Source organism: Raphanus sativus, chromosome 4, assembly GCF_000801105.2.
Source record: "Raphanus sativus cultivar WK10039 chromosome 4, ASM80110v3, whole genome shotgun sequence".
Taxonomy (NCBI): domain Eukaryota; kingdom Viridiplantae; phylum Streptophyta; class Magnoliopsida; order Brassicales; family Brassicaceae; genus Raphanus; species Raphanus sativus.
Window position 1 is genome coordinate 10751000 of NC_079514.1, and position 138213 is coordinate 10889212.

General features: G+C 32.3%; 25 protein-coding genes, 2 long non-coding RNA genes, 1 other non-coding gene and 2 pseudogenes across 40 annotated transcripts; 21 read left to right on the forward strand and 9 right to left on the reverse strand.

Moving 5' to 3' along the window:
* Positions 1-3604: 3604 nt before the first annotated feature.
* On the forward strand, positions 3605-5439 carry LOC108848771 (uncharacterized). Its single transcript, XM_018622207.2, has 7 exons — positions 3605-3760; positions 3843-3900; positions 3999-4125; positions 4208-4377; positions 4472-4751; positions 4832-4998; positions 5101-5439. Exons 1-7 carry the CDS (start codon positions 3674-3676, stop codon positions 5262-5264), a joined length of 1053 nt encoding a protein of 350 aa, XP_018477709.1. The 5' UTR covers positions 3605-3673; the 3' UTR covers positions 5265-5439.
* Positions 5440-9571: 4132 nt separating this feature from the next.
* LOC108848772 (uncharacterized) lies at positions 9572-11536 on the forward strand (annotated as a pseudogene).
* A 236-nt stretch (positions 11537-11772) lies between these two features.
* On the reverse strand, positions 11773-16640 carry LOC108854087 (sugar transport protein 13). Its single transcript, XM_057009328.1, is given in 6 exon segments — positions 11773-12367; positions 12370-12490; positions 13837-14128; positions 15161-15546; positions 15549-15610; positions 16257-16640. Coding segments are annotated over 6 exon segments (1518 nt in total). The 5' UTR covers positions 16393-16640; the 3' UTR covers positions 11773-11846.
* Positions 16641-19375: 2735 nt separating this feature from the next.
* LOC130511108 (uncharacterized) lies at positions 19376-20456 on the forward strand (annotated as a pseudogene).
* Positions 20457-21369: 913 nt separating this feature from the next.
* LOC130511109 (uncharacterized) lies at positions 21370-23902 on the forward strand. Its single transcript, XM_057007950.1, has 6 exons — positions 21370-22306; positions 22379-22564; positions 22676-22803; positions 22922-22984; positions 23061-23784; positions 23862-23902. Exons 1-6 carry the CDS (start codon positions 21370-21372, stop codon positions 23900-23902), a joined length of 2079 nt encoding a protein of 692 aa, XP_056863930.1.
* A 1952-nt stretch (positions 23903-25854) lies between these two features.
* LOC108849057 (UMP-CMP kinase 3) lies at positions 25855-28718 on the forward strand. Of its 3 annotated transcripts, none has more exons than XM_018622558.2 (10): positions 25857-25990; positions 26580-26644; positions 26760-26811; positions 26968-27085; positions 27203-27359; positions 27439-27519; positions 27615-27722; positions 27812-27883; positions 28211-28252; positions 28473-28718. In XM_018622558.2, the coding sequence occupies exons 2-9, from the start codon at positions 26612-26614 to the stop codon at positions 28220-28222; spliced, it is 633 nt and encodes a 210-aa protein (XP_018478060.1). In that variant the 5' UTR covers positions 25857-25990; positions 26580-26611; the 3' UTR covers positions 28223-28252; positions 28473-28718. The 3 variants fall into 3 exon arrangements, with proteins under 3 accessions (XP_018478059.1, XP_018478060.1, XP_018478061.1); XM_018622559.2 differs by having other exon boundaries at positions 28481-28718; XM_018622557.2 differs by lacking the exons at positions 28211-28252; positions 28473-28718 and having other exon boundaries at positions 25855-25990; positions 27812-28100.
* A 760-nt stretch (positions 28719-29478) lies between these two features.
* Positions 29479-33090, reverse strand: LOC108854689 (DEAD-box ATP-dependent RNA helicase 3, chloroplastic). Of its 2 annotated transcripts, XR_001949951.2 has the most exons (11): positions 32608-33090; positions 32377-32513; positions 31876-32290; positions 31702-31800; positions 31390-31614; positions 30925-31302; positions 30621-30764; positions 30429-30524; positions 30031-30329; positions 29700-29950; positions 29479-29606 (listed from the first exon to the last, which is right to left on the reverse strand). XR_001949951.2 is itself a non-coding variant. In XM_018628311.2 (10 exons), the coding sequence occupies exons 1-10, from the start codon at positions 32992-32994 to the stop codon at positions 29872-29874; spliced, it is 2259 nt and encodes a 752-aa protein (XP_018483813.1). In that variant the 5' UTR covers positions 32995-33090; the 3' UTR covers positions 29479-29871. The 2 variants fall into 2 exon arrangements, 1 of the variants encoding a protein (XP_018483813.1); XM_018628311.2 differs by having other exon boundaries at positions 29479-29950.
* Positions 33091-34152: 1062 nt separating this feature from the next.
* LOC108848335 (uncharacterized) lies at positions 34153-36759 on the forward strand. 2 transcript variants are annotated; one of them, XM_057009721.1, is made up of 7 exons: positions 34153-34535; positions 34619-34777; positions 34859-34932; positions 35063-35212; positions 35360-35645; positions 35711-35944; positions 36010-36759. In XM_057009721.1, the coding sequence occupies exons 2-7, from the start codon at positions 34622-34624 to the stop codon at positions 36370-36372; spliced, it is 1263 nt and encodes a 420-aa protein (XP_056865701.1). In that variant the 5' UTR covers positions 34153-34535; positions 34619-34621; the 3' UTR covers positions 36373-36759. The 2 variants fall into 2 exon arrangements, with proteins under 2 accessions (XP_056865701.1, XP_018477171.1); XM_018621669.2 differs by having other exon boundaries at positions 34153-34516; positions 34618-34777.
* An 808-nt stretch (positions 36760-37567) lies between these two features.
* LOC108852123 (uncharacterized) lies at positions 37568-38232 on the forward strand. Its single transcript, XM_018625620.2, has one exon. The coding sequence runs from the start codon at positions 37763-37765 to the stop codon at positions 38078-38080; it is 318 nt and encodes a 105-aa protein (XP_018481122.1). The 5' UTR covers positions 37568-37762; the 3' UTR covers positions 38081-38232.
* A 2203-nt stretch (positions 38233-40435) lies between these two features.
* On the forward strand, positions 40436-42332 carry LOC108852734 (uncharacterized). Its single transcript, XM_018626225.2, has 3 exons — positions 40436-40622; positions 40714-40962; positions 41823-42332. Exons 1-3 carry the CDS (start codon positions 40542-40544, stop codon positions 42330-42332), a joined length of 840 nt encoding a protein of 279 aa, XP_018481727.1. The 5' UTR covers positions 40436-40541.
* Positions 42333-42805: 473 nt separating this feature from the next.
* Positions 42806-43586, forward strand: LOC108852337 (uncharacterized). The gene has a single exon (XM_018625831.2). The coding sequence runs from the start codon at positions 42981-42983 to the stop codon at positions 43392-43394; it is 414 nt and encodes a 137-aa protein (XP_018481333.1). The 5' UTR covers positions 42806-42980; the 3' UTR covers positions 43395-43586.
* Positions 43587-44964: 1378 nt separating this feature from the next.
* Positions 44965-46784, forward strand: LOC108852298 (uncharacterized). The gene is made up of 3 exons (XR_001949479.2): positions 44965-45300; positions 45395-45707; positions 45792-46784. It is a non-coding gene; the product is annotated as an uncharacterized LOC108852298 (long non-coding RNA).
* A 63-nt stretch (positions 46785-46847) lies between these two features.
* Positions 46848-47288, forward strand: LOC130511110 (glutathione S-transferase T2-like). Its single transcript, XM_057007951.1, has one exon. The coding sequence runs from the start codon at positions 46848-46850 to the stop codon at positions 47286-47288; it is 441 nt and encodes a 146-aa protein (XP_056863931.1).
* A 1154-nt stretch (positions 47289-48442) lies between these two features.
* LOC108852297 (uncharacterized) lies at positions 48443-49243 on the forward strand. Its single transcript, XM_057007952.1, has 2 exons — positions 48443-48782; positions 48921-49243. Exons 1-2 carry the CDS (start codon positions 48443-48445, stop codon positions 49241-49243), a joined length of 663 nt encoding a protein of 220 aa, XP_056863932.1.
* Positions 49244-50072: 829 nt separating this feature from the next.
* On the forward strand, positions 50073-54256 carry LOC108850245 (uncharacterized). Of its 4 annotated transcripts, none has more exons than XM_057007692.1 (4): positions 50073-50419; positions 50550-50625; positions 51251-51999; positions 52093-52376. In XM_057007692.1, the coding sequence occupies exons 1-3, from the start codon at positions 50088-50090 to the stop codon at positions 51362-51364; spliced, it is 522 nt and encodes a 173-aa protein (XP_056863672.1). In that variant the 5' UTR covers positions 50073-50087; the 3' UTR covers positions 51365-51999; positions 52093-52376. The 4 variants fall into 4 exon arrangements, with proteins under 4 accessions (XP_056863672.1, XP_056863668.1, XP_056863669.1 ...); XM_057007688.1 differs by having other exon boundaries at positions 50157-50419; positions 52093-54256; XM_057007689.1 differs by having other exon boundaries at positions 50303-50352; positions 52093-54256.
* On the forward strand, positions 51509-51999 carry LOC130511111 (glutathione S-transferase T3-like). The gene is made up of 2 exons (XM_057007953.1): positions 51509-51532; positions 51595-51999. Exons 1-2 carry the CDS (start codon positions 51509-51511, stop codon positions 51997-51999), a joined length of 429 nt encoding a protein of 142 aa, XP_056863933.1.
* Positions 54257-56188: 1932 nt separating the features above from the next.
* LOC108848986 (heavy metal-associated isoprenylated plant protein 2-like) lies at positions 56189-56912 on the forward strand. Its single transcript, XM_018622466.2, has 3 exons — positions 56189-56283; positions 56359-56434; positions 56529-56912. The coding sequence occupies exons 1-3, from the start codon at positions 56272-56274 to the stop codon at positions 56831-56833; spliced, it is 393 nt and encodes a 130-aa protein (XP_018477968.2). The 5' UTR covers positions 56189-56271; the 3' UTR covers positions 56834-56912.
* Positions 56913-56960: 48 nt separating this feature from the next.
* LOC108848985 (flap endonuclease 1) lies at positions 56961-60834 on the reverse strand. Of its 2 annotated transcripts, XM_057009904.1 has the most exons (18): positions 60676-60834; positions 60469-60585; positions 60299-60357; positions 60132-60191; positions 59952-60005; positions 59826-59874; positions 59679-59726; positions 59489-59554; positions 59353-59403; positions 59101-59220; positions 58933-59017; positions 58715-58796; positions 58319-58433; positions 58178-58234; positions 58039-58085; positions 57890-57944; positions 57478-57662; positions 56961-57287 (listed from the first exon to the last, which is right to left on the reverse strand). In XM_057009904.1, the coding sequence occupies exons 1-17, from the start codon at positions 60685-60687 to the stop codon at positions 57486-57488; spliced, it is 1254 nt and encodes a 417-aa protein (XP_056865884.1). In that variant the 5' UTR covers positions 60688-60834; the 3' UTR covers positions 56961-57287; positions 57478-57485. The 2 variants fall into 2 exon arrangements, with proteins under 2 accessions (XP_056865884.1, XP_018477967.2); XM_018622465.2 differs by lacking the exon at positions 57478-57662.
* A 5189-nt stretch (positions 60835-66023) lies between these two features.
* LOC108837101 (pectin acetylesterase 10) lies at positions 66024-69033 on the forward strand. Its single transcript, XM_057006700.1, has 11 exons — positions 66024-66674; positions 66982-67064; positions 67163-67292; positions 67373-67446; positions 67538-67624; positions 67719-67843; positions 67932-68046; positions 68135-68212; positions 68297-68402; positions 68494-68639; positions 68722-69033. Exons 1-11 carry the CDS (start codon positions 66476-66478, stop codon positions 68827-68829), a joined length of 1251 nt encoding a protein of 416 aa, XP_056862680.1. The 5' UTR covers positions 66024-66475; the 3' UTR covers positions 68830-69033.
* A 6623-nt stretch (positions 69034-75656) lies between these two features.
* Positions 75657-77189, reverse strand: LOC108839266 (transcription factor MYB86). Its single transcript, XM_057008649.1, is given in 6 exon segments — positions 75657-75940; positions 75942-76037; positions 76040-76574; positions 76683-76812; positions 76911-76976; positions 76979-77189. Coding segments are annotated over 6 exon segments (1080 nt in total). The 5' UTR covers positions 77043-77189; the 3' UTR covers positions 75657-75751.
* Positions 77190-78548: 1359 nt separating this feature from the next.
* LOC130512065 (U6 spliceosomal RNA) lies at positions 78549-78653 on the reverse strand. Its single transcript, XR_008945626.1, has one exon. It is a non-coding gene; the product is annotated as a U6 spliceosomal RNA (small nuclear RNA).
* Positions 78654-95384: 16731 nt separating this feature from the next.
* LOC108853653 (agamous-like MADS-box protein AGL86) lies at positions 95385-96560 on the forward strand. The gene has a single exon (XM_018627067.2). It carries the CDS (start codon positions 95392-95394, stop codon positions 96484-96486), a length of 1095 nt encoding a protein of 364 aa, XP_018482569.2. The 5' UTR covers positions 95385-95391; the 3' UTR covers positions 96487-96560.
* A 6571-nt stretch (positions 96561-103131) lies between these two features.
* LOC108849280 (uncharacterized) lies at positions 103132-103717 on the forward strand. The gene is made up of 2 exons (XR_001949155.2): positions 103132-103271; positions 103386-103717. It is a non-coding gene; the product is annotated as an uncharacterized LOC108849280 (long non-coding RNA).
* Positions 103718-103907: 190 nt separating this feature from the next.
* LOC108849279 (anaphase-promoting complex subunit 11) lies at positions 103908-105226 on the reverse strand. Of its 3 annotated transcripts, none has more exons than XM_057007419.1 (4): positions 105135-105226; positions 104874-104942; positions 104367-104485; positions 103908-104215 (listed from the first exon to the last, which is right to left on the reverse strand). In XM_057007419.1, exons 1-4 carry the CDS (start codon positions 105209-105211, stop codon positions 104100-104102), a joined length of 381 nt encoding a protein of 126 aa, XP_056863399.1. In that variant the 5' UTR covers positions 105212-105226; the 3' UTR covers positions 103908-104099. The 3 variants fall into 3 exon arrangements, with proteins under 3 accessions (XP_056863399.1, XP_018478331.2, XP_056863400.1); XM_018622829.2 differs by having other exon boundaries at positions 104874-104901; positions 105135-105213; XM_057007420.1 differs by lacking the exon at positions 104874-104942.
* Positions 105227-106052: 826 nt separating this feature from the next.
* On the forward strand, positions 106053-106709 carry LOC108850247 (agamous-like MADS-box protein AGL80). Its single transcript, XM_018623816.2, has one exon. The coding sequence runs from the start codon at positions 106053-106055 to the stop codon at positions 106707-106709; it is 657 nt and encodes a 218-aa protein (XP_018479318.2).
* A 1499-nt stretch (positions 106710-108208) lies between these two features.
* Positions 108209-109019, reverse strand: LOC108837175 (uncharacterized). Its single transcript, XM_018610242.2, has 2 exons — positions 108303-109019; positions 108209-108244 (listed from the first exon to the last, which is right to left on the reverse strand). Exons 1-2 carry the CDS (start codon positions 109017-109019, stop codon positions 108209-108211), a joined length of 753 nt encoding a protein of 250 aa, XP_018465744.2.
* Positions 109020-118976: 9957 nt separating this feature from the next.
* Positions 118977-119468, reverse strand: LOC108853247 (uncharacterized). The gene has a single exon (XM_018626684.2). The coding sequence runs from the start codon at positions 119380-119382 to the stop codon at positions 119122-119124; it is 261 nt and encodes an 86-aa protein (XP_018482186.1). The 5' UTR covers positions 119383-119468; the 3' UTR covers positions 118977-119121.
* Positions 119469-124818: 5350 nt separating this feature from the next.
* On the forward strand, positions 124819-126768 carry LOC108854540 (UPF0725 protein EMB2204-like). Its single transcript, XM_057007954.1, has 6 exons — positions 124819-124860; positions 125043-125418; positions 125544-125681; positions 125775-125964; positions 126056-126167; positions 126217-126768. The coding sequence occupies exons 2-6, from the start codon at positions 125239-125241 to the stop codon at positions 126590-126592; spliced, it is 996 nt and encodes a 331-aa protein (XP_056863934.1). The 5' UTR covers positions 124819-124860; positions 125043-125238; the 3' UTR covers positions 126593-126768.
* Positions 126769-130864: 4096 nt separating this feature from the next.
* LOC108854538 (probable L-cysteine desulfhydrase, chloroplastic) lies at positions 130865-132774 on the forward strand. Its single transcript, XM_018628130.2, has 2 exons — positions 130865-132420; positions 132494-132774. Exon 1 carries the CDS (start codon positions 130988-130990, stop codon positions 132413-132415), a length of 1428 nt encoding a protein of 475 aa, XP_018483632.2. The 5' UTR covers positions 130865-130987; the 3' UTR covers positions 132416-132420; positions 132494-132774.
* Positions 132775-133665: 891 nt separating this feature from the next.
* Positions 133666-136426, reverse strand: LOC108854539 (shaggy-related protein kinase alpha). Of its 3 annotated transcripts, none has more exons than XM_057009789.1 (11): positions 136202-136426; positions 135669-135830; positions 135487-135579; positions 135070-135402; positions 134869-135000; positions 134655-134795; positions 134527-134577; positions 134348-134443; positions 134183-134266; positions 133998-134100; positions 133666-133896 (listed from the first exon to the last, which is right to left on the reverse strand). In XM_057009789.1, exons 2-11 carry the CDS (start codon positions 135771-135773, stop codon positions 133814-133816), a joined length of 1221 nt encoding a protein of 406 aa, XP_056865769.1. In that variant the 5' UTR covers positions 135774-135830; positions 136202-136426; the 3' UTR covers positions 133666-133813. The 3 variants fall into 3 exon arrangements, with proteins under 3 accessions (XP_056865769.1, XP_056865770.1, XP_056865771.1); XM_057009790.1 differs by having other exon boundaries at positions 135669-135786; positions 136202-136411; XM_057009791.1 differs by having other exon boundaries at positions 136279-136394.
* Between the last annotated feature and the right edge of the window lie 1787 nt (positions 136427-138213).

The window sequence follows — 138213 nt, forward strand, 5'->3', positions numbered from 1 at the left end:
CAATCAGTTTCACAAAATAAATATGACATGGCTACTACAATTGATGACATGTCTTCCGAAAAATATGACATGGATAATTTCATTTAATATTGATTTATATTTTTGGCAAACTTATTAGAATATGGTAATAATTCATATATTACATTTAATATTGATATTTTTTTGGTAAACTTTTTTAAAATATGCTAATAGCTCATACATCATCTATAAAATAAATATATTCATATATAACATTCCAAATTTTGAAATATTATTATTTGTATAATTATACAATTTGTATTACTATAACTTTCAAAAAATTCTACATTTTAAAAAAAAATTAAATATCTAATCGTAAGATTAATAGTTTCTTATATATCAACAAATTTTATAAATATTGTTTATGCTAATTTTTTTATAATTATACAATTTTATATCGTTTTATTAGTTTTATACAAATTGATTTAATATATATCAAATATATATTAAATATAAGTAAGAAAATAGTAAAATCTATAAATTCAATAGAATTTATTTTTAAATATAAGTTAGATTAAAAAACATATATAACATTTCAAATTCGAAATATTTTTGTACAATTATACAATTTGTATTACTAAAAATTTCAAAAACTTCTACAATTTAAAAGAAATTAAATATCTAATCATAAGATTATTAATTTCTTTATATATCAACAAATTTTATAAATATTGTTTAAGCTATTTTTTATAATTATACAATTGTATATCATTTTATTATTTTTATACAAATTGATTTAATATATATCAAATATATATTAAAATTAGTAAAAAAATAGTAAAATCTATAATATTTAATAAAATTTATTTTTAAATATAAGTTAGATTTAAAAAATTTCTTACTGCACATGGTGCAGGAAAACACCTAGTTAAATTGAAAAAAGAATGTAAAAACTTTATCCCAAACTACAATTTTTCTAAAATCATTTGTTTTATAAGAAAAAATATCAATTTTAAAAGTTTATAAAATATATAGTTTTATTAACTTTTGACTTTATATTTTTGATTAGGTAAAATATATTTCTAAAAATAAATTGATATTCTTTTCTATATTTACTTATATTGAACAAAGTGGATAAAATATCTGTAAATATCCGTAAATATTTATGTATATTTACAAATATAAAAAAAAAATTGAGATACTCATATTTTTACGAAACAAAACAAATTAGAAAATCATATATCTCTGAAACATATTCGATATGTATAGAGGCCTAGTTGTAAGAGAATAAAACAAAAATCATATTTTGAACATGTGCCACCCACTACTTCATCTACACCTTCCACAATTCCATTACACATTGTTTAATAACAGGCTGGGTGTACTTGGAAGGCATAACAAATTACAAAACTAAATCGGATATGATCTTTTTTTTTTGCCAACGGATATGATCATTTAAACCTTCCTATAAACAAAACAGAAATAATAAACATAAAAAAGTAAGACTCTCCGCACGACTTGGTATGATATAATCGGCCAATTCATACATCAATAGACAGTCGTGGTCCTGATCAATACATGAATTCGGACCCTGTGCTAAAACATACACCAATTTAATATTTATTTGAATTTCATATATAAACAACAAAATTTTGGTCTATGCATATTTTGACCGTGTTTCCGTGAGTCAAACGGTTACATGTGCTTATGTGGAGTTAACGTTCGATTACGTGGCTTTTGTATATTTATTGTCTAAAAAACATTTGGATATAATCGGCCAATTCATACATCAACAGACAGTCGTGGTCCTGATCAATACATGAACTCGGACCCTGTGCTAAAACATACACCAATTTAATATTTATTTGAATTTCATATATAAACAACAAAATTTTGGTCTATGCATATTTTGACCGTGTTTCCGTGAGTCAAACGGTTACATGTGCTTATGTGGAGTTAACGTTCGATTACGTGGCTTTTGTATATTAATTAGCTTTTGTACATCAACAGACAGTCGTGGTCCTGATCAATACATGAACTCGGACCCTGTGTTAAAACATACACCAATTTAATATTTATTTGAATTTCATATATAAACAACAAAATTTTGGTCTATGCATATTTTGACCGTGTTTCCGTGAGTCAAACGGTTACATGTGCTTATGTGGAGTTAACGTTCGATTACGTGGCTTTTGTATATTAAATTAGCTTTTGTACATCAACAGACAGTCGTGGTCCTGATCAATACATGAACTCGGACCCTGTGTTAAAACATACACCAATTTAATATTTATTTGAATTTCATATATAAACAACAAAATTTTGGTCTATGCATATTTTGACCGTGTTTCCGTGAGTCAAACGGTTACATGTGCTTATGTGGAGTTAACGTTCGATTACGTGGCTTTTGTATATTTATTGTCTAAAAAACATTTGGTTGGAAGGTGAATTGAACACTGGTTAGAACAGTAGCTCATCAACGACTCAACCACTATGCCAAGTTCGTTTCTTTTGTTTTTTCAACAACCATTTTTTATTTAGATTTAATAAACACGATTCATTAATGGTTAATACCTCTTCCCTGTTTCCCTGTAATAGAGGAGTTGTTTATAAAGGAGCTTTGATTTAGATTTATGTACCACCACAGCTCATGTATAAATTTTACAAAACAAATCGATGCAAGTGGCTGGAGTCTTAAGGCCATGGATTTTATAAAACAAGACAACAAGAAAAAAATCTTATATCAGGACATTTTTTGAAGAGAAAACCCCAATTCTGCTGAATCCAATCAAAGATAGACAATATCTCAGTTCAATATTCAATAGGAGAAACTTTTTTTAGACCATGACTAACGCCCCATACAAGAGCCACAAATTCGAGAGTGAACCTGTTTATTTCGTTTGGAAAGACAGAGATCTAAGAAGATGAAGATGACCAAGAGAAAAGAAGACGATACTGAAGATTTAATGTTTTATGTAAAGGAATATATCATTAAGTTACGATTTGGCACAGTGGTTGAGAACTTGACAATAGAAGCATGTTCTAAATTAGCCCGGGTTCGAATCCTTCCTCCTTTTTTCTTTAAAAACTTTTTTTAATTAATTTTAATTTCATAATAAAAGGAACAAAACGCCGACGTTTTAATATTTTTTTCAATTTAAACCAGGTCATTTCCACATCATCTATAATAAACGGTCAACTAACAGATTTAATATCAACGTTAGTTAATGTATGTAAAATCCGTTTTTAAAAAGTTGACGTATGAAATTCAAATAAATATTGAGTTGGTGTATGTTTTAGCATATGGTCTTAGTTCATGTACTGATCTGGACCGCGATCGTCTGTTGATGTATGAATTAGCCGATTTCCCTATCTATCATGTGATCTTTAAATGGTCTTGTAAAATATTTAAATAAAATCAGTTACAAGAAAAAAAATACAATATTCAAATTATCCTGTCAATTCTCTACCTGTCATCATATGAATAATCTTTACGAGAATCATCCCTTTTCTAAAGTTTAATATTTTTTTGTTCAAAAATAAATTCCAACTTTCACCAAAAGTTTAATATGTGGCAATAGTTCTTTTATCCACGACGAGAACAGAACACATTGAGATTTTTATATTTGTAAACCAACTCAACAAGTAACCCGATGCGTCTGTCTATATAAATGTAAAGCCATCCCAAAACCAATAACCATCACATCTCAAGAAAATGGACGGTCAAAAATGGACTTTGGGTTTCATATCTCTAGCTTTTCTCTTCATCACTTGCTCATCCGCTGAGCTCCTCATTCAACAGGTTGTGTTTCCTTTCCTTCTTTTGTCTCTTAAAATTTTTTAGTACTTTCTCGAAAGTATTTAACAGTGACAAAACATACCAGGTCATAGGAGGCAGAGGAACAGAGTTGAACAGTTCTTACAGTCTTGAGGCTAATCTTGGTAAGCTTGTTGTCTGAACCGGTTTTTCTTTGGATATTCTTGGTTAAAACACTGAAACACAGTTCTTGATTTTGTTGGAAAATTTTCCTTGTTGACAGGAGTGACAAGAGTCTTGAGAGATGAACGACCATCAAGTAAGATAGTGACAATTGCAGGCTACTCCGTGATTAAGGGGAGAGGCGAACCCTACGAATCCTCTGTTTTTGAAGCTGCTGGTTACAAATGGTAAAATGATCTTTAACATTTTTCTTTCATTTATTCAACTTATTTATTAATTAGGACTATTTTTATGACCAAAAAAAAACAGGAGGTTGGTTTTGTACGTGACTGGTAATAAAAACGACGGTGGAAATGGTTATATATCACTATACGCGAGGATGGAAGAGACCGAATCGCTTCCATATGGTTGGGAAGTCAACGTTGATCTCAAACTCTTTGTCCACAACCCAAAGCAACACAAGTACTTGGCTGTTACAGGTATATTTTACTAGCTACGATCTATATTTGGCGGTTGTAGGTTATAAAGATTAGTCTATAAACCGAGTTTGATTGTAACTATTGATTCATGCAGATGGAACAGTGAAGCGATTCAACGCAGCGAAAAAAGAGTGGGGATTCGGACAGTTGATTGCTCTTTCAACATTCGAAAACACGAACGAAGGGTACATTGTGCAGGACACTTGTTCCTTTGGTGCTGAGATCCTCATCGTTAAACCGGCCGAGAAACAAGAGAAAGTGACATTCATATCAAACCCACCGAACAATGTTTTCACTTGGAAGATTCTTCGTTTCTCCACCTTGGAAGATAAATTCTACTATTCTGATGATTTTCTCGTTGGAGACCGTTACTGGTTAGTACTTTTGTTTTATCACCATATTATATAGTCCGGTTCCATATGTACTAACGGGTTTTTGGTTTATGTATAATCAGGAGACTAGGCTTTAACCCCAAAGGTGATGGAGGAGGCAGACCACATGCACTTCCAATCTTCTTATTTGCTCAAGGCTTTAGACCAAACGCAGTTGCTACAAACACTTGGGGTGCGGTTAATCTGAGGTTAAAGAATCAACGTAGCTCCAACCACAGACAAATATATTGTAAGAATATTAAACCAATAAAAAATGTTTTATCTCCAAGAGAAACAAATTGGCGATTGAAATTAATAGTTGTTTTTCTTTCCTTTTTTTTATTTATTTCAGCTGCAGCTTGGTACCCGATTCGAAGCGGTTATGGTGTGGGAGTGAACAACATCATATTGTTGGCAGATTTAAAGGATACATCGAAAGGGTATTTGGTTAATGATGCCATTATCTTTGAAGCTGAAATGGTTAAGATCTCAGTGACCAATATTGTCCCTGTTTAACGACCTCTCTGCTTCTTTGTCATCGATCAAACAGCGTTATAAATAAAGAGATGTTTGATGTGTTTGTAATAATAAGATGAAGTTGTTGATCCCTGTGGTGTAATCATCATTTCTGTTCTATGAGTTTGTTTTTTCTCCTTTGTTATCAGTGAAATGAAACTCTCTTGTTTTAACCTTTATGAAAGATTTCACATGGAAAGATAAAAAACGAACACTAATATATAATTTTTTTGATTGATCAGTTCATTCGTTACCAATTGGTTCTGACTTAAAACAGTCGAAACATCTAGATATTGGTCTTCATGGACCACATTCGTCCAATGCGTGAATTTGATCTTTTTGATTTTGGGGTATGGGTTTTCCTGTAGAACCCGGTCATGGATCTTCAAAAGCCACAGATGAGGAAAAAGGTTGTTTTGCACATTTTGAAGTTTACAAAACTCAAAAGTTGTTTAGGAATGTCACTTTGAATTTAACAAAAACACTAAAGATAAATATTATAAACTGAATGCCGATTTTGTTTTTGCAGTATTGTCTTCTCCTTGTGTAGCAGGCCTCTAGCACTTTCAAATGTTTTATATGCAGCTGATCAAGAAATTAATGGAGTCTTAGTCTGTTTTACATTTTATTATTTCTTTTGATAAACTGATCTATCTTTTTTTTTGGTCAAAAAACTGATCTATCTTATTTAGCCATTTATTTGGTAAAACTTTGGGCCATGTTTATCTTACTCTCTTGTAATTCTTTCTCTATTGATGGAGTTTGTGTTCTTTAGAACTTTATAAATGAGTGAATTTAACCCCAAAACAAAGAGACCGATTCTGTTTCTACAAACAATAAAAGGACTATAAGCCCATGCTGTCGGGGACCATGAGCTTCACTGCCTCTATTTCTCTAGAGCCAATCTTCTATGGATCAGGTAGAGTTCTTATATCCTTATTTCATAATTCTTATTTTAATCAGAATCCAAAATTCCAAATTAAACTATTTCTTCTCATCAAAACTAAACTCTAACTCCCCTATAAATTAGTGAACCCATGGGTAAATATTTATTATACCTTTCAAATTTGGAAAAAAAATAATTTAAAATCGTTTTTAATCACATTTTGATAAATTTCGTAAAATTTTGGAAAACCCGTTTTTTTTTTGAAATATTTTTATCAAATTCTATAAATAAAATAAAAAATATTCACGTTTCCAGTTTAATTTTATAATTTTTCGTTTACCTTATAAAATTAAAAGAAAAATTGAGCCCATTAAAAATTACATTATGAAATATAAGGGCATTGAAGCAATTGGTTCTGCTTTCAGCCTGGGCTCAAGGCTGCTATGTTTCCATTACATCTCCAATATGCTGCTCCACGAACTGATTTATGCCTTCCAGCTTCTTTTGATTGGCTGATCGAAACTTGGTTTTACAATCAACAGTAACCACATCTACTCTACAAGAAAACCGTGAATTACATTTTTTTACCGCTTCTATATAAACGTTGATTTGTAAGAAAGTAATTTAAATTAATATTTGAACATTTATGAAGATTCAGTGATAGATACCAACTTCGACACTGCGTCAGCCGTGCAATTATTTAAGTATCCTGCGTAAAACGTGCTGCCAAAGAGTTCAATCATATTTTCAACTTTTGTCACTGACTACCTCTGGATCTTCCACAAATCAATAACACAGTGTGGGCAAAAAAAGGAACCGAACTAAACCAATATATTTAAACCGAACTAAGATTTTTTGCCCACATACAGTATGGGCAAAAAAATGGTTTGGTTTAATTTGGTTTTAAACTGAACTGATAAAAAAAACTGAAATGTTTTTTAAATTAAATTAACTAAATATAATAATAATATTAAGATTTAATGTATTTAACTATTAAACCTAAACAACTCAAACATAATTATGCATTTCACTTCTAAATGAATAGATTAAACACAAATAAAAATAAAATAAAATAAAAGAATATGAATTTTCTATATTAACATCAAAACGAAAAAAATTACTTATAATATTTATATTAAGTTTCAATATAATAATATAAAATTATTAGATTACATATTTATATATTTTAGTAGTGTAATTTGACTTTTTAGTTTAAATATAAAAATAATGGTTCAATGTTAAATAATGATTTGTTTATGTTTTTATAAATTATATTTTTATAATTGAAGTAAAATAAAATTAAAAGAAATGATTTGATGAAATCAAATAAATACAAACACAACCAAATTAATCTAAATCGAAACAAAAAACTAAACCGGACATAAACTAAAAACAAACCAAATTAATTTGAGTTAGTTTTGATAAAAGTTTTTAAACTTAAATAAACAAAATCGAACCGGAACTAAAAAATGCTCATCCCCTGTAGTTAAACAACTAAAATGCTCATCCTTACACTATAATCAATGGACTATAATAGACTAGGGTACGTTGAAAATCAAAAAAGTTGTGCTAACGAGATCGTTCTTTGCACATTCCAATAAATTAAAATACTATAAAAATAATCAATTTAATAAAATAAAATAAAATCTCTCTGGACGATTTGGTTTCGATATTTGATCATTAAAGTATCATATGAAGATATTCAACTGAAATTCAATCTCCAAGCTTGAATATCCAACTAACATTCAATCTCATCCAAAATTCAAGAGAAATACCTTCGGATATCATAAAAAAGTTTTTTTGTCACAAATATATATTCTACCAATATTTTGAAACCCGATCCGAATTCACAGTTGAAACGATAAATCCGGTACCAAGATAAATCTAGTTTGAATTTTGTGAAAAATCCAGTATTTAAAAACTCAATAAAACCCGAAAAATCTATTAAAACCTGGAATCTAATTATTAGTTGAACCAATGGTTGAATCAATATATAAGTTTATTTCTTATTTTTATAGTTTTACTTGAAAAAAATGAAATGAACGATGGTAGAAATAACCAAAATTAGTTATGTTTAATGTGGTGTTAATTTATTTTTGTTATCTATAATTTATTTATAATGTTTTACTTTTAGTTTATATTAAGTTTAAAGTTAAATTTTATTATTCACACTAAACATTTAACATTCAAATATTTATGAAGTTTTAATTCTTGATAGTTTTTGTTAAATGTCATAACTCTTAAATTATTACAAAAAACTAGATAGTCTAAACTATCTTCTGATATTTTGTATGTCGAATGAAAATAAAATATAAAAATTAAAGCTAAATATTTTCTAAATATCCAAGTGTGACCGGAATGTCATCTAGTTCAGTATCCGACTCAGGATTTAAAAATATTGGATTTTACGAATTAAAATGACCAAAATATTTTATTAAAAAGGTAAATATACATATATACTCATTGGACTAAATAATTTAGACTTTAGAGTTTAGAGTTAAGGAGTGGGAAAATGAGATTGAGGTTTAGAATTTTATTTAAAAAATATATTATTTTTTTAAGATTAAAATTTAAAAATACTTTCAAGGAGTATTTTCGAATTTTAAAAAGAAAATTCAAAAAATTTATAAAAAATTCGAATAAATCATAATCCAAAACTATAAAAGAATTTATTTTTCTTTATTCTTTTTTTTGTAATTATATATCTAGAATATACATGTTTTTCTCCTATTAAATAAAATATTTAGTCATTTTTCTTTATAGAATTTCTTTTTATGACAAAAACTTGAAATTAGTATATTCTAGAGAATTGTCCAAAATTCAATCTGATATGTACATTTAAAAGTTTTTATAACGAGGTACCTCGAAGAAATAAACTTGGTCTAAATTTAAATGGATATCCTGAAAAATTCAAAAATTTATAAAATTTATTTATAGAAAAAAATCAAAATTTAAATTTAATAAATATGAAAATTTTTAAATTAATATCCAAATTAAATATTTAAAATCTAAATAAATAATTCAGATTTTAGTTTCATGCTTTGTATATAATCCTAAAATATTAAAGTTTATATAATCTTTGTTATGTATTATTTAAAAAATAAATATATGATAATTTAATAAGTATTTAGAGTAAAAATATTTGACGTTATCATGGATCGAAGTATAGTAAAACTTGAATGGATTTTTGGAGTTTAGTACTAAAAATTCGAATTTCCAGAGAAATCAAACCAGACCCGAACATAATCTTGAACAGCTATGCCTAATCTCAAATAAATATTTTGTTCTATTTAGTTGAAGTATGAGTATAGAAATATATTTTTTCCACGAGGAACCACGTTTTTTTTTTTTTTTTTTTGGAACTCTCACGAGGAACCACGTTTACAATTTTATATTTGTAACTCACTCAGAAGCACCATGATGGACCAGTCTATATAATGTAAAGCTTTACCAAAACCAATAACCATCAGACTCAAAAATGGATAGTCAAAAAAGGAGTTTGGGTTTCATATCTCTAGCTTTTCTCTTCATCACTTGCTCTTCTGCTGAGTTCCTCATTCGACAGGTTTACTTTTTTTTTTTGTTTCCGTTCGTTCTTTTGTCTGTTTGTTTTGAAGTACTTTCTCATCGATTACCATATCCATAAGTAGGTATTAACAATAAGAAAACAAATTATCCAGGTTACAGAAGGCAGAGGAACAGAGAACAACAGTTCTTACAATTTCCAGGCGAATCTTGGTAAGCTTGTTGTCTCTCATGAAACCCATTTCCTTTTGGTTTTCGTGGTAAAACATTGAAACTCAGTTCTTGAACTTTCCTGGAAAATTTTCGTTGTTTACAGGAGTGACAAGAGTGTTGAGAGACGAGCGACCATCGAGTAAGATAGTAACTATAGCAGGCTACTCCGTGATCAAGGAGAGAACCGAACTCTACGAATCCTCTGTTTTCGAAGCTGCTGGTTACAAATGGTTAATGATCTTAACGGCTTTTCTTTTCATTTATTCAACTTATTTATTAATTAGGATTATTTTTATGACAATGAACAAAACAGGAGGTTGGTTATGTACATGAATGGTAATAAAAACGACGGTGGAAATGGCTATATATCAGCATACGTGAGGATGGAAGAGACCGAATCGCTTCCATATGGTTGGGAAGTCAACGTTGATCTCAAAATTTGTCCACAACCCAAAGCAACACAAGTACTTGGCTGTCACAGGTATATTTTCATCATTCATCCTCCATTTGTTTTCATATTACTAGCTACATCTTTTTCTTTTTACCTCAATATGTTATTCAAACTTCTTGTGGTCTAAAAAACTAAATAGGAATAAAATAACCAATAAGAAAAACTCTAAGTGATGATACTAGATACATCTCTATTTGGCGGTTGTAAATTACAAGAATTGTCTATAATCCGAGTATGATTGTAACTGTCGATGCTTGCAGATGGAACAGTAAAGCGATTCGACGCAGCGAAAAAAGAGAAGGGATTTGGACAGTTGATTGCTCTTTCAACGTTCCAAAACACAAACCAAGGATACATTGTGCAGGACACATGTTCTTTTGGTGCTGAGATCCTCATCGTTAAACCGGCCGAGAAACAAGAGAAAGTCACATTCATTTCAAACCCACCAAACAATGTCTTCACTTGGAAGATTCTTCGTTTCTCCACCTTGGAAGATAAATTCTACTATTCTGATGATTTTCTCGTTGGAGACCGTTACTGTTAGTACTTTATAATTGTAGTTGCATATTTGAATTCCTTTTATAACGGTTTTTGGTTTAATGCATAATCAGGAGATTAGGATTTAACCCTAAAGGGGATGGAGATGGCAGACCACATGCACTTCCATTATACTTATATGCTCAAGGCTTTAGGCCAAACGCAGTTGTTACAAACACTTGGGGAGCGGTTAATCTACGATTAAAGAACCAACGTAGCTCTAAGCACAGACAACTATATTGTAAGAAGACTAAGCCAATAAAGATTTTTTTTTAATTTCCAAAAAAAATCGGTGATTGAAATTATTTTTTTTTTCTTTATTTCAGCTGCAGCTTGGTACCCGATCCGAAGCGACTATGGTGTGGGAGTGAACAATATCATATTGCAGAAAGATTTAAAGGATAAATCCAAAGGATATTTGGTGAATGATGCAATTGTCTTTGAAGCTGAGATGGTTAAGGTCTCTGTGACCAACATCGTCCCCGTCTAGTGATCTCTGCTTCTTTGTCATGGATCAAACAACCTTATGAATAATAAGATGTGTGATGTGTGTTGTAATAAGATGAAGTTGTTGATCCTTGTGATGTAATCGTCATTTCCGTTCTTTGAGTTTGTTTTCTGCTTTGTTATCAATGAAATAAAACTCTTTGCTTTTAAATTTTCTGAAAGATGTTTGATAACGTCAACCTATTCGGGAACATTATAATTAGCTTTTAATTTTAAATAAACTGAACCAAAATCTACGCTGAAGAATATATTTAATCATATGCGTATTTTCTTCTGTTGAACCATTTTTAAACCTCAACCATATATATGGAGATCCGGTTTAATGGTGATGTAGCAAGAAGTCATTAGGCTATATATATGTTTAGTCCTTATCTGTAAGGGTCCAAGTATGGAATGTATATTTAGTGGAATTATCTTTTCTTATATCTATCTGGTGTATTGTTAATCACCTGTTGTTACTCTTCTAACCGATTACATTTTGATCATCCATGAACCTAGCCCAGAACCAGTGCTTCTTCCACACTCTCTCCCTCATCTCCTCGATAGGTACGTTCTTGGTTTCAGGAAGGAGGAACACAACAAACAGAGTCATGACCAAGACCCACGAAGAAAAGAAGATGAATATCCCAATCTTGAAATGACACATCATCCAGAGGAAAGCCTGAGCTATAATGAAAGTGAGGAGCAAGTTGACACAGACCGTCACACTCTGCCCCATGGAACGTGTCTCCAGAGGGAAAATTTCACTGGGGATTAGCCAACCGAGCGGTCCCCAAGACCAGGCGAAAGCAGCTACATGGGTACAGCTCATCACCACAACCAGAACCGCAAACCCTTTGGAAAGGTTATTAGAGTGGTCTGTGACTTTCATGCCGAGGACAATGGCGATCACGAGCTGAGAGAAGAACATCTGGACTCCAGCTTCAAGAAGAAGAACACGACGACCGACTTTATCAACGAAGTAGATAGAGACTAGAGTGGAGGGACGTTGACTGCACCGGTGAGCACTGCAGAGTAGAGAGACGCGTCACTCCCAAAGCCTGAAGTGCTGAAAAGAACAGGAGCATAGAACATAATGGCGTTGATTCCAGTGCTTTGCTGGAAAATCTGCAGTTTTCATCAGATCAACACATAACAAATCATTATCAATTTAGCATTACTATACCCTTTTATCCCAAACCCCAACAGAAAAATCATAACCAAATCAAGAACCGAATCGACAAAACATAAAATACCATTGTATTTTGTGGAAGCACCGTGGCCTAGTGGTTAAGGTTTAAAGGCTTCTACACCCAAGTCTGGGGTTCGAATCTCAGACGACACAGTTTCTACACCAGGAAGTCTGGGTTTCAATTCCCGGAAAAAGCGAATTATACAGAATATTGGAGACAAATTTTACAAGGGATCTTCAGCATGGCGCAAGAAATACCGTCAGGAATGAATCTCAGAGGACGGCTCAAGGTGATACAGTCAGACATGAATTCTCATAAGGCAGATAGAATGGTCAGCTGTAATATCGTCTATGTAATATTTCTCATTGTTTCTAATAGCATAATAAACCCAACAAAGAAAAAACATAAAATACCATATATATTACCCAAAAATTCAAATTCGTAATATGTAACATTATAAAATGAAATTATCCGAAAACTTAAATTACTTGATATTTATCCGATATATATATATATATATATATATATATATATATGATTATTTGATATATCTACCCTATTAATTTAGGGTTTTAAAATTTATCTACCATTTAGAAGCTGTCGTTTAAATTTAGACATACTCTAGAATAGTAGGTGTTTGGTTCTTTAAATCTGTTTGATTCCTTGAATATATCAATGACTAACAACTTAATTTAAACCAACATATAAATACACATTATTTTGGTTAGGTATCTTTTAAACCAACTTCCATTTTAAATCACAATTGACAAATTGTACCTTCGAACCAGTTCATTTTAAATTCACTTTATGTCATGATACTTGTATGCCTCACACGTTCTCATGTTAGCTTTTCTTTACATTCTAGTTATCAAAATCTGCATCTACTAAACCTTATAATTTGCTTCTCTTTATATGCCATTTCCTATAGTCTAAACCCAAATCAAAAACCATAATTGAACTGAAACCAAAACAAAAACTAAAAAACGTAATTCCGCGCTTTTAAGCACCGATAATATCATAGTTTGATATCTTAATTTAAACAATCCAAATTGTCTAATATTTTATTCGTAATACCTAAAACCCAAAATTATCTAAAATCTAAACTGAAAGTAAACCGGACCCAAACTAGATCCAAGTTTTTGAAATAGTATCCAATTCCTAATAATTTTATTAGAATTTAACCAAAATAAAAGAAACAGAATCAAAAACCAAAATTAAAACAAAAAGAACTAATTGAACAATAAAAACCTATCCTTTTGAGTAAAGAAGTGGTTAAATGACCTCCAAGGCAACGGCGATGATGAGATGAGGCCGGTTCCTGCGTTGAAGAAGGTATCTGAAAGAGTGTTTGACTTCTTTGGCAAGGCTGCTAGCTTCAAGGAGAACAGCGAACTCTGGTTCCACATTAACGGTGCCTCGAATCTGACGGAGAACGGCTTTGCCTTCATTGAAACGACCTCTTTCATCGAGACTGTTCGGTGTCTCCGTCACCAATAAAGCTCCCACAGTCAGTAGAAGCGCTGGGATTCCGGCCAAACAAAGTGACAGCCTCCATCCCCATTCTCCTTTAATCCTGACCATATACTATTAGACACAAATATCCCACGTCGGCAGTTAGAAAAGATCCTTAGTAATATATAAGCTGGATGGATCACTCCACTTATCACCAATTGGTTTTAAATGTGAAGTCCATCTAGTTTAACATGGTATCAGAGCCCGATTCACGCAGTCCAACCCGATCCACATCAATCTGGCCCAAAGTTGGCCCATCGATCTTTGCCCGAGCATTTCGAGATTGACACTCGAGAGCCATCATCTCGAGGAGGCGTATTAGACACAAAATGTCTCATATTGGTAGTTAGAAGAGATCCTTAGTAATATATAAGGTGGATGAGTCACTCCACTTATCACCAATTAGTTTTAAGTGTAAAATCCATCTAACTTAACATATACGATAACAACTCTATAATTCTCATAAATTAATAAATATTATAAATTAATAAATTTATTCGGTTTAGAATTGAACTGGTTTAAAATGTAAAGTAATAAGTTAATAATTTCTTAGAAAGTCCTATATAAACATATGTCTCATTAAAATCATAAATTAACAATATATATATATATATATATATTATATATATATATATATTTATATAAGTATAAACTAACATTATATTCTTGGTTTTATATTCATAATGAAACTGATGACAAAAAAAAAATATTCATAATGAAACTATTTCTATTTTTTTAATAATTCAATATATTTGGTAGTATTTAATAAAATTATATCTAAAACCATATTTAAGTTCTTTGAAACATAAAAATATATACCAAATAATAGTATAGAAAACAATATGAAAGTCAATTTCTTAAATTTTAATTAAAGTATATACATTAAATCATCTATTTTCTTATTTTATAAATAAAAATAAAAAATCTAAAAAGAAAACCTTTTATAAATTAATAAAATATCACAATTATTAAGTCAGCTTAAGTGAAATAAAGGTCAACGCAGAGAAAAAAATAGGGTAGGGCATGACTACGACTACAATCCGTGTACTACAATCTACTCTGGCAAATACAGAAAAGAGAGAGAGATATTTACTTAGCGGTGCCGTAGTTGACAAGATTGGCGAAGAGGATACCAAAAGTGACGTTAAGCTGAAACAGAATATTAAGACCACCTCGGATCTTTGTGGGTGCAATCTCCGACAAGAACAACGGGACGGCTTGATTAGCGAACCCAACTCCACAACCAAGCAATATCCGGCCTGTAATAAGCATGGCTAAGTCTTGTGCGGCAGCATTGAGAACCACACCGATGATGTAGAACACGCCAGCTATGAGCATGGTTGGCCTTCGTCCAAGTGTTCTCGTCGTGTATGAAGCGAACAACGCTGCGGTTAGACCGGCTAAGTACAGAGATGATGTGAAGAGTTGTAGTCCTTGGTTGTTACTTTTGCAGTAGTTGTTTTTCTTGGCGCCGGCTTTCACAGCTCTCCGTAGACCACCGGGAAAAACTTTTTCAAAAATTCTGGCATCGCTATCACTCCACCTACATAACCGTATTGATTTTTTTTTTTTGCTAACTATAACCGTATTGATGATGGTAAATTATTCACTCTTAATTGCTATTATTTACCGTCTACAATTGTAAGATACTCTCATACTCATGATATCATAATATAGTTTACTAACTAGAGGTCATTAATTAGCTCAATGGAAAGATCTTGGTCATTGGGTTAGAGGTCCACAGTTTGAGTGAAGTTGGGACAAACTAATATTACATGTTATAAACATGATATGGTTTGGATCTGGGAGGATTTGGACTTCGGGCCGGCATATGAGTGTGCATGAATTGTAGTTTTGGAGTAGACGATACAATAACAAGAAGTTGTTCTAGAACAAAAAGAAATTAAAAAAAAACTAAACTCAAGACATTCATTTTGTCAAAGGTTTTGTGAGATGTGATTTTAGATTATTTTGCTACTTCCACTAACACTGACGCTGAACTAGTTGATGCATTTTTAACACTGGTCCTCTATATATAAGGTGAAATGTTTCTATCAAACAAAGTTGTTGTGGTGGTAAAGAACATAACCATGTCCTATTTAATGACATTACTTGAGAAAATTTCCAGCAACCAAAAAAAAAATATATCCTTGAAAAGGAATATATATATACACATATTGTATTCCTACCGGAGACACCGACATCGTAGCCGAACATGAGGCCACCGGTTGCAGCCATGATGCAAGAGATGATGACTATAGGAGTACTCTTTGCCTCAAACTCCACACCGTTTGCCGGAGCCGTCGCAAATCCTCCGCCGGCCATCCTCAGGATCTCTTCAGTCCTTTGGTGGGTTAAAAAGGTACACTTAATTAAAGAGACCTTTGATCAAAAAAAAAATTAAAGACCATAGCGGTGTTTTACTTTTTTTTATATAGAAGAATAGGCAACTAAGCACAAAAAGGAAATATCTGCAGCCAACGGGATGATTACACGTCTTTTTGTGATCAAATGCTCCTGACTCCTGACTGAGTCATCAAGTCATTGGTCAGCAAACAAGTCTTCTGTTTTTTGTGGCGACTCCTTAGTCCTTAGTCCTCAACATGTTGTGAGAATATTGCTATCGAATCAAAATATCTCACACTTTTTAAAATATGAACGATTCGGGCCACTAACCTCTAGGACATACAAATTTGCTGGTATGTAGCTTGTATCTTCTTAGTAAAACATTGTCTCATTTGCGTTGTTTTGGTATATTATGTGGTGTTAATAGCCTGCGGGACCGAAAGTGTTTTTTACTTTCGAAACATCATTATCCTGTTAAATGTTGGAGTCATGGATTCTATTTTGATAACTAAATATCAAATGAAAGAAAACAAATAACGATCATTTTCGAAGAAAAAAATATACGAAAAGAATAAGCTAACAAATTAGAAAGCTGATCATCTCACTAAGTCATTGCAAATGTTAGAAGATATGAAAAAGAAAAATGTTAGAAGATATGTCGAAGGCAACGATAAAAGCCACAAAGAAGAGTTTGCAACCAGAAACTAATGCCAAGTCATGAGAACAAACGTATCAACCATTAGGTTTCAATTCTGAGACTCAATTGTTTCCCTTCTCTTAGCCTGGAAGAATTTGCTATAGAGTGGATTAGATATCATATTATCTGATTCGAATTTGAAATACATTTCGAGGGTAAATTAATCATCTGTTACGATTCACCATATAAACTAGTTAGACCAAAACTCAAATCCAAATTTAAATTAATAAAATCATAATTTATTTCTAAGAAAGAACCAAACCTATAACTGTCGACTTTGTTGTTCCAACATAAACTATGATCTCATCCTCATGGATATGGGTTCTATCATGAACGGTATTCAGGTATACAATTTTATAATATTTTTAGTGGTTAAATTCTTATTGGTTATTCCATTAGAGTATCATTATTGATGTTTCTTAGCTTTTGGGTCCTTAATACACATATATGTATATATATATATATATATATATATAATATATATATATATATATATTATATAAGCGTATATAATTGTTTGCTAAGGACTTTACGGAAACCGAAACTGAAAGTTCCTTAGTTAAAAAATTTTCGGTTTCGGTTTCCGTAAAGTCCTTAACAAACAGTTATATACACTTATATAATATATACATACACATATATGTGTATTAAGAATCCAAGAGCTAAAAACACCAATAATGATGCTCTTATATTCTTTCATTTTCTTCTTAACCGAGTTAGCCATAATTGTTTTATATAATCGTTTGGATTATCTGAGAATTTTCCCATCCATAATAAATAAACCGTAGGGAACTGTTCTACTTAACGTTGGAATAAGACTCCTTATCGATGCAACAGTCCAATCCTTTTATTATTTTACAAAAATAGAACCGAATATATATATGTAAAAAAATTATATATCAACTTATGGAGTGCGTTTTGTTTTTGATGAATGTTATTAGGCGACAAAGAGACTAAGACCAACCGCAACAGTGTACTTGCAGTTAGAATCCTTAGGATTAAAAAATTACTTTTTCTTTTTTTTGAATAGCTAAGGATTGTAATCCAAAAAGTTAGTGTAATGGTGTTTTTCATTATTGCTACTTCCGCTCCAAAATCCGTCCATGATTTCACCGTCAAAGTTCGATTCTCTTACGGATTGTTTTGAGGTTTTCTGAATCTGATTTGTGTATTCAGAGTTTCGAATTTCGTAATTGGGAACACTTTGTTTTGATGATGGAATCTGAGATCCGAATCGTGAATTAAACGAGAAAAAGGAGAAAAGAAGAAATGAGAGGAGGAGAAACACTCTGTTTTGATGATGGAATTTGGGTTTTCCTGATTGTCTTACTTTTCAGTGGTAAAACTTTCGAATCTTTAAAAATCGAGTTTACTGGTTTATACGCTTATTAAGATCATTTTCTGTGTGCAGTGGCTTGATCAGAGAGAGGAGGAGAAACGAGAGGAAGGAGAAGAGGAGAAACGAGAGGATAGAGAAGAAGAGAACCTGGCCAATGATACAATGCCATGTCTTAAGGATTTGGTCCTTAAATTCCTTATTGAAGGATTGATCTCATGTCTTAAGGACTTGGTCCTTAAATTCCTTATTGAAGGATTGATCCTTACATTATTTAGCTTTTATATTATTATTCTAATATATTGTTCTATGATGTACCGCTAAGGACCAATGACGTTAGGCCGTTGCACCTGCTCTAAGAGAGATGGGGATAGAGAGAAAGATAGCAGGAGTAACATACAAGAGCTGACAAAGGAGAGGTGCAAGAGTTTATGGAAGCTGGTCTTAATGACTTTCAAGAGAAACCTCTCACCATCTCTAAACTTCTCAATTCTTCATAAACTTGATTTTTATGTCAAGACGTAGTTAAATAAATCTCAAATTTGTTCATCTTTACTTAATTTACTATGACATACTTATATATAGAACATTCATAGGCCAATCGGAAAAAATGATACTAACGGTTATGAAGGCGACGAGAAAGGCGATTTTCGAACGGTTCGAACTTCTGCAATGTCTCGCCACGATCTTCGTGGTTGAATGTGATGCTTATGACATAGTGGATTTCATGGGTTGTTCCCTCTCCACGATGTCTTTTCTCCCCATGATTGAAGACAATTTCGGTTGTGATGAAGTAACTGCTCAACTGTTGAGGAAATTTAATGAGTACAAAATTCCATGGGTTTGGTTTGTTCGCTTCTCATCCTTGTTCAGTTTATTAGCAAATCTTCTTTAACTTCTTCTGGAGATATTTTATATTTTTTCGAGATATGGCGGATGGGTTACGAAGATCATTTCAAGACATCGATTTGGGGAGTACCGATGCCTCTTTTGTTCTTCCAACAGTGGTAGTCCGTCAAGCTGAAGAGGAAAATCGTTTCATCCTCATTGGACGCCCGGTCATGCCAAGGCGACAAAACCTCCGTGCAATCATTACCACCATGCCTCGTTCTTGGGGTTTTGATGGAATTGTTCGTGGTCGGATCATTGAAGGGCGTAGGTTCCAGCTATGGAGACGGTGTTAAGAAGGGGTCCATGGGCCTATGCGGAGAGGATGCTTGTCTTGCAACGGTGGAATGGATATGGGATTACTTGATTTCATCCCACTTTGGGTTCAAATTCGAGGGATTCCTTTCCAGTACATGAATCGTGAGGTGATTGTACACATTGCGAGGGAAATGGGGCAGTACATCCAAATGGAGTATAATGAAGAACTTGGAGGAAGATTGGAGTTTGTTCGTGTACGGTTGAATTTGAATGTCAATCACCCTTTGGAATTTCGAAGGAATTTTCAGTTTGTTCCAGGAGTCAATACGCTTCTCATCAAGTTCCAGTATGAGAGGCTAAGGGGCTTTTGTGAGGCTTGTGGTTTGATTACGCATGATACAGGAGCTTGCGTTATCAACAACGGTGGGCCAGCACCTGATGACGACAATGATGATAGCGGTCCTGATTTGGTCCCAAACCAGGGGATTATTATTGAGGAAATTAACGATGAGGCGAACGCTGGTGATGAGGATCAGGAGAATGATCCTATTCAAGCAGAGTATGATCGCAATGAAGAAGACTTGGAGCCGGTGAATGGTGATGAAGTTTCAGGGGAGGAAGCAGACAGAGAGCCTCTGTTTTCTGAGGATAGTTGTCTCTGCACATCTGGTTACAGCAACTCGTAATGGAGGTAATCAAGGGCAGAAGAGGAAGGAGTGTATGAAAGATGCTAATGGTAATACGTCCAAGTTCTCCAATATGCAGAAGGGAGAGGCTAGTGATGAAGAGGAAGAGAAGAACCATGAGGAGGACCATTCAGAGCAGAGAGGCGCGGTGGGCCTAGAACCACCTCTGCCACCATGAGGACACTCAGTTCGACGCCTTAAGGAGATAGATAGGAAATATCTCCCGGACATCATTTGCCTTTCAGAAACTAAACAGCAGGATGACTATGTACGAGATGTTGGAGCTCAAATCGGCAATGTCTACTCTGTTTTAGTTTCCCCCGTAGGAATAGGTGGTGGTTTAGTTATCTTTTATAAGCATCATGTTCAGCTTTCGTGTTCTTAGTAGTTCTGCTAATCTCATTGATTGTAAAGTTTCATGTAATGAGAATCAGTTCTACTTGTCGTTTGTGTACGGTCACCCAGTTCAATCTCACAGAAACTATATTTGGGAACAGCTAATGCGATTGGGTATCACAAGACGAGGAGAACCATGGTTTGCTCTTGGTGACTTCAATGAGATTTTAAGTAATCAAGAAAAGATTGGTGGTAGAGTTCGTTCTGAAGCATCTTTTCATTACTTTAGAACAATGCAGAGAGTCTGTGAATTTACAGATTTACAGTGCCTGGGAGATCATTTCTCATGGGTTGGTCAAAGAGGAAACCACCAAGTTAGGTGTTGTTTGGATCGTACTATGGCGAATGGGAGTTGGTTTGATCAGTATCCTGCATCACAGACTGAGTATCTTGAGTTTGATGAATCTGACCATCGTCCAATGGTTACATATATGTCAGCAGAAAGAGAAGCACCTAAAAGGTTTTTCAGATATGATGACCGTATGTTAGATAAATATGGATTCAAAGACTCTGTTCGCCGAGGTTGGAATGGTGTGGGGCAAGCTCAGTTTGTACGGGTCCCATTAACAGAAAGAATAAGACGTTGCAGACATCACATTTCTAAATGGAAAAGACTGAATAGAACCAATGCAGAAGTGAGAATTGGTACGTTGTGAAGTCAACTGGACAAAGCGCTCATTACTCCTCATATTACAATGGAAGAAAGAAATGCTATCAGAGATGATCTTCATCAAGCTTACTTGGAAGAAGAAACATATTGGAAACAGAAAAGCATAATCACTTGGCTTAGATCAGGAGATAGAAATACTAGGTATTTCCATGCGATCACAAAAGCAAGAAGAGTAAGGAACACAATTAATTCTATCCAAGATGATCAAGGAGTTATTCGAAGGGGTCAAAAGGAAGTGGCTGATGTGGCTACGAAGTATTTTCAGAATCTTTATGCTTCTGAGGAGACAAATTCAAATCTATACATGGAGGTTTTTTCGGGATTCAGGAGGCGTGTTACACAAGAAATGAATGATGATCTTACAAAACCAGTGACTGAAGAGGAAATTCAAGCTGCTTTATTTGATATGGGACCTCATCGTGCACCTGGAGCTGATGGATTCTCTGCTGCTTTTTATCAGAAGTTTTGGATGGATTGCAAAGCTGATTTACTGGCACAAGTTACTTCTTTCTTTAACACTGGTATATTGGATCAGCAGCATAACCACACGAATCTCTGCCTTATACCAAAAGTATATCCTCCAGCGGGTATGACAGATTTTTGCCACATTGCTTTATGTAATGTTTCTTACAAAATCATTTCAAAGATTTTGGTTAACCGGCTGAAGCATCATTTACCTGATATCGTCTCGGAATATCAGAATGCGTTTGTTCCTGGTAGATTAATTTCAGACAACATTGTGGTTGCTCATGAAATTTTTCATAGCCTTAAAGTCAGAAAGCGTCAATCAAATTCCTATATGGCGGTTAAGACAGATATTACTAAAGCTTATGACCGCCTTGAGTGGAGATTTTTGAAGGAGACGATGCAATGTATGGGTTTTGGAGAAAGATGGATCCAGTGGGTTATGGCTTGTATATCTACGGTGTCCTATTCAGTGTTGATCAATGGTGTACCTGAAGGTTTTATAACACCGGAGAGAGGATTAAGACAGGGGGATCCATTATCCTTTTATCTTTTTATACTTTGCGCAGAAGTTTTGTCTCACATGTGTATTAGAGCTATGGAAGATCGTTCTCTTCTTGGTGTGAAAATCGCAGCTCAAGCTCCCTCTGTAAATCATCTGCTATTTGCAGATGATTCTCTCTTTTTCTCTTTGGCTAATCAAAAGGCTGCAAGACGGTTAAAAGAAATATTTACCAAGTATGAAGCTGTCTCTGGTTAGGCTATCAACTTAGGTAAATCAACTTTACTTTCGGAAGTAAAGTACGTGCGGAGATAAGGACCAGAAATGCGATGTATCTTGGGTATACACAATGATGGGGGTATAGGAAAATACTTGGGATTGCCAGAACAGTTTGGATCCAAGAAAGGAGAGATGTTTGCATATATTGTTGATAAGGTGAAACAAGTGGTTCAAGGTTGGAAACAGAAACATCTCACTCAAGGTGGAAAGGAGGTGCTGTTAAAATCTATTGCTTTGGCAATGCCAATTTTTTCTATGAATATCTTCAGATTACCTAAGGAGATATGTGAGCAGATCAATATGATTCTCGCAAGCTTTTGGTGGGGATCAGGAGAGGCTAGAGGTTTACATTGGTATGCATGGAACAGAGTCTGTATACCTAAGAAAGAAGGAGGTATTGGCTTGGGTTTAGAGATTTAGAAGCCTTCAACCAAGCATTGCTGAGTAAACAAGTTTGGAGAATTTTACAGCAGCCTAATTGTTTAATGGCTCGAGTTCTGCGAGCTAGATACTTCCCGGATGGAGATATCTTCAAGGCCACTCTAAAGACAAAATCTTCCTATGCTTGGAAATCTATTCTTCATGGAAGGGAGTTGTTAGTGAAAGGAATGAGGTATATCATTGGAGATGGAATGACAACGAATATGTGGACAGACTCTTGGTTGAATTTACATCCTCCAAGACCACCAAGACCACAACGAGAAGTTAATCCTCACTCCAAGGTTAGTGATTATTTTAATGCTTCCAGAACGGGATGGAACATTGATAAGCTTCGAGAGGATGTGGTCCATGAGGATATTGAGAAGATTTTGGCTCTCAAAATAAGTGATAAGGCCAAACAGGATCTGCTAGGATGGCACTATAACGATAATGGACTCTACTCAGTCAAATCTGGCTACTGGTTGGCGACACACCTACCGGATCATAATCATATTATTCCAACGTATGGAAGTGTTGATTTAAAGAAACAACTATGGAAGACGAAAGTGCCAGCTAAACTACAACACTTCCTTTGGAGAATATCTTCACGTTGTATTGCCACGGGTAATAATCTCAGGAGAAGACATGTAACGACAGATGTTATTTGCAAACGTTGTTGGCTTGAGAAAGAAACAGAGGAGCATTTGTTTTTTACCTGTCCCTATGCTAAGAAGATTTGGCGAGGTGCAGGAATAGCAAATCCAGTTATTGACAGTATGACTACAACCTATGAAGACAAATTGCAAGCTTGCTTACAATTCTCTACCTCGGTACGGTTGGCTCATTATCAGGATCTCCCTATATGGATATTATGGAGAATATGGAAGAGTAGGAATATGCTACTATATCAACATAAACATTTTCATTGGAAGAATGTGTTAATGTATGCTAAGAATGACACTCGAGAATGGAAAAATATGCAATCTCGGGAGTTGGATGTAAGTCAACAACAAACTCTGCTGATGCAGCGAAGAAGAAAAGAATCATGGAAAAAATCACCAGTCAGTTGGTTGAAGTGCAATGTGGACGCTTCTTTTATTAGTAATCAAGAGGAAGCTACGGCAGGTTGGGTTATTCGTAATGAAGAAGGGATATATCAAGGTGCAGTACAAGCCAAAGGTGCTAAAGTTCAGTCGCCATTGGAAGGAGAACTTCAAGCAATTCTTATGGCATTACAATATTGTTGGAGCAGTGGGTATCGGAAGATTATAATTGAGTCAGATTGTAGGAAAGCAATCAATATTCTAAATGGAAAGGAATTTCATTTTGCAACATATAATTGGAAGCAAGAGATCAAATGGTGGGTGGATCAGTTCCAAGAAGTTATTTTCCATTGGGTTAATAGGGAGGCAAACAAAGTTGCAGATGTGCTTGCTCGTTCGAGATCACCAACTATGGCTTCTTATTGTTTTTTTTTTGTAAACTTGGCTTCTTATTGTTTTCATTACAAAGTTTTAACATTTGCACCAAAAAAAAAAAAAAATTCGAATCTTCTTCGTGAAGATTTTGTACTTGGCACAAGTTAATTAATAAAGTTGAATAAAGTTGATGATGTTAGAAAAAAAAAAAAGAACATTCATAGGCCATGAACCATTTTAGTTTTCTATGAATGAAATATGGTTGCACAAAAAAAAGAATATTCATATATACTTGTACATATTAATTACCAATACCAATTCAAAAACGTTTGCGAGCAAGTCAAGGCTCAGGCTACTAAAAACTAGGCAGATTTACGAATAATTATATGATTTATCACGGCATCTTCATCTCTGCCATTCTAAAATGTTAATCAACCGGGTTGGTTTGTGGCTAAATGAATATGGAGATCAGTGACGTGTCACGTGAAAAGAGCTAACGTGTATCGATCGTTAAATCCGAAGTATCTTGCTTATGAAAAAGTTGAGTCAAAAACAAGTATGTTCTCAAATATAAAGGTAACACAGTTATTGCTCAAAAAAAAAAAAAAAAGGTAACACAGTTCATTAACAATAACCGTTTTACGCAAGGCCCATGTGTTAGGCTCATTTGGCGCTTAGGCCTGCCTAAGATCAGGTCCGGTCAAGAGTATAGACACAAAAAGCGATCGTTTAGGTGCTTGCCTATAATAAAATAAAATTTCTACTTTGATCAACAAAAGAAAAAAAAACCTTTCTTCCAATAATTCTTAGAGAATTATCTTATGATCGCTCTAAATGTAGTTTATTATGTTTTTAATAACTAGGAATATATCTTTTACATTATTAATATAATATTAATTTATTTTAAATAATTTATAATAGAGCTGACAAAAACAGAATTTTATAATAGTATATTAAATAATCTAACTTTTATTCCTTAATCTTTCAAAACGTAATTACATAAATAATGTCTTGTCAGATTTTCATTTTCTTGTCAGCAATATTTTTGTTAATTTAAATAGTACTCCCTCTGTTTCATAATAAATATCACTCTGAGCTTATTTTCTTGTTACACAAAGAGTGTCACTTTACAATTCCAATGTAAATTATACTAATTTTCAGCTGAAAATTAATTGCAAACTGCATTGATTTTATAAATAATTTTATTTATCTAAAATACTATTGGTTAAAAAGGTACAATTAATTACAATTTACATATATTTCAACAATTTTCTTAATCTGTGTGAAAAATGTCACAACGACACTCTTTAAAAAAACAGAGGGAGTATTATAATATATTAAGAGCAGTATTTAAAATAATTAAATGGACAACCGACGGGAAAATTAATGGACAGAAACTAGAGGTCGGTAATTAAAAAAATAATTTAAAGGAATGTATTTACTAAAAAAAAAAGATATGTGTGTTTGTATGCTTCTGTATATATAGCTTTGCTCTCCTTCCTCGTTTCTCACTTTTCAGCGTTGAATCAAATCTCTTCGTGTTCCCCTCTTTCCTTCTTCAGGTTAGTTTTATTCCACAGTTTCTCTTTTAAAGATTATTGCCTGTGCAAAAAAAAAAAAACATGTGTAATGAATGGTTCTTGTCTTTCATTCATGTCGTTTTCCGACCAATGCTCGATCTTACATTTCGTCCAAAGTTTTCACCTTTGATTCGTTCTTCAGCTGTTTAATTCCAATTCTGTGTATTGATCTTTCTTCTGCGAAATTGTTAAGAAAAAAATGTTTGTGATTCATCTGATCTACATGCTTTAGGCATTTAGATCTGCGGTTCAGTCACTCGGTGTTTCGGATCCTTCTAGATTGATTCAAAGATCACATTTTTATGAATGAATCGATCCAAAGATCTCATCTTTTTGGTTCTGTCGGATCTACTTGTGTTGATCTTATATACGTCAGCATTTATCTGTTGCTTACATCACTTGATATTTTCTGTTTTGTAGCTTTTTTAAAAAAATCAAAAACTTTTTTTTACTCCCTTGGATCTAACTTTTACCTCTTCTTCTATGTACTAAAAGCACTTAGGATCTGCACCTTTTTGGTCCATTTATGGAAAAAAAAATTTATGAGAATTATTTGGATTCTTCTTCACAGGTGTAATATTTGAACCAAATTGCTTACCTACCATGGGATCCACTGTTGATGCAGCAGCAAACAAGGTAATGATTTTGATGACACTTGGATTATAAAACCATTTTTTATGCTGCTTGGGGGGAAATGCATTGTTTAACTTCAAACCCGTTTTGAAGTTTATGTTTGGTCTGGTTTCTCCAGGGTGTTAATGGAACCGCAACTGCCAAGAAACCCACTGTTATATTTGTCCTTGGTAAGTTCATCATCTCTCTTATTTTTCTTTGTTAATACCGTTACTTCTCAGCCATCAGGCTTGTGGTCTTCTTATCCTCATGATCCATGAGATGTGTATGTTAATTTTTGTACATCTTACTGAGCTTGTCCTCTGTTCCATGTATATGGTCAACAGGTGGCCCAGGAAGTGGGAAAGGTACACAGTGTGCCTATATCGTTGAACATTATGGCTACACACATCTGAGTGCTGGAGACCTTCTTAGAGCTGAAATTAAATCTGGCAATGAAAATGGGTAATGCCCTCAAAGCTCCCTGGCATTGTCTTATATATACACTGAAATTTTCAAGTCTCTCAAACTAATAATTTATTTTGCTAAAAGCATTTGTGGCCTCTAAAATGGTATGTGCAGAACTATGATCCAGAATATGATTAAAGAAGGGAAGATTGTACCATCTGAGGTTACAATCAAGCTTCTGCAGAAAGCAATTCAGGAAAACGGGAATGACAAGTTCCTCATTGATGGTTTCCCTCGCAATGAGGAGAACCGAGCTGCCTTTGAAAAAGTTGTAAGTAACATTCAAAAGTGTTTAACAGATGGTTTATATACAATTTGCTTAAATGACATGTCTTTGGTGATATTTGTAGACTGAGATTGAGCCCAAGTTTGTCTTGTTCTTTGATTGTCCTGAGGAAGAGATGGAGAGGCGCCTGTTGGGCAGAAACCAGGTTAAATATATGATATGAAAAGCTCTCTGTGATTTTTTTGCTCTTGTCTTATATCTCTTTGTGCCATGTATATTGATTGTTGCCTCTATTGAAAGGGGAGAGAGGATGACAATATCGAGACTATAAGGAAGCGTTTCAAGGTGTTTCTTGAATCTAGCTTGCCTGTTATTCAGTACTACGAAGCTAAGGGTAAAGTTAGGAAGGTAAAGTCTTTTTCTTTCTTCTTTTCTTGTTTTGATTCCCTTTACTGTTCCAGTAATTGTAAGTTGTTAACATAGTTTTGTTGTTTCAGATTCATGCCGCAAAGCCCATTGAAGATGTGTTTCAGGAGGTGAAGGCAGTCTTTACACCTGAAGCTGAGAAGGTAAAAAACAATACTTGTGTGATTCTCTAATCCTCTATTAGTCAAAAAAAAAAGGAAATAAAAAGATTCCTCCCAGGAATCACATGTGTTTGTACTTGTAATGTAGAAGGTTTGTAACTAACTAATGTTTAATCATAGATTCATCATGAGTGTGGTCTGTAAAGATGATAAATAATGTATTTGCATAAACTTTGATGATCCAACTTTCTTTTTTACCTCGCAACTCTGTTATGAATAGAGCAATGCTAAATAGCTTGGCACAGTGATATATAGAGGCCAAGTAGCTGCAGCTATGAAGTTAACAAATTATGTGAACGTTTTATTTAGGTTGAAGCCTAGGCTGAAGACATATACGGATAAATTGATCAGGTATGTATGTTGTTTCCATAGCAGTCAATGATGATGGATCATTTTCTTTTATTTTATGTTCAAATTCAACTCAAGTTCTGATCTATAAAGGTAACTTGAGAATCTGGAATAAAGGCTATGGAAGCTGATGCTTTGATATATATATATGTGTGGTATCTAGTTCTCTAAGAATCTTTGACAGGAGTATGTGATGATTATTAATGTTTGCTTTCTTTTAAAGATTTGCAGGTAGCTGGGTGGGTGGCATCTTCTTTACTGGGAAGTCTCTGCTTGGCCTTACCTTTTTTCTATATAACTATATATGATATGATTACTGTTATTATTATACAGATTGTTACCTATTGATATCATTTTTGATTTTGTACTTGATGGGATTTGTGATTGGCTTTTCTGTAATTTCGTAAAACAAATTCATTGGATTTTTCTAATATATACTAAGATTAATGGAATCTTTGTGCTCTGGTTACTTTTTCTTGTCGTTGCCGAGAGTTCAAGTTAAGTTACTTTTTCTTTAGAGGTCAAAATCTTATTGTAATCCTAATATTAGTTAATTAGTTAATGAAAGTTCAAGTTAAGCCAAAAGAAAAAAAAAGAAGAAGCGAATGTAGTTCTAAATCAAAGAGTTATCCAGTCCAACAACACAAACAAAACATAAGTTAAACTTTATTCAAGTCAAACCAACACAAACAAAACACACGAACGAATCTAACAAAAATTTACTCTGTATAGAGGCAAAAACTCAGTATAAACACCTATACAACCATCTCATATCTCTATCAAACAATAAACACATTAGACTGATCATCTTTGTTTTGAACAAAAGAAACTGTGGAAGAGAAAATGGCGGGAAAAGTGTACATGGTGATGGCACCAGTGATGATGGCATGTGTTTTAGAAGCGTGCAATGCAAATGAGAGCAAGCCAACGCAAAACCCAAAGTTCAAGTGTTTCAGAAACTGTTCCATAGAATGTGGCAAAAAAAACAAACCTTGTTACCAAGATTAATATGTGGTCTCCCACGACGACCTCCTAGACCAACTACATCTTAATCACCTTCCTCCACCGTCTAAACAAACCTTATACATGCATTCATCATCGAAGGAAAGAATCGAGAAATATCATCAAATGTATCCGGTAACTGTGTGACACAGTCGATTCATGTAATGACTTGCAGCATATGTATCACGACCTATATAAACTACTATAGTGACATAGGTCCTGTCAAATACATGTGATAACGATTCACATATAATAATAGAAACGTACAGAACAATTAAGAGTAGCGTAAATAGACTGTCTAACCACTTGAAATCATACAAAATTCAGAAACATGGAACCTGATCATCATAATAACCTAAAAGAAAACAAAAAAGGATCCATCAGCTTTCCTTGTTTCTGAAGCAATCTCTGAAAATGCCAATTGAGGAAAACCTTCTCCTTTACTTACTTTGCTGCTGCACTATGCTTATAATAAACCCTTGTCCGAAGTATACATCCTCCATGACTGCAATCTCTACCGTCTTGAAACAAACGGTTGAAGCAAGCATGAAAGAATTCACATTAAGAACACCAAAAAGGGACAAGGATCTCTCTCTGTCTCAAGAACAGAGCCATTAGCTTTAAAACCCTCTCTTGTCAGGACAATCTGCTGCCCTGTGTCCTGAACTTCCACAATTGAAGCAAGCACCTCCAAAACTCCTGTTTTACAAACATCAAATGAATCAGTTGAAAGAGAACAGATTTCAACATAGTTTTGATTGAAGCTTAAAAAAACTCACCTCTCCCTAGAAGGAGCTCTGCTGCTTGATCTTCTGTCACTACCGCCGCCAATCAACCAATCATCAGAACTTCCTCTGGAACCACCACCACCACGGGACCAGCTGCTACCTCCACCACCACTGCTTCTACTTCTTCTGTCATCATCACCTCCCCAACTATCACGTCCTCGTGATGATCCTCCTCCTCTACCGCCAAATCTTGACCCTCTAGAACCTCCTCCTCCTCTAGGCATCCTGTCTCTGCTAGAGAACCGTCCATAGTTATCACTAGACGGTCCATCATCTTGCAGCGGGGGCAACTACAAAAGATGTCAAGTGTTGTTAGTCCAAAAGGATCTTATTGTGTTAGTATCAAAAGAGTGAAAACCAACATAACTAAGGGAAGCCAAGATCAATACCTTTGTTATCAAGGATATACTGTTTCCTTCTGGCACTTCATTCTCTAGCAGCTCTTTAGCGATGTCCTCTGGTAGATCAAACACAGCTCCTTGTACCTGAATATACATTACCAGAATCAGAGATTTCTAAGATAATAAGATAAGTTTCAAAGATACTCTGCTGATTTGATAACTCATTTCAATGAGACTGACCCTCTCATCTGCGATTATGAAGATTTTTCCAACTCGATCTGCAGCTGGACGGTAAACATCGGAAAGAAAACCAGTCACAGACCTTGCAGACAAGAAGCCTCTAGCGTTTGCTGGATCTCGTATTAACTGCAAAGTCACCCATCCCTGCAGTCCAAAAAAAAAATTAACTTCAGTTCATGATTGCAGAACAAATCTATCAACAGGACATAATCAACTCGAGTCATTAAAAGTTGCTATTAAGTATTTAGTGGATAGGTTTCTCAAGAAGCAATCTAAAATGTTAATGACTTCTCATTTGTTAAACCTGTTCATGACTGAGGAGAGATCTCGATGAAGGTGGCTGAGAGAAACCGCTAAGGTGAGCCAGAGCTGCAGCTAAAGCATCTGTGCCTTTCTCCTCAAACAGTTTCTGAGCAGTTGCTGAGAAAAACTTAATAGACTCAGGGTGAACACCGTTTAGAGTGGCCACCACATGGTCTGCTGACGCTTCCAACAAGTCTCCAACAGTTGGTGGGCTAATAAACTCAAATCTGCATCCCACGTCACGCTCCAGAGACCTCACGGTTCTCTTCTGGCTGCTGCTGTGCATGAGAATGGCAGAGCCTTCTTTCCCTGCACGCCCGGTACGACCAGAACGGTGCACAAAAGTCTCTGGGTCATTAGGAAGTTCATAGTGGATAACCTGTTAAAACAGAAAATGTCAGAACAAACATATGCCATAAAAAAAGAGGATTAAAACTATATCTACTGAAACTTTTTGAAAACTTACTAGATCTACGTTTGGGATGTCAAGTCCACGAGATGCAACATCAGTGGCAACCAGTACTGTGAACTTCCCCTGGCGGAAACCATTGAGTGTTCTCTCTCTTTGATGCTGAGAGATATCTCCATGAAGTGCCTCGGAAGCTATACTGTTTGACAACGCTAGAGAGACCTCGTCTGCATCTCTTTTCGTTTGGGTAAAAACAATGGTCTTCCCACCCTTCGCATACACCTTCAAGTTTTGAAAAAATTGAAATAATCAATATAGAGTTAAAAGAGACCAATGAAATAGTAAACTATTAAATCAGCTGAGCCATACTGTTATAAGGTCACTTAAAATAGTGCGTTTTGATGTTGATGTGGCTGAGATTGCATAGAGTTTGATCCCTTCCGCGAGCTTCTCATCTTGGTCTCCAACCTACCAATCCAGTAAACAAACAAGCCTTAAGCATCTGAGTCCAACCTTAGATAACGAGAAGAAACAGTCTTTTACCAGATCGATGTTCAAGGGATTGTCAAGGTACTTCCTCGCCAACTTCTTAACCCAAGTAGGCATAGTCGCCGAGAAAAGCATGCTCTGTCTCTTCTGCGGGAGATTCTCAAGAATCGACTCCACAGCCTCCTCAAACCCAACAGCAAGCATCTGGTCAGCTTCATCAAGCACCAAGTACTCAACCTCACCCAGCTTGAGACTCCTCCCTTCAATCAAATCAATGATTCTTCCAGGAGTCCCAACAACAACATCAACACCACGAGTCAGAGCATTCTGCTGAATGGTGTAAGAGACACCACCGTACACGCAAACAGTGCTGAGATAAGGCGCAGACTCCTTAATCTCCTTCTCCACTTGCTTAGCGAGCTCTCTGGTAGGCGCGAGTACAAGGAACTTAGCAAGACGACCAGGCCTCCTATTCACAACAAGACAACAACACAAAACACTTAGAAACGTCACATCAATCTAAAACAAAAGGGAGATGTTAAAAGAAGGCAAGACCTGAACTCAGAGTAGTCTCCAGCTTGTTCAGTGAGGCGTTTGATGATAGGGATACCGAAAGCTAAAGTCTTTCCAGTTCCTGTCTTGGCACGAGCTATGATGTCTCGTCCTTGAAGTGCAGGAACCAACACAGCCCTCTTCAGAACAACAAAACAGTTATGTCAAATACATATAAAAAGGATAAAGTTCTGTAATAGTTTCTCAGATTGAAAGGATGAGACTTTTTAAAACCTGAATGGGGAAGAGGTGAGTGATACCACGCTTCTCCAGAGACTCGCCGAGACGCTGAGGCAAGCCGAGTTTCGAGATGGCGAGCTCTTCAGCATCGTCGGAGGAAGAGGAGTCGCCGTCGAGGTCGAATTCGTCGGAAAGGCCGAGGCTTTTGAAAGCTTCCTCGCTGAGAACGGAGTTGGGAGTCGCGACGGCGGAAGGGATGAGGAGAGAGGAGGAAGAGGAAGAGGAGTGGATAAGGCGAGTTGTACGGAGAGAGAAGGGAGAGAAGAAGGGTTTGTTGAGAGAGAGAGCTAAGCAACCAGACCTCTTCTTGGAAGTGGTTTTGGAGAATTCCAGGTGAGGAGGAACCTGGTAAAGAGATGGAACTCCCACCGTCGACGCCATGACTCGATACCCGGAGGAGAGGAGGAAGAGATAAGGTGTGAGTTTTTTGAAAGGCTTTGTAACCTTCCACGCCTTTGCTTTGCTTCTCTGCGCTTGCCCTATCTTTATTTATGTGTAAACACACTCTCCAAGTGGCGTAAAATATCAGATATTATGGGCCGGTCTTAGGCTGTATTCAGGCCCATTATATGGATAGGAAACTTAGCATCCTGGCCTTGTATGTGGGATATAGATATTTTTGGGGCGGGGTCGGTTAGTTTCATTCTCTTACATATTAATGTGGGATAAACTTAATTCATGTAAATGTTTTGATTAGTTAGACTCTCTTTGGCACATTCTACAAGGCCGTTTTTAAAATTCCAGAGAATCGATTGCCATTGTCAACCTTCGACGAGTACTACAGGACCGTAACTCCCATGACATCTCCAGAATAACCAGTTCTCGATGAACTCTTCGAACTTCGTAACCATTACCGTCTATGAAGTCCAAGACGAACATAAAGATGAGAGAAACTCTTACCAAGAGACGTCCATCTCCAATGCCGCCACGAAAGGAGCAAGAAATCGGGTTGATATTAACGCCACATCCGCTACATCCTGTTAAGAAGCCTCAAAAACCTGCAAGTAAAGTCAGGCTACACTAATCGTTTATTTACTTCACACCATGTAAATGTTTTTGGTTAGTAAGACTCTCTTTGGCATATACAAAGAAGAGCCAAATTTCATCATTCTCTGTTTGACGCTTTAAAATACATGACTAAACTAATTGTTTATTTACTTCACACTTCACACCTTTGACACAAGTTGTATCACATGTCATCTCTTTCTAAAAGTATGATTTACTGGTAAAGATCTTGAAGCAAAGACATGGAATGTTGTAGTTTTAAAAAAGAAGTCTCTAATTTCCAAGCTTGAGGCTTTGGCTTTGCCGACAAATCATGTTGTATTATTTATAATCGTAAAGTACATTATCATGAACCGTCTAATGGTATCACTGGATTAGCTTTAGACTTATGATTGAATATTGATGAAAAATACATTACTCTAATTAAAAAAATTTAGAAAGCCAAATAATTTGACCCAAAATAAATTAAAAAAAAAAAAAAGAGAGAGCGAAATAATTTATTTAGGGGTTGAAGTTCACAGGCTGGATTGGATGGACGGACGTTGAATCTAAAAATCTTCAGAGACTATAATTAAAATTAAAAAATTAAAAAGATCTTTCTTTCTTTTCGAAACTTGCTTTGCTGTGAAACCCATCTCCCAAAAAGTTTGCTCCTTTCGCAGGGAAGGAAGAAGAAGAAAGAAGGAAGGAAGGCTTATCAAAACCCTCATCCCAAAATCCACAATAAATCTTTCTCTCTCTCTCTCTTCCGCAAATTAGGGTTCTTTTCTTCTTCCTTCCCGATTACGAATCGTGTCTCTCAATTCTGGGTTTGCGTCGTTTCCCCCATTTTGGATTCATACTTGCTCTAAAGCTTCAAACTTTATTATATTTGGGTTCTTGTTCTGCTTTCAAAAAGGTTTCAACTTTTCTCTAGGGTATAGCTTTGTACCCAAAATCTCCTCTTTCTTGCATTTGCTTGATTACATTGCCTCTAAAGTTTGTTCATTTATTTTGCAGAAAAATGGCGGATTCGATACCGTTTTATCTCAACATCGTGGCGTTTCTATGCACTGTTGGAGCCATTGCATTGGCAATATTCCACATCTACAGGCACCTTCTCAACTACACGGAGCCTACTTATCAGAGATACATCGTACGCATCATCTTCATGGTCCCGGTTAGCATTGTCCTCACCATCTCTCTCTCTTGACATTGTTTTTAGTTCTCTGACATGTTGTATTCACCTCCCTGCTGCCAGGTTTACGCCTTCATGTCATTCTTGTCCCTTGTGCTACCTACAAGCTCCATTTATTTTGATTCCATACGAGAAGTGTGAGTGTGTTTCTAAGTTTCTGATCCTGCTGCCTAATGTGATTTGTCTCTAATCCTTTGAGCCTTGAGAGTGTATACAAATATGTTATTTGTGACTCTAATGGCTAACTTTTTTTTTGGTGGTTTCCAGTTATGAGGCTTGGGTCATTTACAATTTCCTATCGCTCTGTTTGGCATGGGTTGGAGGTCCAGGAGCAGTTGTGCTTAGTTTAAGCGGTCGCTCTCTCAAACCATCCTTGTGTCTCATGACTTGTTGCTTTCCACCTTTAACATTGGATGGGTTAGTAGTTTACTTAAACCAAAACCCAACTTCTTTCTTCTACTCATTAAAGATTAGGCAGTAGTTAGTTACATAGCTTTATGAGTGTTTGTCACTAAAGACAAATATTAGTTTACACATACATTGAATTATTCTGTTTGTATGCAGGCGTTTTATTCGACGTTGCAAGCAAGGCTGTCTGCAGTTTGTTATTCTAAAACCTATCCTAGTGGCTGTCACACTTGTGCTTTATGCAAAAGGGAAGTACAAGGATGGAAACTTTAACCCTGATCAAGCATATCTCTACCTTACCATCATCTACACCATATCCTACACAGTTGCTTTGTACGCCCTTGTGCTGTTCTACATGGCCTGCAGAGATCTCCTTCAGCCATTCAATCCAGTCCCAAAGTTTGTGATCATTAAGTCTGTTGTCTTTCTAACCTATTGGCAGGTAAAAACTCTTTGACTTTTGCTATCTTCCAACAACTCTTGACCCCTTCTTCCTTTTTGAAACAGGGTGTTCTTGTTTTTCTTGCTGCAAAATCTGGATTCATACAAACCGCTGAGGAGGCAGCTCATTTTCAGAATTTCATTATATGCGTGGAGATGCTTATCGCTGCAGCGTGCCATTTCTATGCTTTTCCATACAAGGAGTACGCGGGTGCCAATGTTGGTGGAGCCGGAAGTTTCTCAGGGAGCCTCTCACATGCTGTGAAACTAAATGACTTCTACCATGACACTGTTCACCAGGTAAAACTTGATCTTTGTTTTAACCATTATGGCTTTTTCGTGATGATTGGTTGTTATTGTTGCAGTTTGCTCCCACTTATCACGATTATGTACTCTATAACCATACTGATAGTGGAGACGAGGGGACAAAGAAGTACCGGTCGAGAACTTTTGTGCCGACTGGGCAAGAGATGGAGGCGATGAGAAAGAACCAGACTGTGTATGCAAACAAGATAGATGGTGTTTCGGTGGTCTCGAGTAGTGTATCTTCTTCAGTGGGAAGCTCACCGAAAAGCTCCAGCGTAACACCTGAGGCTGCTGTGAAATCTTCGCTGCTTGTTGATGATGCCTCGGATTCTCTTGATACGATGTATGATATGTCGCTCATCGACATTGATATATCTAGTTTCCCCAGCAATGTCCCCTCAGCAAGTGAAAGTGGGTCCTAGATAGGAGCAGAAAAGGAAGATTATTGTAGAAAGCACCATTTTAAAGATACTACAAAACGTGCTCCTGAATGTTGGATTCAAGTGAATCTTCTGAGGTGTGTTCTTAGTTGGAAGGTGTTAGTAGAAAACTCGAGGATAAATGAAAAAAAAAAAGCTTCTGAACCCGTTTTGCGTTGAGCTCTTGTTGTAGCTTTGTGTGATGAGTCTTCTTCTACTAGCAGCATGTTTCTTGTCCTTGCCTGCTCTGTAGATATATACTAGGGCTTGAAACTTGTCTTTTTCCTCAAGCTTGTGTATTGTTTCGCAGCTAGAAACATTCTTCAAATATACATGTAACTAGAATGAGTTTGGAGAATCTTTAAAAGTCTAAATGTTGTGTGTTCTTGGCATCAGTTTCTTAAACTTGAGAGCATAGTGATAAATAACAAAGTCCTTGTACCTAACTTACACTTGTGAAATTGCAAACCTTTTTGTTGTGACATGGCATAAGAGATGTCTTGTTAGGCATATCCTTTTTATAGTATAATGCCCGATGTAACATCTTCACAAACCTAACTTACACTTGACAGCTTTGCACCACCAAACATAAACTATTTAGGCCTTTGGTATTCTTGTGTGACCACAAAAAGTTAATAGGAGTATATCAAATAAGTATTTGTATAGTAGAAAGATTTTTTATGAGCACCTCTTTTTACATTGTCACTCTTTTATAAAAAGTAATCAATAAGAAAATGAGGGTATTCTCTTAAATTCGTTGAACAATTGTCTTGGATTATACGTATTATTTTTCACGATTTTCGCATCTAGAAAATGTCTTCTCTGATTCAATGAATGTGTGTCTTTTAAGCTATAGTAATAATTAGGTTTATTGTTTTCGATAAAGAGACCTCATAAACGGAGTAGTTTCGATTCATAACCCACTAAACAAATACTCCACATTCATTCATTCTCGAAACAAATGGTTTCATTCACTGCTTTTACTTTGATGTTATGTTAGTTAATACTTAATGGAATGTTGTTGGTCATCGGGGAAGACGTTAAATTAAAGTCTCACCAGATTTTTGGATGGATTAACGAGGACAAAAGACTCAAGCGAGATAACACATATGTCTGCGCCAATAAGAACACTGTGCGTAACACATGATAAAAGTATTTATTTAAGAGAGAAGGAGACCACTAACGCACGCTTTTATAACCAAAAAGCTTGACAAAAAAATAATAACCAAAAAGCTTCGAACATAACGCGACTGCGTTAGCGACAAAGACTGAGCGTTTAGTAGGGGTCTCTATAAACCCTTTACTTTTAAGGGCTCCATATTTTCCAAACTTGGAAACATAAAGATCCCTAAAAAGAAAAGAAAAAAACCCCATTTCTCAGCCTCCACTGAATATGAGTGAGAAGCTCGTTTTCAGAAGCAACGGTGGTGGTGGTGGCGGCGGCGGAGACCGTTACTTCCATGGAGAGTATCTGGAGAAGAGACAGCTGTTTCTCAGGAGCTACCAGTTCTCCAGGAAACAGAGCTTCAGGGAGAAGGTTACTAGATCTGTTAGGAGAGTGAAGAGGTTTGTGTGGACACAGCTGAGATCAACGAGGAAGTTGAAACGCGTTTTCTGGTCTCGACTCAGATCGGCGTTTTTCTTCCGCCGCAGACGCTTTTTCCGTCTCCTTCATTTACACCAAGACGAACCTTATTACAACTGCTTCTAAAAAGGTTTTAGAGAGATTTGGGAAAACGCTTGAGTCAGTTGTGTGATTGTTCCGTTCTTTGATTATGTTTTTGCTTTTTGCTCAAATAAATCATTGTATAATCTCCGTTAATCAGATGATTAGTAAGCTTAATCGAAGTTTTAGAATTATCATTTTTTTCTTTCTTTAATTAAATCTGGTTTCTGGAATGGGGAAAGTCAACAGAAGGTTTATCGTGTCAATGTGTACGGAGCGAATCATGCAAGAAACGTGAGAACTTGGCGTTGAATTACAAATTTACAACACAGTTTTAAGACACGAAGTCAGGGAGTGGTTCCTCTTTGCGTGTCCCTTGGTCAACTTGTTCAAAGCTGGCGTCTTCGTTCTAATGGGCCTAAGTCTTAAGCAAATTATAACAACACTCGGCCCATAGTGTATAGTGGAAATGTTGCTGGGTGTCTCACATGTGGCCCAACTATTGAATCTCTTGTTCAAACATCTCATTTAGTTGTATGTACATAGTAACCATTTTGTTGCAGTAACCTCCTTTTTCAGAACGTTTTATTGAAGCTAATACAAAAATAATTATAAGAAAATAAACCTTTGAGACTTTTGTCTTTCTCATCTCATCCTCCCTTCTATTCATGTGTTCCAAATGATTAGTTAGTGGCTTCTCTTCTCTTTAATCTATTAGTTAAGATATAAAACTTCTTAAGATTTAATCATTGCACATGGCTCTCTATTTTCCTATTCACTATAACACCAATTCTTTATATTTCTCTCTCTTTTCTTTTGGTATGTGACAGCCAAAAGGTAGACACATAGGTCAAATACATGGCAGCTGCATGCAGTCACTCTCTGACTTGTGTGGTTAAACAAGAACTGAACAAAATTCAGAAGATTTGGGGATTTGTAGTTTTTAATAAATACAAAATAAACATTATAGCCATGTGCTTTCAGAATCTTTCCCTCACTCTCTTTTTATCATTTAATGGAACCCATTAGTTTCTCTCATCAATAATCATCAAACTGTTCTTTGTTTGTTACTAAACTGTTTCTTCTTTTCTTAGTTTTAGAGGTACTTTCAAACTACTTCATCAGCAAAATCTTTGAAAAACGTCATTTCCCCTTGTTTTGTATCTTCCAGACAACAACAATAAGATCAAGATGCTGCGGATTCTTGGTAAGTACCGGTCAAGATCATCGTGCCAGTACCAAAAGCTAAGTCATCATCACGAGAAGGTCACGAAAAGACCTAACCTGGGGAAGAAGCTCGAGGGTAGGACAAAAGGGTTTAGACTAAACCGACCAAGGAGGCTGGTTCTTAAGGCATTGGTTTTACCAAGAAGGATCTTGAGCATTTACGCGCGCATGACAGATAAAATGAACACAGAAGGTTTCTATCCCAATCTCATTCTCTCTTCTCACTGGGGCTTCCCTATTGTATCAGAGAAGAAGCTCATATTTTGACCTTTGTGACTTCATATAAACAAAGAGAGATCCAAAACAGAGGAATAATGGAACTGCAACCAAATGCTATATACATATAATGTAAAACCAAATGCTGCTTTTAATCTTATATGTTTGTTTCTGTTTTCTAATAATAAAACGACTTTACATTACTCATGTTTGGTCCACAAGCTACAGATATAGATAGTCTCCCACATTATCTTCCATACTAGTAAGCCAAGTGTGTATCAAACTGATCTTTGTACTGAGCGTATGTATATCCTCCCTTTTTGCATATATATTTTTGAAAATTTCACACTCAATACTCAAGAGAGCTTAATCTCTTTAAGACGTCCGATGTGCCATGTTAACTGCAATGCTAGTAACTAGAAATCGAGTTCCAAGTCAGTGGCGGACCGAGGATTAAATTTAACATGGGTCAAACTATGTACATAAAAAGGAAAAACAAGTAAAATTTGTCACCAAGGAGATTTGAACCGTGGTTTAGGGGGTGTCAGAGGCTGAAATATACCAGGAGAGCTACTATTTTCCATTGTTTCTACGGACAAAATCATATTTATTCACATTTAAGGGGTTGCAGGTGACACCCTATTGGTGTACATAGGTCCGCCACTGTTCCAAGTACATTATATAGCATTACTTTGTCTGTGGATTAGTCGTTGAGATATACTAGTGAACCCACTAAAAACAATTTATTTAATATAATTGCTGGAGATTAAGCGTGACAGATAAAGCATCAATTAAGGGAGAGCAAAAAGGTAAGAAGAGAGATTAGCATGATAAAGGAGATGACCACTTTACAGAACATAAAACACTTTACAAAACAGAATGTGATGATTTATGACAAACACCTTTTTTTATATGTGCTATAGTGAGAAGCAACACATTTAAATATTGAAGCTTGTCTGTAAAGTAACACTTTGAGAGAACCAAAAAGTATCACTATAAAGCTGTAAAGGGGTTGGTGAAAGCCAGTATTGTAGAGAAGCTGATGTGACAAGAAGAAGGTTGTATGAGGAGTTTTGTGTGTAAGAAGATGTGGTGGGTTGTACATCGAAGGACGAACAAGAAGAACTTACATCGCGATTGTGAGGTACATGTAGCAAGAACCTGAGGTTGAGATTCATATATTTTCAATGTTAGACATGGAAATTTCTATAAGAAAAACTGTTGTAACTTCACAGAACAAGAAGATATGTGACTTGGGGAAAGACTTGGAGGAGATACTAAAGGGGAGGCTAGAGACCATAGAGGAGGAACCAGAAGAAGAAGAGCGAGAGCGGTTAGGAGAATCACAGAAGCCAATGTTGGTTAAGGCTAAGATGAAAGTGGAGAAGGGCAAGGCAATAGTAAAAGCAAAAGTTAAAAGTGGGAAAGTGTTTTACATGTTGTGTGTTATTGGTTTAGCCTCTAAACGTGGTTTTAATGATCTTGTTCTTCACTAAAATTCCTCTCAACTCCTAATTTTCTTCTTTATATTCTTGACTTTTGTTTTCTTCACTTGACTGTGGATGTATATAAATCTATAAGTGTGTATTTATATCTGCTATACTTGTGTAATGCAGTTTTATGTTGGTCTTTGTTTCGTTTCTTTATTTCTCTGGTAGAGTATTCTTTTATGTAGCTGATCGATACATAATATTTGGTGCAACTCAGTAGTCAAGCTTAGGATTTGATTTGTTGTCTTATTACTATAAGAGCTATGTACGTAAAAGATACAACTGTAACTAGTATTAACATAGGACTCCTCTCTATTCTGTATATTGTACTCTTTATACTCGATCATAGTCGATCCGACCCAAAATTAGCATATTAATACTTGTTCAAACATTCCCTGATGAATAATAAAAAAAAACTGACATCTTGAGAGGACGTATCATCCACATCAAAAATATAAAAAAGGTCATAATATATAAGAGAAATGAACTGATTCACTTGTCACCAATTTTTATGTTTGAAGACCATCTAAACCGATCATGATCACCACATGTTTTTTTTTTGTTTGACTAAAGGCTTACCACGAGTATTCTTGTCACACTTACTAAATGAAAAGAAAAATTGAAGTCACGAATCAACCATGCATCAACTAATCACCACGAGGCTTATACCGGTTTAGTATTAACTTCCAAAACTCATGAACTTCTGAGTTTCTCACATAGTATATAAGTTTGTTTTTTAATAGTATAGATAATTGATATGAATGATGATTCCAATAGCAGCTAGTACGAGATCTCTTTGCCTAATTATAGCTCCCTTTCTTTTCCTTTTTCTCACGGTTCTTGCCTCCACCGAGCCACCTACGACTCCCATATTGAGACATGACAACCAAAGCAGCGACCTAGTCTCTGCCATTGCCGACATGGTTAGGGAATCTTATAACGGTTTTGGCACCCTACTCCTTCTCCATGCCCTGAACGATACGAATTTCTACAAGAACCAAGAGATTACTTTCTTGATGCCTAGCGACGACCATCTTTCTCAAGCAGACATGAGCCAAGAGAGTCTTGAGACATTTATACTAAGACATACGATCCCTGCGTGGCTTATGATCAACCACATGCTTCGTTTCCCAAACAAAACTCTTGTACCTTGTAGCATCCCTGATAAAATGTTCATTATCACAAAATCTGGTAGGTCGGGGGGACTGTATGTGAACAATGCGAGGATCGTTTCACCTAATATTTGTCGGAATTCTCGCGTAGCTTGCCATGGAGTGAGTAACGTTATTACATTCAGCGAAGACTCCTTTTCAAAAGCAATGTTATCATCCGTTCGTGAAAGAATCACATCGTCCAGGCACTGAAGCTCTCTATGTCTTTACCAATTTACCACACAAATTTGAAAGGTGTGGGGTAATCTTCTAAAGTCATAAAGAAAAAAGTTGTAGATTTCTCAAAGTCATGTTGTTTGCAAATTTATATTTCCAAAGAAAATGGGTGAATCACTTTCCTAAATCATTCAACCAACCAAATATATTAAAATGATATCTCTAAATCATTAATTCATTTCCCTGATTAGTTGAAACAAAACTGTCCACTTGTTGTTTTCTCAAACATTTTCCCAATTCACCACATAATACGATTATTTCATATGATTAAATAGAATATTTATATATGATAGAGACTGGTGAAAGTATGCCTAAACAGTGAAATTAATTTGTTACCACGGTAAGTAGTACATACCTTTAAATCTTTAATTAATTGAGAGAAAAAAAAAACCGAACCGAATTAATTAATTAGTAAATTAAACAAAGTCGTTAAGCACGAGATTAGTGGTTAGAAACAGAGAAAAGATAGAGCCAGCGAAGATTTTTAAAGAAACCTAAAGTGTGAAGCGCCGTGGAGGAGACAAAACAGGAGGAGAGCATAAACAAAATCAAACTCCTATTTTTCCTTCCTCGACCACCAGATCGATCGAGAATCTCTTACGGTCCAAAACCTGAGTCTGGTTAATGCCTGGAAGCCACGGGGAGATTACGGTTGATGATCAGAACGGAGTCGATAACAACGATCACAAGACGACGACCACGAGAAGGAGGAAGAAGAAAAAGAAGGAGGAGGATGATGATGGTGTTGAGAACGAGAATCAATTAGTAATGCCCTCGATTTCAAAACCCAGGAAGCGATTTATAGACAAATTCAGAAAGAGACCCAAATCACCAAAGCGACAATCTTCTTCTTCTGGGTCGAGTAAAGGAGGATGCTTTTCTTTGAGGAGACGTCGGAGAAGAGAGGAGGAGGAGGAGGATGGTTCTCCTTCTTCTCCAGTTTCCGACCCTAACGATGAAAGCTTCACTCATGAGATGCTGCGTGTTATGTTGGAGACTAATGATTTCTGCTCTAATGAGTGTAATCCGCATCGATGATTTTGTGTTCAGTTTTGATTATTTGGACAAGGTGGGGGGAGTGATTCTTGTTATAGATTTTTTCTTTCTTTTCTTTGCTCAATCTGTATAGAATTTTATTTCCTTATGTTACAGACCAATGACGATGATAATCATCTTCATCATTAAGCAATTGTGTATGGAATCTGATTCGTATTGATACGGTTAGGATACAGTTTTCATTGGATTGAGTTAATTTTTTAGCTTTGTAGGAGATCAGAAGGTCAATGGTTAGATTTTTAGATATGTTCATAATATGTTTGGATGGTAAGATATTATTCAAGACCGACAGACAGTGCTTTATTTGAACAAGTTCAGGTGCTCACGCCTTTGGTTTATAGGTCCTACAGTTACGACTAGTACCAGGACTGAATGTAGCCAGATTATAGCTGATCGCCTGTTGTGACTTACGGATGTCTCAGCAGATTGTGATGATGAATGTTCTAGGGTATGGTTGGGTATTTGGTTGAGGAATATGTTCCTCCCACATGTCAACATATTTGAATGTATCAGACAACAGCGGGATTCGAGAATTGATGTGTGTTTGAATAATAGGTGCTTATATTGGTGACGTTATTGTTGCTGTAATCATTAATCAAGGAAGCAATCTCAATTGCTCATGTAAGTTCTGACATGTTTAAGTTCTTATCATATAACCAATTGTACAATGGATGTGTCCAAAGAAGAGCAGCAGTTTGAGCAATTGTATTTAAGGTGATTTTGCTGTGTGAGTATGGTAGCTAGTAACTACTTCTCATTTTTAGGTTTATTGGAGTAGAGTTTGTTTGTTGTCATCTGTATACTGTTATTAGTCATAGACTGATTACCAAAGAAGTAGTGTTGTCATTGTTCAGATGATGGAAACAGATTGATGCATATTTGCTTGCTTAGGCTTCTTTGTTGGATACCCTTAATATAGCAAAATTACTGTAGATTGATGCATATTTGCTTTGCTTAGGCTGCTTTGTTGGATAGCATTAATATAGCAAAATCACTGTTCTGCTCATGTACGTACCTACAAATCTACAATGCTAGTAGACAGATGACCTGAGCATAGTTTTGGAGGATACAGTAGATCCTAATCACAAAACATTTGTTTTGTCAATTGAAGACTTTTGTCGTCTACTTATCAATTTTGTCAAAGTTGAATACTTTATGGGCTGTAGTGGGTAAAAATTGCAATTTGAGTCCAAGTGATGTTAAAGAAAAAAGGAAAAAAAAACTTGTGGTCTCTAAAAAAATGTATTTCACCCAAAAGTAATAATAAGAAAAAAAAAAAAGAGAATGTAGAAAAATTAGAATGGTTTATTGTTTGGAAACTATGAATAAAAATTGAGTGATTAGCTTTACATTTATCACATTTTCAGAAAAATAAAATTTAATTATAATTCAGTTACTTTAAAATATTAATAAAATAATCACAAAAATTTATGGTTGATGATGCTCTAAGAGTAACTTGAATGGCAAGTTTCTCAATTAGATCTCTTTCCCTTTCTTTTTTCTAAATTATAGTATAAAAACCCTAAGAGCATCATTAACGCTCGTGGTTAGTGCATTGCTTAGGGTTAAATTTAATTTAAAAAAAAAAATAGAAAAGGAGAAAACACGGCGCTTAATTAAGCCCGTGAAACCACGCTGCTTATTGTGCACGTGTCAAGAAAAGAGAGGGACGAGCTTCGGTTACGCTTGAAACCAAAACAAACTTGGTTTTGTCTCTCTCTCTCTCTCTCCTCTCGAAGCCAAGCTCCCGACGAAAAGGCGATTCGTCTCGGTGGCTCTGCTATCGTCGGTGACTTCTCCCTCGGTGGCTCCACGTCGACGATCTGGATGGTGGTTCTCCTAGAAGGCGATGGACCTCTCGCGACGCTGGCTCTCCTCAAATCTCCAGGTAAGCGTTTCTTGTGATCTTCGATTTGCATGTGTTTAGATTATGAATCCTATTGTTCTGATCGGCTGTTTTTTGTTTGTTATATGTTGATTAGGTGTATTGGTGGCGACGGAGCTCTCTCTCTCTGTCGGTGGCGGCTCCGGTTCGTCGAAGCAGTGGTCCGGGACTGTCCGATGATGATATGGAGGAGAGGTTGGCGGGTGTTCCCGTTGCTTCGACGAACACGTTTACTCAACCAGATGAAGATGCGGAGGCGTTGTTCAACCAGATGAAGATTATGGGAAGTCTCTAGGTTATGTTGTTCTGTAAGGAGGAAGATGCGGAGGCGTTGCTCAACCAGATGAAGATTATGGACCCTCGGATGAAGAAAGAAGGTTCCAAAGTTGTTGCTCTTGCTCTTTAGTAAGGTGAAAAGGGAGTTTGTTTTAGTCATATACTTAGTAGTGTTGTGTTTCTTGCTGTTCTGATTTTTTTGTTTGTTGTTGTTGCAGGTGTTCCAGTTAAAAGTTAATGGTGTGGCGTTTAGGTTGATTCCTGAGTCTACTCAAGTTAAAAATGCTCTCAAGGTATGTTGATTTTGGTGTTAATAATATTGTTACAGATAATGTGTCAAGAGATTATGCATTATGTATTTGGCTTTAGATACTGTGCTGAGGTTTCTGGTAAAACAAGCATTTTTTTTCTTTAATCATCTCATCTATAGTTTGTGTAATCATCAGTTTTGATCCGAAAACCTTTAATATATTGAGTGTTTTTATTTGAAAATATATTAAGTGGTGAAGCTTCTGTTTATATTTGTTTGTTTGAAACATTAACTAGTTTCTGTGTGTTTGTGTGACTGTGTCTTAACATGCGAGGATGGAGGGTAGAAGCCGAAGGAAGCTCATTCAAAGCAGAGGAGTGCATTTGGTCTTCGCGAGACAGGTAAATGTCTTCTTAGTGAATTCATTGAAAGCTTTAGGTTGAGTTAGTCATTGAAAGCTTTTGGTTGAGTGATGAAGGGGTGCTGAAGTGTAATTAATGTTTTGTTAGCAGTAGAATAGGGTTGTGTGATAAATAGAAGTGATGGTTAGCTAGAAACCGTAATTGATTTTCTTACTTGTACTCTGTGATTAACATTTTTTCAATATCTTTGTGGTTAATGAGTTAGATAAATGTCTACTCCATTTGGTTGTGTGAGTGATGAATGCATCTCTCTTATCCTCTATTAAACTCGCCTTCTTCCATCTCTCTTATCTTCCATCTCTCTTTTCCATCTCTCTTTTCTATTACCTCAAACATATTCAGAAATGGATTCCAATCCATTTTTGAATTTAAATTTCGTTAGTGGCATAGGTTTACAATCTTCCCCCATTCCTTTATTTGGCACGCAAGCCACACAAGATGCAAACTTCGAGCAAGCCAATCCACCGCAGCGTAAAGAACGGAGGGTTTGGACAGCAACAGATGATGTGGTCCTCATCAGCGCTTGGTTAAACACCAGCAAAGATCCTATCGTTGCGAACGAATAGAAGTGTGGGACCTTCTGGAAGAGAATAGCAGACTACATGGCTGCTAGTCCGAAGCTTGCAGGCATTGAAAAAAGAGAGCAATTGCACTGCAAGAATCGGTGGCACAAGATCAATGATCAAGTCTGCAAGTTCTGCGGAGCATATGAAGCCGCAACAAGAGCCAAAACTTCAGGCCAAAATGACAATGATATTCTCAAAGAAGCTCACGTTATCTACTTCAACAAATATAACAAAAAGTTCAGTATGGAACACGCCTGGAAGGAGCTTCGCTATGACCAGAAGTGGTGTCTTATATCTACGGACAAAACCTGTAAAAAGAGAAAAGGTGAGGACGATGTTGACTCCTCAACATCTCACGCAACTGACAATGTGAGTGGTCAATCGGTTGATGTAATGGAGCGGCCCCCTGGTGTTAAGGCTGCCAAGCGCCGCGGTAAAAAGCTAATGGAAGAGGACAAGGAGGTAGAGGGCTTTTAGCGGATGTGGCAGGTTAAAGAAGAGGATTGGTGTAGGAAAGAAAAGCAAGCCAAGATAGGTCTACTTGACCGTCTACTGGCTAAAACAGAGCCACTTGCTGACTATGAAGAAACACTAAAGAAGAAGCTCATTGCTGAGTTGTTCTGAACTTAGTCAGTTCTCCACTTGTTATTTGTTTCATGCTAGTCTCGTTGCTGTTTCATGTTCTTGTTTCATGTTATTGTTTGCTAGATGTTTCATGTTTTTGAATGTTGTTTGTTTCATATTAATGTACTTGCTATGTTTAAGGAATGAGAATGCTCTGCTGTTTCATATTATTGTTCTTCTGTTTCAAATTATTGTTCTTATGTTTCATATTCTTGTTACTTTCAGGAGCAATGGGAGTGGAATGGCAGGAGGAAATGACTCGTGACAAATAATGACTTGTGTCTACTCGGACATGTTAAGTAAATGACTTGTGTCTACTCGGACATGTTAAGTAAATTGGAGCAAAGGGAGCAATGTTGTATCTTTGTGTCACGGGTCATTTATATTTCTGTTTTGTGTCACATGTCTGTTGTGTCAGGGGTTTTTTGTATTTCTGTATGTGTCACAGGTCTATTATTTGTCACGAGTCATTTGTATTTTTGTATCTTGTATGTGTCACGAGTCTATTATTTGTACTCACAGGATTGTCTATATAACTTTGCATAACAATTGAAACCAAATTCACAATTTATCTCTCTTCTAAAATTCATAACTCTTTATCTCAGTGTATCTCTTCCAACTATTTTTCTCTTCTAAAATCCACGACTCTTTCTCTCTTCCAACTATTTCTCTTTTCCAACTATTTGCCCACTTATATGGCATCTTCTTCTAATAACAATTTAGAAAAAGTTACGGACGAAAGTTTTGATCAACGTTTTGATCAATATTTTGATCAATATTTTGATCAACGTTTTGATCAACGTTTTGATCAACGTTTCGATCAATATTTCGATCAAGCTCTCGAAAATGTCGCCATTAATAATGGTAATGAAGGAAAAAAAACCAACAGAAGAAAAAAGAGAGAATATATTGAAAGAAATCGTGAAGAAGGCGATCTACGCTTGTGGAATGATTATTTCAGCGAAACTCCAACATACCAAGGTCATCTATTCCGACGACGTTTTAGAATGAACAAACCATTGTTCATGCATATCGTTGATCGACTCTCCAATGAAGTTGAATTCTTTCGACAAAAGAGAGATGCTCTCGGAAGGCTTAGTCTCTCTCCACTACAAAAGTGTACAGCAGCCATTCGTCTCTTGGCATATGGTAGTGCTGCTGATACTGTCGACGAATACCTCCGCCTCGCTGAAAGTACAAGTCGGTCATGTTTGGAGAATTTTGTTGAAGGAATAATTCAATTGTTCGGCGATGAGTATCTAAGAAGACCAACAGAAGCTGATCTTCAACGCCTACTTTATATTGGAGAGCATCGTGGATTTCCCGGGATGATAGGAAGCATCGACTGTATGCATTGGGAGTGGAAGAATTGTCCCACCACTTGAAAAGGGCAATATTCTCGAGGTTTGGATAAACCAACAATCGTTTTAGAGGCAGTTGCTTCATATGATCTCTGGATATGGCATGCATTTTTTGGATCTCCAGGTACCTTTAATGATATCAATGTTCTTGATCGTTCACCTGTTTTTGATGACTTAATACACGGTCAAGTTCCGCAAGTCACTTACTCCGTTAATGGAAGAGAGTATCATTTAACTTACTATCTCACCGATGGTATTTACCCGAAATGGGCAACTTTTATCCAATCTATTCCACTACCACAAAGCCCGCAAGCAGTTTTATTTGCTCAACGTCAAGAAGCTGTCCGAAAAGATGTCGAGCATGCTTTTGGAGTCCTGCAAGCTCGCTTTGCCATTGTTAAAAATCCAGCACTTTTTGGGATAAAGTTAAGGTTGGGAAGATTATGAAAGCATGTATCATACTCCATAATATGATAGTAGAAAACGAACGAGATGATGTGGTGTGGGTAAACGAACGAGGTGGATACATTCGGTATGATATTTCAGGGTTCCAAGATGGAGAAGGTTCACATGTCGATCTCAACTTTTCTACAAATACAGATTCAATGATCCCCGATATGATTCCTACTGAAACTACAATTCGTGATATACAAATGCATCAACAACTGAAAGATGATTTGGTTCAACATATATGGCATAAATTTGGACATGAAGGAGACAACAACTGATCTCGGGACCAGATTTCAAATTATTCTCGTTTATTTACTAATGTATTTTTTTATGTTTTTATTTCAATTTATGTTTTAATTGTTATCTTTTAATATGTTTCATATAATAAGTAAATTTTATCTTAAATAAATCAATGTTTAATTTTTTTTAAGTACCCCTAAATAAGCAACTACCATTGGAGGACATTAAATTAGAAGTTGCTTAATATAATTGCTTAACACTTATTTATTGTTAAAAAATCATTAAGCACCCTCATTAGAGTGGTTGGATTAATGATGCTCTAAGAACCCGCCTTGGCTTAATAGCTTTTTGCTAAGAAGATGGAAGAGATTAAGCTCATCTTCTATTCTTATCCTTGTTTAGGAAAACTATTCTATATAAATGGTAAAAATAATTAGGAATAGTAAGGACTACACTCTTCCTTTGTATTCCTTATTTTAAACATCAAAAGGGAATTAGAGCATGTTTATTAGTGTAGCTTAGCAAGGTAGCTTAGGTTAATGGAGATTAAAAATAAATGTAAAATAGAGAAAACACTAAGCGGCGCCCCTTAATTAAGCGCATGAAGGCACGCCCTTTCACTGCCACGCGTCAAAGGATGATTGGTGAGAGGAGTGGTGGTCTCTCGGTGTCTCTGCGTTTCTTCTTTCTCTCTTCTTTTCTCTTTCTCTCATCTTTCTCTTCTCTTCTAGGCGACGAAAATGGCGATTTCTTTTCTTCTTCTTCTTTGTGTTTCTCCTCAACGAAACTCCCTCTCGTTGGGTCATGTCGACGAAGTTACAGACAGCATCCCCTCTATCGGTTGGTGTCCTGTACCGAGGAAGACGGTGAGATCTCTCTCTCGTGGTGGCTCTCGGATAAGAAGGAAAACGGTGACTGTTGGCAAATCGAAAGGTAAAGATTCGATTTTATGTTTCAGTGTTTCAATATCCAATTATGCATGTCTTAGATTGACATCATTCATCGTGAATTGGAAGTAGTGGTTTCTGATTTTTTTTAATTATATTTGTCTTTTTATCTTCAGGGGGATTGATCAACTGGCATCATCGAGGATAAACCTTGCTCTCTGTCAGACAAAACCCTCAGGATTGTTGATAAAGGTAAAACCTTTGTCTCTGAACTTTTGAATTTGTTGCGATTGTTGTTGTTTAATATTATTTCTTGAAATGAAATTTGAATTGTATTAAACCTTTGGCTTTGATGTTTTGAATTGTTTTTTACTCTGTGGTTTCTCATATATGTTGCAGTTGTTGTTGTTTTTCACTCTTGTTTGAATTGGATAAAGCACAAATGTTGCGATTGTTTATGTATACTCATTTGTTTAAATGAATTGAATTGTAGTTATGTGTTAGGTTAGGTAATAAATAGCTTTTATAGTTGAGATAATAGTTGTCTTAAATATATTTTATGGTTTGATAGAATTGAATGGTGCTCTGTGATGAAGGTTTGTGGTTATGTGTCAAGTCAGTTATGGTTGGCATTGTGATCAATGCGTTTTAGTTATTAAAACCATGTTCTTCTTCTTCTTTAGCAAACCGTGTTGTTCTTCTTCAACTTTGACAAAACTTGTTATTTTCTATCTTTATTTTCTATCTGTTTTTCTTGATATGGATTCATCTACTGGAGGTTCAAAGTTTGTTGATCTTCTATGTAGTCAACAATGTGTTTCGTTTGGTAACTATGAAGATAGCGTCTCACTTTCCTCATCACAACTTCCATTTGTAGGTAGTCAAGGAGGGGAAGCATCAAGCGGCTTTGATGGAGACACGCCTGCAGAGCCAAAAGGAAGACAGAGATGGACAGCATCTGATGATGTTGTGCTCATCAGCGCGTGGCTAAACACGAGCAAAGATCCCGTGGTTAACAACGAGCAAAGAGCAGGCGCATTTTGGAGAAGAGTTGCTGACTACTATGCTGCAAGTCAGGAGGCTACTGCAACTCAGAGAGAGCCAAAGAACTGCAAGCATCGATGGCACAGAATCAATGACGAAGTCTCCAAGTTCTGTGGTGCGTATGAAGCGGCTACTAGGGAGAAAACAAGTGGGCAAAATGAGAATGATGTACTCAAGAATGCTCATCGCATATTCCTCGCCATTAAGAATAAGAAGTTCACACTGGAACACGCATGGAAGGAGCTCCGCTACGACCAGAAGTGGTGTGACCTTGGTACTGCTAAGACCGATGGGAGGTCGAAGAAGAGGAAGTGTGACGACGTTGCAGAATCATCTCCCTCGGAAGCTACTGCAAACAAGCGTCCTCCTGGCATTAAAGCTGCAAAGGCGAGTGGTAAGAAGAAGGTGCAATCACTGGGCGAGTTTGAGAGTATGTGGACAATCAAGCGCGAGGATTTGAAAATGAAACAGGGTAACCATAGGATGAGTCTGCTTGACAAGCTTATGGGCAAAAAGGAACCTCTGACAGAGAGTGAGGAAGCCCTCAAGCAGAAGCTCATCGATGACATGATGTCTCCTTAGGTAAGTTTCTTGTTTCTTGTTCTTGTTCAGTTTCTTGTTCTTGTTCAGTTTCTTGTACTTATTCAAAAGCTTGTTTTTTTTTTCTTGTTGCAGGTGAAGAGAGTGTCACAAGAGTGTTGTTGTCTTCTGTCACGAGAGTGACTGTGTGTGTGTGTTGTTGTCGTCTTGTGTCATGAGAGTGACTGTGTGTGTGTGTTGTTGTCGTCTTGTGTCACGAGAGTGACTGTGTGTGTGTGTTGTTGTCGTCTTGTGTCACGAGAGTGACTGTGTCTTGTGAGGTCACGAGTGTTGTAGTCTAGTGTCTACTGTCTGTCTTGTGAGTTTGTCTGTTGTAGTCGAATGTTATAAATTCAAACAATATGATGAAGTTATTGTTATCATTTCTCTCTATTTTCATCTTGTGAGTTTGTGTCTTTTACGTTCTTGTTCTTCTTTGTAATTCTCATCAAACTCCAATCCCATAAACCATCCTCATCAAACTCCAATCTCATCAACCATTCAAACCAAACTTTAAAGCAAACCAAACTTTAAAGCAAACCAATCTTGTTTATTTCAAGATTATTTTTTCTAGATTCTCAAATCTACATAATAAAATGTCTATTTTATGATTAATTTGTAATTAAGTAAAACACTAATGTTTGTTTATTTCAAGATTATTTAAGTTTGCATATTTTGTTTAAAGATTCTCAAATCTACATAATAAAATGTCTATTTTATGATTAATTTGTAATTAAGTAAAATACTAATGTTTGTCTATTTTTTTTTGAAGATTCTCAAAAATCACATGGCGTCTTCTTCTCATAACGATGTTGAGGGTGATATGGATGAAGCTTTCGATGATTATTTTGATCAATATTTTGATCAAGCATTCGAGAATTTGGTGGATGCTTACGGTGATCAACAAGACGGAGAGAAGACAAGAAAAAAAAGAGTTTTTATCGAAAGAAACCGTGAAGAAGGCCACCGCCAGTTATGGAATGATTACTTCAGTGAGACTCCCACATATGAAGAAAATCTATTCCGACGACGATTTAGAATGAGCAGACCATTGTTCATGCATATTGTTACTCGCCTCTCCAATGAAGTTGAATTCTTTCGTCAGAAGAAAGACGTTACCGGAAGGTCTGGTCTCTCTGCACTTCAAAAGTGTACAGCAGCTATTCGTGTGTTGGCATATGGTTCTGCGCTCGATGCGGTAGACGAATACATCCGGCTTGCCGCAACCACTGCTCGGTTATGTGTGGAGAATTTTGTGGAAGGAATAATTCAATTGTTCGGCGATGAGTATCTAAGAAGACCAACACCGGATGATCTTCAACGTCTACTTTATATTGGAGAGCACCGTGGATTTCCCGGGATGATAGGAAGCATCGACTGTATGCATTGGGAGTGGAAGAATTGTCCCGGCGCTTGGAAAGGGCAATTTTCTCGAGGTTCGGATAAACCAACTATCGTTTTAGAGGCGGTTGCTTCATATGATCTCTGGATATGGCATGCGTTTTTTGGATCTCCAGGTACCTTCAATGATATCAATGTTCTTGATCGCTCACCTGTTTTTGATGACATAATATATGGTCGAGCTCCGCAAGTGAATTTCTCGGTGAACGGAAATCCTTATTCAATGGCTTACTATCTCACTGATGGTATTTATCCGAAGTGGTCAACTTTTATCCAATCTATTTCACTGCCACAAGGTCCGAAAGCAGCTTTATTTGCTCACTTTCAAGAAGCTACGAGAAAAGATGTCGAGCGTGCTTTCGGAGTCTTGCAAGCTCGATTTGCCATTGTTAAAAATCCAGCACGCTGTTGGGATAAAGACAAGATCGGGAAGATTATGAGAGCATGTATCATACTCCATAATATGATAATAGAAAACGAACGAGATCTACACCCTCAAATTGATGTTTCCAGTGTTACCAATTTCTTTCAAGGAGAAGGCAGCGGAAGTTCACATATCGATCTCACATTTTCTACAAATAACCCTTCAAGTATCCCTGATGAGATAGGTGTTCGAAGAAATATTCTTGATAAACAACTGCATCAACAGCTCAAACGTGATTTAGTTGAACATATATGGCGTAAATTTGGGCGTCATCAAGACAACAACTAAGTTTCGATCCCTCTATCAAATTATTGTTATTGTCGTTTATTTACTAATCTTTGTTTTTATGTTTTTATGTTTTTATGTTTTTATTTTAAAATCTATGTTTTAAATATTATGCTTAACTTTGTTTTTTTAAAATAAAATTGTGTTTAATAATTTTTAATTTTTAAGGGTCCCTAATTAAGAGACTACCAATAAACCAATAATTTTAAACATCTTTTGGCAAAGTAGCTTAACTACACTTTAATAATAAAAATATCACTAAGCTACCTAAGTGGGTTCCCTCAATAAACATGCTCTTAGGTACTAATTTTGAAAATAAAATCATATTGTTGGAAAAGAATGTTTGAAGATTCAATCCTATGTTTCCACTTTCCACACCTACTTTTCAGCTTCGATTATTGAATTCGTTATGTATCAAATGTAACAACTTACGAACTAACTTCTTAAGACTCGCATATACTTTCTTGAATTCAAAAACGTTGAGAAAACTAATTTATAGTAATAAACAAATGTATCATTTAAAGTGACTCCAGATAAAAAAAATAGGAAGCTCTGAATATGTGCTATAGCAACTTACCATGCATCAACTTTTAAGATCTTAATTATCCTCTATTCCTATGTAACTTCTTATGCAAATCACAACTTAGTTAGATGGTCGGAAAATCAAATGGTGACGCGCAAGATTCAATGCATGGGATGAAATTCTCCAAATGATTCAAGATGATATTAACATAATTTATTTTTTAAGATATTAACATAAAATGAGGATAAGAACCCCATTTCGTTCAAGTTATGACGATTGTTTCAAGGGGCTACATTCTTAATTATAATTTCAAGTTAGGTATAGGAATTTTTTTATAATATGTTGTGGAAAGTGAAACACTAAAGGAATGGCTCGTTTTATATTCTAACGATAAATAAAGAAATAAATTGAAACGTAACTATCACGAAACTTTTCAAAACATAAAATTAATTCGAACACAATCTATTATCTAAGAAATTTTATGCCATTGGACAAATCAGCAACACAAACATCTTGAAGCATGTTGGACTCTGAAGCTACGGCCACAGCTGAGACAAGCATGGTAACAACAACAACAATAACAAGATGGGTTGCTCTAGACGCCATTATTTATATTTTAGCTACTGAAAAGAGTTTGTTCTTGGTGAATTTTGAAAATTAAAGAATAAACTAATTAACGAATAGAGAAGCTTTGAAACTTCGTCTACTTATAAAATATTGAGAAGATTTAAAGGTTTATTATTAGGAAAATTGTGAAAGGTGGGGTTAGGACTTATTATAGACAATATTAGATTTTTTTAGGGTCTAATTGTTAGTTAATACTTAGGGCGGTTGTGATTAACAGGGTTTGTTTATAGGATAACAGAGACATCTGATCTAACATCTATTAGGTTATGTGGTGAGTACCGTACGAGGAAGCTCAGTTCAAATAACTTATCTTCCTGGTAATTATATAAAGTTCCAAGTCACCAAACTCAAATGATTACTTGCATAGAAAGAAATATATTGAAAAGTGGAGGAGTTGGCTGGTTATTTCGTTTCTCATATATCAGAATCCAAACTGATCGTTCTACCATAATAACCGAACCGGGGAGATCTACTGAATCACGGTCCGGTTTTCAGAAGATTCATCTGTGTCCGCCTGTCCGGACCATATTGAACCGGTTCTTGAGAAAGGCCGACAATTATCGCCTGTTAAGATGTCACTGTCAAGTGCACAAAATAAAATAAAGGGTCAACTGCAAATTGATAAGAATTGGGGACTAAAATCCTTCTAGAATGTTAAATATCAACCAAGAAACTGCTACCAAGAAAAACTAAGATTAAATAAAATGTACAAATATTAGTATTTATATGTACACACACGTAACACATACGTATAGAGAGATACGTATGTAGCTACAGTGAGTTAAAGATTGGGATTAGACTTACTCGAAGTCAAGTCTCTCGTCATTCAAACTGTTACAAAGACGATTCTTATATTAAAAAGGAAGATGGTTAGAAATGAGAACAATAAGAGACAAAACTCCGACTGCTTCTGCTTCATCCATCTCTCTCTCTCCCTTTATATGTTTCTAACTTTTCTCTCCTATGTTCATTTATAAATTCCATAATACATATATTCTTTTCAAAAACCTCAACCATGGTTGTTAAGGTAAGAACATGCTCATACTACTAATACAAAAAGATATTGATATTTTCATTCTCATGACACAACAGTTTTGCGCAGAAAGTTGAGATTAAAGTGGACATCAACTGTGGGAAATGCAAAAACTCAATCATGCAGGCTGTCGCAGAGATAGAAGGTATGATTTTCTTTTTTAAAAAAAAACATATGTTGCCAAATCAGGACTCATATGAGAGATGCAGTTTAAGAAGGGGACTGGGATTTGGATGCAGGTATTAATCAGGTTGTACTGGATGAGGAGAAGAGCTTGCTCACGGTGGTGGGGACGATGGATCCGATATGCGTTGCAGAAAAGCTTAGGAAGATCGGACAGAAACCAGTAGTAGTCAATATTGGACCACCAAAACCTCCAGAGAAAAAAGAGGAGAAAAAAGAAGACAAAAAAGAACCGAAGCCAGTGTGTTGTTGTAAGCCTTGCCCTCAGCTTTACCATCCGCCTTGCCCTCCATACTACAATAACTGTGACATGGTAACAGTTAGTACCTATAGTAACGGAAGCGGCTGCACCATTATGTGAATCCTTTTTCCATCTCTTTAGCCTTCATGTAAAATACTTCGATTTCTTTACGTTATCATGTGATGAATCTTTATTGTTATTAGCACCTCTCCTGTTTTCTGAACCAACTCTTAATATCATTAAGAAAGACAGTTTAACATGGAGAGCCTTGCTTATACATCACATCGAGTTCTAATATTAGTAAGCGAATACACGAGCACAAGCTTTTTTACAACTCATGATCATACCTTTCACATAAACCATAAAGATGCAAATGAAGTCCAAACCTGAATAAATTTTCTACCACAGCGAAAGCAGAGTCTTAACAACGATTACTGAAACAGAGAAAAGAAAAGCACACAGACTACTTATACAGTCTTGTTACAGCTTGGACAGTGGTTTACTTCTTCTTCCTCCCACCACCTCCCTTGGTTTTCTTATTTGCTGCTCCTTTAGCGTTACTCTCCGGGATATCCTAGTAGCAAGTAAAAACAGTTCGTAAGTACCAAATGATCGATGTATATCTAGAAACACAAACTAGAGTGCTTTACCGATCACAAGAATCTTAAGAATGGGATGCTCTTAGTCTATATAAGATAGTTTCCAGCTCAAACCGTAAAAGCCTAAAAAGAACTACTTATGGCAATTTGATTTTAAATGTTCACCATGATATTTAGATTCTTGTGCCTATGCCAACTCCAGCCATTTGAAAAGAGAGATTGGAACCAGGGGCTAGAGGGAACAGCCTAAGGCTAACAATGTTATTGGAGGTGTTCCATCCAAAAGCATGCATAGAGGACATATTATTGCTGATAGCTGGTTTATACTGCCGGATCAAGCATTTGGTACCCTGTGATCCAGTATATTGAGGAATCACCTCAGAGACAAAACTATGCATATAAAGTTTACCTAGAGTGTGTAAAATGCACATAAATTTCAATCCACTTGTGGACGTGTGTTAAGAGTTTGTGGCAGTCATCACATGAACATGGATGAATTCATAATCACAAGATGCAGCGTATAAGTAGAAGGGAAGGAGCTTAAGAACTAATGGGTTCAACCATATAAGAGACTAACCTTTCTTTTGGCAGGCACCGATGAGCTAGCGACTGGCTTGAAAAATGACTCCAGCCTGTGAAATATTTAAGAAAATAAATGAATGGAAGGGAGGGAGGGAGGAAGATAGACGCTTAAACCACTACTAATTTGTTCAGAAGGTGCCAAACCTTCCCTGGGATGACTTGTTCTTTGCAGATTTGATTTTCTCTACCGCCTATATAATAAAATTAGATCAACCAACACATTTTGTCAGAGTAAATGATTGCACATATACGGAAACAACGAACAGAGTATATGGTAACATACCTTGGTTACCCTATCTATGTTGAATCCATTTTCATTCACCAAAAACTGAACGATACCCTGGCGAAGGAGAATAACTAAGAAAATATCCTGAAGAGATTTAAAGAATTTGTAGCACAGAAAAGGGGAAAACTAGGTTCCTACCTCTTCATCTGGAGAGGTCCACTTGATATCAAGCTGCTCTTCATCAGTTAAGACATCAGGTTCTTTAAAAAGTCTACGAGCTTCATTATATGGCCATTCCTCAGGTATCTGATACCTGTTTAAGATACCACAGTGATAGAGTTTTTAACGCTCTGTGGCTAATGTTTCTTGGAACAACAGGTTTAAATGTAAGAAATTCAACAAAGGTGACAGGACGGATTAATTTAGAATAGACTACAACTGTTTTAAGAATAAGACACAGGCAAACTGCAACCAACTAGACTAATTAAGAGTTATAACCTTCATTATATTGGTTGGTATGACCTCCTTATCTCATAAATCTCATAAAATCGTCACCAAATCAAAGTACTATTTGATGGTTAAACAGAGTCAAACCTTTCTTTGTTTATATTTTCGAGGATAGCCTCAATAGATCCATGCTGGCGAATAAGCTTTAGCGCAGTCAGCCCTCCAATACCTGAGGTACAAAATACATATTAGGTCCTAACCTGAGTTCTACTTTTTTAACAGATGAAAAAAAACACAATGTTGATCTATATCAGCCCCCAGATGAAAGATATTAAGAGAGAAGAGAAAAAAAAAACTCTAGATACCTCGGATGCTGTCACAATAGTCGCATCCCGACAATATGCACAAGTCGATGAACTGATCCATGGTAAGTTGAAGCTCTTCTAAAATCTGAAACAAGATCACAAGATCAGAAGATCATCTCATTGACTTAACAAATCGAAGAGAGGATAGTGTTGAGTGAGGGGGAAAACCTTGGCAACGTCAAATTCCATGACAGGGATCTTTCTGGAGCTAGGATCCATCAGGTGGCGAAGAAATTTAGGAGCTCCAAAAGTTAAGGAGTCCATATCTTCAGATGCCACACCATACACCTAAACAGATAGAAGCATATCATAAGCAAAAAAAATGCAGCTAATATACCTTGCAAAACGTCCACTTAGGCACTGGTCACTTTAAACTGTCAGTAAAACACCTGAAATGAGAACAGAGAAAAGAATACAGACCTTTCCTGCTTTGCAAAGTGCAGCACATTGCGCTTCTGCTTCGGAAGTGGCCTGTATGGATCAAAAAAACGCATCAGTCTCGTTAGCCATTTAAATTATTACGAAGAAAAAACATAAAAGATTTAGGGTCTGGGACCTCAACAACGGGAACCCCCATGAGTTTCAAGAGTCTTTTGCAGTCGTCATTGTGTTGCTTTGTCACCTGGAGAGAGATGGATATTAGAAATGTATTAATCAGAGTCCTAGATTCAATGGGTTGAAGTGGAGGATGCTATTAAAAAACTGAGGAATCCAACGATTAAGATTAGAAAAAGAACAGAGCATACCTTCACAGTTCGTTTGCTGTACTTCTCAATGTCCTCCTTGTTTCCTGCCTGTCAGCAATAAATAGCTTCTCAAAGTTATGCCCTTTTCAGTAGTAAAAGAAAGTTAGACAAAAGTAACTAGAAAGGGAAGTAAGAGCGTGACGAAACCTCAATTGCACCGGTCAAATCTGCAGTTGCATCAGCTCTCTTGGAGTAACTGAATCAAAAGAGTAGAATGGATAAACATAACGAACAGCAGTTAAAGAAACATCAATTCGATAGTAATTTACATACCGTTTCGCTAGTTCTTGCCTCTTTAACTCCGGGGGCTTCCCATCGAAAACATAGCTAATGGGAAACATTTAGAAACTAGTTCAGCAAACGTACTAGTAGTGAAAGCCAAAACCCCACAAGCCACAGAGAAGAAAGTAAAAATAATAATGTGGGGGAGGGAGAGGGAAGAAGAAGGGTTACACAGGCTTGATTCCAGCTTCGAGAAGACGAATGGTTCGATTAAACATCCCTTGCAAATGGCTAGACGTACAAAATAAAAAGAGAGACATTAACACTTTCTATAAAAGAAAACAAATGCTAAAATAAACCAAAAGACATTAGACTGTGGAAAGAGAATAGATGATAACCTAGTGACTTCACCAGCTTCATTGGTGAGCATCTCAGTCCCTGTTCTCCCCACCACAATCTGCACTCAATTTATCGATTTTTCAGGAATCACATTTTACTACAGAAAGCTACTCTCTCTCTTTTTTAAGTGATTTTAGTGGCGAAAACAAAAAGGGAGAAAGAAACGAACAAGGAACTGGTAAATGCTCATGCTTGCATCAACTGCGATTTTCCGACCGAAGTAGCTCTCGAATTTCTGCTCTTTCATTGCGTTTGGCGCATTGTCCGCCAAAAGCTTCGTTAAACCCTAAAAACAAAAAAAAAAAGATTAAACATTTAGATCGAATCCGAAAATAAAAATTGAATCTTTCCATTCATAGTAAAAACCCCATCAGACCTTGATACCCATGGCGATGACAGCGAGCGAAAGTTTCAGACTCTCTCTCTCTTTCTCTCTCACAGTCTCTCCGGCGCCGATGAGCTTTGTTTTCCCGCCTCCTCAACACGTGTGGGCTCAATCCACTAAGTCGCTCGTTAGCTTTATAAGGGTTGATGTTGCCAGGCCTGTTTACATAAATGAGCTTAATAGGCCCATGGGCTTGATTCGTAGGTTAGTTTCTTCTTTTTTGGTTCGGTGCCAGATTGTTTCAGCTTTCAATTGCTAGTTAAGAGCGTGGTCGAATGACCCAGATGAATTTTTACAATTAAAATCTGTGTCTGTGGTTCTATTTATATTGTACCAATATTTTCGGTGGCGGAAAACCTAGTTAAGAGAGTGTGTCAAAATGATGTCAAAAAAAAGAGAGTGGTCAAATGACCCAGATGAATTTTTTCAGTTAAAAACTTTTACATGTGTTTTTATTATAAAACTAGGTGATTCTCCCGTGCTCATGCACGAAAATAAATATTTACAAATAAGTATTTTACTTTGTTTGTTTATATGTTTAAAGTAATCTTTTATTTGTATGTATAAAAAATTGAATTAAATATCTTTATGTTTTAAGTATGATATTTTGTATTATTTCAACTTTTTGTTTTAAGTTGTATATAGACGGTAAATTAATGATGATTTGTTTCATTAGGTTAAAATTATCGTATTAGTAGGTAATTCAGTTTATCTTCTTATATTTGTAAATATATTTCACAAAATTTTGTATAATTTGATATATCTTATTTTATAAAAATAGAAAAAGTAAATCAGATATTCATTAATAAACATAACTTGTAAAATATTGAAAATTTATTCACGTAAATGAATATATGCAAAATAGATACGTCATAATAATTGGTTGATTGTTCATATTTTGATTGATTTCATTACTTGCATTTGGTATATTGGGCTATATAATTTTTTAATCATAATGTTTTGGTTATAATTAGACTAAAATAAAAAGATTTTGCTAATTACATTTTTTAGCTTACCTTAGGTTCATAAATATATTTATGTATAATTTATATATGTTTTTGATAAAATATATAAGTCTATATTTTGAAATTTGATAGATATTTTCTGTTTTTTATGTTTTTGGAAAAATATGAAGAAAAATACAAATAAATTTCGTTTATGTATAATCAATCTTTTATATTCTAGAAATATTATTATCTTATAGAAAAATGTCTAAATTATTTTATTAATATTATAAATTTTCTTTTTCTTATCAAAAAATTTAATACAAATTTGATTTAACTGAACATTAAAATTAAGATAAAAACAATTTAGTTTATTTTGAATTATATTTAAGAATGTGCATATATATATTTAAAATTATAATCTTAGGTAGATTTTTCTATCTATTTATTTTAATTAAATATATTAAACAAATATGGAAAATTGCATAATTGTCAAAAATTAAAATTAAAAAATATTTATAAAATCTGTAGATATATATATAAGAAACTAATGATTTTACGATTTAATTTGATTTTATGATTTATTTCTTTTTATAATTTTCTAAAAATATGTATATATTTTTGAAATGTTTTTAATTTAAATGATATTTCGAAATTTGAAATGCCATAATTGAATATATTTATTTTAATGATGATTTATGAGTTTTTACCATATTTTTAAAAAGTCTAAAAATATTAATCGACAATAAATATAGTATATGATTTTCCATGTCATATTAATCTTTAAATATAATTTTCCATGTCATATTAATCTTTAAAACATGTCATCAATTTTAGTAGCCATGTCACAATTATTAATCTAGGTGTTTTCCTGCACCATGTGTAGTGATGAATTTTTTTAAGTTAAATTTTATATTTTAAAATATAATTTATTAATATTATATATTTTATTATTTTACCAATAATTAATATAAATATCATTAATTAAGCATAAAATTAAGAGAAAAATTTTTATTTTTATTTTTAATTATATTTAAGAATATATATGTATATATATAAAGTTAAAATCTTAGATAAAAATTATTTATTTCATTAGGTTAAATGTATTAAATCAACTTGTACAAAATTACTAAAAATCATATAAAATTGTATAGTTATCAAAAATTAAAACTAAATAATATTTACATAATTTGTAGATATCTAAAAGAAACTAATGATATTACGATTTTTTAAAAAAAAATCAGAAAATTCAAAAACTTTTAGATAATAAAAATTTTATAATTATAAAAGTAAAATTATATAATATTTCGAAATTCAAAATGTCATATTTGAATATATTTATTTTAGTGATGATTTATGAGTTATTACCATATTTTACAAAGTTTACCAAAATATAAATCAATATTAAATTTAATATATGAGTTATTGTTATATTCTACAAAGATTTCCAAAAATATATATCATCATTAAATGTAATTATCAATGTCATATTTAACCATATGACATGTCATCAATCTTAATAACCACGTTACAATTTTTTTTTGAAAACGATTGTAGAGAAGACATGTGGTAAATTACTTCGCAAATAATGTCTAGGGGACTAGGAAAATATTGCAATGAACTATATCAATTATGAATTTGACCCATCTAAAAGATTGGGCTGGTTTGGCCACTGAACATTCTGTTAATTTTTTTATTATTATTATGGTATAAATAATAATAATAATAAATTATATTCTCTTTATAAACTTGGGATTGTTTTTGACAAAAAAAGAATCACTTTGGTCAAATCGAACCCGAGAACTGATTACCCTTAGATTTCTTAGTGTAAATATTTGAATTAAGGATTATTTTCATGTGAATAACATTTAGTTAAAATTTTAAAGCCAAATATATGTATGAGAGATGGAGCAAATAAAAATGTATTTGAGTTGCCAAAATAATCTATAATAATATTAAAATTGAAGTATTTTTTCGAGGTACTTTAGTTTTATAATAATATTACAAATTGTGCCATTGTATTTTTTTAATAACATAAATAAAATGAGAGAATATTCCAAAAGAAATCAAAATGTATTTTACCAATTTATTTAACATAAAAGTTTCCAAAATCATATACAATTATAATTCGGGTAGTAAGAAAATATATATTTAAGAAATATTCTAAAAAGAACAATTAAATCGTGTAATTATTGGTCTTCCACCATACTTGATGAGACCCACTAGCCTCACTGATCAAGTAACACATATCTTACATAATTTATATCCGTTAATCTGTGTTTTCAAAATTTTTTTTTTTTAAATATTTAATATAAAATTGGTAATATTTAAACATACTATTTAAAAATATTACAGCTACTAATAATATAAAATATTTTTGAATTCACAAAATAGTTATTTTCTATATCTATAAAAATAAATTTCCTAAATATATGCGGTTAACAACAATAATTTAGAATAATGTCTGATTAATAAATCTAAATTCTTCTTTAAATCAATATTTTAAAAAATTAAAATACAATTGGCTTTCCTAAACTAATCTACGGTTAATGAATAAATATTTTTTCAATTAAAGTTTTTTACAGGTGATAAATTATAAAACTATAAAATATGAATCAATCGGATTATATATCAGTCATCTATCAATTCAATCAGTTAGTCTCAGATTTTAACAATTTTTACGGGTTTCAAAAGGTTTTTAAATTTTGTTTCAAGAAAAATAATTTTTAAATAAGAATATTTTTTAAAACACAAACAGAATTTCATATCTAATCATTAGATTAACCCGTTTGACCGTAGGTCCGAATCAGGTTTAAAAACGTTAATTTAAATGCAAAAGTAATTTAAATAGATAAAAAAATTAAAATTAACAAAACATTTATAAATTATTTACTCACTCTAGTTCATACTAAATGTCATTTTACATTTTTTCTTGTTATAAAAAATTGTCATTTTAAAATTTTAGTGTAGTTTTTAGTTTAACATTAGTTATAAATGCATTGATTTTATAAATAATTTCAATTCTTCTTAATTTTTATTGGTTGAATATGTGTTATTAACGAAAACTTAAATGCATTTCAATTATTTTTAATCTGTATGAAAATATCAAAATGATATTTTTTTATGAAACAAAAGGAGCGCATCAAAATCTAGGTTTCTATTAAAATACGTGACGTTTTCATTATTCGTGCATGGGAATCGTATGGGGCAGAGAGTAAAAACCAAAGAACGCAACGGTGATGCTACGTGATCTTTTTCTCTAATGACTTTTTATTAATATTCATCGACAACCAATATAATCATTGTGCATAAGCATTTTTATCAGAAACGGTGGTAGTACGTGATCAGTTAAATTATATTTACTCCCGTAAGCTCACACCGACACGATTTTATGGAGAACCGTTACATATTAATTACGCGCCACGGAAAATTACAAGGGGATAACGGTGCGCTTCATACATCAAGGTTCACAACTAAATCCTCAAACTTTAACTAAATATCATGTGAACACAAAATAGAGGCTTACTTGGTTAAGGCTTACTTGGTTTGTTATATATCTGCCTTAACCAAGTAAGCCTCTATTTTTACTTTATAACATAAAAATAATAGTTTTGTACTTTTGTTACAAAATAGAGGCTTACTTGGTTAAGGCAGATATATAACAAACCAAAAACACAAAATCATGTGAAAATGAACAATATATCCTCAAGGATTAAAAGTTTAGAACTATTAAAACCAAGAAAGAAAGAAAAAAGAGTTAAATAAAGGTGGAAATGTGAACCAATCTCAAAGATTGGAGTTGATACGCAAATAAAATTAAAACAAAGGTCCTTACAAAAATAAAAAGAAACAGAGCTGAGTGGAGGATAGCACCGTAGCGTCTGGGGGTGTTTGTTTTGTAATGGCGTAACATGTGCATCGGGTTCATAGATCGCCCCACCACTTTCTTTCTCGTTCTCTCTCATCCATATAGTTTTAAATCGATTATACAATAAGACATTTATCATTATCATTATGTTTTTCACCCATGAACTATGGCATTTTCTTAGTTAGTCAAAGAGTGTTTGATTTTTTTGGCCTACAATAATTAAAATTTTCCAGTTAAGAGATCTGTTTTCATGTGAAGGATATTTTGATGTAAAGAAAATAATGTGCCACTCTTTGACAAAATAGGGTAAATGTCTATTAATTTAACATCCTTGGTTACTTCAGACTCAATCAAAACAATGATATTATGTTTGAATTCTTAAAGAATGTTTTCAATAATATAAATGAGTTAACGGCGTTACATGATTACCAATTCCGTAATTATCGCTCATGATTCTGTAGTGCTTCTTGAGAACCATTAAGACAGATAGACAAGGTAGGTCTGAAGGAAAAAAGTCTCCAACGCGTGATTTAGAAAATAAAACCATAAATGAAAGTTATTAAGCCTACTTATCTTACTTATGTGGTTTCATGTTTTGTTTGATGTTTTCAAGTATGAACCAACATATAGTAAACAAAAAGATGGTCTTCCTGTCATAATACTTTGTGCAGAAAAAGATTATTATTTACTCTTTTATCTTTTGTATTAGTATAAGCAATTAATTAAGAAAACCAAGGTAATGAGATTCCAAACGTGAATCCAGCCATTAAATGTTTTCTTGTAATATTTTAAAAAGACAGTCTTCTTCACTGACTTCTCCACTCTTCTGTTCTGGTCTGTCTCTTTCTTCCTCTTACTCATTATAAGTTAAAACAGAGATCTACTCTTTCACTAACACATGCAAGTTCCTGCATTTGTCCTAACTTCTTTTTTCTACTATAAGCATTTGCGATTATTGTAAAAAAAAAGAGTAAGAGACATGAGTAAGCTTTTCTTGTTAGGGGTTGTGGTGACAGGACTGGTTCTAGGGACTAAGGCAAATGAGTATCTAGAGTTCAATGTCACCGAGTTAGATCGCATTGAGGAATTAGAGTATGGTTTCTCCAAATCTAGCTCGAACTTTAACCCATTAATGGTCGGCCTCACACTTATCAGAGGAGCTGGTGCCAAAGGAGCCGGTACTCTCTGTCTCTCTCTGCTTTACTTCAATTCATTTACACAAAAGTGTTTTTTTGTTTGTTTATCATATACTTAGTCCAAAGACATTCTCAGATTTAAGTAGAGTTTTATATATTACAGAAATCTAATATAGACATCACTCATGTCTCTATAATAGATGCACTTTTACAGTTAGATTAATTTCTGATTCTGTAACGTGAGAGTCACATTATGTATGTGCATCTGAAATATAGTTACAAAACTAAAACAGAAAGGTGTTTTCAACCTAAGATCTGAAATTTTGTTTGTGTGTGTGTATAAATACAGTATGTTTGGATGGAACATTGCCTGGATATCACTTACACCGTGGACATGGATCCGGAGCAAATAGCTGGCTAATTCAACTAGAGGTTTAGCATTAGAAAGATTTTGTTTTATTGCACATTAGATAAAACATTATAGTTTATAAAGCCTTTTGATGGAAATTAAAAAAATGTGTGGAAAAAAGGGAGGAGGATGGTGTGACAACATAAGGAACTGTGTATACCGAAAGAAGAGTCGTCGTGGTTCCTCTAACTATATGGAGAAACAGATTCAGTTTACAGGAATACTTAGCGATAAAGCTCAAGAAAATCCAGGTCTCTTTCTTTTTTCTTTTGTCTTCAGTGAAGAAACAACTAGCACTATTTTTGTCCTAACCTATTTCTTGTTCATTCAGATTTTTTCAACTGGAATAGAGTCAAGCTTCGTTACTGCGATGGTGGTTCCTTTAGTGGTGATAGTCAGAACAGGGTTTGTTTCAAGAAACATATAAACTTTGTCGTTGAGAGATGACACTACATTTCATTCTTTTAAACATTTAACATATTTTTTTTTTTTGCAGGCGGCACGGCTTCAGTTTCGAGGAGAACGGATATGGAGAGCAGCAATGGACGATTTGAAATCAAAGGGAATGCGATATGCCAAACAGGTATATGTTTTTTTTCACTTTCTCAATCCTTTGCTTCTCTAATAGTCTTGTTTTTTTACGTTGATCAAACTTTAACTTGCTTAATACTCTTCAGGCACTTCTATCTGGATGCTCTGCTGGTGGTTTAGCAGTGATCTTACGATGTGATGAATTCAGAAACTTGTTTCCAGGATCTACCAGAATCAAGTGCTTAAGCGATGCAGGCTTGTTCTTGGACACGTAAGTTACTTCTTCTTTTTTTCCTTCTCATAGTCAGCTTTGTATCCGTTGTTGAACCAGCTTGTTTTTTTCTGTGGTTGGTTAAAAGGCCTGATGTGTCCGGTGGCCACACCATCAGGAAGCTATATAACGGCGTTGTGCAGTTGCAGGGAGTGAGGAACAATCTGCCACATATGTGCACTAACCATCTCAATCCAACTTCTGTATACTCTTCCTCCTTTAAGCCAATCACTTTTTTTTTTGTATTATAAGCGCAAACGCATAAACTTTTATGTATTTGATATGTGACAGTGTTTCTTCCCTCAAAACTTGATCAGTCAGATGAAAACCCCTCTTTTTATTGTCAATGCAGCATATGATATTTGGCAGGTAACGTTTCTTTTTCTTAATTCAAGATTGAAACTCATTATGTTTTAATGCTAACTTAGACTGATTTGTTTTTTTTTAAAACAGATTCAAAGCAGTATAGCTCCACCAAGTGCAGACCCTCATGGGTATTGGCATGAATGCAGATTAAACCATGGAAGATGCAATGCAGCACAGCTCCGGTTCTTGCAAGGTTCTAATATTCATCTAATGATACATATCTTCTTGTAATGTGAAAACGACCTGACTAGAGACCACTCTTATGTTTGTTATTTTAACAACAGGGTTTAGAAATCAAATGCTGAGAGCTGTAACGGGATTCTCAAAGTCAAGAAAGAACGGTCTGTTTATAAACTCTTGTTTTGCTCATTGCCAAACCGAAAGGCAAGACACTTGGTTCGCTGATGATTCTCCTGTTATCCACAAAAAGGTTAGCAGCACTTCATGTGCCTTTTACATGTTCATTACGTTTTTTGTAATAATAATTGATTTGATAAAAAAACTGAGTGTAGGCGGTGGCGATAGCGGTTGGAGATTGGTATTTTGATAGAGCAGAAGTGAAGCTGATAGATTGTCCGTACCCGTGTGATAGGAGCTGCCACAATCTTGTCTTCAGATGATTGAAATGAATGATCTTCTCATATTTTTTTTTTCTTCATATAAACAAAGTTAAAGTGAAAAGAAAAAAAAAGTTTCATTTCTTTTATATGTCAGTGTTCTTGTAGAATTGTATCCTTTCGTACGTACCAATTCTTCAGTGGGGAAAAAAGGTTTTCCTCTTTTCTTAAGCAGTTTGAAATATATAATGAAGGCCTTTCCTTTTATATCAATGGTTCTGACTAGCCAATGTGGTTTTGGTTAGAATAGGCATGTGGTTTCGGTTAACACGGCCGGTTTTAGATACAGGCGGCCTTGGGCCTGGCCACTGGGTTAGTGAGTCTTATGGAATTGGGCCTAGCCACTGGGTTGGTGAGTCTTATGGACTTGGGCCTTGCTACCGGAAGTTCAATTACCAACCTATCTTTCAACTGATACCTTTTCTTTCACTTGTGGACATGGGCAGTATGTCTAAATAATATCACCTGATCTCTGCTTTAACACCGGTTCACCGAGCCGGCCGTTTCCTTTTATGTATCATACTTTCCCAGAAGTACTTTCTTGTGGTTTCCTACAATTCCCTCCGTATGTATCCATATCATATTTTATTGTGTCAAATGAACTGGAGATGATGTGCCTTAGGGCCATCCGGTTCACCATATGTTTAACTGAATATGTTATCTGATGTTTATGAGATTCACATAGTCTTTTCAGTGATCACTGATGAAGGTAGAGTTGTTTGTTTGCTTGACTATTTAGTTAATTCTAATTTTTTTTCTGGGCTGTTCAGCCCCCTCTCAAAACCCATTTGTTTGGGTGTATCAACATCGTTTATGACTATGTCAACTTTGTTGAAACTATTTTTTTGGACAAATGTTTTTTTTGTCAATATTCCGGCGGTTTTTCCAGGCAGTTGTCGGAGTGACCGGAGTTTGAAATCATTAGATTTTTGTTATAAATACTATGTGATTGTGTATCATATGTCAAAAAAACAAATTGGATTGTATGATAAATGTTGGTCCAAAATCATTGAATTGGAAAACTTGTAAAACTTAACAATTTGACTATGTTTAAAAATTAGTAAATGTTCTACATAAAAATAAGAGTTGAGAAAGCTTTTGTTTATATAAGGAGAAGTAAAATGATTCATGGCCATATAATTATACTATGGTATATTGGTGAAAAGTTATAATCGATTAAAATATGTTTGCACATTAAACCGAGTTGACCAAATTAAATTTGGAATAAACTGCTTTGAAATTAAAAATTAATTTGATAAATAGACAACTAGTCTAGTACCCTAATAATTCTTTGGGTCAAATTCAAATTAATTTTATGATTCAAAAATATCTTTGCCTTGATTGTAAAAGATGTTACCATTGACTCTCATAACCATCGATTGAAATTTAAGTATTTGAGTTAATGTGTACGTTTTATTTTCAAGTTTTTGCTTTGGAACAAAGCATATAAGAAGCACTTCTCCATACAGATTGATAGACAAGCAACACAACAACAAAAAGAGTCTCCCATGTTGATCAGTTATGTATTTATTTATTTTTTTAAAAAATTGTGTCTGAGAATACAATACAAAATTAAGATTCGATAGATTCTGTTTTCGGTGATGGTAAACAGAAATAATACTGGAATTGTATCCTGAGAATCTGAGCGTTATAAGATCGTCACAGTATGGAGTATTTAAAGATTTAAAGAAACATATTAATCATTTCGACTCTACAATTCTTGTTTAATCTTATATTTCGGTATTGTAGTTTTGAGTTTTATTCTTATTATTTTTATGAATATCAGTTGTTTTCCATTGTAATGTAAGAAGGTTCATATACTTTCGTTTCAGAAATACAAGTAAAGATTATCCAAAGACTTCTCTTCTCGCACCAACGTTCCTATCTTACGTTTTAGTGTATTTTTTATTGTTCATCTCACCGTCGAGCATGGTTTTGGTTGTAACCACTTAAACTTTTGAACTAAAAAGTTTATATTTAGTTCATAATACTCAGTAATTTGGTTTATAATCACAATTCTGACCCAAGTGGGTGAGACAAAAATGCGAAGGTCAAAGGCCATACAAACAATATAAGGCCTATAAAATCTCATATTCCGCTTGTTCACATACATTTTTGGAAATCGTTCAAGAATTCAAAGTTAGATTTTGGTTATTCTACTGCAACCAAAAGAAAAATACGTAGAACTTTATGTTACTAAGTTTTAGAAAGAAAAAAATTAGCTGGATCTTTGATCATTGTTTTCACAGGATATGTATGTCAATCATTTTATTATACATGGATTGTGTCAATCATTTTATTATACATGGAATAATAATCTCACGTTTTAAATATTAAATTTTCTTGACTGGTTGATAATGCAACTTTATAGTATTGCCCCATGTATTGCCTTGACACCCCCACATCGTTGTCTTTATAAGTAAGCTAGTTTTTTTCTTACGTTATCGTTATCTCCTTATGAAACGACAACGATCCTTTCGAAAGATCTGATACAAAAGGACACCATACATATACATCTCCTATATATTAATAGAAGATATTTTAAAAGTTATAATATATAATTTGTATTAATTAAAAAGTGTTCTACTGAGTTATCACGTAATTAAAATATTAATTTTATTTACATGGCATCTTAAGAATCAATCGATAGTTTTGTTAATTCAAAATTAAATTACTAGAGAATATTATATTATATAGTATGTCTAGTATAAACTATTCATTTATCAAATTAAAATTTATTATCTATTTTTTCTTAAATAAAATCTACGTAATTACATAATGTGATTGATATATATATAACAATTAATTAATTTTAAATAATAAAGATTTACTAACAATCTATATACTTTCTATCACTTTGTTTAATTATTTCTTATTAAAATAAATCACACAATTACATTAATCATATAATAAAAATTTAGATTTTTTTGTATATGTTGTATTTTGAATTTTTCAAAACGAGTACAAATTACTAAAACTGTTAAAAGTCTCATATAAACTTTTGTGATCAAAGTTTATTTTTTCTATGATAAAATACAATTATTATAAAACTATATGAATAAAATAATTTTATTTTAATAGGTGTTTATGTTAATATATATATATATATTTCATATCGTTTAAATTAAACTATATATCATATGAAAATACATACTTATATTTTGATATTTGCATTGAACATATATTGAAAATTTAATATTTTAATTTTTAAATCTTTATTTTTTTCTAAAAATAATTATAAATTATTGAAACCACTAAATGTCTCACATTGAAACAAAATCCTTGGCGTAAATTTTGTTACACAAATATATAAATAATCATAAAATCATATGAGTAGAAACCTCATTTAATAATATATATATTAAAAAGTATACTATATATCTATGTTAGTATCATTTAAATGAGGTTAAATCCGAGTCTATTAAAGATATAGACCTAATCCTCTGGGTAGGAGGTGCAGCCCACGACAGACCTTCTTCCGGGTTTTTATACAGACGTATCCACAGCCGTGGTGAGTAGGAAAATGTGTCTTAGTTTCCGCAGCAGGAGGATCAAATCCGGAATGTGTTTACATCCAAGACCCGTCCACTACCACTGGACCACAAAGCCCACTCAAAATTATAATTATATATCATATACAGTAGATAAGATTGATTGTTTTGATTTATTTAATAAGAGTGATCGTTTGATTTATATGCACATGTTAATTTATTACATATTAGTAACTGATTTCTTGGTTATTTAATATATAATTAATATTTTATTATTTCATAACATGTAGAAAAATATAAAATAAGTAATAAATATAAAATATTTATTTTGCACATGCGGAATCTTAACATAAATATGTATCTCTTTTAATAATCTTAAATATTAAACATTTTCTCAATCTAAGGCCAAAACAAAAGAACGAAATGAAAATAAACTTCAAAATCGATATTTATATCGAGCAATAACCAAAATGAAAAAGCGACACAAAAAGAGAAAATATTAAAGATAGATAGGATTGACACGTGAACATAAACTTCTCATAACCATAATTAATTTTTAAATTACGAAATCATGATATAAAACAGACCTGACATAATTTCATTATAACCAAATAGTAGGTCTGGGATTCTTCGGCCTAAACGTTGGTTTTTATGTGATAAGTAACTTTTTGACGTAATATTTTTAAAAATGCGATCAGCTTATCAGTAAACAAATTATGTAATTAATAAAAAATTAAAAAATTGTTTAAAGGTCAAAAATATTAATTTGATCAACAATATAAATTTTATTTTCTATATAATATTTCTTATATAATTTTCATGTAAATGCATCATGCGCAAAGTGCATGTGTTATCCTAGTATATGTTATAATTACAACATGCTCTTTTATTTTAAATACATGTTGAAAAAAACAATGATTTTTTCTATAAGAATGATCGAATCAAACAATAGATTAAATGTGATATTTGTGATTGTAATATAGATATGAAAGTTATGATTAAAGTAGGGCCTCAATTATTTTGGCTCACATGCAAATTATGAGGTGTAAGGATAAAAAAAAATGTCTTTCTATTAGTCTTCAAAACACAAATGATCAACTCGTAAACGTCTGTTATTTTATTTGAAAATTCTCGAGAATCCTTTGTATTTATTTCTCATTCAACAATCAACTTTGGCGGAAATATTAAACTAGTAGTCTTTCTTGGCTTTGTATATCATCGGTTTGTCTCTTTCCATAAATAACTATGAAATATACAAATTACTATAAAATGATAACGTCCGCATACTATTGGTTGATTTGATACATTGTGTAATTATTTTTTTTTTGACCAATTGTGTAATTCTATTAACACGGTAATGAGTTTTACCCAGTGCATATATCTAAGATAGTTGCTCAATATAGGAGAGAAAGAAATAATCATAAACGAATTAGAACTAAAAGATAGCATCATAAACTTGAAAATTAAAGGGTCGGACCGAAAATATAGGTATCAGACAGAGAGAAGCCATATAGGCGTCTGTCCATCTAATAATAGCCGACAATATATCGAAGTCATTTTCATCTCTTCTTTTGATTTTGGCTGACGGGAAAACTATATAATTGCTCACAGAGTCACATCATTTTCGTCAGGCTCGAATCGATACTCACATATCCAACAAAGTCCATGATCATGACCATCATATCACCAAACGCTAAAGCATTTCAAAATTACCTTAAACATATTTACATTATTCTACTAGTCTTGACAAGTTAAATTGCGCTAAACTTATTTGTCCTTGACTAAAATAAAATCTTAAATCTATATTAGCTTTTCTTTAAAAATTAAATACTATTTGCTTGCTCTATTTTATCTCTTGCATGGCTTTTCCAGTTTTATCAACACTATCTCAGTAAGAAGGGTCCCTTATTCTGCAACTATATGACTTTTTGTGCACCATTAAAAAAATGCACCAACACAAAAGCTGCCCTCGTGTGAATTATATTGGGATATTGTCAGAAGAGTACACACCTTCGAAAATCGTATTTCAACACCTCATAAAAAAGGGTCCTTATACGCGCATGGCTTCTTTTTATTCTTTTTGAAAACGATGATAATAAATCGAAATGTAGAGTAATTTGTAAACTTGTAATTGTTTATGTTAATTTCTTAGAAATTGAGGGTTTGAGTCTTTGAGACAACTGAAAAACCCTTTACTCAGTTACAGAAATCTCAACATTTATTAATAAGCTGATTGATGAATGACGATCACAGCAACAAAAATATGATTTATCGTCTATGAAAGTTTAAAAATCGTTTATGAAGAAAAACATTTTCAGTTAAATTAATTAGTTAAGACATTGAAGAATAACAAGATGCAATATAATCTATTCTTGCATGCACATAAACTCTGAACTCACAGATTGGTCTTTACATGATCTCTACTTATATATATATATAGTTACAAAAAAAATATATATACATATATATATTATATATATATATATATTATATATATATATATATATATTACATTCTTCAACTTTCACGAGTCAATTTTTGTGGGAAATCGAGGTCTTAGTCAATTTAGTAGTAAAAACATTGAGTATGGGAACTGTACACAAGCGAAGCACACATCTCTCTCTAAATATAGGAGACAACGATGGACTTCCATTCTAAGATGAATTGTCCCATTCAGCACAGATTCTTGCTTATAATTGTCCCGCATAGGCTAAATGATCGTTTTCAACCCAAATAATTTTAGTCATATCTTCTTATATATCAACTTCAATAATTTTTTTAAGAAATTGCATGAACTTTTATGATAATTCTGAGGTACTTAATTTCCCATTTCATAAATAGACATATTTTATTCTTGTAGTGTAACCAATTTTTTGTTTCAAATTAGTTTCTATAATAACTTCAATAACTATTCGTAATTTCTTGAAATACTAATATGGTCGATCGGTATACCTGTAATAAAAATAATATAGCCAAAAACTGAATATTATTTGATGCTCTAATAACAAAATAAAAAAAGGTCTTTCGGTTCATTTGTTCACGCATGCATCTCGTTGTCTGGAATCACTTTTCGAAGAAGTCTCCACTCCAGCTAGGTTCTATTAACATATCCTTCAAGAGAAAAAACACTATCCACTTCGACCGGGACATGTTTACTTTACTTTCTAGGTTTTTTTTATAAATCGTGAACATAACTTAGTATAGATGTAGATAAAATGAGGTAAACTGTAATGTCAAAGTGATTTGATAAGAAGAAGAAAATGGAATACATCTTAGCACAAAAAAAAAAACGAGCAGAGAATTTACACAGCCAAACATAAAAATTGTTCTAAGAAAACATATAAAAACATACTTACACACATGCAGAATATTAATCAAGTAAACTCGGATCCTTGAATGTGAAATAGAAATTGAAGAAATACTAATTACACTCACTAGCATATGTTAACTAATCTAAGCTTCTGATCAAACGCCATGATATTAGGTTTTTGAAGACTTCTACCGTAAAACTCCACGTCAGCATCATGTAGTAATGTGGCAGCTCTTTCATTTGGTGATGGCGATGATGATATTGATCTCCAGTAGTACTTGGCAATGTCTGGCTTCACTTCTGCTTCAAAAACCAGTTTCTGAGCTTTGGTTATGGTCTGTGTAATGAAGAATCTCTGGTGCCCATGACTTCATGTCTTGGTGAGGATGCTGATCTAATAATATATTATTATATTATTAGTATTCGTGATTTGGGTAGCTTCTGTGTAATGATTACCAAAGAAAGCACTGTAGATACTGTTGCTATGAGATGGAACTGTGTTGTTGCAGTAGTTGAGTTCCCAGTTGTTTGGAATAGGATTGAAGTTTGAAGTCATTGGTGTCGGAGATGATGACGTGGACATTGATGAGATCAAAGATACGATCTGGTCTGAAACCGTTTGGGTAGAACTTGAACTGAAGCAAAAACTCAGCGTTTTGATTACCCGTGGTCGGGGTCGCCGGGTACCCCAGGGACCTGTTTGTGATAAGACGACCATCGACTGATCATGGTTGTTTATCGAAGCCGTTGACTTTACTACTTCCGAAGTATTTAATGACGTCAGCTTCTGATCTATGACGTTATGAGTCTGAAGTTCGCTTATTATTGGTTTATGTGTTGTTGGATCAATGCCTTTTCTTCTCAGCTTCTTCTTAAGACAAGAGTTCCAAAAGTTTTTGATCTCGTTGTCTGTTCTTCCTGGTAACCGAGTTGCGATCTGAGACCATCTACACAATTCAAAATGGATTCAAAATATATTTCAAAAAAAAATATATATATATATATATATTTATATGAATTGAAAAGCTCTCTATATATATGTATAAGTCTGTAACCTGTTGCCTAACGCAGCATGGAGCTCAATGATCAAGCTTTCTTCGTCTTGAGAGAAAGCTCCTCTCTTTAAGTCTGGTCTCAAATAGTTTATCCACCTCAGCCTACAACTCTTTCCACATCTCTGCAAACCTATACGATCATACCAATGCATATATACAAACATTATAATGATATATATTACAATTTTGAGCTTTTCAAAGACGAGAGGAGATGAGGAAAAACAAAACCTGCGAGTTTGGGAACAGAACTCCAACAGCCATGACCATGTCTTGTTATGTAATTGAGAAGTTTTCATCTTCTTCAGGAGACCAAAGGCCTTTTCTAAGCTTTTGCTTATAACAACAAGAATGCCTTCCCATCTAAGCTTTTGCTATAGATTGTTGCAGACAGGCAGGGAGTTTACGATCTGTGCAGGTATAAGGTCGAAGAAGGACTGAGAGAAAATGTGATTGGCGACTTCTGGTGTAACACTTTTGTTTTATAATCGCTGGGTGAATTAATTGACACCTTTGATATGGGACCACAATATATAGAGAAACCAAGATGAACTAAAAAGTAAAAACCTAGTTAAAATTATTTGATTCCTTTACAAAATAGAAAGACCTCATGGTTATTACTTTAGAGATAAACTCGTGAATTATTATTACCTTTTCTCAAAAGCTAGATACAGGATAAAGTCTGTTCCAAAAAATTTAAAAAATAAAGACATATATATTGGCTAAAAATAAAAATTTCTCTTCAATTAAAAAGGAAGCATGATCGTATTTTGATTATATAAATAGTACTACCTTCGTTTTATTATGAATGTGAATTATAGTTTTCCACATACAAGCATATTAAAACTCTTATTGTATCCTTAATGTTATGAATTAACTGGAGTCATACTAGCCGACACAAACTGGTGTATTAATTTTTAAAATAATTTTTGGAAAACAAATAAAATTAACAAGTGAAGATTATATATGTTTGATGGTTAAAATAAAAGATAAAAACGAAAAGAGAAAAGTTAACTAAGCGAAACTACGCTAGTTGATTAAATTGATGTTAGTTTGGGATACAATATTCCTAGTTAGAATAATCATTTGCTAAGTATGATTATTTTATTTTTATACATCCGACATAAATATTACAAACAATTGGTCTCAAACCTACAAAAATTTGCCTAAATTTCAGAATTCTAGTATATAGCAGAAAACTCAATAAAGTAAAAAAGAAAAGGGGAATCCATCGGTCAACAGCAGACTCATTTTCCATGAAAGCATTGTACGAATCTAAAATTATTTGTCCCCTTAAAAATACGATAATTCACTATTTTTCTGGTTTGACAAAGAAATTTATTATTATGGTACTTTTTTTGTTTTTATTATAGTTTTCCTACTTTGATCTCGAAAGAGATACCTTGATGTCCAGAGAATGTAAAAGAGTTTAAGTACGCAAAGTGATAATGGGAAAATAGCAATAAATGTTTTCACTATGCAATAATTGGCCGCCTAATTAATTTACACAGACATTCTCTAAAATTATTACTTACACATATTCGTGTAGATTAAACAAATACTAATAAATCTCTTGTTTAGTTTGCAACTATTAAAATAAAAGTAATTTAATTTAATACTATTAATTATTTAAAGTAAAGGCAAGAAAAATATTTAATAAAAAATATTTGCATTGAATAATTCACTGACATTTTTAAACAAAATAAAAAGCTAAAATAACATTTTTTATAAAATAAAGAAAATAGTTACCAGATATAATATATAAGTTTCTTGGAGTATCTTTGTTTGTAGAAATGAAAATAAGTATTTTGACAATTTAATATAATTTATTTATATAATTATTTTTTAAAGATTGAACTTTTTTCGAAAAAGAATTTAAGCTACTTTTCGATTTGTGCCTGTCATGCTTGTGTATGGTGCATGCTAGTCTTCTTTTTGTATCGTTCTAATTTTATTGTATGTTCCAGAAAGAAGAGTTTGAGCTATTTTTAAAAAGAATTTTGATTTATTCTAGTGATGAAATGTCTATTTACATATGATCAATGGAGTTACTTGTGGATAGTTAAATTAGGAGATTGATTAACGTGTAAATAAAACTAGATTTTGACCCGCGCTTCGAAAGCGCGGGTATTATTTTTTACTTTTATGAAATATATTATTTGTTTGTAATTATTGAACATATTTATTTTAGTAAAATTTTCTTTATAATAAATTTGACACACATAGTGTCTCTGGTAAACTATGTGTTTCTCTGACTTTGTTTTATTCCCTCTCCAATCAACATATCGAAGCGCGGATATTATTTTTTACTTTTATGAAATATATTATTTGTTTGTAATTATTGAATGTATTTATCTTAGTAAAAATTTCTTTATAATAAATTTGACATATAGAGTGTCTCTGGTAAACTATGTATTTATCTGGCTTTATTTTATTCCTTCTCCAATCAACATATTTATTTGGCTTGTTGTTAAATAAATGATTTTAGAACGCAACTGTTTACTTTGATATTTTGTTTAAACAATGTGACATATTTTTGTATTAATTGTGTTCAATTAAATATTTACATTGTAATTTAAATTTGTATACAAATCAACATATTTGTGTAGTTTGTTATTAAAAAAATGATTTGAATCCAAATGTAAGTACTCTTATAGTGATTTTTCAGTTCATATAATTTTTTTAAAATATATTTATTTCAACTGAACCAATTAATATTTTGTTAAATTGGCCCGTGAAATATATTTTTATACATCGATATTCAAAAGATCTGGTAACTAACGATACTCAAAAGATCTGGACCGAATCAGGTTATATGGTTATTTTTGTTACAAATATCCGAACCCGTTTTAGATACATTGGTTATTTAGATATTTTTAGGTTCCTATACATCAGAACCGAATTCATCCAGATCTAGAATGATCCAACTCAAATCCACACATAAGTTTATAATATTCAAGCGGGACTTGGTTACCAAAAAAAAAAGGATACCCGAAAAGAACAACATGTACCTAAATAGACAGATAATGTTCATGTCTAAATGATTATATAAATTAATAAAAAACTGTTTTATGTGTTTTGCTAAATTAAGTGAAATAGAAAGAGTTTTTTTTATCAAGTAAAATAATTATATGGAGTGGAAAATTAAGTGACAATAAATGTAGGACATTTTAAGTATTTTGATTTAAGTTATTATTTTATTCACAAAACATATTTTTGAACTATGTTTTTGGGTACGTAATTTTCCACCGATTGTAACTAAAATAAAAATATTTTAGTAAAATAAAATAAACCAAATGTTTAATCATATGTAAAACCTAATTATTTAGCATTTTTGATTTTATAATTGGCACAAAGTTAATATTGATTAACTAATAAATAAAAATATGCACTATATATTATTATTATGGTAATATAATTAATGATGTAATTTATTATTAAGGTAATATAATTAATTAAATTGTTAAACTAAGTGAAATATGGAAACACAATTAATAGATACTACTATTCAAGTTTCCAAACACTCCATTTTTTATAGCTATAACCAAACACACCAATTTTTTTATTAATCTTATCCAAGTATCCAAACGCACCGAATTTGTACTTCACCTTTAATAAGATAGATAACTAGAAGTTTCAATTTCAAACATGTTTCTACACGAGAGCAACATTACGTGTTTAGAAACGTATATTATGATACATATGCATTCTCATTATTATCGTATTATAGGAAAGAGAAAGATGGGTTTTTACTAAATAAATCATAATTGGCTGAACACGTATATATTATATGTATAAAGCTACTAGTTTTAGCCGAGTCTCAATAAATATATAAAATCATCAGCATAATTGAAGGATATCACTACTACAACCGAAAAAAACACTCAATCCCTTGCATATCCAATCTGTCTAATTGTACATATTTGTTTTAACAAGAAGAAATCGCGTAGTTTACCTATATCCAATCATAACGTGACAATCATTTTGTCCTATGTATATCATTTACACATTTTAAACAATTTTTTTATTTATTTGTTAAACCTGAAGTTTCTTTAGCAATTCGAAGTTATCTTACAAAAAGTTATTAAATCTGACGTTTTATTTGTTTTTCCACACATTTTACAGAGGCAAGATTAGCAAAAGGTAGATTAGTGTGATACATCTCGATAAATATAATTGCATAAGTAGATTGCTTTTACATAATCATTTAAAAGTAAAAAAAAATACGCAGGAGAAAAAAAGTACGTAGGAGAAGCAGACGAAGTACGGATTATAAATATCCACATATTGACATATACTATATCACTATTGAACTTACAAAAACACTTAATGCGCTGAAAGTATATGGGTATATTTTTTTTTTTGATCAAAGTATATGGGTATATTTTTTTTTGATCAAAGTATATGGGTATATATTTAATGTTTGTGTGTATAGAAAGTCGCGGTGATGTTTTTGTAGTATGGTTTCTAACGGAAACACAAAAGAATCGCCGCCTTCCAAATGCTCTTCCAAATGATTGAGCATTTAAAATTCTCAAGTTGGAGAGAGGTTGACATTGACTTTGTTTTATCTTCGAGAAGCCATGTTCATGAGAGTAGGATTTGCATGCTTCTTTCGAGGTCCTAGAGGAATATTATTCAACATAAAAGTATGGACAAAGATGTGAAAGATCAACATCTATAAAAACAAGAACAAGAAAAAATACAGAAAGATTAAAAAGGATAATTTTAGGTCAAATGTTTGGCCGTTAAGTAGATAGCCGTATGATCCAACAGTTATGCTAAAGCGGTCAGATAGAGCCACTACCAGAAATGAGCTGTAATTAATCATGCAATATGTTGGAGGAAAAAAGTAGTAAGGTTATACCCAAAGCATTGATATTCTTTAGCTTATCTTTGACAATAATGCATAAAAATACAAGGAAACAGAAAGAATATGCACATCTTTACGCGTAGAAAGTTAATGAGATTAGTAAAACTCATCGTCATCTATATATCCATACGTCGTTTCACATATTATATTCATAATGTAAATCTTCATTTGCACTAATTATTGCCGAGTTATCTAGCTGCAAAATGAAGATTTTAGTGTTGGATGGTATGGAAAAGGATATTGGAATCAATGCCAAAACAATATATTATATATATATATATATATATATATATATATATATATATATATTCTAAAATTCAAAACTAACATGTCAATCACACAATTGTTACATGTTTTCAAACGCTCACAAATAGTATAAAAACAACAAACAATGATGAAAACATAAAATGGAGACGAATGGAAGATGCGGAAATTAAAGTGAGAGCATCATTTGTAGTAGAATGATGATTGCAAAAGTGGGACAAAAACAGAAAACTCATGATTTGGTCACACGAATATATATATAGATATATACACATTTCCTTCTTCTAATAAGTACAAAGAAAGTTTTCTTATTAGAGAGGTAATACCATACGAATGTAGTGAAGAAAGAGACTGATGAAACATCACTCTCGTGTCCAATTCCAGAATGTGTGTGGCACCAAGCTTTTTTTCTGCTTAGAACAATATCAATTGTGTTAGCATTAATCTAGTTTTTAGATTAGTCCTATTATATGCTTTTACAAGGTTTAGATTAGTCCTATTATGCTTTTACAAGTTTTTAAAATATTTTTTGGACTTGTCTAAGCAATTCGGCTCGTTTAAGCACCTTAGATTTTAAGTTTCATAACTTGTAATCTTCTTTTCGTTACAAGTTAATGATATTAACATTTATAACAAAAAAGCTTTTGTTTTCTCGTCTTTTTTTCAAGAATACCAATATTGCTTTATCTTTTTAGGTCATTTCCAATGTATTTCCCAATTTTTTCTTGTATAATAGAAGTGAGTTCCTTTCCACTATATATTTCTATTTCTCCTCTAAAAAATATTTTCACAAGTTTTTTTTCTATTTTACAATTAAAATATTTTACTTATAAATGTTAAACATTGATCTATTCATTGTACTTTTGATTTTTCATATATTTTCCTATAAATATTTAATTAATGCAATTCAAAATGAATAATGAGTTTTTGTCAAAGTTGTAGGAGTATGCTAGATTAATTAATAATTAGGTTAAACTTAAATATGTTATCTATATGAAAATATATGTGGAACTTTAATAATTAAATTTTACTTTTAATTTTAGTTAGATATAAAACTTTAAATATAATTTGTTAAATAAAATTTTCTTTACACATAAAATAATAATATTGTATATTTATGTTATTTATAGTTGTGGAAAATTTAAAATTATTATGAAAACAAAAAAAACTGTGTTGTTATATGTAAAAAGAAAATGAATTTCTCCATATACATATATTTTAGTTATAATTACAAAAAAAATAAAAGACTAATTTGTAAATATTTTTTTTGTCTTTATTATAGAGGAATGTTATTTTTAATTCTAAATATAGAGGAAAAATAGCAAATTCTATTTTAGGAGAAAAAAAATGAATTGGAGTATATTTATTTCTATTATAATATATAGAGGCAAAAATGTCATAGGATTAGAGATGTTCTTAATGCAATTATCAATCTGCAGGATTCGTCTGTTGATTTTTTTTTCTTACAATAAAAGGGTAAACGAACATAGGTGGATTTTCGTTGTTGATTTTGAAGTGACTGTTTCTGTATTATATGTAACATGTAGAAAATATTTTAAAGTATACTTTTTGTAAGTACTACTTTGTTTCACTTTAAAGTTAATTACCAAAGTTAGTTACCAAAGTTAGTAATCAAAGTTATAGCTTTTCACCATAAGTTTAAATAGGATTTTTTTTTAATATTAAAACCTTTCAATTAATTTTGTTTCAGGCAAAAACTTCAAACTAAGTATTTAACGGAAAAACTCCTAAACTAATTTTACTTAATGAATTAAACCTTCTGTCTATAGTACCGGTCAAAATAACTATTATAAACTAATTTTGTTTCAGGCAAAAACTTCAAACTAAGTATTTAACGGAAAAACTCCTAAACTAATTTTACTTAATGAATTAAACCTTCTGTCTATAGTACCGGTCAAAATAACTATTATAACTAGTAAATATTTAATTTATGGATTTTTATACTAACTAAATATAGTTAAGAAGTTTTACCACTAAAATCTAATTTAAAATATATATAATTAATTATCTAAAAAACTAACTTAAATTTTCAAAATTAGCATTCTTTTTTGTAAATAGATGAGTCTGATTTTTTTTTTAAAGTTCAACATTATATATATAATCTTAAAATGTAAATATCCAGAAATATAATAGAAAATATCAAAACAGAAAGAGCCAAACAAACTTTAATCCTCCAAAAGAACTCAAGAGAGTTTTCATGAGATCTCTCTTTGTTTGAGAGTGGTTTGCTTCACATTAAAATTAGAAATTGTGGGTTTTAATCTCCATATATAATATACTTTTAAAATGAATTTATTTGAAGTGCTAATTTTGAAAATGTTAGTTACTAATGTTTTAGATAATTAGTTTATCACTATTCCCGGTCAAAAGAACCATAATTACTGATAAATCTTTAGATACTTTTAATTTTATTTCCTGGGTTTTTTTTATATTTTCAATTTATACATATATAATGTTGATTTTAAAACAAACTAAACTCATTTTGTCACCGATGAACTCATCTATTTTGCATATTTTTTAAAATGCTAATTTTGAAAATTTAAGTTAATAATTTTAGATAATGTTGTTTTATTTTTATATTTTCATTTTTTAATTTTTAGATTTGTAATGACAGAACTCTTCAACTATGTTTTGTTAATGTAAAAACCCCTAAACTAAAGATTTAGCTTTAGTAGTGGTAATTTTCACTTGTATCGTAGACAAATGGTTTAATTCATTAAGTCAAGTTGGTTTATGACCTTTTCATAAAAAATTAATTTACGAGTTTTTATCCGAAACAAAATTAGTCGAAAAAATTTTCCGTTAAAATCTATTTAAATACAATTAAGTTCGTCCAGTTTCAGTTAAGTTATGACATATATTTTAAAAAGGAATTAGAAACCAAAAAATTAACAAGGAACAATGCGTTTTTAAATTGTTCACACTATATATATCATCCAAAAAAAATTCTAAACTAGCAATCCAAATAAACGACACAGTAAACATTCTTGTCCATTTGAAACAATGGGTCAATACACACACATATATATTAGTTTGAAGTTTCAAAGTACCTTAATATTATAAATATTAAGTTATTAATTAACCTATATAATTTAGTATTATGTTATTTTGACTCATAATAAGCAGTAACTTAATATTGTGCATTTGATAATTCCATTTTAACCTCCTGAAAAGGCTTTGGTCTTTGGAGAAGTAATCTATTACTTATGCACACAGTTTCATTTCCTTTAGAATTTAATATGTTTTTGTTAATTAAAACGATTTTTTTTAAATATTGGGTAACACACGTTACATCATCATATAATCTCTAACTTTATTATATATAATGATCAACTACCAGCAACATATGTGATATTGATGGACAATTTCACAAATAATGATTTCAAGATGAAATGCCTTCAATATATTTAAATTGATGGATGGTTCTGCCTATACGACATTTTCGATGGATTCTGTATCAGACGACGACAACAAACAGTTCTACATACAGAGAACCTCTGATAATTTTTCTATCTTATAATCAGTAAAAAAATTGCAAGTCCAAGATTTAAACTCCATATTTGGATGTAAAAATCTTTAAATGTTAACCAGCAGCTTTAAGGTTAAGATGCTTCCATACAAGATTTTATTTAGTAACATGGATACGAGAACCACACCGGAAGTTAAGCATTCTACGTGTGTACGATACCAACCGATACACGATGCATTGATTAAAGACATCATACATGTTACAAAATTTCTAATCTACTACGGATTCAACTGAAACGACCAAGAAGTCCACCAAACGGTTCAGAGTTAGTATACTCTTACATCTTGGTTTAATTTATTTGCTCATTAGCTGCTAAAAGCATGTAAAAAGATAGTTTTTTTCTCACGACAAATCCAACTATCCATGTTATGTGTCCAATTCTATATTTACAATGTATTGTGCCTAATTCACAAATAGTAATATTCACATGTAACGTAGCAAAATGGTCCTTGATATTGAGATACCTATCAAGCACTGTTCTTTGGGTTGATTAAGGCTGCTGACAGAACAATAAGCACGTGTTGTGTTAGGCTTCCAAATCTTTAAAGGTTCAATTATCTATTTAGTAATTATATAGTTGACGTTATGTCACATTGCCACGCATCAAGACAAAGATGGAGGTGTTCGCCGACGGAGATACTAGCACTTAAGCAGAGGTCAAATGTTATAATTACATGTACTGATTTACATGGAGTCCTAAATCGCCGGAAATCAAAAATACCATCAAACATGTTTAGTAATCATCGTTGTTTTAATCACGGAGGTTAAGTAATAATTATTAATTATGTTCCCTCTAAAAGTAAAATCCATTTTTCATACTTTTAATAAGAAAGGTATTCGACTTTTACCAAAAAAAAAAAGGTATTCGACTTTAACGAAAGAGGAAATTCTCGTGTCTCTTTGACATTTGGGTCCAGTTAGCGGAATCCTTAAAATGATTTTTAAGTTTAAGTATTTGTTTAGTACTTATATAACATTTCACGTCACTAGATAGTTGAAACGAAATGATAGTTAAGTCTAAAATAATGGTCCTTTTTCTAGTTTTCTTCATAATCAAATCTCATTAACTTCGGCTTCGAACAAGATATTATATACAAAATATCTTAGATGCTTTTTCTTATTAAACATCTTGAGATGATATCAACATTCAATTCAAAGTTTTAAAGGAGTATAAGTGAAAGATTTGAAACTTCATGTTCATAGATAGATTAAAGTTTAAAGTGTAATTTCCTTTTCTATATCTCATGCTACCAACTAGGCCTACTACCAACTGATTCGGGAGATTTTGTGTCTTCGTAGCGGGTGTATATAAATCTTTAGTTCTAAGTAAAGCAAAAACAATAATTAGAAAGCTTAAAGAGCAGTTTTGAATTTTAATTAACGGAAACAATAAGAATCAAAAAGTTAAAAACATTTTTAAGAAGGTGACATGTATTTTCAAAAGATAAAAAGAAGTAATAATAAAAAGTGTTTTTGTCTAGTTGAAAAGTGTGACCCATGATCTTACTCATGCATAATTACACAAGTAGGACCTTAACTCATTTTCCACATTTTTATTATAAAGAGACGGCATATATTTTTAACTGTATAATATATTATGATCCACATTTTAGAAAATCAGAATTATATTTTACGAAAATTTTAATTTTAAAAATATAATTATTTTAATTGTAGATATTAAATTTTAAAATATGTTAAACAATTTTTATTTTTGAATAAAAAGATTCTATATTTTACAACTTTTAGGTTATTCTAACAATGTAGGATAATTTGTTTATCAGTTTAGATGAAACCAATATATTGAAAATAAACAGGTTTAATCTAAAAATTAGTATAATCTTTCCATAGTTAGTTTCAGACAATACTTCTATTTATATAATATACACTATAATTATAAAATTTTAAAATAGCAGATAATTTTTATTTTTTTTCTTTATAATAAAATCTTAGTTTATTTCAAGTTACAATTAAATTATATTACAAGTTACGATATTGGTTTATTTTATAAAATATTATCAGTTTTTTGTAAGATTCTGTTATAATTAAAGTAAAAATAAACTTTAATAGTTAAAAACTAATGTCATTAATATTCTTAATAAATAATTAAACATTCAAAGGTTTTTAATGACATATTTTGTAAATAACACATGAATTAAAGGTGACTTTGATATTATGATGTTATTTTAATAGAACAATAAAACTTTCATTCATTTTATTAAGTAATATATAAGTAATTTTTTTTAATAATTCTGAATTCATAATTTTGTAACTAAATTCCTATTTTTCATATATATATATATATATATATATATATATATATATATATATATATATATATATTTGTATCCATATTGATAAAATCACATATGGCTTATAAAGTTGAAACAAGCAGTCAAAATTCACTCATTCGTTTGTTCCTGTATTTTACAAGTTAGTCAGTATCTATCTATACTATTATTTGCGAAGTGATTTTTCGCAACGGAGTTCCCACGTTAAAAGTTAGAACGATTAAAGTCAATGATACCCTTAACGAATTTTTATATATAATAAAAACAAATTTAAATTATTCATATTATTTTTAGAAAAATAAGATAAGTCTTATATATTGTGTTGCTACTTAAAATAATTATTTCTATTATAAAAATTCAAAATAAGATATAAAACAGTTTATCTATATCTATACTATTATTTACTAATTTATTATATAAATAAAGACGAATTAAACTAATAATATTAATTATCTTAAATAAGATAATTATAATATATTGGGTTGTTTTCTTAAAATAATTGTTTCTATTATAAAAGTAAAAATTAAGATATAAAACAATTGATAATTAAATATTAATCAAACCAAAACATTTGTATACAAATATTTTCTAAAATATTTCTAATATGTTAGTGTTTTCAAAGTTTTAATAAAATAATAAGCATATAAATAATTTAACTTATTTAAACTTTTTGAAAATATAATTAATAAATTTTTAATGTTATCTTAAAATAATTATTTATATTATAAATTTTTAAAATAAGATATATTCACAACGGAGCTCTCACGTTAAAAGTTAAAGCGTTTAAGATTAATAATAACTTTAATGAATGTTTATATAGAACGAATTTATATTAATCATATTATTATTTTTGAATAAGATAAGTCTTATATATTGCATTGTTATCTTAAGATAATTATTTCTATTATAGTATTTAAAAATAAGATATAAAACAATTTATCTATATCTATACTATTAGATAATTAAAAGCAAATTTATATTAATAATATATATTTTTTAAGTAAGATAATCCTTATATATTGTGTTGTTATCTTAAAATAATTGTTTATATTATATAAATAAAAAGTTAATATATAAAACAATTTATAACTAAATATTAATTAAAAAAAATTATATAAAATATTTTTTAATTATTCCTAATATGTTAGTGTTTTCATAATTTTAATACAATAATAAGCATATATATTTTAGTGATAAAATTTTCATATATAAATAATTTAATTTATCTAAACTATTTGAAAATATAAATAATAAATTTGTGTTGTTATCTTAAAATAATTATTTCTATTATAAAATTTAAAACTAAGATATAAAACAGTTTATCTATATATATACTATTATTTGCTAATTTATTATATACTTAAAATGAATTTATTTTAACAATATTAATTAATATTGTCAGAATGGTTTTTGAATTAATAAAACATAAACTAATAAATATCCGCAAGAAAATTATGTCTGCATATGCAGGCAACACACCTAGTAACTTTATATTTATTAATATCATGTCTTTTGTTCAGGAATTTGAAATTGAAATCTAATTTAACATGTCCAACTGGTTTAGACTTAATTTTTCTTGGGTATTTATTGTTTAATTTTACGCAGGCTAATTATTCCATTGACTTATTGTTGGAGTCGGCATTCCTGAAATTAATTTTTCAAAAAGTTATACTAGTTACATATCAATTATAAAGGGAATTTTGTCTAGTTGAAAAACATATCAAATGAATAATTACACAATGTGTTGTTTGGTGATTAGTTACGTAGGAGGTGAAGTCGGAGAGGAGACATAATAGTCGAAATCTCTGATTAGCCACACTCTTTTCTTTTATTGAATCCTCACTTTCTTAAACCTTTCCATCAGCCACTCTTTTCTTCCCTTTCTGTAAGGTCTATGTCTCAATTATAATGATCAAACTCTTCTTTCTCCAATCTGACATCTATTTTTCTTTCCTTTAATTATCTTCCATTATAACAATTATTATGCATATATGACGCGTATCAGCTCCTTATTTGTTCCTTTTTTTCTAATTTGAATTTATTAACTTTTTTTTTTTTTTTTTTTTTAACTTTAATCAATGCGCACATTTAAATAAACTAGAACTTCTTACGTTTTTATTTGTCAACCACAAAATCCTTGTGTCTAAATCATTAGTCTAGTGGTCCACACGAAAACAAGAAAAATATGGCAAGCTATTTTGGTTTGTGAACAAAAATTATAAGGAAATTTTTAGTTTTGTGATTATTTTGGTTTATACTATAGCAATCACAAGATCAGTGACATCATCACTCCTGAAGTTTTCGTAAATACTTCACTCATCAGCTCAATATCTGCATCTCGTGAACGTATGTTGTTAGAGCAGATTCCTTACAAGTATCAAAACAATATTAAAAATAATTATTAGAAAACCCATTTCAATCGTTTCTCATTCTTATAGATGATTGGTGTTAAAAATCATAGAACTTCATAGAACTTGCTCCCCTCCTAATATTTTGTGGGTCTTAAGATGTAAATAATGGGCGGCCTTCTTTGCGCTTTAGACCCATTCATATATAATCATATGGACTACTTAAGCTCAATGGGCTTAACAAACGAACAAATGGAGTCACGTGGTCTCGAGAGCCCAACACATAGTCGCTGTCGCAGCATGGTTCCCTAGAGAAGGGAAATTCGAATTCGATTTTCTCTATATATCAACTTGGAAATAATCCAAGAATTAGGTTATAAAAAGTCAAAAAAATCTTTTTTTTCGCGCAGCGTCAAGCTTGATAAGCTCGAAAATCGTTGATTCCCTGAGGAATGGCTGTTCGACGAAGACTCGATGACCGTTTAAACGAAGTTCTTAATAATCGTTGGTTCCGAAAAATACCGAAGACAAGGAAGATGAACAGAAATTTTTTAGGTTTATATTCAATAATCAAAAGTTAATCTTTACAAAGCTCTCGATCACTATTTATAATAAGAAGAGAATCTTCTTCTAACTAATCTAGAGAGATTTAATTATCTTTAAGTACACGAAATCTAAATAAATATTTCTTTGCTGAACACGAAAGCCCATTGGCGTGTTTGTTGTTAGAATCCAAATATACGAGATGCGCTGCATCATTTTTTATGAAGCATTGTAAAATGTAAGCAAATAGATTTTTTGGATTGAATAAATTTAACATTAAAAAAGGAAATAATCTAAGAACATCAAGTAGTGTTCATTTTTTTCGCATAACGGTTAATGTTATATAAATTAAAGTTTGATTTTACAATATTTGTCGATCAAAGAGATCGTAACACCATGACAAAAAAGTTTAAAAAACAAGGTATTACTCAGAGAACCAAGACAATAGAGGAGATCAATTATCTAAGACACAAAGACATCATGTTAGTGCTTCCTTTGTTTCCTTGCTGTGATTGAGTTACTCACTTCCCTGTCAATAAGCTCATGTATTGCAAGCGGAGAAAGGGAACATTGATTGTGGATGACATTGTTTCTTTGCCTCCACAGATTATAAATATTGGACTGGACTACCAATTTCTCGAGGATAGATTGAGTTTGTTGGTTTTGCTTTCAAGCAAACGTTATTTCATTTTCCTTATTGTATAGTTACAAGTTGTTGTGTTCCCATCACTAGTGGCGTTTTCTTATGTATGTTTGTCACTGTGGTAACTCTCTTTATGTATGGGATCCAACTGATAATACATAATATGTGGTTTCAGACCTGAAAAGTTTACGGGCTTCAACCTAAATCTTCTAATAAATAACCTACATAGTTTTTTTTCTTGAATGAATGTTAAATTTATTTAACCCAAAATTTTTTTGTAACAATAAATGCATAATGTGTTAAGAGTTTTTAGAAAAGATAAAACCAATACAATGGGAGGTGTTTCCTAAGTAATATAAGTAAGTCTCAATTTTAGTTTTGGTTTAACCAATAGATTAAATTTTATTTTCTTCTTGTCAAGAAAAAGTGTGCTTATATTACAAAAAATAATTTTCTGAAAAATATATGATCTTTGTTACAGAGAAATTTTATGTATTTTATACAATCTTGACAAGAGCTGTCCCTGCCTAATTAATGAATCAAAATGTGAATTTCTTATTTTTCATTTTCTTTTTGGATACTAGCTGTAATTCATAGTGAAAGAAAACAAAAAAAAAAGTTCTTTCTTTCAAAAATAAGTACACAGAATTAGCTGGCAATTTTGTTTTCCTAAAACTGATATCAAGAAATACATTTCTTCCTCAATGTATTTAGTACCCCAAAAGGCAGGAATAATTTAAGAAATTATATCTACTATGGGAAAATCGCATAAAAAACCTTCAAAGTATCACTTACTAGCACTTTAAACCCTGAAGTTTTTTCACTAACACTTTTAACCTTCAAAGTGACATTTGTATCATAAAAAACCTCCAAATCAAAAAGTTGACCGGTTCAGCAGGTAATTTTTCAAAATTAATTATTTAATTAATAAAATAAATAAAATAAATAAATAAAAAATCCAAAAAATAAATAAAAATCGAAACTTTTAATAAATTTACAAAAAATGAAAAAATCAAAAAATTAAATTAAAATTTTAGAAAATTAAATAAATATTTTTAAAATTAAATAATTTTCTAAAATATTAATAAAATAAAAATAACTAAAAATTAATAATAAATAAGATTAATTTAAATAGAGAAGAACTAAATAAAAAGTCCACAATTTTTCCATAAAATGGAAAATAGAAAATTCAAAATTCAAAATTCACTAGTGACCATGATGGTTTCTCACATAACCATTAATAATGACGATAATTGCCATATCTCCAATGATAGTTTCTAACATCATCGTTGAAAATGACAGCAAAATCTTTTTCAAACTTTTGAATTTTCATTTTTCTTTGAAATATATGAATTTTTTATTTTTCTGTTTTTTTAATTTGATCTCATTTATTTTTGAATTTTAATTTTCAAAATATTAATTATTTTTCTGATTTTATTTAATTTATGAGTTTTTATTAAATTTTACAATTTTTGTTTAATTTCTGATTTTTATTTAATTTTATTTTACTAATTAAATAATATTTTAAATAATATTATTTAATAAGTAAAATAAACAAAAGATAATAAAAAAGTTTGAAAAAGATGTTTCTGTCATTTTCAACGATGATGTTGAAAACTATCACTGTGGATATGTCAATTATCGTCATTGTTAATGGTTATGTGAGAAACCATCATGGTCACTAGTGAATTTTGAATTTTGAATTTTCCACTTTTTAAAAAAAATTGTGGACTTTTTATTTAGTTCTTCTCTATTTAAATTTAATTTTATTTATTATTAATTTTTAGTTATTTTTATTTTATTAATATTTTAGAAAATTGTTTAATTTAAAAAATATATTTATTTAATTTTTCTAAAATTTTAATTTTTTTTTTTCTTTTTTGTAAATTTTATTAAAAGATTCAATTTTATTTATTTTTTGGATTTTTATTTATTTATTTTGTTTATTTTATTAATTAAATAATTAATTTTGAAAAATTACCTGCTAAACCGGTCAACTTTTTGATTTAGAGGTTTTTTATGATACAAATGTCACTTTGAAGGTTAAAATGTTAGTGAAAAAACTTCAGGGTTTAAAGTGCTAGTAAGTGACACTTTGAGGGTTTTTTATGCGATTTTCCCTATCTACTATTAAATGATCCTTATCCCTTTTAATCAATCATTTTCATACACGTATATGTGCATGGTACATTGAATTTTTTTTCTTTCTAAAATGATACTATTTACTAGATAGTTTATACTTTTTTCATAAACTTCACTTAATCATGTATAAAGTATTGTTGAGTCTATATCTTTTGAAACAATTTATGCACTGAAAAAATATATCGTGAGATCACATCTTCCTGCATATTATCTTTTCTTGTCTTTTTTTCATACCCATTATTTTACTACATTTATTTTAGCAATTTCTTACTCTATTCGAGTACATAACATTACATAATTTCAAGTTTATGAGCAAAGCTAGAAACTAGTGAGTGTAACTAAAGAGACTAGTATACATTTCAAAAGTGTTTCAAAAAAAAGTGTTTCAAAAAAAAAAAAAACATTTCAAAAAAAAAAAAACTAAAGAGACTAATATACTAAGCTAGGTTAGTATTATATAAAAGAAAACTTACAAATATATAAGTGACTCTAAATAAAGGGAAAATTCCTTAAAAGTATACAAACTATTTTGAATTTCTATTTAATATACGAACTAATTTTTGTTACCTATTAAATACACAAAATTTTGAAATTCCCAGATTTTACACATCGTTTTAGACGGTGTTAAATTATATTTAGCGGAAGTGAAGACGACGTTAGTGTTTAGTTAAACACAAGTTTAAACTGTGAAAATAAAATTCTTTAAAAAAATACACGAACTAATTTTCATTTGCTAATAAAATACACTAACTAGTTTGGATCTCCATTTAATATACAAACTAATTTTTGTTTTCCATTAAATACACAAATTTTTTAAATTTACAGATTTTACACATTGATTTAGACGAAGTCGACTTTGTTTAACAGAAGATGAAATTAGTTTTAATTAAAAATGTGGTTAAACAAGTTTATGAATTTGGAACTAGTTTAGTGTTATGCATTTCTGATTCTTTTTTACGCTTTAATTGCAGTGATAATGAATCAATTAAGATTAATTTACACTATGATTAATATTTTTAGTGTTATGAATTAGGCTGTTCATATATTATTTATACTATGATCAATAAATTTTAAATTTCATCAAAAAATATTTTACGCTATGAAAATATAATGGGCAAGAAATCTAGCAATATAATCTATCGGGAGGATTTTCAAAGATTTTTTCTTTATGTTTTAACCACATGTTTAATTAAACATTATCATCCTTAAACATAGTTGACATCCAGGGGCGGACCCACTTGAAAGGTTGTGAGGTCAACTGAAACCGCAAAAATACTATAAGTTTAAGTTTATAAGCTGTTGTTTATTAAGAAACTGTGGCTCAGTGGTTGGAAATGACAATTTTGCACCCACAGATATTGGGTTCGAGTTCACCTAATGACATTTTAATAATTTTTTTTATATTGTGAACCCACAAAAAAATTCTGCTGGGACCGCCACTGTTGACATCATCTAAATCATGTTAAACATAGTTGACGTCGTCTAAATCAATGTGTAAAATCTACAAATTTCAAAAATTTGTGTATTTAATGTAAAACAAAAATTAATTCGTGTATTAAACGGAAGTCCAAAATAGTTGGTGTATTTGATTAGCAAAGTAGTTCGTGTATTTTTAAATAATTTTCTTTTCACAATTTAAACATATGTTTAATTAAATACTATCGTCGTCTTCAATTCTGTTAAATATTTAACGTGACGATGTGTAAATTCTGCAAATTTCAAAATTTATGTATCTAATAAGCAACAAAAATTATTCGTGTGCTAAATAGAGATCCAAAATAGTTCGTGTATTATATTGGTAAATGCAGATTAGTCCGTATATTTTTAAAGAATTTTTCCCTAAATAAACAAAGAAATACACCACAGCCACACACACACTAATACTAGGGAGTATAGAAAGTTTTGGTCAATGACTAAAGATGACTACAATTTTATGACTGCAATGCATAGAGATTACTACAATTTTATAATGCCTAGATCACCCCTCCAGCTATTATATAAACAACCAGGGTACCAACAAGTCTCACACACACACACACACACACACAAAAGAAGATAATCATGGTGAGGTCCAGGGTGAAGTTATCACTCATACCTGACAAAACATCAAGGAGAACAACGTTCAAGAAGAGGAAGGCAGGGTTTATGAAGAAACTCAACGAGCTTGTGACTCTCTGCGGCGTCAAAGCATGTGCGGTCGTCTACAGCGATCAAAACGATACGAACCCGGAGGCTTGGCCGTCAAGGGCAGAAGCTGGGGAGGTGATTTCCAAGTTTATGGAGTTTCCGGAGGTGGAAAGGGACAAGAAGATGTACGACCAAAAGAGGTACACGTTGGAGAGGATCAGCAAAGAACAAGCGACACTCCAGAGGCTGCAAGAGGAGAACCGAGAGTTTGAACTTAAAGAGATTATGTTCAATCTTATCAAAGGGAAGAGGATGATGCAGCATCATTCTAATGATGCAAGTTTTCTTTATGATCTGACTAAGTTCATTGACTTTAATGTCAGTGAGCTAACTAAGAGGATCCATCTGCTTCAGGCTAACGGTGAGCCAATTTCGTTTCTTCCTCTTGATGACGGTGATGTGGATGCAGCTCATCCTGCTGTTGGGGATGTGAATCCTATTGCTGGTGCAGATGTTGCTGCCGTAAGGATGCCTTACGGATTTAACTTTGATCATATTCAAAATATGAATATGAATGTGAACCAACAAGCTCCTGCATATCATATTCCATATCAGAATATGAATCAGCAAGAGTTGTTTCGCAACCAGGTTCCAACTAACTTTTCTGGTCATGTTCAATATCCGAATATGATGAATTATCCAGAGCAGTTTCAATACCAAGTGCCTAATAATGTTTATGATCATAATAAACATGGATTCTATGGTTTGAACCAGGGTATGGGTTTGGATTTGGATCCTAATCTGAGTGAGAGTTTCAATCAGTATCCAAATCTACATGATCAACCGTGCATGAACCAATGGATGGCACAACCACAGCAGACGAGTTATGCCGAAGATCTTGCAACCCTTGCTTCCATGGATGACGACTACAACAACTACCATCAACTACCAAGCACCAGTTACATGCCTCCCATGGATCTTCCTGCTCCTAACACCAACAACTTGCCTACTAGGTTTGGTTTGGATTGAGTTTTGTTATTGTTTGCATTTGTCAGTTTTTCATATTAAAAGATAACATTATATATGATGTCTTTTCTAAAATATTTCAGTTGTTGTAATAATAATTAAAGGTTTTTGCCTTTAAAATAAATTATGTTGTTTTCATTTTTTTAGCTGGTTTGATCTTTTCTCGTACTTGTGATTGTGAACAAGATAAAGTTAAGTATAGACAAGGATTGCATGCCTCCTTAGAGGAAGTAATGGACCCTTAATCTATCATAGGCAAATACTAATTAAGTGGCCCAAATATATAAACACGGACATGTTGGGATTGGGAAACATGGCCATATGCAACCTAATGTTTCAAGGCCTGGGATGAAAAGGGGTCGTATCAGTTTATCTGTTCGGGCTTTTGCATGATCGGGTCCAAACACAATATGTTGAGGGTTCGTAACATTTATACACACTTGAAACGCTTCTCCAAAAGTAATAGATGAAAGTTCACGTAAACTAGTACTACACGTAACAAAACCTTTCAGTGATCATGTCGCTATAAATACAGTGGCGAATCTAGGTAAAGCAAGGAGGTGGCACTTGCACCCATAAATTTTTTAAATTCTTTATAATGTTACTCATATTTTGGTGTTCTTGTAACAACCGAATATGAGATAACAATGTGTTCGTCTATTTCTATTGTACACAGAAGTTTGCGCATGTTCCAAAGATGACTTTACACCAAAAAAAATGTTTCAAAGATGATGCATGCAAGATGGTTGTTGTTCATGCAAGATGGTTGTTGCACGTAACTCAAGCTTAACATCGACAGTGCATTTTTTTAGCATGGCAGATTCCCAATACCGCCAAAAAGTCAAGGGAAAGGTTTACGAATGGAAAGGATAAGGGCAAAATGCTTAGTCTTGAAGATAACCTTCAAAAAATTTAGACAAGACCACTTTGATTAGGATATAAAGTATGAGAATTAGTTGAGATTATACAAAACTGTCGGCCACTAATATTGAATTTGATGGTTATTTTTAGTTTTAGTATGAAATGAATCGTTGTTCAAAAAAAAAAAAAAAAGTATGAAATGAATCAATGATAATAGCTAATAAGAGTTAAGAATATAAAAAGCACCGTCAACAAAATAGTTACATATGAAAAATATTATTCATATACTCATACGACTCATACTATGGATATGTTTCAAGTATCGGAGAGCATGTGAGACCGTATCGTCATCAACTTCCTGTAAACCTGACCGGTGATAAAATTGATCGAGTCCGAAAAAGTTAAGAACTGACTAAAGCTAACCTATATATATATTTAATTAACTTAAACCTATACAATTGTTAAATTTTGTTTCTTAATAATCTATACATGTTAACTATTTAAAATTTAGAGAAAATAATTGTTTTATTTTATTTTTTTACTGATTTTGTTTTATTTTGTTTTTTTTTTGACGAATTTTTTTTTTTTGTTTAATTTTGTTACGTTCAGAATTAGTCCTGTCTGAATATATAAACATTTTTATATACACTTTATGTGCAAAAAGATACTTAAATTGTTCCACGAGAACTCTCGTCAAAATACAAGACGCAGCCATTGACTCTGCCCACCACCATTCTCTTCCTGGCCGTCAATAGCTTCTCCGTAATGGTCTAGCATTCGGTTAATGCATTGTTATGATTGTTTCGTTGTACTGTATTTGTAGTATTTATGTTTTAGATATTAGACATTTTATTTATTTATATATAAATTTGGATGTCAAAAATATATTTATGTATTTGAGTTTTGTTACATATAGACTACAAAGAGGTTCCAATAAATCACTGAACAAACATACAAATATTTTATTAAGACAAAAATTTATTATGAAACTGATAAAATATTTGTTAGCAACGAAACTTAAAATTTAGTTGAAGATCTGTTTAACCAGAGAAAATATTTAAATTTACATCGTTGAATTATCAAACATTTATTAACAAACAAACCGAATGGAACCAAACACTGTGAATTTGACTAAATTAAAGATAACAATGTGGTTGTGAGTAGTTGAGATTTTAAACATTTGAATAATGAATATGTTTGTAAGATATTCATCATTAATAAAGTATAGATAAAATAGTGACTAAATAATAATTATATAAAATAATTAATTAGAAAATATAGTATGTATTTGACTGGTTTTTTTTGTCAGCATATTTGACTGGTTTAAACAATAAGAATTAAAAAATGTGGTTGTGAGTACTTAATCATGTATAAAAAAGAAAGTTGGGATTTCAATATTTCATTAACAAATACGTTTGTATAATATCATACGTTTGTGTATAATATCTATGATTAGTTTAGTACATATAAAATAACAATTAAATCAAATTACCAATATATAATATTTTTAATTATTAATTTTATATCATTGATTTGATTAGTTTAAACGATAAAAATATAACTGTAAATACACAATTTTGCTGAAAAAGATAGTTGAGATATTAAATATTCAATTAATGAATATGTTTGTAAGATATTTACGATTAATAAAGTATAAATAAAATGGTGATTAAATAATAATTATATAAAATAATTAATTAGAAAATATAGTATGTATTTGAGTGGTTTAAACAATAAGATGTCAAAAAATTGCATACATGAACATACAATTTTATTAAAAAATAAATATTTGATTAAAAATACATTTTTAACTATTTATAATTAAACTTTTATAGATAAAATAATGATAAGATAATTTTTAATATATCACTAAATATGGTATGTGTCTCACTAGATTAATCGATAAAAAAGACAATCTTACAGGAAAGGATAGTCATGATTTTAAATATTTGATTAGCGATGTATTTGTAAAATATTATGACTAGTTGGCTATAGATAAAATAGTAATTAAATAAAAATTAACAATTATATTACAAAATTATGTATTCATAATTACATTCTTATTAATTACATTATTGTCGATGATAAGAACAAAAAATACACAATCTTACAGAAAAGTATAGTCGTGTATTTAAGTATTTGATTAACGATACATTTGTAAAATATCTATGACTGTTTGAATATAGATAAAATAGAAATTAAATAAAAATTAACAATTATATTACAAAATTTTGTATTCATAATTACATTCTTATCAATTACATTTTTTTTTGATGAAATTATCAATTACATTTTTATCTATGATAAGAACAAAAATACACAATCTTACATAAAAGGATAGTCGTGTTTTTAAATATTTGATTAATGATACATTTGTAAAATATCTATGACTATTTGACTATAGATAAAATAATAATTAAATAAAAACTAACAATTATAGTACAATATTGCGTATTCATAATTACATTCTTATCAATTACATTCTTATCGATGATACGAAAAAAATACACACAATCTTACAGAAAAAGAGAAACGTGATTTTAAATATTTGACTAACAATACATTTGTAAATATATATGACTAGTTGACTGTATATAAAATAGTAATCAAATAAAAATTATCAATTATATTACAAAATTGTGTGTTCATAATTACCTTCTTATTAATTACATTCTTATCGATGATAAGAACAAAAGTACACAATCTTACAGAAAAGGATAGTCGTGTTTTTAAATATTTGATTAACGATACATTTGTAAAATATCTATGACTATTTGACTATAGATAAATAGTAATTAAATAAAAATTAACAATTTACAATGTTGTGTATACATAATCACATTCTTATCAATTACATTCTTATCGATGATAAAAAAATACACAATCTTACAGAAAATGAGAGTCGTGATTTTAAATTTTTGACTAACGATACATTTGTAAATATATATGACTATTTGACTATAGATTAAATAGTAATTAAATAAAAGTTAAAAATTATAATACAAAAATGTGTATTCATAGTTACATTCTTATCAATTACATTCTTATCGATGATAAGAAAAAAAAATACACAATCTTACAGAAAAGGATAGTCATGTTTTTAAATATTTGATTAACGATACATTTGTAAAATATCTATGATTATTTGACTGTACAAAAAATAGTAATTAAACAAAAATTAACAATTATATTACAAAATTGTGTATTCATAATTACATTCTTATCAGTTACATTCTTATCGATGATAAGAAAAAAATACACAATCTTACAGAAAAGGTTAGTCGTGTTTTTAAATATTTGATTAACGATGCATTTGTAAAATATCTATGACTATTTGACTATAGATAAAATAGTAATTAAATAAAAATTAACAATTAACAATTATATTACAATATCGTGCATTCTTAATTACATTCTTATCGATGATAAGAAAAAAATACACAATCTTACAAAAAAGGAGAGTTGTGATTTTAAATATTTGACTAACGATACATTTGTAAATATATATGACTAGTTGACTATAGATAAAATAGTAATTAAATAAAAATTATCAATTATATTACAAAATTGTGTATTCATAATTACATTCTTATCGATGATAAGAACAAAAGTGCACAATCTTACATAAAAGGATAGACGTGTTTTTAACAATTATATTACAATATATTAGAATATTGTGTATTCATAATTATATTAGTAATTAAATAATAATTAACAATTATATTACAATATTGTGTATTCATAATTACATTCTTATCAATTACATCTTTATCAGTGATAAGAACAAAATACACAATCTTACATAAAAGGATAGTCGTGTCTTTAAATATTTGATTAACGATACATTTATAAAATATCTATGACTATTTGACTATAGATAAAATAGCAATTAAATAAAAATTAACAATTACATTACAAAATTGTGTATTCATAATTACATTCTTATCAATTACATTCTTATCGATGATAAGAGAAAAAAAATACACAATCTTATAGAAAAGAAGATTCGTGATTTTAAATATTTGACTAACGATTCATTTGTAAATATCTATGACTAGTTGACTATAAATAAAATAGTAATTAAATAAAAATTAACAATTATATTACAAAATATAGCATGTTTAATTAGACTAACCGATAAGAATGTAATTATGAATACACAATTTTGTACAAAAGTTAGCAGTTTAAATATATGATTAATGAATACATATATAAAATATTTGTGATTAGTAGGTTATAGATAAAATTTAATTAAACTAATAATATTAATAAATTATATTATAAAATATTGTATGTATTTGACTGGATTGAACGATAAGAATATAGTCGTGAGTAAACAATTTTGCATAAAAAGTAATCATGATTTTAAACATTTGATTTATGAATACATTTGTTAAGTATTTATTATTATGGACTATATGTAAAAATAATTTAAATAATAACATTGATAAACTGTATTACAAAACATAAATAATAAGTGTTTGATTGAACTAAACAGTAAGAACATAAATGTGGTTTGTACATAAGAGTATTAGTTATTTTAAATATTTGATTAATGAATATTTATAAAATATTTATAATTAGTTGAATATAAACAAAAACAAGTATTAAATAATTATTTAATAATACAAATCATTTTATTAAATATGTATTTTTTAGATTTGACTACATTAATCGATGAATATATCTTTTAATCGATAAATATTAGAATTATGAGTATATAATTATACAGAAATATATAGTTCTGATTTTAAGTGTTTGATTGACAAATGCGCTTGTAAAATATTTATAGTTGATTGATTAACCAATACAATTGTGAATAGATAATAAATAAAATTTTAAATTATATAATTATGAAACATCAAAAGCATATAATAATCTTAAATCATTAGTTCTCAATATTATAATCTGAAACCATGAGTATAATGCTTATATTGATTTGTATTCCTTTTAATTTGGATTAAGTTATAATTTTAATTATTTTTTTTATATTTTGGGATTAATGCAAGATTTAGAAACTTTCAATTTGATTATAGTATATATTAGTGATAAGAAAATAAATGAATCTTATAGATATAAATGTATAGTAGTGCTTAAATATTAATTAGAAAGTGAAATTTATTTATATATTTTATAATTACGGCATTTAAATTTTATTATTTTAAGGAAATATTTCTTTTATTTTAAAATTTTTAAATTGACATGAAATTGTATTTTTTTTTTTTGTCAGCTGCCCATCTTATCTAGATCAAGTGGTGGTCCGACGAACCGAGTCTCCGTGGAGTCTCTCCATCTGACCGGGTCTGATCTATATGGGAAAAAATGTATCCTCTCTTTCTTGCTTCTTTAGCTAGAGCATCGGCCCGTCCATTCATGTTTCGAGGAATATGAGATAGTCTCACATCCTCAAAATTTTCATGGAGGCCCTGGAAAATCCCGATCTCTGTCGCGAATGCTGGCCACTCCCCCGGATTCGTAGTCATGTTCACCAGATCTGTGCAGTCCGTCTCGAAGCTACTACTTTTAAAAGACATGAAATTGTATAATCTTTGGTGATTGTTATTAAATGCCAATAGCTACTACTTTTCAAAGACATTATTTATGAATGGTGGCGGAAAACCAATTAACCCATATGTATAATATTTTGATTAGACTTGTTGACGTGGAAATATATCTAGTCCCACGTGGTTCATGAGTATCTCAAGCGCCAAAAGTTGGTACTATATAGCTTGATCGCATTAAGATCATGATGAAGAATTATACTAGCTGGGAAAAAAATAAGTATATATTATATCTAAAAAAACTTGAAGAGCAAGAACCAAAAAATGGCGGACGAAGGAAGTGGAAGTGGAACAGCGAATTGCATAGATATTCTGATTGCTATCCTCTTGCCTCCTCTTGGCGTCTTCCTTAAATTTGGCTGCCATGTTTGTTTCTATATTATCTCTATATATCTTAACTTATCCATGTGTGTATGTTAGTCTATACACTGTACTATAGTTTCTATTTTTATACCAAAATATGGGGAAAATAAATTGCAGGTGGAGTTTTGGATATGTTTGGTGTTAACATTCTTAGGATACATTCCGGGGATCATATATGCCGTCTATGCCATCACCAAGAAGTAGTGTCTCTCCCTTCATTCTATCACATCGAAGATCGTGAGTTATCATAAAACCTTCTTGAATCTTGTCCTATATATGGCTACCACTTTTATATTTCATGTACAAGTACACCTACGCATATTTTGTATGTGCGTATGATAAATCACAGCTCTACTATTCTACTGCATTAAGACGATTTGGTTTTAAGGAGCTTTTTTTCTGGATTGTGTAAGTTTGTATATGATGAATAAACAGTAGTGTTACTTTGATAGTGTCTCTTTTTGTTCTTTTTTATATTGTAAGACAAACTTATTATTAAATATGGTAAAGTTAATATAGTGGAGATAAGTTTTCACACGTGAACCACCATGGACCTGACGTACACGTAATCAAAACGTATCAAACTCTCAGGCAACATTTGCAAAGTTAAGATCTATCTCTAACGTGACTCACGTGACCAAGGTTGCAAATAGTATATACAAGTGCCACAGAACGGACCAGAAAACTTCAGTACATTTTTGTGGTTACTTGTACTTCAATAAATTCGAAAAAAAAATGTTCAAACACATCTATAAAGAGGGAAAAAAAGCTAGATATCTAATCAAAGGCACAACACAAAGAGTCTCAGGTCTCTCTCTCTCTCTCCACTTCTTACTCTTTAAATTGCCATTCTCTACGGCACATAGGGCAATGAGCTTGACTCGTCTGTGAATTAACCCACTTCAATATACAATGGAGATGAAACGAATGGTTGCAAGCTCCCCAAACTGCTCAATCACCATAAGCGTCCACGCGTAAGAATACAAAGCAGGGGTTTAGTATCAGCCAAATTTTCAAAATAGACAGAAAAGCTTAACAAGATTTTTATCCAACAATCACACTGTGTAAGAGAGACGTGCAAAGAGAGGAGGGGCATACTTAGAGGGCAATCATCTCCAGGGAGTTTGCAATCAGGACAACAACCGTCAAATGGCATACGACATATCCCACATGTCTCATCTTGAGCGTCCCATGTCCACGATGCAACAGCATGCCACCTAAAGTTTTTTTTTCACAAATGTAAGAGTTCACGTACTGGAACTGAGAATCCACATAACACATGTACTAATCGGACAAAAAACTTACTCTGTTTTTTTTTTCGAAGTCAGAAGACATCGTAGCAACGGGAGTCAAGGAAAGAAAAAACAGTGTTCCTAAATTAGGAAACATTGAGCTGATCTTAGTCTACCCTTTGTTCAAAAAAAAAAAGTCTACCTATGTGAAAACTAGTTGAGACGAGATTTGATAACAAGAATCCCCATCAATATCAGTAATCAAAAATGAAACTCATGAGAAGACAACAGCTTTAGCTATCATGAATAAACAAATCATGTTTTGAACATCAAAGAAACTATGGATGCATGAGGTAAGAACTAAGAAGGATACGCAAGAGCTTGACTTTCATGGCTTCCTCCTAAAGAAACAAAAAAAAATATCTTATCAGCTTTACAAATCCTATAAAAAAAGACAAAACACAAAAGACAGTCTATTTCTCTCAGACATTTGATCGAACAACTTGTAGGCATAAACCAAACTTCAGACCAAATTTTATTCTCGACTATTAAAGACAGTCTCTAACACTGTAATGAAAATAAGCAAAACACAGTTAATTTCACAAAATCAAATCAAAGATTTTAACTTTATTACTCAGAGGTTCGAGGACGATTCTCTCGAGACTCCAGCGAATCAAAATTCGTTCTGGAATACACATAGAACATATTCATTTGAGATACTCAGATATTAAGAGGAAACTCAATAACGGTTATATTAACACAACGGAAGAAGGCAGTAGCAAAATTCAAAAACTCACCGGCGATGACGGAGAAGCGAGCTGCGACGGAGAAAGCAGCGAGAAGGAGGGAATGAAAGACGCGAATTGATTTAAGTTATGGGCTTTGAATTGAAACTGGGCTTTAAATGGGCTCTTAGTAACATCTTCTTATGTCAATACGTCAACAACGCAGAAAAAAAAAAACTTATTTTAGTCACGAAACTAAATCAAATATTTTTTCCTTTGTCATTATTTTACATTCTAGTTATTTTTACTAGAAAGGAAACATTTGATTATACTTTATTTGGATATCCATTTTAGCTTACTTTTTATTCAAAGATTATCTACCATATTTTTTTATAAGATTTTAATACTATATATATATAAACTAATAAACTTTTTGTTGTATGTCATATATATGAATATTTTTATTATTTCCATATTTATGAATATTTTTATTCTTTCCATACGTATGAATATATATTTTTCCTTATGTATGAATATTTTTTTCTAGATTTCTATACTATATAGGGAATATACCATATGTATACAAACAAATAATGCTTTGATATGTCCCTGTAAATATAACCATATTTGAATACTACTTACTTCCAAAGCTATATTTATTTATTTTTAACCCTGGAATGGTATGATATTGGTATATATATGCATGTATTTACATAAAAAATATCTCCTTAAAATTTGCATTCAAACATTGATGTGTATATAAAGAATGCTACCCCCACTTTGAGATTTATAAGAAACAAAAACAAACAAACACAAACAAAAGAGTCATGGCGAGAAACAGGGTGAGGATGGCTTACATAGAGAATGATAACTCAAGGAAGGCAACATTCAGGAAAAGAAAAGGAGGTATCATGAAGAAAGCCTTGGAGTTATCAACTCTCTGTGACGTCCCAGTGGCCGTATTCGTCCAGAGCGAGTACAAGCCGGTCCCTGAGGTGTTCCCTGCATCGAGAGAAGCTATGGGAAACGTTCTGGCCAAATGGGATATGCTGTCGCTCGTTGACAAGACCAAGAGGATGGTGAACCAAGAGAAGTTTCTCCAGCAGAGGATCGACAAAGCTACTGAGGGTATCAAGAAGGTTGACAAGGAGAACAAAGAGTTGGCGATGAAGGAGGTCATGTTTGATTGTCTTAGCGAAAAAACTGCACCATGTTTTCTTGTTAAGGATGATCTTCCTGAATTGGCTGGTGTTATTGACCTTTATATCAAACGTCTTAATCGTAGGATGCAGATTCTTACGATGAACGATGCATCGTCCTCCAGCTCTGTTATTCCTCCTGCTGTTGCAACAGCTGTTGCCATGCCTAGAGCTGAGATGGGTTTTTACTCAACCGGATTTAACGGTATGATTCAAGAGAATATGAATGTGATGACAAACGTCAAGGACTTTGATCTGAATCAGGCACAGGATGAGTATCCATGAACATCGTTAGCGGTCTGCCGGTCTCTATGTTTTGGTTATTTAAGCTATCAAAATAAAAATATGTTTTAAGTACTTTTGTTTTAATTACATGTGTGTTGCGTTGGTTTAGCATGTAATATTCTAGTTTATCTTACAATAAAATTTCATTTTCGCTAGTTTTATTTCATTTCCTTGTCAATAACATATCTTATGTGATTCACAATTTGAGTGGTGAACCAACGACCGTATTAACACAAACTAACAACTTGAGAAACTGAAATAACACGTATTGATCAAATTAAACTGATTTTTTAATAAATTTTATGGACTTTAACCTCGGATTAAATTGATTTTTTAATAAATTTTATGGAGTTTCCTCAGACTAATTGGTGATCATTGAATTGATCCAGTCTCTTGTATATTATAAGTTCCATCAAAACTCCTGAAACTCCCAATGTGTGAGCTTATATTCTTACATAGATTTTTTAAAGATTACGATCTATAATCCATTATTCTATATAATTTTAATGCCTTCTCCCAAAATAATAATTCTTCTGACCATTAATCTTTCGGACCATCATTATTGAGTCTGATAGTGCAAATCACTTGGACAAGATTATAAGAATGTCTTTCGGTTCTAAATATTCTTATAGTTATGTTCAGCCAGGGGCAGAGTGTTAGGAGGGGGTCAGGTGACCCCATAGAATATCGAAAATTAGTAGTTATTATCAAATATTCTATATTGATCCCAACCCAAAATCATTAATGACTCCTATTAAATCGAGTTTAATTGAGGAATTTAGAATAAAATTATATCCTTAATTTTTTATTTTATAACTTTAGAATTTATTTTTAATCAGAATGTTATAATTTTATATTCTGAATAACAAGATCATAAGGAATAATTCTATTAAGAACTGATTTTTTTCTAAATATTATTTTAAATAAAATATATTTATAAATTTAATAATACGTATGAAATTTAAAATTGATTCTAAATTAAAATAAAATAAAATAATATATATTTATAATAATTATTAAAAATGATTTTCTTAAACTTAAAATTTAGTATGACTCTAATAAAATTTTGTTCTGGCTCTGCCGCCGTGTTCAGCGGTTTTGATACCATATTAAGTTTAATGTGTTTTTAAATTTAAACCAATTGATAGTAAATTGATCGAAACACAAATTTAAACCAATTGATAGTAAATTGATCGATCTAAATTTTTTTATGTACTACTTATATCTCATCAAAACTCCTTAGTTGATATAACTAGAAGGACTTCTTAACACAAATGTTAAGAAGTGTGCCAACTGTTAAGGAAGTAATATAACTAGAAGGACTTCATTGTAAATATAGTAGAATACGATTTACCCTACTTGTAATACAAGTATATATATACTTTACATATTGTTAATGAGAAATCTATTCAATCCTAAATCCATATGGTATCGGAGCCTACTATACCTAATCTCTAAGCCGTCATATCATCTTTTCAAAAAAAAAAAAAATCTACGCCTCAAAAAAATCCATAGGTGAAACAGAGTCTTGATATCTAGTAATACATCAACAACAACCAAAAGTGTTGCACCAAAACATTGATACAATCTTACCCCAGCATCATCAGCTGTGTAACACATCCCACATGGACCTCCTTCAGGGGTAATTTGAAAATGCACTTTAAACTTTTCGTTTGCCATCTTTTGTCCATTGAACTCTTCTTCTGAGAATTTCACCCCATGTGGACCTGTATCCATATCAAGAGAGTAGAAGTCAAAGAGGAGAGGAGTAGGCTTTATCCTACAAGAGGATTCATGATATCTCTTCCTTGAAGAAGCAATCTCGATGAAATACACCTCGGGATCCACGTATATATAACCATCATTTCCAACGTCTGTCCCATTGCTCGATTTACATTTAATCACCATTTTGCCTTGAAACATCACACATGCAACCATAACAACTTCGTGATGACCTTGCAAACATGCTCTTTCTTTTGGTCCTGTGTACAGGCCCCCATCTGCCCAGCCCGCGTAGCAAAGTAGAATTGCACAGACAATATGTGTCTTCAGGCGTTTGAGAGCTTCCTTTAGAGTCTCATAATGATAGACCTCTTTGATCTTCAAAGTCTGTTCTCCAGCTTGAAGTCTCCTTTCGACCTTGCAAGAGAAATCATTATCATTCGTCTCGTCCTCATTGGCTAGAGGGATGCCCTTCTTCGAAGCAAATTTCAGAGCAGAATAGATTACACATGGGTAACAGTAGTGATCGTCCTTCTGTCTATTGTTTTTTACATACGTTTCTCTATCAGCGTACATGCAGGGGTACATCTAGCTAAGCGGCTTATATTATGTTCATTGTTTGTGCAATCTGAGACTAAACAGAATGTCAGCCTCTTATTTATATCAACTAGACTACATAATATACCACTTTTAGTTTTTTTATTTATTTATATGATCCATTTAAAAGAGTATTATTGAATTAATGAATACAATGAAAACGAAATTCACTTGAACTGAGTATTTGCTAAATAGAATATGAAAGCAATTAAAATCACATGTAATAAAAATTCTATTTGTTTTTGTTGAAATTTAGTTTTAATAGAATTTGATGTACTTTTATAAGAAAATTAGATTTAACAAAATCTTGCATTTCTTATTTGGATTTCTTCAAATATACTTTCTGTTCTAAAAGTTCTCATATAATGGTAACAAATATATGATTGACTAAAGTGGGAGTCTCTTGACTTAAAAATATATATATTTTGTTGTTTGCGTTTGATCTTCTTCTTTCAATAGTTTTTGGTGTTTAATCGAGATTGCTATTTTTTCTGATCTGAAACAAATAATTATGAATAGATAACTGCTTAGAAAGTAGATTTCTTTTTTTAAATCAGTAGTTTCTGGAAACAAAAAATTCCATAGTAGTTATGAAATGAATTACAACTAATTCCACATGCATTGTAGTCGAATCATTAAAGTCCATTGAAATACACTCAAACTCTAATTACAATATTTAATTCTAATTCCACGAAAATTCTATATTCAATAACACTCAAACTCTAGTTACAGTACTCAATTATAATTCCATTAAAATACTTAATTATAATTCCATTATAATCTTTAGAAATTATGACCCGTAATCCATTAGTTTCTACATAATTCTAATAATTTTTGTAAAAAAACAAGAAGAAAACCTTCAAACTTGGTGCACTTATCGTAGTATAATCATTTTGTCACAATGGTCCCCTGATTGTAACCAACGAGAATCTAAGAGTCAGTGACATAATATCTCCTGCCTCCTTGGATTGGGATGTCTCAGCAAGACTGCACCTGCCTCAATATGAGGCTGTTATCATGACTCTAGTTCCTAGCCAGCTAACTATGGAGGATAGCTTTCAATGGCTACCAGAAAAGGGAGGCGTTTACTCTACTAGAGCAGGTTAGGTCTTAACAAAGATCCAAGTCTCTGGCTCTTCTCAATCTTCCTTCGCTTGGAAACGTAATGTGTGGAATCTACAGTTCTCCCCTAAACTTAACCTCTTCCTTTGGAAAGCTGCAAGTGGAGCCATCCCTGTTGGCTCAGCTCTCTCACGCAGAGGTATGATTGCAAACACTACCTGAAAGAGATGCGGGGGACTGGAAAGTGTTCATGTTCTGTTACAATGCCCATTTGCTTCTTAAGCTTGGGATCTTGTTCCGGCTCTGTGTAAACCGATTGCTTCCAACAACAATGTCCATCCTCTACTGCAATCTTTCTTGAAATCCGTAACCTTCCGACGGGACTCAGCTCTCCTCTGTACCCATGGGTCCTTTGGAACCTCTGGACAGGACACAATCAATTCCTCTTCGAAGATAAAAGGTTTACGGAACAGGAAGTGGTGTCAAAAGCACTCAGACATGCCCGATCTTGGGCCAATGCTCAACTCTCTCGCTAGTCCCAAAGGCCAACCCTTCCCCAGTACTTAACCGGCGTCTTCAAACACATTCAGGTAACCCTTTCTTGATAAAGTGTTTTTGGCAGGAAAGTATCGGAAATGGCGGGTTCCGTTGGATTTTCCAGAAGTACAACAGGAGACAATGTCTTCTACGGATCTTGTCTAGACGCTTTGTAGCTTCTGCTGTTGGGGCTGAAGCTCTAGCAATTAAATCTGCTCTGTTAGATGCAGCAAACTCTGGCTACCGCGATCTAGAAATCTTCTCAGATTGCAAAAGCCTTGTCTCCATGATCAACTCAAATGATTCCTTGGTGATTTTGAAAGGTCTCCTCTACAATATCTCGATGTTGTGTCAGACTTTTCCTCTATCCCTTTCTCCTTTATTCCTCGTCTAAACAATGTAGCAGCTGATAACCTAGCTAAGGCAGCTCTGTCTACTCTTTGTAATGCCTCCTTCATGGAGTAACTATGCTTCTTATCGTAATTTAAATTAAGGTTTGCCCAAAAGAAAAGTATAATCGTTTTGCAGTACATAACAAAAGTCCAAAGGCGGACTTAATACATTTCATACGTCAAACTAGTTCTTGAAACATGTTTTCCTAAAGTACATGCACGATGATTGCCTTCTCCGAATATTAACTCGAATCTCGAGTTCTTGACCATTCAAGCCGCTGTGTGCAGTATCCGTTAAGGGTAAAATTGAAACAATTGTCAGAATTGATTTTATGTCAGTTAAAATAAGGGAAAATCGCATAAGAAACTCTCAAGGTGGCAGCCATTTACACTTTAAGGTCTCAGAATATTTTACAATCACTTTAAACCTTTAATTTGGCTTACTTGTACATCAAGTCAAAATCGTAACCGGTACTGTTCAAAACTGATGACGTGTCGGTTTTTTTTTAAATTATTTTAATACTAAATAAATATAAAAATACAGAAAATATAAAAAAATCATAAAAATTCATAAAAATTCACTTAAAATTTAAACATATCATAAAAATTTTACAAAAAATATCACAACAATAATTATTTTATTAATAAAATAAATATAAACTATAATAATAATAAAAACTTGAAAAAATCAAAAAAATCTCAAAAAATCAAAAAAATCATAAAATTCAAAATAAAATAAAAATTTTAAATTTAAATAGAATAAATATAAATTCAAGATAATAAAAAATTATATTTTTTTACAAAAAATTGAGAAAACAGTGTATTTTGGTGTTTATGGATCGTGTATTTTCTGAATCATAAAAAAAATCATCATCTTCAAATGATTCTCTTGAACCAAATAAAAAATCATTTAATTTGTTTGCTTTGATTTGGTTTACGAGAATCATTTGAAGATAATGATTTTTTCTGATTCAGAAAAGCCCGACCCATAAACATCAAAATATAGTTTATTCTTGAATTTATATTTATTTTATCTATTATTATTATATTTATTTAAAATTAAGTTTTGATTTTATTTTGATTTTTATGAATTTTCAGATTTTTGTGGATTTTTTTATTTTATAAAATAAAATAATTATTTTGTGATTTTTTATAATTGATTCTACTGATTCTCGTAGATTCTAATAAAATAAAATTCATTATCTTGAATTCCTATTTATTTTATTTAAATTTAATTTATTTTATTTTATTTTGATTTTTATAATTTTTTGATTTTTTGGGATTTTTATGATTTTTCAAGTTTTTATTATTATTATATTTTTATTTTTATTTATTTTATTAATAAAATAAAATAATTATTTTATGATTTTCTGTAATTTTTTATGATTTTTTGAATTTTATTTTGAATTTTTATGAATTTTTTATGATTTTTTCTATTTTCTGTATTTTTCTATTTATCTCTATTATTAAAAGAAAAGTACACTTAGGAAATGCCCCTGAGTTTTCAATGTTAATTACACTTCTATACCACTGATCCTATTAATTAATATTCCTAAAAAAATGTTGTCTTTTCAGATTATTAAATGCATGTTTTTCACTATGTTTTTTCTTTAGCCAAAATAAATTCAATATCTAAACAGAATATCTTTGCTGACAATAAGTTCTAACCTATAATCACTCTCAAATATTTAATATACCTATAAACACACAGAAACTTATCCTATAATTACGCTAACTTATAAAATTTGGTGAATAATAAATTATCTTTACATTTTTTCCATATCTAAGTAATAAATAAATTGTTGTTTTAAAATGTTATATTAACAATAATGTAATACATATAATTTACAAATACATATATATATATATATATATATATATATTATCAGTAGTACAAAGAAAAAATTTAGTGCAAACAAATATTTATACGGCCACGGGTCAAACTATAGAAATAAACAACAACATCGCAAAATTATATTTTATTCATTTATATTTTTTTAAAGAATGTTAAGATTTTGGAATTGGAAAAAATTATGACCAACCTCTATATTATTTTATTTAGAAAATTTAAAATTTATATCAAAATATTTTGTTAAACATTTAATCTTAATTTTTATTATAACTATAAATATTAATATCCAATCTAAATTTATGTCTAAATATTACAAATATATCATTTTGTATAAATAAAAAACTAAAAACATAAAATAATACCCGCCCGGTCGGGCGGGTCAAGGTCTAGTTTATTATTAAAAAAAAATTTAAAAAAAAAAACACACATCATCAGTTTTGAACAGTACTGGTTATGATTTCGACTTGATGTACAAGTAAGCCTAATTGGAGGTTTAATATGATAAATTTGCCAATTTGAATGTTTAAAGTGCTTGTAAAATATTCTCAGGGTTTAAAGTGTAAGTGACTGCCACTTCCCGTTAAAATAATAAGTCCTTACGTATAATGAAGTCATAAGCCTGAAGCTATTATTAGAATTGATGCATCACCAAATCGATGCATGTGGCAACAATTGTAATTTTTTCTAAATTAAAAAAGAAAATCATTTCCGTTTTATATAATTAATATCACTGTGGAAGCCTCCTTGGTCCAGTGGTTTGACTAATGGTTCAATTGATTCTACATCCGGAGGTCTGGGGTTCAAACCCCAGAAAATACCAAATTATGCAGATTATGGAGAAACAGGTTACATGAGATCTTCAGCTTGGTGCAGGGCGTACCATCGAACATGGATCTCATAGGACGGCTCAGAGTGGTGCAGTCAGGCGGGTATTCTCACATGGTGGTAGAATTGTCGGCTGTAAAAATCGTCTTTGTAATATTCTCATCATTGTAATAGCATAATTAATCGATAATAATCGATCCGGACGTTCAAAAAAAAATATAATATCACTAACTCAAAGTTGTAGCATGATAACTGTCCAAATTGGCCCTGTATTCTTGGGGTTTGTATAGATTTTTAGATCTTCTAGATTCGAAAGAAAGTGACTAACACGTGAATGCTATATTCCAACAACATTTTCTAGCAGGATTTCAGTCTTCTTTTTACTTTAACATTGTGCGGTAGAACTTTTTATTCCAACCTTTTATTCATCTAATTATTAAATTCCTATGATCTGGTAAATAGTGTATGTAAATAGATACCCCAAGAAAAATAAATTAAAAAGCAGACAAAAAGGTTAAAATGAAATCAAAATATAGAAGAGAAAGGAAAAGAGCTTTCGGATGGTTGGTTCTAATACGAAAGACACGAAGGAAGTCCTGTCTTGTCCATTTTGGCAGAAAGTGTTTCCACCCACATTGATGGGCTTGATTTGATCTTCAAATCATGAATCTGTTTATTAAGAACAACTTTGTTCTATACGATTACATAGCATATTTGTACTCTAGCTTTTGTCTTTCGTTCCTTGTAGGTCTAAGCATTTAGAAACCCTACGAAGAATCTATAGACCAAATCATATAATAGGAGAGAGCACTATTCTTGGATGAGTATGTGTTATGTTTCAAATTGATGGTCGATAGCATTGATCGAGAAATTACATTACTATTCGGGTTTGTTATTGATTTGAACACGTAAAACGCAAGTAACGAATATTTGTTGATGTACAAAAATAAAGGACAAATATAAAATATTTATAATCTTTACGAGTAAAAACAAAGCTTAACATACATTGTCTGCAGTGGATTGGCTTTGAGGTATGACCAGCTATGTTACATGGCCTTCGCTAAATGAAGTTATAGCAACAGTTTCAGTGTAATCATTGATCCGTCGTCCTCACAAAATGTTTTTTGTTTTTGAGAAATCCTCACAAAATGTTGGGCAATGTTAAAACCTAGTTAAAAGCTACTCTCCGGTTTAGTAACAGTTTGACATTTTGAATCCGATCCTGCTCTTAAATACTTGTTATGGGTCAAAACCTACATAATTAATAAAGTTGAGCACCATATTCTAAATATTTTGTAGTAGACTCTCTAGACATGGACACTTTCTCAATGCATCAGAAAAATAATATATGCACTGCGAATATCACTATTTAAAAGTGAATTGTAGATTGTTTTTGGAACCTAAAACAATTCTAAACCATCCATAGCAAGACACAAAAACAGGAATCTCTATATTGTCTAGTTGACCATTTGGTCTTCAAGTTAGGACCAAACCCATATAACACAGCTACAATTGATGGATTTCAAAATCCATTCAGAGAACTTAGTTCGGATTTATACTAATGTATCGAGGAAGTAATTTGTAAAACATAGTGTATATTGATGATTTAGATTTGAAAATGTGTATGTTATTGATCTTTTAAGCTTAAACAACTTTGATAAATAAAAGTATCAAAGAGTAAGCGAATACAAAAGTAATTTGTGTATAAGTTCCATATGAGAAAACTTAGCTCCCCCTCTCCTTCTCCTTTGCCTCTTTTAGGGTCTGACTAGTTTAAACGTAGCGGTTACGGTTACGGATGCAGGAATCTGCGGATGCGAATAGTTGCAGTTTCAAGCGTTATGTAACATTTTGTATAACTGACATAACGTTTGAAAACTACTGTATTTGCTGGATATTTGTGACTGGTTGATTATAAAATATTGCAGCGGTTTAATAATAAATTACTAATATAAACATATTATAACATTATAAAATATAAAAAGATACTATTGTGATAAAATATAAAAATTATTAATATAATATTATTAATAATAATATTATGTTTACTTTTTAATTTTTTAATTTAGTTGAAAGTTATAATTAAATATATTTTTTTGAAGATTTATATTAAAACTTTTAAAAGAATATTTTGTTTCATTTTATATATGTGTATATCTTTGTAAATGTGTGTATATAATTTTTAAATATTCTAATGAATAACTAGTTTAAAGTTTTTATATAACAAATTATGATATTGTTTGTGAATTTAAATTAATATAAAAATGTGTATATATTTTTATTTATAATATTTCTATTTTTTAATTTCTAATTTTAAACTTTAAACTATTTAGAAAAAAAATTATATTTTTTTATCCACCCGCAATCGCTCTCAACCGCAGACGCTAACTGGAACCACCTTTTGATTTTAAAAGAGTCAGAGCGGTTTGAAACTATTTATAGCGTTTTGTATTATTATTTTGAAACGCTGTCAACCACTACCAATCACAAAAGCTGCATTTGCGGGTGGTAGCGGGGAAACCGCACCCTCTTAATAGCTGTTCCGAGGGAGATCATAACTGCTGTGTGATCTTCGGTGGGTATATTATGTCTTAAACCCTTTTTATTATTTCGATTTCCTTTCCGATTTGGATTGTCTGTGTCATGTAGCTTTAATCTTTCGTAAGCTTATTGTTTTCTTACCGGGGTTTTGGACTACTGTACCAGGTGAATCTACCTCCAACTACGATCAATTATTAATGTCAATTTGTCTGAGAAGTGTGTGTAACTATAATTGTGGATTTTACAGAGAGATCACTTTTCGACTTTTGGTGAGATAATTTAATCATAGATAATTTTCGAATAATTTGATATTATCCTTCTCAAAGACTTGTCAATTATTTTTCTTGATTTAGTTGAATCTCTTATATTATCCGAGACCTGCAAACTAATTAGAACCTAACCAATAAAAATAAAAGTTATAGATTGCATGTCACTCTGATTACTGAGAAATATTCTTGTCAATTTATGTTCGGCTTTCGATCATCTAGCGATAGCATTGTGCGTTTTTGATACAATCAACAGATTGGGTAAAACTTAGCTTTACTTAGTTGTACTCCTTTTAATCATTTATATATATATATATATATATATATTTTTTTTGTAAATTGGCTTTCAAATCATTTATATATTATTTAAGAAGTATTACAACATTTTATTTATGATTTGCGTCATTATTAGAATGTTTCTTAAAGTCACTAAAATATGTTGGTCCATCAAATATATATTATATTTTCATTAAACTTATGATAAAATTAATTAACAATCTACCATTAATATTTATTTTTCCTTACAAAATAAAAACTACATAATTACCTTATGTGAATATAATATGTATTTTAATATTAAACATTTGATAATAATTTATGTATCTTCCATCATTTTGGTTTAATGTTATATTATTAAAGTAAATTAAAAAATCACAATAACTATATAATAAAAAATATAATTTTGTCTATGTTATATTTTAAAAATTTAAAAGTACTATAAATTACTAAAACAGTAAAATTCACGCACTAAAAATTTTATGATCAATGATTTAAATTTTTTGTTAAAATATGATACAAGTGATCATAAAACATATAAATAAAAAGTCTCATTTAATAGATATTAATATATATATATATATATACATATATAAACTAAATACGGTATTAAAATATATAAATATTTTAATTTAAAAGGTGCATTAAATTTTTAAGAACGGTTATAAATCACTAAAACTATTAAAAGTGCAACACTATAACTATTAAAAAATGTCTCACACTAAAACTATTAAAAGTTTCACACTATAATATTCCAAAATGGTCTATTAAGATGCTAAACTAAGTTTCAACAAAGTTATTAAAACTCTTGTATCCTACATTACAGAAGTCTTATAATATTTCATTCTGAGGCACTGATCTTTAACTAGTAAAATTGGTATAAGAATAATAAGTGATATTATCAAAATGAATAAAACTGGAAAACAAAAGGATGTGAAAATATATAATAGGCAAAGGAAGTTGAGGAGAAAGAAAGAAAAGCAAGGAATAAATGTACTCTTAGAAATGTACCTTTGTGTACAAACTACAATATATGTGGGCGGGAAACTAATACCATCCACATATTGTTCTAGATTCTACAGCTGGATTCAAATCTTTGTTCTTGCTAACTAATCTTAATATACGACCTTTCGCTCTTGTTAATTGGTAGCTATATTAAAATGTATCAAAGTTAATCAAACAAAAAGGTTACATATTGGCTACGAATATCATTAGCCCCTCTTCAGGTTTTATTAGCTTAAGGACTTTGATTTGCCATTTTGCGATGGTTGCTTAAACATAGCAGCTAAACTTCCTTAACAAAGCGAAAATGTTTTTTTTTATAATTGTAGTGTAATTCCAAAGACTTTCTAGGTCCAATGACTAATCACCATGACACCTACAAAATTCACGTTTTCTTACCATTTAAAACATCCCAGATAGCTAATGAGAATCGAACCCAGAACGGTACTCATAGTTGTGAACCTTTTATCATTAGGTCAAGAACACTTGGTTGAAAATGTATTATTGTGAAGTTATTATTAGTGCAAGTCCTTCCGAGAGATCGATATACACATGAAACAATAGTGTAATATCTTAATTTCGCTAGCTAGAACTGAATCATATCTTAGTACTGCGTGCGTCTTGACATGTTGCTCTTGATCATGTCATTTCATTTAAGAGCATTTTTGTTAGACAGTATAGTTGACATATTTATATGGATCACATAAACAATGAGAATTTGCATGTTCTGAACGTGTAAAGTCCATCTGCATCAAGTCAGATTGTCAGGCGCTTGTTACCGCCATCTCCTCGAAGTCACCATCGGCTGATCTCTACGGAATCTTTCGAGACATCGAGTATCTATCTTCTCGTTTCTGTTTTGTATCTTTTAGTTTCATTAAGCGTTCCCTAAACTCTGTGGCTGATTCACTCGCCAAGTCTGTACTACACTCTTCACTCCCCAACTAGATCTAGTTGGAAGGTTTTATAATATTTGGTGTTCAAAAAAAAAAAAAAAAAAAAAAGACACAGCATGCGCCGGTTTAGACTACTAATGTCTCTTTGGATAAGATAGGCTACCCAGCCTCCTCCCTATTGTACCTCTTCCATGTTTTTCCTCTTCTTTTGCCATGGAAGTTGCTTTTAAATTAGGAAATCTACTTTGTAGCCACCTATTATTCATTTCATAATGATAGTAACGTTTTTAGCAAAAAAAAAACTAAATATAAGCATTTTATAAACAAATCATCATAAGGACACCATCATGAACATAAAAGAAAAGGGAATATACATAGAACCAAACTAAGTAAGCTATTGACATTCTTTCATTCATCAACCCATCAGGATATGATGATGGCTAGCTAGTTATGATGAGAGTGGCAAGGAGGGAGAGTTTGGCACTCAGACTCAGAGACACGAGAGGCATGGAACTTGGCGATGAAGGCAGAAGCTTTACGGTCAATGCCTGGCTCAGCCACCCAATATCGTTTGTCCTCGTCGCTGGCCCATGCCTTTCTTGTGTATACGCCGTCGTCCCATGCGTCTGCTTCAACTCTGTGAGACGACCTTCGGGATTTAAAGAAGCTGAAGAGCGAGAACTTCTTTCTGCTGCTGCCTCCCATTAGAAGGTACAAGAACACGCCAAGATTCAAGAAAATAGAACTTTAAATTTGTTTAGGTTTGATGTGTTTGTGTTTATGTAGAGGGATGGTTTTGCGGATGTATTTATAGGGTGACTGACAAAGCAGCTTCTTGTGGGAGGTTCTTTTTGTCCGGCTTGGTTCGAATCTTGGTTGTTTTTTTTTTGTTCAAACAAATCTTGGTTGGTTCTGCTTAGAAAATATCAAAGCGAAATGAAGCTTACAACCGACACTGTCGGACCAACGTGCTTTTATGTGTCCGTTGCAATTATTTGAACCTATTTTACTGTCGTTTGTAATTTTTATGGGTGTAATATATACTGTCTCCCTTTTAAAGTGGTTTCAAAAAAATATAATATCTCAATTCCAAAATGATCTATGTTTTAGATTATTATTTTTGTTATTAACTATTTTCTGTAATTTTTAGTTAGAAATTTAATAAACATAATTAATTTTTCAAAGTTTACAATTTACTACCATTAACTAATAAAATACATAAAAATATATCTTTCTGAAAAACCTTCTTTCAAAAATATAGATAATTTTGAAACAGAATAAGTATATATGATTAGATTTTTCATCAAAGTTTCTAAGACACCATTTCCCAAAATTTTAACTTTAAACCCGGAGTGTACTAAAATCTTCACATAGCATAAACTATGTTCCTAAAACACAAATTTTTATTCTAACTCAAACCTGATACTACTAATAATGGACATCTTGTTCCAGAATCTGAAAGATAGGATGAAGATGAAGAGACGTGGAAGCTGGTATTACAATCAGAGAGAAAAGTGTGTATTTCAACTTGAACTTTACCCATTGTATCTATTCCTTACCGAATTTTCTAGTGGTGTGTATTTTATATTGAACTACAAAAAGTCTCAAAAAATATTGCATGAGTTTTAAGCATTGTGATTTTTCCTTTCCAAAATTTATAATAGTGCATATTTCATACTGAACTAAAAAAATATTTAAAATACTACATAAACTCTCAAAATTGTGTTTATATATTGACTGTCAAAATAGTTATCAATGTACCATTAATTTATCAAACAATGTCGTTTTGATAAATTAAGTAAAATTTAAAAATACTATATAAACTTTCAAAAGTTGTGTTTATATATATTGAACGTAAAAAATATTAGTCATTCATAAATTTTTAAAATCACGTCATTTGGATAAATTCTATAAAATTAAAGCTTAACTTTTTGGAAGGTTCGAACTTTCATACCGGTTCACAAGTAAGAATATTAACTGCTAGATCAAAGTAAGTTTTTGTATAAATTTGTAAACATTAATATTTAAGTTTTAGTTTAATAAAAATGTTATCAAAATTTTATTGTTTCAGTTTTATCAAATAAATATATAATTATTTATGCTTTCAATTTGAATTTAAAAATCATTATTTTATTAATTAAAACTAATTATTATTAATTTTAATATTTACTTTATAGTATTACTTTAAACTGAAATATATTGTAACAATTTAGAGTTTTGTGTTATTTTGCCTTTAGATCAGAGGCAAATGACGTTATTTTTGATAAACTCTATAAAATTAAAAAAATATTACATAAACTCTAAAAATCGTGCGTATATATATATATATATATATATATATATATATATATTTATAAATGACGTTATTTTTGACCATCAAAGATATTAGTCATCCGTTAATTTATCAAAATGACATCATTTTGGATAAATTCTGTAAAATTAAAATTAATATATAAATATGATTTTGATAGTTTGTGTAGTATTTTTAAATTTACAAAATTTATCAAAAATAATGTCGTTTGGAAAATTAATGGTATGGTGAATAACTTATTTGATAAATTAATGGTATAGTGAATAACACCTTTGACAGTTAATATATTATTGGGATCGTTAAAATCCATGTCTAACTCTTTATTTTCTGATTAGTATGATATTATCCACTTTGAGTTTAATAAGTAAGTTCGCATGGATTTACTTTTGGTTTTATTTTCAAAAAGTCTTTTACTAATTAAATTTGGACTTCTTTTATATATTAGACACTCTTTGTCTAATCTTCTAATATGAGACAGAGTTTGATATCTCATGTTTATATAAACATGATTTAATTTGAAGGTTCACGTAGTATTTTTAAACTTATTGTTTAGTTTATTATAAAATATACACCACTATATATAAAGTTCAGAAACAAAAAGGCACAACGTTTAAAATTCATATAGTATTTTTGAAATGTATATATAATTCGGTATGAAATATACATTAATATAAAAATGCAGAAAAGAATAGGCAGGACGGAAAAAATTCAGTTTGAAATAGGTATTTTTCCCTTTAATCAGAAGGTTATTGAGACTGTATCGGACAAGGCATCCAAGTTATCTCTCTCTCCTCTTTAACTCTTTTCTCTTGAACTTTCTTCAAACATTTATTATTCAAGTGATCGAATCAAACAAAAAGTGTGTACTATTTTATGTTTCGTAACGGAAAAAGATAGAGTTATTGTAATAAATGTCCAAACACAGTGGTGTTTCTTCGTTGGTTCTTGCTTTCTTCTCTTAATGATGCCTTCTAGATACGGCTCTTTCAAATTTCAACGAAGTGCCAAACTCTATGTCTCTATCACTTAGATTCACCTGCCTAAAGTCTGTTAGTCAATCAAAATAAGAAATCATTGTGTGATGAGTTTCTTTTGCCTTAACAGAATAATATTTTGTGGAAACATATAATTTTGTAGCTCATTTGCATCTGAAACCTTCATCTCTTCACCATATGCAACTTCTAAATTTAAATATATTTTATTCCTGAATTTTACTACGTTTCACTTTTTCCGTTTCACATTTTCATATAAATGAGCACTGAGATTTGGGAACATATATATGGTCTACACTAAATATCTTTGCTGAACAAATTGTAAAACACGTTTGGTTTAGATTGTATTAACTACACAATAACACATCCACTCCATAATTTCATTATTAGAGTATTACAGATACACGACACTGCTGTAGTAAAACTTACTAGGGTACAGTATTTCATAAAATCATGTAAACTATTAAATCTCAAATTTCAAATTAAAAGGAATCTTTCGAAGAATAAAAGACAAATGTGTTATTTTATATGATAAAGAGCGCTTCTTCTTTCGTTTTCCTTCTTTGAGGAATATATTCAACAGCTTCAAGCTACACTATAACAAGTAGTTTATTAATATCTAGTAGACTCTTTCATACGAATGTCATAATCTTATAAAATAATCGTGTAGCCTATAACTGTATATTTTAAGCAATAATTAAAGCATGACCAATTACCACCAACAAAGATCGTTATCGAATTTCATAAAAGAATAGAAAAGTTTGATTGATTCTTTTGGATGTGAATGTATTAATCTTAGTGGATTTGCAGGAGAACAAGAAACTCTCTTTGGTATTATTGTAGGTTTGGAATTTTCTTTTTTTGGGAAAATTATTCCTTATTTCGAAGGAAATTGGTTTGAATAGCCATGAAATAAAATATAATTATATATCTAATTTAAAAGACACTCTCAACTATTATTACAATATATATTATATTATCCTTACTTGCTCGTTAATAAGTTATAAACTTCTTATTCTTCAGTTTACCTACCACTATTACTACTTCTTCCAATCCACCATTATTTTCGGTAAAACAACAATTTCAATTATTTGGATCTCTATCTATCACCGTAGATATTATCTGTCATTTTCTGTAATTTTCGCATATATTTTTTTCTATCATACTCTTCAAAACAACCACCATCTCTTTGATATCAGTTACCAAACCTTCCGTCGTAATTACTACCACTCGTATGTACTGTAAGTTCCTATTTTCTGTAAAACAACAATTTCAATTATTTGGATCTCTATCTATTACCAGAAAGATTATCGTCGTTTTCTGTAATTTTTGCATTCGTTTTTTCATCATATCTTTCAAAACAACCACCATCTCTTTGATATCAGTTTTTGTATTTAGTTATGGAAATTTTAAATTGACACTGAGATAAGCAGTACTTCATTTCTTGCAATCAGAGACATTTCAAATTTAAATTTATATATTAAGCTATTTCGTTTGTTACTATTTTATTTTGATAGTTTTCATATTATATATTATTTATTATGTACATATTTTGATATCTGAGTTAAGATTTATATTTTCTTTTAGGGTATAGTGAGTTTAGTTTATGGAAGGTTTGGGTTGACCTCGAATTAAACATTACCTCATTCCCAGTAATTATAAACATTTCAAAATTTAAATCATATGTACCATGTTATTTGTTTGTTACTATTTTATTTTAATAATATTTCATAATATGTACTATTTGGATATTTAGATTATTGTTTATATTTTTAGTAGTTATTAGTGTTTTAAGTTTAGTTTATGGAAAATTTTAGTTGACGTTGGAATAAATATTACCTCTTTTATAAATTTTATTAATATGAAAAATACCACAAAAAAATCTATACCATTTAATATGTTCTTTTATATTTATATAATACCACCCTAATCAATATCATTGTAGATATCATAATAATCACTACCATTCTAACAATAATTTTTATTTTATTTTTCATTTCAATGACATATAATCTCTTTAGTTATCAGCGTCAACCAACATAGAAAAAAGAAAACACAAAGAAAAAAAAGACTAGGAGATTTAATAATGTCAAACGTCAATACTATATTTTAATTTTATTCTTAAAATTGGCTATTACACAAATTGACTATTGTTGTAATGTATAACTAACATAAATTTTTAAAATATAACATATATTATTTTTGCTAAAATATAATGACAAAAACTATTTAAAATTGTATTGGAATTTTACCAAAAAAAAGCGTGTATTGGAAAAATCCTTGCATAATTTGAAAACATAATGGCATCTTGGAGATGCTATTTCTAAGGAAAATAAAACCAGAGGGATTTTAACATATAGTTTATACTTTCTTCGTCTTTTTTGATCAACATAGTTTCGACTTTCAAGTTACGATATTAAAAATAAAAAGCATACACCAAACATAGTATATATTTCAAAGTAAAAAAAGTAACCCACTAAGCTAACTAGCACCATATATGCGCATTGCAAAAGTCACTCATCTTTTTATCACGACCAATCATATGAACGAATGTAACCACAACCTTTAACATTTTTAATATAGGAAACTGAGTGGGTAATCCTCAACTTGGACCAGATTCCTTCTCCTTTTTCACTTTTCATTTCTAATTATATATTTTAGTAATTTTATATTAAGAATAACTGTCTAAAGTTCTTAAAACAAATGCTAAAATTATTTTTTAAATTTGAATTATAATGTTCACTTTAACCAAAATGTTTTTTGGTGGTTTGAGCCCAAGGCCCAGTACTAAGAATTTATGGACTTAGTAAACAGAACAAATAAAATATCTCAAACTATCTGTCTGTTGTTCTTCCCACTCTCCAACTCTCGAGCTCTCAGGTAAGCTTCTTCAGTCTTCCTCGTAGATCAAATAGTTTCGTATCTAAACGTAATTATCTCTTTCTTCCATTGTTTATGTCGATCTTAAAGCGATAAATCCTAATTTGGATCACGTGGAACCTTCACTTTGATTGTAATGACGTAGAAACCCTAATTTCGTAGCCTCTGTTGCTGTGTTGCAGTTCTTCATAAACACAGCTGCGTTTTCTTTGCGGGTGAGTAATGCATGCATGTGGTAGCGGGGAACTAGTCAACCCCTTAACTCACATATCGTTAACGCGTATAAGCCGACCAAAAGCGGCCACAAATTATAAAAACAAGCCCAATTGAAGCCCAGCCGTTGCTTGACCTAAACCTAAATCACAGAGAGGCGCTGAGATGGGGCGGGGGCGGAAGGTGAAGATGGGGCGGCGACAGACGCTGAAGATAGGGCGGCGCCAGAAACGGCGTTGGCGGAAGGTGGAGAAGGGGCGGAGGATTAAGAATGGACCGAAAGATATTCAGGAGAGGCACGATCTTCTAATGGCCAAATACATTGAAACACGGAGTAAATCGGAGGTAATATTATGTAATCTTTCATCGACCGACGAAATTTGTTTTTTTTTTTGGTTTATATCATGCATGTATGTATGAATCCGAATTGTCCCTCCTCTTGTTGATTTTTGAGGAATATTTGCTCTTAGGGTTTCGATGTTAGTCCAGCACCGTTCTCGCTTAACCCACTGACAGCACACCACTGTGGTCATGGTTATTGTGATAGTTGTTGTGAGTTTGCCCTCCTTTATGCGAGGATGGGCCTTCATCGTTACAGCTTACTCCAGGTTCTAAATAGTGTTTCTTTGCCCTGCTGGCTTTCTTATTATTATTTTTTTGCTTGCTCGATCTAATTTCTTTATTTTTTTTTTCAAATTTAGGGGAAAAAATTGCAGCTCAGTAGCATAAAGAAATACAACAAAACCGCTTGTACTCATATTGACTCTTACTACATCACTTTGGAAGCCGAGGATCCAGTCATCCCTGGTTCTCTCCTGACTTTTCAGACCAAAGTTAGTGAAAGAAGATACCGCAAATTCGATCTCAAGTGCACTGTTGCTAGACTTCTAGGTAATAAATAGTATTTCATTATTACTAGTTCACTACAACAAGTCATCAATCATATCAATGTCTCAGTTTTAATCTATCTTAATTTGTGTAGGTGAAAAAACCAAGGAGACCATCGAGGCCAAGAAAAGTAGCCTTCCCAACGTGCCTGAGTTGCCTCAAGAGGACCCTTTTGTTGAAGATGGCACCAACCGATTTTACAATTGGTAAATTGTTTTTTTTCTTAACTAAAAAAAAAAAGAACATTATAATCAACCACTATTACTTACTGATTTTTAAATTTCAGCTCAAGGATTCAGAGCTTGAAGACAATGACTGGATCCGTTTGTACTTGGAACTTGCCGTTGCTACAACCAATAGGAAATATGGTCGTCACCATGAAAGTCTGGCCGTTTTGAAGATTCTGGAAGTTGCTATTGAAAGTACCCAGGGACTTGGAGACTATGATGCAGTTTTCTACATAAGGTACGACGACTCTTGTGAGGCTCGAGTTGGTAAGGATATCCATCGCGTTGCTATTGTCAGAAGGTTCTTTGATAAGCAGTCCGAAGTCTTGTATCTCCTTGGTCATAATCAGAGCATAAACAAAACTGCTGCCATCGAAGCTGGCTCGTCCTCTGCACAAGACTAGATCCACTTAGCGTATATATGTGGATCAGAATAATAAACTCCATCGGTGGAATGCTTTTTATGCCAACTTTTGTGTGTGTGTGTGTGTTTTGACTTAAATGTGTTGTTATACATTAATAATATTTCGTTGGTCAGACTAATTTATTTTACTGTTAAGTACATTGCTTTTTTAATTTATTTTATGCGTCCTTGTGTGGTTTTTAAGTGTGTTGTTTTTTCTCTGTGTAGCTCATTTCGTCTTGACCAAAACTTTTTCACTAACCATATCTCATCTCACTTTAGGCTGTGACGGGCCGATTACTTTAGTTTTTAAGTGTGTCGTTTTATTACTTTAATTTACTTTTTAAACTTTGTATTTTGTCACTATATTGTATAATCACAGACTTCCTTGAAATGTTGGGAGCAAATAACATTTTATTAAAATTTTAACAAATTTACAACTCTATAAAAAAATAAATATTCTATTTTATGTATATTCATTTGTTTATGGAAAAATACATGTAGCCAATTGTATCAATTTGAAATGGTTAGAACCACTCATGTGTACAATATATTTTGTAATTGAATGTGTAAGATTTGTTTAATACTCCCTTCGTTTTTCAATAACTGTCGTTTTGACATTTTTCACACAAATTAAAAAAGTTGTTGAAATATATGTAAGTTGTAATTAATTGTACCTCTTTGACAATAGTATTTGAGATAAATAAAATTATTTATAAAATCAATGCAGTTTGTAATTAATTTTCAGCTGAAAGTTAGTATAATTTGTATTGGAATTGTAAAGTGACATTCTTTGTGTAACAAGAAAATGAGCTCAGAGTGACACTTATTATAAAATAGAGAGAATAGTTATATTGTATCAATAATCTATATTATAATAATTTATATTATTACAAAACAGAGGAAAAGGTTTTTGTTTTTAAAATATTTTAAAGTTTTGAAAAACAAAAAGTCAGTGGGTCAAATTTAGTTTGCTATCGTAAACAATATATTTATTTATTGTGTTATATAATCAGCGTCGTCTATGAAAATGTTGGGAGTTATAAAGACTTTAGTAAATTTTATATAAATTTGACTTTTTTTACAAATTTGGTAGTTTTTTAGATCAAATTAATTTATTATTTAAGTAAGAGGTCGATGTATAGTAGAATCATTTTTGTTGTTGCATAATGCAAAAACACATGGAGATTATATTAAAATAATAAAACTATAAATCAATAGCACACAATATATATTAAATATTTTGTTGTTGCATAATGCACTTGACATGGCACACGAATTTCTTCCTTTTTTTTTAAATATGGACAAGATTTAAATATTTCTTTTGATTGGCTGTGAAAATTTCTTTACTTTTTATTTTCACCCAATAATTTAAACGTATTTATTATATAATAAAACTTATATATATATATATATATATATATATATATATATCAAAATACACAATTTTTTAATCTATAAATAAAGATTACTCTCATTTTATTTGGATACAGAAAAATGTCATTTTTCACTATAATCAACTATTTTAGTGTCTTAATCATTTTTTTTTGTTAAATAGATCATAATAATAATTTTGTTAATACTCAAAACTCTTCTAATGTTCCATTTAGTTTCCGAAATTCCAACTACTATCAATTTCACAAGTCTTATAAGGGTGAACTTTTAGGTTCACCAACCAATAGAAATCAGTCATTTCACAATTAATATTTTTTTTAAAAGCAAACAAAGTATTATCGAGTTATATTATATTTTTTAAATGAAAAATGTTAAAAATAAATAAAATAGTAATATATACAAAAAAAAGATTTTTAAAAATAGTTTAACTCCGTCATCAAAACATTAAACCCTAACCTCTAAATCCTAAACCTTGGATAAATATTAAAACCTAAATTAAAAATATTAAACACTAAACCTTAGGGTTTAGGATTTAGTATTTCGATGACAGCGTTAAAATATCTATTTTTTTGCATATACTAGGGTTTATGGTTTAGAGTTTAAGATTATCCAAGAGTTTAGGGTATATCCAAGAGTTTAGGGTTTAGGATTTAGGGTTTAAGATTTAATGTTTTTTGATGATGTTAATTTTTTTTTTAACACGTTAAATTTTTTTTTAAATCATTTTTTGTAACTACTATTATTTTTATGTGTTTTTATTTTATTTATTTTAAAAATATAATATAACTTAACAATATTTTGTTTCTCTTTTTAAAAAATATTAATTATATGAAATACTTGATTCCTATTGGTTGGTGTACCTTAATATTCACCCTAGGTTCAAAACCAACCTTCCAACCAATACCAAAACTTACCAAACTATGGTTTCTCTCCAAATTTCTTTATGCCATCATCTGTACCGAATTAAACTCCAAATTACGGATCAGTGATGCAATTTTTTTCTAAACAGCTCTTTTTTCTTCTACTCCAACGGGTGATGAAAATGATCCGAGAGCAACTGAATTTTCCGAATTTTTTACCCAAATAGCTCTTGGTGGCGTGAGCGATGTTAATGAACCCATTCCAGATGCAAATGCAGATAATTCACCATATTCAATCTTGGTGGCACGAGCGGTGTTGGAATGTTTCATGGTTAATTTCTTTAAAAAAATTATGTGTGTGCTTTAAGAGTTTAATTGTATGTGAACTGAGTCTATTGTACTAATTAAATAATGTATTTTTATTTTGTGTGATTTGTATCGTGTGTGTTTAATTTTTTTTTAATAATGTGTATTTGTATCGGATGTATTTAAAGTTTCTTAATTTTAGTTTTTAATAGCATTAAGTTTCGTATTTTTGATGTTAAAATTAGGTAAATATCTTATTTAAAAATAAATATGTTCTTAATTTTAATTGTTTTATTAATATTTATTTAAAAAGTAATGCAATTATTATAATTCAAAATAAATATCATTAAAAGTTATGTTATTTTAGAATTTATTTAATTATTAATATGTAATTATTATGTTTGAAAAACAAAAATATGAAATAAAAGTTGTGTGGTAAAGCGTTGAGTTTTTAAAAACAAAATCATTATAAAGGTTTAGAATGAAATTAGTGTTGAATAAATGAGGTGGAAGAGAAAGAAGAAGAAGTGAAATGTTAAAAAGAGAAAATGAGAGTGTTAATAAAAGAGAAAACGTTGAAACTATTGAACATGGTGAACTTCTTCTTCAAAGTTGATAATTTGTTTTACTGTTTGCTTCAGGCATAACGGAGCCTATAAAGTCTGGTAATCAGGGACCAGAGACTGAGACTCGGTTTAGGAAAGCAAGAAGAGGATGATTATTTCACTGCAGAGTAGAATATCCAGGGGAGGAAGCTTGATATTGAGATCGAGGAGACTGAGGAGATTGCCAAAGAAACGGGAGGTATGCGCTCAAAACATATTTGGAAAGAGCACAAGGAAAGTGTGTACTGCAGTTTTGTATTAACCTGGTTGGTGCCTTTCTTCTACTGCCTGCTTCGTGCCCATTATGACAATCCAGGTGTAAGCAGAACGTGAGCTGAAGATCCAGAGCGATGTGAAAGAGATTCGCAAATTCTTCTATAGTCAGCTTTGCAACAAGCAGTATAGAACGGGGATGGAGTACATTTGAAGGTCATTTTAGCTCATATGATCACAACTCTAAGAAGGTAAAACGAATAACCTGAAACCCTTGTTCTTGTTTATAGTTTTTCGAAGCCCTAAAACTTCCAAGTGTTGGGACTATGCAGAGATTCAAAGAAATGAAAGAGATGCACGTACGGAAGATGCGAGAGCAGCAGCGTCCAGAGAGGGAGATGACTAAAAGCCGCAATATATCAAACGGTACAGTAACACGAGCTAGGACCGGTTAAAGCTAGCCTGCTACAACATTACATTACATTGCTCACATATCGATCGAAACTAATATCTGTTACATTTTTGTAGATCTGCCAACACACGAGCAGCAACAAGAAGCCTAAAGTAGCGATTTGCATCGATTTTCGGCAATAATAGCGACCAAGATTAAGGTTACTACATCTTGATTGAAGAAACATTGTACTTTATGTTTTTTCAAAAACAGAACATGGTCTATAAAAACAACAAAACTGACCGTTAAAACTGTCTCCTGTCCATTACCTATGAAAGATGTTAAACGGATGGCAAACATAGCTGACCATTTAACACGTGAGTTATAAAAGCCTTGGTGTTGGTGGTAACTTGGTAGGTGATATCTTCCACCCCCACGCGCCAGTCACGTGACACGAACATTTGAATATATTTTTTGTTTGTCCACTTGTCATCGTCATGGAACCGCACTTTCACAACTTGTCTTTATCCTCTTTAATAATTAGAATGAAAAAAAAAAACACAAACTCAAAACCATTCGCGTCTCCTCCTCCTCCTCTTCCTCTTCCTCCTCTTTGAACAAATCCAATGGCTTCTCTCTCTCCGCCTGAAGAAGCAGCTTCGTATCACCGCCGTCGCTCCAAACGCTATCCCTCCTCTTCCACCACCACCAACGGCGTCTCCGCCGCCGAATCTGTTCCCGACAAACGCCACAAGATCTTTCACGAATCCTCCTCGAGTCTCATATCTCCCTCCGAGATCGAAGCAGAGTTCTCCCACCACGACCCCGCCTTCGCTCGGATCAACAACGGGAGCTTCGGCTGCTGCCCCTCCTCCGTCATCTCCGTCCAGCGAGACTGGCAGCTCCGGTTCCTCCGCCAGCCGGATCGGTTCTTCTTCGACGACCTCAAACCCAGCATCTCCCAGTCCAGAGCCGCCATCAGACGCCTCATCAACGCCGAGCACGACGACGAAGTCTCCCTCGTCGACAACGCCACCACGGCGGCGGCCATCGTCCTCCAGCAGACCGCCTGGGCCTTCCGGGAGGGGCGATTCGACAGAGGCGACGCGGTGGTGATGCTCCACTACGCCTTCGGCTCCGTCAAGAAATCGGTGGAAGCGTACGTCTCACGCTCCGGCGGGGAGGTGATCGAGGTTCAGCTCCCGTTCCCGGTTAACTCGGCTGAGGAGATAATCAACCGGTTTAGAGCCGGTTTGGAGTTGGGTAAGGCCAACGGTACCAGGAGGGTGAGGTTAGCGTTGATCGATCACGTGACGTCGATGCCTAGCGTTGTGATACCGATCAAGGAGCTTGTGAAGATATGTAGAGAGGAAGGCGTTGACCAAGTGTTCGTTGACGCGGCTCACGGGATTGGTTGTGTCGACGTGGACATGAAGGAGATCGGTGCTGACTTCTACGCTAGCAATCTCCACAAGTGGTTCTTCGCGCCGCCTTCTGTCGCTTTCTTGTATTGCAAAAGGTCCGGTGGTGGTGGTGGTAGTAATCTGCATCACCCGGTTGTGTCTCACGAGTACGGTAACGGTTTAGCTGTTGAGAGCACGTGGGTCGGGACTAGGGACTATAGTGCGCAGCTGGTCGTGCCATCGATTTTGGAGTTTGTGAACCGGTTCGAAGGTGGGATTGATGGGATAAAGAAGAGGAATCATGAGTCTGTGGTTGAGATGGGACAGATGCTGGTTAAGTCTTGGGGGACGCAGCTAGGTTGTCCGCCTGAGATGTGTGCGAGTATGGTTATGGTTGGGTTGCCTGTGTGCTTAGGTGTGTCGAGCGAGTCGGATGCTGTGAAGCTTAGGAACCTTTTGAGAGAGAGGTTCTGCATTGAGATCCCGACCTACTATAGAGCGCCTGGTGAGGGGGAGACTGATGATTCGATCACCGGGTATGTTCGCATTTCGTTTCAAGTTTATAACAAACCTGAGGAGTATCATAGGCTTAAGGACGCAGTAAATGAACTTGTGAGAGATGGGTTCAAATGCACGTCTCTATCTGATTGAATAAGGTACGTTATATAGTCCAAAGTGAAGAGTATATATATTGTTCATAGTAGGCATATGCTAATGTATGTAACGCAGGGTAACAAGCTATTTCGAGGTGGAGTAAATGAATAATGAATGCCTGGTGGAAGTTATGATGGTTTAGGTACCATGAGGATTTGGGAAGAAGTGAAGTAGCCTATATATATGTATTTTCTAGTCAGGTCATAAAACATCTTCTCAATACAGTAATGATTGTATGAGAAGACTTTGTAAGCATTCTTCTATTTCATTTGCTCGACATGTCTGTCTTAAAAACGTTAGCAACGTCGGTAATAAAGTAACAACGGTCACTATTTTCAGTGTTGTTGTTGGTTCGATGTCACTGTCTTAAAAAAAATCTTTAATTTTGTGTGTACGTTTATAATGATTCTCTAATTAAATCCATTGTTATTCATTTGGATCACATTCATACAAAACCAGTAAATGGAAAACGTTGATTTGATGATGCTATTCATTTGGAAAGTTTTTGTTTTTTTGTCAGATCAGAATCTTTTAAAACGAGGACTTTTTACACGTTTTATAGTATAGCAAATATTTGAAAGGGAAAAGACTTTTCAAAAGATTGCTATATAACGTGTGGAGATATTTATGGCAACAGAAGAAAAAGATGTTTAATTTGGAGAATAACTACCTGATAAGATCATAGGACTCATAAGAGAGCTATTAAATTTTTGGTCGTTGGTTGATTGAAAAAGATTCCCAAACTTCAGATGGTGCATGTTCGCAACGTTTTAGTACCATGAAACCTTTGACTTTTGAGAGTCTTTGATCCAAAACCTACCAAACTGTGGGGTCCCATACAACTCAGCAATTCATAATTCTGACGTGGCGCAGCATTGGCATAATCAGTCTAAAGGGTAAGAGTTTGTTTAGCCTTTCTGCAAATTCCACAATGGTCTTTTTTTTTTTAAAGTATATCAAAGTCTTTGTTTTGCTTCTCTTATTCCAAATGATATTTTTTCCTTTGTAAGGGCGTCGTCAAGTCTCATCGGGGCAAAATCTGCATACTTTTCTCGGCGTTTTAACTCAAACAAAAGTTGAAAATTTGTACCAAAATGAATACTGTACTTTTTTATGGTACCAATGTGATGATGATAATCAAACAAGAGTTGTGATGAGAAAGAAAAGATTCACTAAAGCTCAAAGAGTACCAAACTTTTGATTTAAAATACTTGATGGTTTGCTTGTACACTATAAACCTACGACAGTCATAATAACTTCTTTTGTTTCTAATACTCATACAACAAACAAAGGGTACATCTCAGATTTGTGGATACAGAGAGATAGAGAGAGAGGCATATTATACAAGTTTAGTGCTTTGTGCTACTACATTTAAGGTTTTAAAAAAAAAGGAAATTACAAACCGAGCCAAGGACACTGCTTCCTCGCATGCTCAGGTACTAACTTAGCTACAGTCTCCACTGCCACACCTTTCAGCTCTGTTTTCACAACAAAATAACAAACATGATTTCAGAAACTTGGATGATCTTTATCAGGTAACTTTGGAGTTTAAGGAATCAAGAAAAGAAGATGTATGTACCGTGAGGCTTGAAGTTGAACAGTGGTGGAAGGAAACGTCCATTAGGCAGACGTGCATTTGGATCTCTTAGCTCATCAAAGAACGGGTGGACCAATGTGTCAAGCTGTCACCAGATTTTACTATGTAAGATAAAAAAAAACAGAAATGAAAAAAGATTCAAAGAAGAATGTTCTAACAACACTCACAGCGGCAGATCTCAAATTGGGAGAGTATTGAAGAAGCCTTGATACCAAATCAACAGCCTCCGGAGGCATACGTTTGTGAAAAATCTGTAAAATATAATTATGGTTGAGAAGACAATGAAACATGTTGGTTCATCTGATGTATATATATAATGTTTTAGTTAATACCTTGTGCCATGGATGAGCTTTAATCTGAGGGAACTTGAATTCCGTGTAGTTTGGATTCATACACTTGATTTCCTCCCTAGTAGGTGTTCCCAAAACCTATGCAAATGCAACACATAATAAACATTAGAAACAAGAACTTTTTTATGAAAGAGTGAACATATGCAACAAAGCTTGTTTACCTTAATAATCTCAACAAGTTGATCAACACCACTCTCACCAGGGAACAATGGCTGTGACCAGAAGACATGATAGATTTTGTCAATATCGCACAAGTACAATTTGAATTTAGATGATCTAGCAGCATTACCTGTCCAAGCAAGAGCTCAGCAAGAACACATCCTGCAGACCAGACATCAATGGCTGTTGTATACTCGGTGGCTCCAAAGATAAGTTCAGGTGCTCTGTAATACCTCGAGCAAATGTAGGAGATGTTTGGTTCCCCTTTTACCTGTGTTGCAATGATTCACTAAGAAGAAGAAGAATGTACACAAGACAGAATGAGATTTTTATAAAAAACGCACCAATACTTTTGCACTTCCGAAATCACATAGCTTCACTTGATGAGTGTGTGGATTTACCAACAAGTTTTGAGGTTTGATGTCACGATGACACACACCAATACAACGGTGAATGTAAGATAAAGCCCTAAAGATCTGCCAAAACATAGAAGAAGCTGATCAGTGATTAAATAAATAAAAAAAAACTCTAAAACCAAATAGTACCTGATAGGTGTAGAGTTTGACGTATATGATAGGCATCCGCTGGTTGAGTTTGTTGTAATGTTTGATAACACGGTGAACAGTCTCGGGGACGTACTCAAGAACCAGGTTGAGGTAAAGCTCGTCTTTCTCGGTGGTGGAGAAGAAGCAGTGTTTGAGAGAGACAGCGTTAGGGTGGTCAAGCAGCCTCATGGTCTGAAGCTCGCGGTTCTTGTACCTCCGGTCTTGCAAAACTTTCTTAATCGCAACGGTTTCTCCCGTCTCGAGGCATTTCGCCTGGAAGACAACGCCGAAAGAACCGTGGCCAACAACACGCTCCGCCATGTAGCTGATCGTCTGCTTTTTTGACATTTAGAGGGAAATCAAAAACACAAAAAAACAGAGGAAACTAATGAATCAACTAAAACTTAAAAAGCAAACCTGTTTAGGTTGGCCGTTTCTACCACCGATGGTAGTGACTATGATGTGGCCAGTCTCTGTGCTGTTACCATCAACCACTGTGGCTTCCATCTCCTATAGCCAAAATCAAAATCGCTTTTTAGTTTTCTTGCTAAACATAGTAAGCAGAAACACTATGTAAGAAACAAAAAAAAGAAGGGTACTTTATCGTCACGAATCTTCATGTCGTTCAATTCTTCAGGCAATTTATCAACACCACCAGTAGAGTCTATAGGAGGAGGAGGTGGTGGTATGCTCACGGATGCCATTATTTTTCAGGGGCTACAAAACAAAGTTATCTTCTTTCAATCCCTTCAAGCAGAGAGCTTCAAATACAAACAGAGAAAACAACGTTATATATATATATATATATATATCAGAATCAGAGTAGAAAAGAGCCAAGCTGTTTTACAAGAAGAGTTTGTAACACTAACAAGTAACAAATTACCATTGAAACTTAGAAGACAAATGACAATAAAAGAACATAAAGAGGAAAGCTTTAAGCAAAAAAGAAAGAAAGAAAAGAAAGACCCTCTTAACATCAAAGTAGGAAGATTTAAGACGAAGACCACCTAAATTTGATTGGATAGAAGCAGATCTGAAGCTATAAATACCTCAACAAACTATCCAAAAGAGACCCCCCCCCCAGAATTCGAAAATGAGCTTATATCAGAAGAAAGAGATGTTTAAAACGTACCGATTGAAAACGTAGAAATCTCAGATCGAGAAAGATTAAGAAGACGAATGATCTTTAGGAGGTAGATAGATCCGTACGATTTAATAAGAAGAGATTGTGGGTTTTGATGATGATGAATCTGCTCTTCTTTCCTCTCTTCTCGCTTTTAACTTTTTTTTTAGTTATTATGAATTTATTTTATTGTGGTGTTTCTTCTCTCTTCTCGTCTCGTGAAGTGAAACGTATGATATAATGCGCTGGTGACAATTTTTATTTATTTATTGATCAGGAAAAACAGTATTTATTTATTACAACATTTGACCCGTAGAATACAAAAACAAAATAGGCCAATGGGATAGTCTTCAAGTGAAAACTAGTAATAATAGTGGAGTCTTTGAAGTTAGTAAAGAACCAATGTAAAAGTTACATTGGTTTCGGTTTTTCCTGTCTTTTTTGAGTTTTTTTTTTCTGACCATTCAAACTTTTTCTTGTTCTCTCCAACGCACACGACACGACTAAAGAGAGATAAGGATGATGGTAGAAGAAAATGCTCATTATTATCTTAATAAACTGATCATCACTCAGTGACAAAAAAATGATCATCACATGACCTTCGATCAATTATTTCTTGTGTATGGATTGGCAAAGAATATACCAAGAGAGAGACCACAAGCTGAAAATTGGGCCGTTGGGTCAAACGTGTCGCAGAGGCGAACAAAATTAAATAAATAAAATTTAATCAACGACCACTTTTTTTATTATAAGGTGAGAGACCACCCTATCTTGTAAGCTATCTCCCCTAATAATTCACCCCCAATTATTGGATTTTTATCCCCTTACAACATTCAATAATGTTGAGACAAAATTCATATTTTAGACACTTCTCCTTCTGTTTAATAATTCCATTGACAAGGGGGTTCTGAATTTATTGTGGTTCTTACTTTCATACAACCAACAAACATGATACAACCAACAAACAATGAATTTTGATTACCGGAAAGTATTGAATACATGCTTTATGTTCAAATTTAACATCTAGCCCATAAACACATAAAAAAAATAAAAGAAAGAGGTAACAATGAAATCGCTTAGTCAATCATAAATTTCTTCTCAACATGCATATAAACAATTTTTCAAAAAAAAAAGCATGCATATAAACACAATAGTCAAAGTCTAGACATTTCAATTCAACTTACAAACCCACTAATCACGACTTCAGAAGTGTTCTCATTTATAACACAAGGAGCAACACAAGCGTCCTATTTTGAACATCCATTGGTCATCTTGAAATCATCTTGAAACCTTGTTCCAGGTTATTTAACATCCTATCTTGAACATCCATCAGTCAAAGCAAAAAGAGGCTTTTCCTTGATTTTCCAAAGTTGCTTTTCTTCTTCTGGTCTTTGTCTATTCTCCGCATCGGGTAGCAAACTGTGTAACACGGCCAAGTGGTGGCGGATGTAGAGAGGTGGGGGGGGAGGGGGGGGGCAGCTGCCCCATATGAATTTTTGGAAGAAAAAATATTTTCATTGATTTTTTTGAAAATTTATGATTATGCCCCCTATGATTTAAGTTGCACCTTTATACTGCCCCTGGTGAATCTGTTGGCTGGCTCTGCCAGTGAGTGGTGACAGGATATTCTTCATTGTCTTATAATCTTCATTTCCTATTCCACTACCTTCCAAAACCTGTTTTTATATTTTTCACATCAAAAATCAACTTATAAGATTTCACTTTTATTAATGTTCAATTCAAATGCAACTGACCTTGTTTCTGTTTAATATATAAGGTGCAATCCTAGGAATGCGGCATACAGACAACGCATCCAGGAACACAAGAACTACCACTCGCCATTGCTCAATCCTTAACGAAGGAACTGCCCTTGTCAACGACATCGTCTCCAACAAGCTTCCCTGTTCAACAACAACTCCCAACTACATTGCTGACAATTGTTAGTTCCATCCAATTCTATTTTGGGTGAGTTTGTATAAAATGCTTACAAGAGACTTACGGTTAGAGAGAAGCCTACGGGA

Bases quoted from the DNA above. Each gene is read 5' to 3' on its own strand.
- LOC108848771 (XM_018622207.2), top strand. From the start codon at position 3,674: ATGGACGGTCAAAAATGGACTTTGGGTTTCATATCTCTAGCTTTTCTC. The intron at 3,901-3,998 runs GTAAGCTTGTTG...CCTTGTTGACAG, and splicing joins CAGTCTTGAGGCTAATCTTG to GAGTGACAAGAGTCTTGAGA. The intron at 4,999-5,100 runs GTAAGAATATTA...TATTTATTTCAG, and splicing joins CAACCACAGACAAATATATT to CTGCAGCTTGGTACCCGATT.
- LOC130511109 (XM_057007950.1), top strand. From the start codon at position 21,370: ATGGAAGAAAGAAATGCTATCAGAGATGATCTTCATCAAGCTTACTTG. The intron at 22,307-22,378 runs GTTTTATAACAC...TACTTTGCGCAG, and splicing joins GATCAATGGTGTACCTGAAG to AAGTTTTGTCTCACATGTGT. The intron at 22,804-22,921 runs GTGCTGTTAAAA...GGTGGGGATCAG, and splicing joins TCACTCAAGGTGGAAAGGAG to GAGAGGCTAGAGGTTTACAT.
- LOC108849057 (XM_018622557.2), top strand. From the start codon at position 26,612: ATGGGATCCACTGTTGATGCAGCAGCAAACAAG. The intron at 27,086-27,202 runs GTAATGCCCTCA...TGGTATGTGCAG, and splicing joins AAATCTGGCAATGAAAATGG to AACTATGATCCAGAATATGA. The intron at 27,360-27,438 runs GTAAGTAACATT...TGATATTTGTAG, and splicing joins GAGCTGCCTTTGAAAAAGTT to ACTGAGATTGAGCCCAAGTT.
- LOC108854689 (XM_018628311.2), bottom strand. From the start codon at position 32,994: ATGGCGTCGACGGTGGGAGTTCCATCTCTTTACCAGGTTCCTCCTCAC. The intron at 31,303-31,389 runs GTAAGTTTTCAA...CTGTTTTAACAG, and splicing joins ACATCCCAAACGTAGATCTA to GTTATCCACTATGAACTTCC. The intron at 30,525-30,620 runs GTCAGTCTCATT...ATGTATATTCAG, and splicing joins TCATAATCGCAGATGAGAGG to GTACAAGGAGCTGTGTTTGA.
- LOC108848335 (XM_057009721.1), top strand. From the start codon at position 34,622: ATGGCGGATTCGATACCGTTTTATCTCAACATCGTGGCGTTTCTATGC. The intron at 34,778-34,858 runs GTTAGCATTGTC...CCCTGCTGCCAG, and splicing joins GCATCATCTTCATGGTCCCG to GTTTACGCCTTCATGTCATT. The intron at 35,646-35,710 runs GTAAAAACTCTT...TTTTTGAAACAG, and splicing joins TCTTTCTAACCTATTGGCAG to GGTGTTCTTGTTTTTCTTGC.
- LOC108852123 (XM_018625620.2), top strand. From the start codon at position 37,763: ATGAGTGAGAAGCTCGTTTTCAGAAGCAACGGTGGTGGTGGTGGCGGC.
- LOC108852734 (XM_018626225.2), top strand. From the start codon at position 40,542: ATGAGGAGTTTTGTGTGTAAGAAGATGTGGTGGGTTGTACATCGAAGG. The intron at 40,623-40,713 runs GTACATGTAGCA...GTAACTTCACAG, and splicing joins ACTTACATCGCGATTGTGAG to AACAAGAAGATATGTGACTT. The intron at 40,963-41,822 runs GTTCTTCACTAA...GCCTCCACCGAG, and splicing joins AACGTGGTTTTAATGATCTT to CCACCTACGACTCCCATATT.
- LOC108852337 (XM_018625831.2), top strand. From the start codon at position 42,981: ATGCCTGGAAGCCACGGGGAGATTACGGTTGATGATCAGAACGGAGTC.
- LOC130511110 (XM_057007951.1), top strand. From the start codon at position 46,848: ATGGCTGCTAGTCCGAAGCTTGCAGGCATTGAAAAAAGAGAGCAATTG.
- LOC108852297 (XM_057007952.1), top strand. From the start codon at position 48,443: ATGAACAAACCATTGTTCATGCATATCGTTGATCGACTCTCCAATGAA. The intron at 48,783-48,920 runs GTATGCATTGGG...TTGGATCTCCAG, and splicing joins GATGATAGGAAGCATCGACT to GTACCTTTAATGATATCAAT.
- LOC130511111 (XM_057007953.1), top strand. From the start codon at position 51,509: ATGACGAAGTCTCCAAGTTCTGTG. The intron at 51,533-51,594 runs GTGCGTATGAAG...GATGTACTCAAG, and splicing joins CGAAGTCTCCAAGTTCTGTG to AATGCTCATCGCATATTCCT.
- LOC108850245 (XM_057007688.1), top strand. From the start codon at position 52,745: ATGTTTGTCTATTTTTTTTTGAAGATTCTCAAAAATCACATGGCGTCT.
- LOC108848986 (XM_018622466.2), top strand. The intron at 56,435-56,528 runs GTATGATTTTCT...ATTTGGATGCAG, and splicing joins GGCTGTCGCAGAGATAGAAG to GTATTAATCAGGTTGTACTG.
- LOC108848985 (XM_057009904.1), bottom strand. The intron at 59,221-59,352 runs GTCTGTATTCTT...CTATCTGTTTAG, and splicing joins CACTTTGCAAAGCAGGAAAG to GTGTATGGTGTGGCATCTGA. The intron at 57,945-58,038 runs GTTTGGCACCTT...AATATTTCACAG, and splicing joins AACAAGTCATCCCAGGGAAG to GCTGGAGTCATTTTTCAAGC.
- LOC108837101 (XM_057006700.1), top strand. From the start codon at position 66,476: ATGAGTAAGCTTTTCTTGTTAGGGGTTGTGGTGACAGGACTGGTTCTA. The intron at 67,065-67,162 runs GTTTAGCATTAG...TGTGGAAAAAAG, and splicing joins GCTGGCTAATTCAACTAGAG to GGAGGAGGATGGTGTGACAA. The intron at 67,625-67,718 runs GTATATGTTTTT...AATACTCTTCAG, and splicing joins GAATGCGATATGCCAAACAG to GCACTTCTATCTGGATGCTC.
- LOC108853653 (XM_018627067.2), top strand. From the start codon at position 95,392: ATGGTGAGGTCCAGGGTGAAGTTATCACTCATACCTGACAAAACATCA.
- LOC108849279 (XM_057007419.1), bottom strand. From the start codon at position 105,211: ATGAATATGTTCTATGTGTATTCCAGAACGAATTTTGATTCGCTGGAG. The intron at 104,943-105,134 runs GTAATAAAGTTA...CTTTTTTTATAG, and splicing joins AATCGTCCTCGAACCTCTGA to GATTTGTAAAGCTGATAAGA. The intron at 104,216-104,366 runs GTATGCCCCTCC...GTGATTGAGCAG, and splicing joins TGGAGATGATTGCCCTCTAA to TTTGGGGAGCTTGCAACCAT.
- LOC108850247 (XM_018623816.2), top strand. From the start codon at position 106,053: ATGGCGAGAAACAGGGTGAGGATGGCTTACATAGAGAATGATAACTCA.
- LOC108837175 (XM_018610242.2), bottom strand. From the start codon at position 109,019: ATGTACCCCTGCATGTACGCTGATAGAGAAACGTATGTAAAAAACAAT. The intron at 108,245-108,302 runs GTAAGATTGTAT...ATGTATTACTAG, and splicing joins ACACAGCTGATGATGCTGGG to ATATCAAGACTCTGTTTCAC.
- LOC108853247 (XM_018626684.2), bottom strand. From the start codon at position 119,382: ATGGGAGGCAGCAGCAGAAAGAAGTTCTCGCTCTTCAGCTTCTTTAAA.
- LOC108854540 (XM_057007954.1), top strand. From the start codon at position 125,239: ATGGGGCGGGGGCGGAAGGTGAAGATGGGGCGGCGACAGACGCTGAAG. The intron at 125,419-125,543 runs GTAATATTATGT...ATTTGCTCTTAG, and splicing joins AAACACGGAGTAAATCGGAG to GGTTTCGATGTTAGTCCAGC. The intron at 126,168-126,216 runs GTAAATTGTTTT...CATTATAATCAA, and splicing joins ACCAACCGATTTTACAATTG to CCACTATTACTTACTGATTT.
- LOC108854538 (XM_018628130.2), top strand. From the start codon at position 130,988: ATGGCTTCTCTCTCTCCGCCTGAAGAAGCAGCTTCGTATCACCGCCGT.
- LOC108854539 (XM_057009789.1), bottom strand. From the start codon at position 135,773: ATGGCATCCGTGAGCATACCACCACCTCCTCCTCCTATAGACTCTACT. The intron at 134,101-134,182 runs GTGAGTGTTGTT...ATCTGGTGACAG, and splicing joins CCAATTTGAGATCTGCCGCT to CTTGACACATTGGTCCACCC. The intron at 133,897-133,997 runs GTACATACATCT...TTGTGAAAACAG, and splicing joins GTTCAACTTCAAGCCTCACG to AGCTGAAAGGTGTGGCAGTG.